We start from the raw sequence: 125,507 nt of genomic DNA on the forward strand, positions 1-125,507 counted from the left end.
AGTCAGTTGCCAATTTGCGTGCGAATAACCAACTGCCAACTGGTAGGCAGTTGGTTATTCGACATTTTACAGACAGTCATTATTTTGGTCGAAAATGATACAAAATTCATTCTAAGCCTTGTTTTGTTCTTTAATGTTAATATTTATTCCTTTAAATTGCATTCAGCAGTCTCAAAAATTACCAGGACAGCCAGTTGCCAATTCGCGATATGTTTCATGAAAGGTTTTTTTCAGACACATATGCGTAAGATAATTCAATTTTACATATATTTTATTCTTTCATATCAATATCCGACACTTTCAAAGTAAAGATCAGTCTTGGAAACACACAGGAGAGCCAGATGTCAATTCGCGTGCGAATAACCAACTGCCTACTGGTAGGCAGTTGGTTATTCGACATTTTACAGATAGTCATTGTTTTGGTCGGAAATGATAAGAAATTCATTCTAATCTTTGTTTTGTTCTTTAATGTTAATATTTATTCCTTTAAATGCATTCAGCGGTTTCATATAGCAGCTGGAGAACCAGTTGCCAATTCGCGATATGTTTCAGAAAAGCTTTTTTTCAGACACATATGCATAAAATAATTCAATTTTACATAAATTTTGTTTTCTCATATCAATATTCGAAACTTTCAACGTATAGATCAGTCTTAGAGAGTCATCTGCCAATTCGCGATTTGTTTCAGAAAAGCCTTTTTACAGACACATATGCATAAAATAATTCAATTTTACATATATTTTGTTCTTTCATATCAATATCCGACACTTTCAATGTATACGTCAGTCTTGAAAACACTCTGGAAAGCCAGTTGCCAATTCGCGTGCGAATAACCAACTGCCTACTGGTAGGCAGTTGGTTATTCGACATTTTACAGACAGTCATTGTTTTGGTCGAAAATGATAAAAAGTTCATTCTTATCCTTGTTTTGCTCTTTCATATTAATATTTATTCCTTAAATTGCATTCAGCAGTCTCAAAAAGCACCAGGACAGCCAGTTGCCAGTGACATTCTTCCCTCGGGTTGACAATGTCACACACGCTGCCATATGATATTTATATAATGTCACACACGCTGCCATATGGTATTTATTTTATACTACCGAACAACACTAAGCACAAAACAAATTTAAAATGTTTTCAATTCATTAAATTCAACAATTTCATTTTTGGCGCGGTAATCAGCTGAGTACACATTGAATAGCGACGTCATTACAATATGACATTGTGTACAAGGGAGGCAATCATATGGCTAAAAAACTGAAGCAGTTATTTGCCCTTATATGACATTCAAAATATCAGCGCGGTCACATGACCTGACAGTCACTTTCGCTTGGTCACGTGTCTAAAAGGTTGAAAATGTTTCTGATAGTCAAAATATCTCTTTTTTCGGGAAATGGGATTTTACCATTATAGACAAAAGTGAGGTATAATAAATGTGATATATAGTTCTCGTTCCAAATCTCATACAGTATTTATCCTGAATACTCAGTTATAATGATCAGGCTTATGTTACCAAGGTACCAACATTTAGTCGAGTAATGGACAGACTCCACTGAACCTCAACTTTAAAACAGATGTAACACTCTAGGAGCGTACATGTGTGCATTCAGCCCAACGGCAATCCTACACCCCGAGGTGTAAGAAAAGTTTTTCAAGCACCAGGTGAAAATACGAGAAAGTTATGTTCGGTATACAAAAATGCCTGATATTTACTCGACCAACCTCGGTAACTCACGGATAATAAATTAATCGGTAACCATCAGAATCAAATTCACTACCGAGCGGCGCATCAAATAATTGTGGTGAACAGTTGTGCCAAGTTCCTTAAATATCTCTCGATATATGTCAAAGTTAGAGTTGCATTGACCTCTCTCACGTGTGTTCAAATGGTCCTTCTTGGCTGAATCTAGGGCCGTTATATTTTCAAGGTCAAAAGGTCAAGGTCGGATGAGCGACTAAGTTCCATCATGACTCTCTTTGAAATAATATTGTCCACTCGTCACAAAATATTCTTTTTGCAAATCATGAGATTATTATTAATACATTTGCGCTGGATGTGTACATATCCAATGCATTTTGGTACTACATTTTTGTAAACTACCAAATTGCGTTGAGTGTAACGCATTTCGGTAGTGACTACCAAAACTCAGTCTAATTTTGGTAGTGACTACCAAAATGCGTTGCTACCATTTTGAGGTGCAACAGTACTAGTGTTGTCCGGTAGTATGTTCAGGTGGTAGGGGCTCGAACGAGGTCGAAAACCTTCCACATATGGTCAAAATAGTGAGATGTTCTTAGTATGAATACTTCCCGGACACCTTCTATGACCTCTCCTCAAAATCTAGACCTGTCCAGATATCCAAGTTTGGTCAGACTCATTACCACACGTTCATGTAGGGTATGTCTATATTTCCTTGCCATAAGGGCTCAAACTAGATCGAAAACCTTGCAGATTTAAAAATGGTTTAAATGAGCAAACACTGCCCGGTCATTTTAATCATATGACCCTGTTTGGCTACCCGATGTATACACTAGGTACCTAATATAGGTAGTAACCCGAGTTTCTAAGTCGAAATTTCGAGATACGATTTCGACTTAATTTCGAATTTTCGAGTTAATAAATGACATACACAGCTCTTCCGTAATAAACACATGGCTATTTCTTTTTTGATGGGAGAGAACTACAATTTTGTAAAAACTGACTGATAGGGAAGTGTGCTCCCTTCCAGCGTAAAACACTTAATACTATATCGGGATTTTTAGGGAATTTCCTTGTTCTATTTTTAGCATTATAAAGCTATCTCAACTCTAGGCTATTTTGTGTACTTTTGCACGTTTACACACTCGGCCTTGAAATCAGAAGTAGGTTATCAATTATCGCAGAACACAGGAGCTCTGCATGTTGTATAACGAACGAGATTAATTCTTATGGATTTCAGTAATACATAGATTCTGCAAACAGATATATTAATGGCACGGACAGGTTTTAAAATGTTTTCATATTTATTTGTTATCAATACAATATGTAATCATTTGTTAAAACCGTTTTAAAAAGTGTACATCTGAAATTGAATACCGGAATTTAAAGAAAATGTCGGATGAGTGTATTTTATACTTTTTGTTGAAGATCTGTACTTAAATAAACGAACAATATATAGTTCCTAGATAATTACAGCTTACATGTATGTATTTTTATGTTGTGACATGGTTTAATATTTCTTATTTTTTCCTTCTAATTATATACACATATCTTTAATCAAAGCTATTTATTTGAATGATATATTTTTATTGTAATTGACTTATTTAACAACCCTTTATAATAATCTTATTTACAGAATTTGTAGCTAGTTTTATTTGTATTAATACCATTAATAACTTTAAATAATGCAGTTTAACTTCCATCTTTTTCTTCTGTTGCCAAACATGCTTCGTTTTGTTTCATATATGTATATTATGCACCGTGTTATCAAATATTGAAGTATAAAATAAATGAATGAACCGACGGTACGATTTATTAAACCGAAAGCCGATATGATGTTTCCATAAATCCTTCCTGATTTGCACAAACTAAGACTTGACATGGCCATTTATATTGTTTCCTTTTCTCCCTCATAGGCATCCTGCACATCTGTTTGGTAAAAAATGATGCTATATATAATTATAGACAGGTCAGGGCCGCCCATTTACTATAATTTTGGATCCTGGTCTGTCTATACATTAACTTTTTATCGTACATGTATATAGCATCATTACTGACCAAACAAATGTGTTGAATGCCTATGTTTTCATCAAACAGTGCATTATAGGAATATTCTCTCTCTGATAATCATAACAAATGATAAAAATAATGAGCTAAATTATATATATATTTTTTTTTATTTTTTTTTTTTTATATATATATTTTTGGGGTCAGTGTTGTCGGAAATAGTTATATACACTGCAAAATTGAACAGTTGAAATGAGATGCATTTTTTTTTTGCAATGTGTTTACCAAATATATTCCAATACATATGTTTATAATGTTCATGGAATTAATAAATACGTCTTCGTCATTTTTTCAGTTTATCTTTTTATCATAGTTTAACTCCAGACGCAAGATCAGTTACAACAGTTAATTGCAGTAAATTATATGTTAAACTTGACACTTACAGGAACAAATTGTTCGAAATATTAACAGACGATTAAGCAAGCTAACGGCCGATTAACTTTTAAGGTTATATTTCAACATTTTTAAAAAATTTAGAAATACAAGTTAAGGATTATGAACACTAAAAAGCCTTTCAATACAGTAAAATCAAAACATCATATTAGTCACTCCCACAAAGTCTAAAATTTCGAATCAAACTTTAACCAGCGGTTAGTTTAACAGGGTATTAAAGTTTCGAACAACTTCATACCTGGAGATGAATATAGTCCTCAAAATATATAATAAAAATATATAAATCATAAATTGTTTTCTCTTCGAGGGCGCAATAGATCAAAACTATCTTTTACAGTAGATAGGGTACAATAATTACCTGAAATCAAAATTATAAAGATATAAATAGAGGATATTTGTTTCTTTGAATGTAAGTTAGAAATATCTTTCATGAGTGAACACCAGATGCAATATCTTAAATAGCCTAGCCAAGGCAAGGTATTTATGAATGTAAGATATTTTTATCCAACAAGTAAAATAAACAATTTTTATTCTATATTTTAACTACAATTACCCGTTTTATAGTTTCTAACCAGTGAAAACTATATTAGTTATTTTTTCACCGTGAAAATACCAGATATATTTCGATAATTCACTGAAGAGATGCGTGTTATATGAACGCATATTAATTCGAATGACCTACATATTTAGTGGTAGTGTCTCGTATATTGTTTGGTTATATTTCCGATTGAAATTTGACAACCATAGCATTGAGATCTAATAGTGTGAACTTCTTTTCGATATCGTACTTTGCTCATACTTTTGAATATACTTTAATCTAGATAGGAACAGTTTTGTGTGATATCGAGACCTTTCAATTCTTAATATATCCTGTGACCACTTCAGCAACATAGTTGCGAATAAGTTTTATAATGAATTTCAGTCCGTTTCTAAATTATAATCAGTCAAGTCATTATCATTCCGGATGCAGCAGAATGTTTATGTAATTGCAAACACTTGGGAAATGATAACATGAGATGTAATGTCTGAAGTACATGTTATCGGCAATTTGACCTGAAATAGAGTGATCTTAGATTTATGCAAATCTTCCATTTAAACATTAGCTCAGTAGGGAGAGCGTTGGTGTGCGAATCGCAGGGTCGCGAGTTCGATTCCCAGGCTTGGCATATTTTCTCCGTGACGATTTGATAAAATGCATTGTGTCTGAAATCATTCGTCCTCCACCTTTGATAACTCATGTGGAGAAGTTGGCAGTTACTTGCGGAGAACAGGTTTGTACTGGTACAGAATCCAGGAACACTGGTTAGGTTAACTGCCCGCCGCTACATGACTGAAATACTGTTGAAAAACGACGTTAAACGCAAAACAAAACAAAAAACAAACGACAGTATATTTTACAAGCGTTCCTTTGTTGGGGTTTAAGGTATGACCCACATAATGGTTAATATTTCAATTGCAGCAATATATTGTATCCAGTGAGAGACTTGTATGATAAATTAAAACAACTTTTAACGTGCCGTTATTTCTTTTTAATTCATGATATTTCCTCAAGCTCAAGTAAGGACAAATTTTTAAGTGATGGCCACTGTACAGAACGTATGCAGGGAATTCATTTACCATTTATTTTGATTAAAGAAACGTCAAACTTTTGGTAAACAATTATAAAACACAAAATAAAACTGTGAATATCATTTTTTCTAGGGTGCCTCAAGTAAACGAATTTAATGGGACAGAATTCTCACTCCAAAATTGAAAAATAAAGGACTTTTAAATTTTGCTCACTTCATTCAAAAATAACCTTGGGTCAGAAGTAAAACCTACCTACAATTCTTCTACAATATGTAATATAAAGAGTAAAGGCAAAACAGAGAAAGTTTACCGCATGTAACTCAGTATTTTTAAAGATGTCTAACTTTCCCCCTTCCTTTTTAAAGGTAAATCCAATTTGAACAGCAAGAAATCACTTATCAAATAAAGATTATCACTTTCGTACAATGAATCAATATTATGTCTTGAACAAAGTAAGAACATACTAGAAAAAAATGAATATAAGAAAAAAGGTTGGTCCCAATAGGGTTTAAACCTATACCCACTGAAAAATTTAAATCAAAATTTGTTTATTTATGGGAATTGATTACTCTTCAAGAGGTCCATTATATATGGGACATGCATAGCCCAATGTTTGAATATTTGTAATAGTATAAGTTTTATGAGCGTGTATGTCATTTAGAAAGTAACGTGTACATATGTTTCTATTTTCTTACTATTTCTATCTATTGTTTCAGACAAACAACAGGTTAAATGGAGCTACCTTGAGTGCACATAGCATTTGTTTGATTGGACTTAAGAACAATGACCGACTGTAGCGAGAAACTTAAGGAAAAAGATTTCCAAAACTGGCTTAAAGCTGCTCTCGCGGTCAGTATTGCAAAGAAAGGAATTGAGCCGTACGTGTCTAATATTATAACGGAATTCCACCAGAATGCATTAGAGGATATTCTGTCCTCTAAAGAATTCAAAGATGAAGCGTTATGTACTGCATGTACGAATAACAGTTTGCTACCTACCACAAACAAAGCTAAACACAACAAAGGTCAAGACACTCTTCCCAAGTGCCAGAAGCACGTTTGCGATCGACTAAGAACAAAAATAGTTATAAGTCATGCTTACCAAGATCCTTCTTGGAGAAACAACCGGGTTGAAAAATGGTGCCACTGTCCGTGGGAGATAGCAAAATGCTATATGCCACCGGACGGTTACAAGACGGCAAGTTCTGGTTCAGACACAGACTTGAATGGAATTCTTAGCGTAATGATGAACCACCTAGAATTCACAAACGACAAAGACGAATGTCAAAAGGTATTGTATTCTTATTTCGCCCTCTAAGTGGGGGAAGGGCACTTTAGAGTTACCATTGTTAGATTTTATCTTCATTTGGTCAATATCGTAGTTATATATTACATCGCCTTATCATTACATGGTGTCTTACGAACGAATAGATTTACTCCGCTAGTAACTGCAAACTTCCAGACAGGAGGATGACAACTTATAGAAGATATTCGACTAAGTGTTTGTCAACATATTCCAGTAGTGGCCTTTCTGTGCTAAAAAGAGAGGCTATTACACTTACGCTTTACTTTAAGTTTTAATATAGTATTTGTTACTGGTAGTAATTGTTGCATAGTTAAGGTATTGGACCCCTAATAGTAATGTTAAAAAATGGCATTTGCTTGGTATATTCTTAAAGTTGATCGTGTTTCGCAGTGTGTTGCAATTTTTAAACAACTTTTACCGTGCCTTTTTTATAAATTTTGTACATTTTATGGTATTTCCTCAAGCTCAAGTAGAGACAAATTTCAAAGTGATTCCCACTATCCAAAACGTTTGCAGAGAATTCATTTTACAAAGAAACATCAAACTATTTGTAAACAATTAGTATTATAAAACACAAAATAAAATTGTAAATATCATTTTTTAGGGTGCCTCAAGTAAACGGATTTAATGAGAAAGATTCTAACTCCAACACTGAATGTTAAGATCGAATCCTGTGGGTCTGTTTTGAATTTTGCTCACTTCATTAAAGATAACCTTATGGCAGAAGTAAAACCTATCTACATTTCTTCCACAATATGTAATCTAAAGAATGAAGGGGAAATAGAGAACCTTTACCGTATGTAACTCAGTATTTTTAAAGATGTCTAACTCTACCACTTCTGTTTCAGAGGTAAATTCACTTTGAACAGCAAAAAATTGCTTATCAAATAAAGATTATCAATTTCGTACAATGAATCAATATTATGTCTTGAACAAAGTAAGAACATACTAGAAAAAAATGAATATAAGGAAAAAGGTTCCGAATACTCTTCAAAATGGAGGTACTGTATTACGGGTCTAGTACCTTAAAATCGCCTTTTTATAATTTTATACAGGCCAGGGACGTTACTAACAGGATGAGACATTCTCCAAACTTGTCAATGAATGAACAGGAACTGGAAGATCACCTCAAAGTGCTCATCACCTTTCTAGATTGTGAAACATATCTAGAAAACAATCCAGCAGCTGTCGCAGCTCTAAGTAACATTAAGAAGGTACAACCTTGTTTAGTAGCGAGTCAAAATGATAACAAACTTTAGAAGATTTCAAGAAGCTCTGTTAATTTAAGATAGAGTTTTTAACATCACTAATACAAATATAGCTTTTGTAAAACAATTGTGTAGATTTAAATATACTTTACTTTTATCAATTGCTTTACATAATTTTGACTACTCAAATAGACACAAATAACAAAATTTCTTTTGTCCTAATTTCTAATCTGTCTTGCGCGCACATTACGATAACAGGTAGGCACTTGCTTATTGATAACAAATTAGTATTTCCGTGAAAAAAAGATTGGTAAATGTTAAATTTATTATTATTTCTCTCACACTTTAAATATAACATTCTGATATTAAAACGCAAGGCTTCACAGAAAACGAAAACAATCACATTCTGTCCTCACCTTTTTCAAATTACTCTACGAAAAGTTTTCAGTAGTAATTTGTTTTTCAGCTTAAAGAAGCTAAGCTTACTATTTCAACTGATGACATTACAGAAGTTCTTAAAACGTATGTTAAAGATGAAATTGAAGAAAGCACACGAAGGTCATTAGATGATATAGACCAGGAAAGAAGGCGATGTCTTGAAAAAATCATCGAGGAGATAAATAATCTTCACTCAACAAAAAGTGAAAGTTTGGACAAAATCTTGACCGCAAGGAAAGAAGCATTACACGATATAGACGAAGCTAAAGCATCTTCTATTGATGAATTGAAACGAACCAAATTGTCTTCGATTGATGAAATTAATCAGTGTAGGCAAACGACAAGAGCTACCAGCACCGAAGAGAGTTATGAAACATTAAAACACGGTAAGTTATAAATAAAACCTATTTTAAGATTTGACAATCATGTCTATGTTGCTGTAAAATATACTAAATTTAGTTTCCTACATCTTATGTTTAATTGTTTGCAATACAGGTCATGCGATGAAAATTAAGTACAAATTGTTTACTTGCTTAAAACGGATTGCATATTAGATTATCTAAACCAGTGACAAACAGAAACAAGTGACAGTATTTCAGATAGTTGAGACGATATATGACATGTATACATAGAAACCGAAAGCCGTATTGTATCTTTTGCTTTTGACGGAAATATTATCAAAATGTTTCATAAAAGATGCCCTGTTGAATATTTTGTATGTATTAAACGTTCCATTACTAAGAAAAGAGTGTTTGTATATAAAACAGGTTTTACGATCAATATAATATCTTTACAAAGGTATTGGTAAAAGTGTTGTGCTGAACAATTCCCTTACCACTTTGCAGGGTAACCCTAATGATCTAGAGTGCGTATAACGCCTAATACAATACAATATGTATTACAGACATAGTACTTATTTTCCTGTATATACAGCTGTATATATGTTATATTATTGTGTAACTGAAGGTATCCTAACTGCCAGCAAGTAGCTTTTAAGCTAAATCAAAATGTTATTTATAAAAATATACAAATATACATTTGTTTGGAGTCGTACAATATCTTCGAATAGAATTGACGTAACTCTAATTTTATGCACCGAAACTTTTTAGGGTCTTAGGCTGACTTATATAATAACTAATATAGTGTAAGCCATGAGAAAAGAGTGCATGTGAATCGATGATTTGTTTTGTTTTGGGTTAAACGCCATTTTTCAACGGTATTTCAGTTATGAATCAGAGGTGTAAGACGAATGATTTAGGGCACAATGTCTTTCATCAAATCGTCACGGAGAACATACGCCTCGCCCAGGACTCGAACTCGCGATCCCCTCGATCCGTAGATCTGCGCTGTCACTATTGAGCTAAGCGGGCAGACTGTAAATCGATGATAAACACTTTTAATGAATCCATGTTTTATTTTGTCTGCCTGATCAGTTGCTGGAAAAAGGAGCTATTCAGTTCTTCTCACAGTTTATGCTGGCCGAGATTTTTCCGTTGAATATATTTGGATAGGTGTCTTTCTGAGGTGATAAATGTTTTGCTAGTTTTTGCAATATACAGCCTACTTCTTTTTTTCAGACTTGAAGGAAGATCTCTTAATTTTCAACAATAAACTTTACACTACTATCCCGCTTTCACCTTTGTTCGAGAAAAAAGACACACCACTTGTTGGGTTCTACGTTCAACCAACCATCAACTGCGTTCAATATCCGTGGAATGAAAGTCATCGGTCAGATATTAAAACAGAAATTAACTGCCTTAGTGATATTTTCAAAACAAAACGAAGAAATGAAATATACGTGACATCAAAGGCTGGTCTAGGAAAGACTGTGTTCTGTAAACGATTAGCTGTGGCATGGTGCCATGCCCACGGAGAAAGAACGATTGAAACAACATTTGAAACAGAAGAAGATCTTGAAATGATGCGAGATTTTGATTTTACATTCATTTTGCCATTACGCGAAGCACGTAGCTCCGACTGCGACGTAGACAAAATGATTCAGCACCAGATAATTAGACACTTAGCCCGGTCACAGCGTTATAAATTAGATTTTCTACAAGATATACTTACAAAGGAACGTTGCTTGATCATATTGGATGGATTAGACGAATGGACTCATCCAAAAGGGAAATCATGCAAAACTTTGAATGACATTCCCCACAGAAAGGCACGGCAAAATTGCACTATTTTGACAACTACAAGAACTTGGAAATTCAGTTTATTGTCTTTAAGCACAAACCAAATCGACAATCTCGTTCAAATAACTGGACTTGGAGAGAAAGCAGCAGAACAGTTAATTGACAATGCTGTCTCGAAATTCAGTTCTGACAACATTCCTGATAGTAAAAGAAGCATAAAAGATTTTCATCATAAATTGCAGGAAAACAGTATTAATAAATTCAAAAGTGTGCCTTTGATTTTGATACATCTAATTTGCCTATGGCACAAACATCAAACAATCGGGGAATCTTACTGCGAGATATTCAGCAACATCATAGGGCTTCATTTAAATAGAGCTCAAATTAGGTCAAAGGACACCGAATATCCAGATATTAAAAAGAGGAAAGTCGATATACCAAAATGCATCCAAATTAATAAATATTGTGGAGCATTTCACGAAGTGCTGAAATCACTAGGACAGTTGGCTTTTCACACGTTCTTTCACCAAGATAGAGAAAACTCACTGGTGTTTGATATCGAAACTGCAAAACAGTATCTCGGACAACATTTTGAATTCTGTCTGTCTACTGGACTGTTAACACAGAATAAAGGTGTAGAAAATGACTTTTTCGGAAACGTTCCCAGAGTCTCTTTTGCACATAAAACGTTTCAAGAGTTTTTTGCTGCTCTGCATGTGTGCACCATGGTTGACGATCCAACCGAAATTAGGCCAGTTATAGAAATATGTAGCACTGTTAAAGATATTCTTTCAGTGTCAAATTTCTTTATATTTCTGAATGGTATGTGTCCCGACAAAGCCAGAACATTGTCCTTTACGTTTTATCGTGTTATCTCTAGCTCTGATACCGTTACAGGATACAGAAGCGACATGGGATCTTGGAATTACTTTGTGGGCTACAATGAGACAATAAAACGAATCCAAAGCCTGTTTGTAGACTGTGTGAATGAAAGTATTGACAATGGACATACACCAGTAGAATTTCAGATTGAAGACATTATAATCGACTCCGACTTCCAAACAGAAAGCTATTCAAAAGTCCTGAAACCAATACTGGAAACAAACGGCAAAGATGTAAAATCAGTTAAAATCCGGGAAGTGAAAACGAAAGTCGAGTTCTCTGATATAGTACAATTGCTAAGGAAAAATGGTCGTGCTGCTTTAGAAAAACTTGATTTGAAATGTGAAATCTGTGATGAGAGTCTAGAGTTCCTTCTGCAAGAATCAGTGCAGTCTTTGAAATGCTTCATTATGAAAGGTGGTCAATGGTTGGGCAACATTTGGTCACATAGTCATGTTAGGCTCTCCAATAAAAGTATTCAGATCATATGGGGCATGAAGCAACTGGAAGAACTGTATCTCAGGAACATTGAAATGACTCATGGTCAATTCGACCATCTCCTCGGTTTTGTCTCTGGAAGTACGAACATGAGACACATAGGTCTGGGATTCATAAAGTGCCAAAAGCATGATGATTATTGCAGTGATACCAAATTAGACCTTTCGAATCATTCACAACTCCGAATGATTGAAATTGGAAGTATTCCCATCTCGGAAGTACAGATCAATACGCGCTCTTTAGAAGTATGCTACGTTGGCAGCTTTGCAAAAAGTGTTGTGTTGTCGAAAGTACTAACCTTCCTGTCGACTGCGCCAAAACTACATGTCTTTTGCTGCGGTTTTCTAACTTCCCAAACAGACATAGAGAAGATGCTGGAAACAATCACACATCTACATAACTTACAACATATTTGGCTGGTAAATATGGACTTAGGGTGCAAGACATTTCGACTGAGCCCGAAATTAGAAAGCATTGAAAATGTTTTTATGATCAGGATTCAGATGAGTATAAAGGCTCTAAAGAAACTTGTAGAGGAAGTGCAGCAGATTAAGAGGACTGTAAGGGTTGGGCTATTTGACTGTATGGTTGAACATCATGAAGACTATGAACGGGAAATACGTAGTCTAAAGTTATCAAATACTGTTCACGTAATACAGGATGAGACAAAGAGTCAGAAAGACTTCATATTCAAAACACTAGGTTAAAGATAAAAGGCCTTAGGCTTTACACAGCTGGATTATGAAATAAACGAAAGGAGATGTAAATTTAAGAACGATTGCAATGTGAATCTTGTATGAAGGAAATAAGAGTGGTGTATGAAAGATAAATGAACTTTTGATATACAGACATAGACATGGATACAATATTCCGTCATTGAAAATGCCCTCGAAAAGAGATGGGCCGTCTAAATTTGAAGGTTATATAGCGGCAAAGTTCTGACTTCAGTCAAATAGTTATTGACATAATTTTGTTCTTATTGATATAATAATGTGTCAATACATTTTATGAAAATGAAACAGTAAGTACGGGTTAAGGCAAAGTATTACATTGAACATTTCTTATCATGATAAAATGAATAAAAACATTATGAAAACTTATTGTTGAACTTTTTTTACCATATCAAAACATTACTATTTCAGAAATGGGTATTTTGAGCATGTTTACTCTTTTAAAAATGTTCATTTAATTCAGTACTACCTGAAATATCCTTTAGCCTACTCTCAAAACAATCAATTAGTTTAAGCAGACTGACAAAGTGGTAACGGTTTATGTTTGTGAACTGTTCCCACAGACCTAATGAGACTTTGTTCAACCTTAGCAGGAATAATCATTATCTGATCGAGTTACGAATATTATTTGGACGTCCTGACAAATACAGAATAACGGGCTACTGTCTTTTGATATTATCTTTATCAGGTGAGATCAATAAGTGGTGATGCTTGCCAAATTCCTTACGGCCATATTGCCCTTACCTGATAAAGTATTTATCAAAGGAGAGTGGCCCGTTGTTCTATCTATCGTGCAACTCTCGTAATAGGCATTGTATTTTATTCCATAAAAGTTACTCTTTTGTGCAAAGATAAACACATTTGACTGATATGTTTATTCACCGACCCCGCTTTTTCATAATCATGATAGTCGCACATAATTTCTTTCAATTAAATTACTATTTAGATATTGACTTACCTTAGATATACTTTGAATTATGTCAATTGTTAGTGCTAATCTAGCATTTGAATAAACCGAGCAGCTTCGCATAGACTCGAATGAATGCGAGTAACAGCTGAAAGCTACGTTTGACTTGGAAAACAGATGAGCTCACTCTCCACCACGACAATGTGAGTTCTGAATGAAATCCTCTCTATAATGCTTTAGATCCACAAAGTACAGTAAATGAACCCTTTCAAGGCATTAAGAAGATAATTTTCTAACCAAAAGAGGAAACGCTACTAATTTATATACAATATATATATGTCACTAGCACCATAGTACAGTTCTATCTTGGAGTCACATATGATTTTTTCACTTTTTATTTCGGTTGGAATTTAAGACCACAACAATAATCTTTAAATCTTTAAATGCCGTAGCTGTTAAGAAAATCCCCGTACTTTGATTCTATGCTATAACTAGCCGTTGATATAGCGGTGTGATGGATGGTGCACATCATATGACCTCTCATGTATAAACTCAGATATTATCTTGCACGGCTTCATTCTATGCTTCCAAAAAATCTTCTTTCCTTTTTTAAGAAAATTCTGTCAATAAATAGAGAACTGCGATTATCACGGAATCGGGTTCGAATTTGGAACTGGAATGATGTAATTCGTTAAAACAGCATGCCTCCAGATTTGGCTAAAAATAATCTTTCTTTCAAATTGAAGTTTCGGTCATATTATGAACATTAGAATATGAAGTTTTGTTTCTAAAATATTTTAAAAACTCCAAATCAAGAAAAGATGATGACCGCGTCCGGAATCGAACTCCGGACCGCCGCAGCAATAAAGACATTTTCCCCTCGTCGTAACCGATAGCGCTATAGCTGAAGTAGTGAATACTGACTTCAAAATATAGATAATTATACTCGGGACAGTTTACCTGGAGTAAAAGCGTGACAAACGCTTTTCGATTTTCGTCGTAAATAGTAGTAAAACAGCAAATTCTCATGTGTTACCGTAACATAAAGTTTGTCAGTAATTACGTTTTAAAGCCTTCTTAAGAAATATAGCATTTATTTCAAGATATCTAAAAAAATACTTTTTTTGTTGTCGAACAATCTGGAGACATGCCGCTTTAATATGGATAGGGTCAATTTTTTGTTATCAGGTTATTGTTGAAATTAGAACGGTTTCAATTTAAAGTGAGGAAAGAAATATGACAAATGTAATATTGATTAACATTGATAACATTGATTAAATAAACCTGTTAAATTCCCAAAGACCTGTCAAAGACAGTTTGTATTCTCCATATTATTGCATCATATTACCATACATTGCATGTATATTGGCATCAAACTAAAAATGATGTACTCCGACACTGGAAGATCATTCATTTGAAACAACGAATTCGTTACCGCCTACAAACAGAAACAAAACATATATTATTAATTAACTTTTTTGACATAATTCTAATTTGGACGGATGTGTTAACAAATATATGTAGTCTATAGTAAGTATATATCTTCAACTGAATAATTTTATCGCTTAACAGCAACCGCGTAATGTCTATTTGATATAAAATTATCCTAAATGGGATCTCTAAAATAATTTCGTCTAAATATTGTCACCACTGGAATCCCAAAAATATCGTGGAATCCCATTGTCGAATGTTTAGGTAGCTTGCCTTATTTGCAGATGCGCCGTGTCCGGTTACTAGAGCAAACATGCTATGTCATATCATATTTTATTTTTATTCATAATATTTACATGTTTGGCTCGAGTTTCTTAATGAATAGATTATACAAAGACTAAACTGGCTCCCGTCCATTCCTTTAAAAGAGAGAAGTTACTCCATTACATCGGGTTGATTCATTGACATTTTTATTGCCCCTTGTTCAGCCATCACATAAATTGTGCTATTTAAGAAGCTTAAAATTTTCTTATAAAAAGTTTGCAGAATATATATAAAAAATAACCATGCAGCCCTGGAGCTAGGTATAAAAAACATGTAAATGAAAAAGCAAATCTACGTACATTCTTTTAAATAAGTAATGAATTACACTTTTTACAATTTTGATTACCATTATAATTGTTATTATCATCATTATTATTATGATTATCATTATTATTATTTGCTATAATATTTACAATAAACATAGCATTATATATATTTGCAATATACCTCAAACACTGACGGTAAAAAATAGAAATGTGTGTATATATATATATATATATATATATATATATATATATATATATATATAATCCCCTTATATACAAAATTATGTTCTCTTTTGTCATTTATTTTCTTATGAATTACATTATATGATTGTGAAATTAGATCTTTGAAGCTTGTATTCCGACGAAACAGTATGTTTTATTTTAAGAACAGTGAGTACATCATTGAAAAGCACTTTTTAGCCAGCATATTGATCCTATTGCCAGTTTTAATAAGCTCGATGAGACGTTTTATGTTACAACACCTTTCCCTTTCACATTTCCATGTTCCACGTTCGTCCGACTGTCTATTAGCAATCTCTTTCCTATGATTCTGGATATGCACTTTGCTGATTGACGGTTGACAGTTAGTACAAATATCTTTCAAGAGCACTTCTTATCCTACGGCTCCTACTAAACTTGGCAGCCACAATGCATTTCTTAATTCTTAGAAATGAAAATGTAATTGAAAACTTAAAAAAATGCGTATGTGCTTAGGTGAACGTTAAACGTGTTATACAATAAATATGATATTTGAATACAATACATTTTCTGCCATATAACTGTTTCAGATTCTATACTACTCTACGGAGTATAAATTAAATACCCTTTAGAGCATAAATTAAAAACCTTATAGAGCATAAATTAAATACCCTATAGAGCATAAAAACCCTACAGAGCATAGAATAGATAGCATATAGAGAACATATTGAATACCCTTTAGAGCATGAATTAAATACCTTGTAGAGCGTAATTCAAATACCTTATAGAGCATAAATTCCTTATAGATCATAAATCAAACACATTATATAGCATAAATTAAAAACCTATAGAGCTATATATTAAATCAAATAGTTATGAACAGTCATCAACCTGTAGTTTTTTTAGACATTTTGGCACACTGTCAGAATCGTTATTCAATTATTGGTTTTGCTCCTTTGCATGTTCCGTCCTCGGTTTCCTGGAGAGCGACAACAGTTGTCTGTGACTCCTCAGTTGGTGTTTTCTCCGGTACATGTTCATCTTCTGGTTGTTTTCTATCTGGTTTTTGACCGTTCTTATCATCATTATTTTCAGCTTTAATATTCTCAGTCTGATGTGTGACATTCCCAAATATGTTGTATGTATAATCTACAAAATAAGAATATGAAATACTTTACAGAACCGTCCGAAATAGCGATTAATTTAAAGCTTAGATCTGTGATAGTTTAAACAGAACTACACATTTAATATTTAATTTTACTTGCAAAACATCTGGAGGGTAAAGTGGTTTTGAATAAAAACAATTTATTTGTCTGACATCACAGAAATGCCAATCTAAGTAAAATGCATCTCACGTGGTCTTTGAATGGTTAAAAACATTTCTCATTATGTGAACTACGCGATACTTATCGTGAGTTGAAATATATAAGGAAAATATTATTTCATGCAAGAATGAAAAAAACGATAAATGCCATGAATTTAAATACTATCCCAAAGCAAAAGTTCAAATTCTGAATGCCTTACTTGTATTATGGATACTTTCAGGGTTACAATCTTTGGGTGGTGGTGCCGATGGAATAACATCTACCGGTCGAACCGGATGGCTTACTTCTTTTTCGTAAGCAGAATCGTTTGGATGTATGTCTTTCTCGTCAATAACTGTCTGTCGAACATCAGCTAAATGAACATTATTTATCATCGGGCTAGATTCATCTTCATCTTTTTCATTAACATCAATTCCACTTTCAGCTAATGAATCTCTATTTGTTAGGGTTGGTTGTATCGTTTGTTTTAAGGGTTTGTGCCGTTGGCACAAAATTACAGATATAAGCACGATAGCAACAATGAAGAGTGTTACGCATATTGCTACAAGTCCAATGTTATACCACCCTGAAAAAAATAGAATGTTTTTCTGTTTGTCTGTTTGATTGTTTGTGTAGGGATTAACATCATACATATATTTTTACATCATGAACGGGCACCTGGTTAGAACCACCGACTTTCCGTAAGTCAGCTGGATTGCTTCTTTGCGTGAAACAAGTCTACATCCCAAGAGAGATTTAAAAGCATTGTGGGTCTGGGGCAAGTCAGCGAAATGGCAGTAGAATAATTAGAGGGCCATGATGGCTCTATATCGCTCACCTGAGTACCTTGCTCTTAAAGAAAGGATCAAGTTTTGTCATAGATCACATAGGCATACACATAAAATATCATCCGGATAAATATTTTCTTGTAACAGTACCTTTTGACCTATGAATCACATACTAGTCAGGGCCAATCTCCATACCAAATTTGAGGCTCCTAAGCTCAAATGCTGCATTTTTGTACTAGCATGACTATTCTTTACCCTAGAAGACTTAAATAACATTTAAAACAAATCTCATTAGATGCTGCTGAGGCATATTCATTTACACAAGAGGGTGATGATGGCCCTGGATCGCCCACTTGAGAAATATGAGCCACATGTTTCAAATGGCAAACTGATGCTAAAATATTAAAAGACAGGTCAATAGGTCACACTCATCGTAATTGAAAGTCAGTTTTAAGATAGGTGTGCAAAACTGTACACATCATCCAAATTTCAAAACTGTATCTTAAAAAACAAGAAAGTGGGTCAGTACGTCAAGGTCACAGTCAAGTGATCACTGACTGCTTGGGGTCATGAGGTAATTATAATTAAACAGTCTAGTAAATATAATTTTATAATTTTTCAAGTATTTTTTCTTATATAACTCATAATTATAGCAAGTGACCCCTTAGGCGGGGCCTTTTTTCACCCCAGGGGCATAATTTGAACAAACTTGTTAGAGATCCACTAGGCAAAGCTACATACAAAATATCAAAAACCTAGACCTTGAACTTTCAGACAAGAAGATCTTTAAAACAATTTTCCTATATAAGTCTATGTTAAACTTGAGACCCCACGGGGTAGGGCCTCTTTTCACACAAGAGGCATAATTTGAACAATTTTGGTAGTGGACTACAAGGCAATGCTACATATCAAAGGCCTGTGGTTTTAGACAAGAAGATTTTTAGTGTTGTACTACATAAATCTATGTAAAACTTGTGACCCCGGGAGCGGGGCCTCTTTTCACCCCAGGCGCACAATTTGAACAATCTTGATAGAGGACCATAAGATGATGTCACATGCCAAATATCAAGGCTCTACACCTTGCAGATTTGGACAAGAAGATGTTTAAAGTTTTTCCTCTCGGTTGCCATGGCAACCAGAGTTCTGCATGGAATTTAATTCTTTGAATAATTTTGAAAGGGGACTACCCAGGGATCATTCCTGTGAAGATTGGTGTACTTCTGCCCAGTGGTATTCAATTCGTTTTTAGAAAATGCTGTAGGACGCACGACACACGACGGACTATGGACATTGAGCGGTAACAAAAGCTCACCATGAGCCTTTGGCTGAGGTGAGCTAAACATCTCCATTAGAATACATTATGTATAACCATATGTGTGTGCATTTATCATTTTTATATTTCTTGGCTGACATTATCAAATAAATGTCTTTGTTCACGTATGTATCTTTCTTATTTTGCTCAGTACGTCTAGCGAAGATATTCAAAATTGTGACAATATATACTTTTTATGATTGACCATGCGGAAAAAAATATTTACTCAGGTACTCGACTAATATACTCCCAACAACGTTTCTAATATCACATTCGTTTCTTTTTTATTTCTGCTAAACTTTGAAAGATTTTAATGGACATTGGACACAGTGGTAAATGATTATTTCATTATATAACAAGTAATGATAACAAGTGGTTGAAACTCATTTAACCGTAACAGTTACATTGAAGTTATGCTTGAATTAATTAAAAATCACATTATCAGTCGATCCAAAATGATAGTGCTCAGTGCATTTAAAACGCATCGAACTTATAATCAAATCATTACATATAGCAAGACCGACACATTACTAAGTTTTTAACGTATGTCTTGTACGACCTGGCATAAGATAACCTTTTGACAATATATCATACATTATACAAATTTGGTTTTTGTTTAACATGACTAGAAAATGCTTACATGTGTATGAGCTGGCAAGGCAAAAGGGGGCTTCCTCTGTCCACTTGCCATCATCAAGGCACTTCATTGTGTTCTTACCAATTAGCATAAAACTCTCTTCACACGTGATTGTTACCGTCGTATTAACAGGGAAACGATTGTTTGAGTCTGGATTCGGAGTTGCATATGCATTTGCTACCATTGGTGACAGAGCACATGTTTTAACTGAAATTGTAAATAAGTCTAAAAAGTGCAAACTTATCAGAAACCAGACTCATTATAAAAGATTAAATAGTCTCAAAGTCCCTGAAAGGAGCGTAGTAAGATTGGAAAGGTTTACATTTTACATCCTGGTACGTTTATCATTTATTAATTATAATGACTGTTCAAAGATCACAATTTAAAATTGGATGTTTTCTTGTCGTACTATGTCAGGCTTATTCCCTTTATGAAAATGACAACATATTTAACTATTGTATTTGTTCACTGGTTTACATGAAAATGTTTGTCTATAACGCTAGTAGTAGTTCACATCCGTATCCCTTTTAATACGGTTATAAAATGAAACAATGCATTTACAAAGTGTATTATTAGATAAACATAAAGCTACTCTTAATAATATTTTTCGCATAATGGTCCGACAAGGGAAATTAAAAACAATGTCAGTCTAAGCTAAAACATGTACATGCAAAAAGTTTACATTCTTCAACGTTTTACATATCCAGTAGAATTTGATTTTAAACTGAGGAAATTATAATAGATAATGATAAAGTGCACGTGTTTAGATTTAAGTCAATTGAGAGTTATGGTGTTTTTTCGTAAACCTAAATTAGTAAAAGTAAAATTAGAACACATAAAAACCAGTTTTTAAAAGCATAGTTAATTTCTAAAACACAAACAGACTTTTCAGTCATATTACTATTATCTGGAGTTAGTTGGGAAAAAGGTTGAATATATTGCTGTAGTAACAAGGGGTGTATTTAGATGATAGTATCCATCTTCGAGACAGAATATATTCTCATCTTCCGTCCATGTATCATTTCCTTTACACACCATGGTAGGAGCACCATTTAAAGTGTAACCCTTCTTCCATGAAAACGTTACTCTAGTCCCGATGTGAAATCGGCCATCATTGTTGGGCTTTGGTTTGATATAGCCGTTCGCTTATTTTGTCGGTACAGAGCAACTGTTTGCTCACAAAAAGAAAACAGTCAAAATAAGTAGTAGAAGTATTTATGCAACTTATTTTCTTCATTACAGTATAACATATTGATCTAATACCAATCTGATATTGTACTGTAAATACAAAAGAGTCTATGTTCCAACACAACGTTTGAATGAAAATTTGCATATATATAACTCCATAGTTGTATACAAGCATTTAATTTCAATTTTGATAACATTTCATTTTGGAAATAAGTGGGAAAATATTAGAAACCAATGTAAGAAAACATCATATAAAAAGGAGATAATTCCGAAGAAAATATAGGAACATTTCTTTTAACTGGGTCCATATCACACGTTAGTTTATATTAAAATATTTACCGACTGTGACTTTGACCTTTGAGATAGGGGTCTAGGCGTTGTACAAGTCAAATCGTCTTACTATTGAGTACATTTGTGCCAAGTCATACTAAAATCCCTTTATGGATTGTCAAGTTACAGAACGTACAGGAAAACAGCCCTGTTGACCTTAGACCACATATTGTGATCTTGACCCTAGCTTTTGCGTCAAACAAATTGTGTCATTCAGGGAAATATTTGCGCTAGATAATACATAAATCCTGTTTTGCATGATAAAGTTATAGATCGGACATGATAAAACCATATCGACTTTTGATCTTTAAGTGTTTTAATGACCTTAGTGCTAGGATTCTTGGTTTGCACATTTCACTGAGTATGGGGAATATCTTTACCACGTACAATTGTGATCCCTTAATGGATGATTCTGAGTCAGACAAGAACAGGCCCTGTTTAAGCCATGTTAGTATTTGAATGCCAAGTGTGACATTGGCCTTCTCGTCGTTTAATTGGATACATTTATGCTATGAAATAGGTCGAAAGCTTTGCATGCTACATCGTCTTATTATCCCTCCACGGATTGGTGAGGTACGGACCGGACTGTGGAAAAAAGCCCTGCCGAACATTGATCTCAAAGTGACACTTTTTCCTTTGAGTAAGGGGTCCGGAATTCGAACATGACACGTTCTCTTATTATGAGGAACATTTGTGCTAACTAATATTAAGATACTTGATGAATGACAGAGTAATGAACCGGACGCAAAATGGCGAACGACCGAACGGAATTATTGACGAACGCATGGACGGAAAAACGTAATCCTATAGTTTAAGAGACATTTATCATCTAAGATAAAAGAGAATGAAACATCAAAGTGCGTTGAACGTTCCAGCCTGAAATTCATCTAGTATATAATTATATTTATCTGTGCATCGCGTTAAGTTCTCACATTCATAAATAATGAAAACGGTTTACCTGTTTCTTCATGAATCTTCTTTAATGCAAATTCGTCTGAAATAAGTTTGATCAGATATTATTAACATTTGTTTTTATCTCTGAAAAGTTCTAAAAGACACATCACAACCTAGTGACTTACTTTTTCCAACAAATAAACTTCATGAAATCATTTTGATAATACATTTGTTACACAGCTAAATCAAAGCGTTGTAAATACTGGAGGACGGATTGTCTTGAAATGTATTGATTCTGTCAGGTCCGAGATCAGAAATGTCCCTTTTCTGTTGGGACTCTTAAACTAGTTCTTTTTTCGGTTGTTGTTTACAACAGTGTAACCGTTTCTTTGCTTTTTAAGTAACATTTTAACTGTTTATTGCAATAAATTTTACAAAATTTAACCGCTCAAAATTAAGATACTTACACATGTAAGAGTCACTTAGGCAAACGGAGGTTCCAGTCTCCGCCCATCTGTTATTTCCGAGACACTTCATCGTTCTTACACCAATTAAAGTAAAATTCTGTTTACAGGTAAATGTTATCGTTGTATTTATGGTGTATAAACCATCCGTATTTGGAAATGGGTTAATGAACCCGTTAGACAGTATTGTTGGAACAGTACATGTTTTAACTATAATCAGAAAAGTGTTAACAAAGATTACATGCGTGCAAAACATTAAATAATAATAACAACAACCTAGGCTATAGGGCACCATTAATTCTCATAAACAGGCCCAGCAAAAACGAGAAAGCTATTATTTTCCTGTTCGCATTTTAAGCTTTACCGTATTTTTCGGACAATAGGCCGCGGCCTATACGTTTAAAAAAGTGAAATTTTCAGGGTGCGGCCTACGCGTCGAAGCGGCCTATACGCCTATTTATTTTTTCTAAATGGGCCTTTCATGCGGCATATGCAACAGTTTTAATCATGTTAAATGTACAGAATGGACAATTTTGCCGAGAGGGCCTTTATAAACAGCTCAAGAAACTTACATTCGGTCTTAACAGTTCACAGCATCTGACAGATTAAAAAGTGTAATTACCAAAAAAATACAACCGATTTCAATGACTATTTATCGAGGACAATTTTTATACGACATGGTTATGTTCGCCACTTAGTGGTGTATAGGCCGCGGCCAATATGCCGGAGCGGCCTATACGTTAAATTTTATTTCTGATATTGTTAAAATATATGGCTGCGGCCAATACGGTGCAGCGGTCTATTGTCCGTAAAATACGGTAAATGAACTTCTCATAAACTTTAATTAGAACATGAACATTTCAACTTCTTAAACATTTCAAGTAGAAAGATGTAGACTAATACAAGTGATATATACATGTGTGTAGTATCTGTCATTGAATGATTGTGATAAATTAAAAAAATAAGGGAGTCGATCTAGTGAGACTAAAGAGTTTATGAATATTGATTGAACCTTTACCCTTATAGCATGTATGTTTAAGTATACAGTGAAAAAAATATAATTTTGCTTTAGACGAAAATCGTAGTATCTTATTTATTTACTTTTACATGTAAAGGGCGTAAATTGAATGATGCCAAATTCACGACACTGCGCTGTGTTGGTGTAATGTGGTTCATACCCATCATTGCATGCCACCTGAATAACATCACCTTGCTGATATTCACTTTGAGAAGTATTGACAAAGCCGTTGACCACAGGGTCCAGTGCAGTGCAGTTAGAATCTAAAACAAAACAGCACAATTGATAATATTTAAAGAGGTGCGTGTAATCATGGCGTTGTAATCAAATTAGTTGTTGAAGATTGATACTAGAAACATATTTCAACATACATTCATATATAAACGTAACTTTGAATGAATGTTAATCATATTGATCAACCGCTAAAGACAACAACATTCTGATAACAGTTACACCAGTGTTCCCACTTGCAATAAGGTAAGAAGTTTGAAATATCAACCTTATCATTATATTCTTCGTGTGAGGAAGCCATCCAGCTGGCTTACGGAAGATCGGTGGTGATACCCTGGTGCCCTCTCGTGATGAAATAATGCACGGAGGGGAACCTGGGGTCTTCCTCCACCACTAAAGCTGGAAAGTCGCCATATGACCTATCATGTGTCGGTGCGACGTTTGATAAAAGAAAAACAAATAAAAAATATCATTATATCATCATCTTGGTGCGCCTGGTGATTTAATGAATATTTTGTGTGTACCATTTGATCTAAGGAAGTGAAATTAAAACTGTCGGCCAACTAAAAGTCAGTTTGTATTTAAATTCAGCTAAGGAGACTCCATGGCAGCGCGATGAAGGTCGTTGACTTCGAGTCACTTGCCAGTGTTGATTCGAAACCTGTCTAAGGGGCATAGAATCCTTTATGCTAGGAAGCCATTGACCTGGATTACGGAATGTTCGTGTTCTACCCAGGTGCCTGGCTATGCCAGTAAATATGAGGGGCATATCGTGTCTTTTCTGCGCGTTAAGATATCCGCAACTTCAATAACTTAACTATTTATTGATTTTGTTTGCCAGTGTGTTAACTGTAGCGGTAAAAGACATACAAGACATTGTGGTCTCTGACAATGGTACTAATAAACTTTGATAATGTAGCAGATGACCTCAATACAATCAACACTGTTTATTTTCCACTACAGGTAAATCCAGTATTTGCTTTACAATGGGTTTATGACGAATTATCTTTGAACACATCTGAAATTATTGTACTCAACTGCCACAGTATCAAAGCTTATTAGTAACTGCATGAAATAAAAATAAAGGACCTCTGGCATTTTCCTATTCAGATTGCCTATCAATAAAGTTAAAACTAATCTAGGGCTAGACTTCTGAAATTGTATAGTAAAGATAGTTAAAGACCATTTCTTGATATGAGCGAAGCAATGGGAAAACAAACATAGTGCGTTTGCGACCAGCATGGATCCAGACCAGCCTGCGCATCCGCACATTCTGGTCACGATCTATGATGTTCACTTTCAAAGCATATTGCAGCTAGAGAAACCGTTAGCGAACAGCATGGATCCTTACCAGACTGCGCGGATGCGCAGGCTGGTCTGGATCCATGCTGGTCTCAAAGCCAGTTGGTTTTCTCATGGTGTTGCTCATATATTCGACTAAAGTTTACAAGTTAGTGAACAAAACAGAAGACTTTGTAGACATTTCTGATTCTCATTCTCATTTCTGTTGGAATATGAAGATAATTCATTTTTACCTTTTAAACACCAACTCCCCCAGTGGCGCAACAAAATATTTCACATGCCTTTGTAAGTTACTATCATATACGTATGCTACAAAAATGGTCACATTGTGTGTGTATGGGGGGATCTTAAAAATTGTCAGCAAATGAATTTTACATAAAATATTTTGACACTTATTGCATGTTTCTTAAACCTGATATATCTACAGCTTTACTCCTTTTTGTAAATATTTCAAGCATAGAAAACACTATAATAAATAAATAGCGGACATAGAAAGTCAAGCTTGAAAGCAGACTGATCCTGATTATTATACATGTGTCTGACGAATTTTTCAATCAGGTCTGTTGCCCCGTGATAATCTAAGTACGTCGATTGTGTGTCATCACGAATGAGACAACTGCGTCTGTCGCAAGTCATTAACCAAACAAGTGGCCTAGACATATACAACTAGATGTATGTGTCTTCAACCTGAACATGGGATTGTTGAAGAGGTATAGACGATTTCTATGAAAATAGTGCCACTGAGGTTCAAATGCCTTTTTACCCTTTGTAAAAGAGATATAGACGAACCTCTATGGGAATTGTGTCACCGTGGTGCAAATACCTTTTTACCTTTTGTAGGACACAATTATGGTGCACTTAGAATGCATTTTAAGAACAACCTTTGCATTAATTCGAACCAAAACACCACTGGATCCAGCATTCTAAACTGTAACAGAACTACACCAGACAACAACACCTGAACTGACCCTGGTGCCTCCGGAACTGCCAGAATTAGCACCAATTCACCCACACTTCCGAAACTTATTCAGAAGCCTACCCAAATACTAGTAAGGACCTCCAAAGAACTAATATTGACACTCCAAGAATACCTACATAAATGTTGATACTAGCTAGTGAAGTTCTGTCCCACTTATATATTGGACCAGTTAGTATTTTATTACTACGTGTATTGTTATTTTGTTCCGAAGGGACGTATTATGTTATACCCCTGTTTTCTGTCCGTCCGTTCGTCCGTCCGACTTTCCGTCCATAAGCAATTTCGTGTCCGCTATGTAACCCTTGAACCTTTTGAAGGATTTCAAAGAAACTTGTAACAAATGTTCAACACACCGAGAAGACGTGCAGAGCGCATGTTTTGGATGTCTCGGTTAAAAGGTCAAGGTAACACTTAGGGGTCAAATGTCATATCAGTTTATCTCGTGTCCGATTTGTAACTTCAACTGTTTGAACGATTTCAAAGAAACTTGGCACAAATGTTCATCCCGAGACGACATGCAGAGCGCATGTTTCGGATGATCCTCTTCAAGGTTGGGGTCACACATTCAGGGGTCAAAGGTCATATATGATTTTGCTCTGTGTATCGTGCTCTGTATTTCAGTGCTCTTGATCCCTTTTCTGTTCAATTACAATAAAACAATTTTGAAATACTTCCCTTTTATGTTACTATAAATAGCTTACTTTGAAACCTTTTCATTATTGGTGGTAGAGAAAAACCGAGACGACTTTTCTGTGGTACAACATGGATGATACTTCCAAATTTTAGGAGTATTTTGACATACTTTTACCTGTTAAGGATTTTTTTGGACATTTTTTTTTAATTTCTTCCTTTTGTTCTTTAAAGTTTGCTCCCGTCCTCTGTTGTAACATTTCGGGCGTATATTGCTTCTCTTGGTTAAGCTCTCGTTTTGTATTGGAGCAACAGAAAACATATTAAAATGTTTGCTAGGCATTAAAGATATTGGCTAAATGTGCACGACTCCGCTATTATATAAGCACAGCAGGACTGTGTCTACAGATAATTTAGGAAACTGAAAAACTAAACACAACAAAATGTAACATGCAGGGGCATTGAAAAGAGCAAACGATGCATCTAGAATGTGCCCAAATATGTCATAACATGCTAAAACCCAGACACCTATGAACCTACAGTGGCCTAGTCTTTCTCCTACACGCTTCCGCTACAACTGAAAAAGGCCAATTACCCAAATGTTTCTCGTAAATTTTGAGGCCAGCTGCACCACTGCATGTATTCAATATGTAACCCTCTCTATAATACCGGGTCCGTAATGTACATGTGTAAATACAGCATAGCAACAGATGTATATAAAACAAACGATAGGCTATGATCAATGCATCAGTTATCATGGGCACTCGGGTGGAAAGACCTTAAGTACGGTTATGTGACAAAAAGTTTTATTTTTAAAGCCCTGCTCCGCTGCTATTCAAATTCTATTGTGTGTATGCAACCCATGATTACAATAGGAAACAGTTAACGGCCACGTGCCACACTTTAGCACGCATAACAACAGGTATTTCATATAGAATCTTATATAAAATAGACTCTATTTTGACAGGCGCCACTGTTCATAGTCAGGATTTACATGCCTTTTCAGTGACAATTCAAGGTTAAAAGGTAGGACGGGAGCAGGGCTTTAAGAATGTTAATAAAACTGATAAATTAAATATGCATGGCAAAAGTTAATTTAATGTTTTAAAACATTTTATAATAGACATACCTAAAATGAATATGCCTATTTCACTAAAAACACACATTTTAAATTTTTGAAACAAATATGTCCCTTGGTCAAAAAATTTTCGAATTTCAAGAAAACGACTATGAAATAAGATTATTTTGTGACAATTTGATAGGAATAAAACTTATTTATGAGTATTTGAAGCCATTATATCAATTAGCCGCTACTGAGTCAAGAAATGGCATTGGAATTTGGGCAAAATCCCTGGCAAAATGTCCGATGTCCTTCTGTGCTGACAATATACTTGTATAATATTGTCGATTGCTTAACAAATATTTAAGTGTGACATTTTAACATTCTTATGGTTATAAAGAGAAAGAAAAAAATCATTTGAAAGAAGTTATAAATTGTCGTAAATATGTGTAACCTTTTTGCTTTTGTACCTCCAATTTAGCCATATAGGCTCAAATCAAAAATAAAAAAGATAAGAAATAAATGGTTACCTTTTCTATATATTTCAATTTCAGTGCTTGATGACTTAGGTAGCATAAGTATGACACTGCTAATGACGAGAAAATTCATTGTAGTAGACGTAGCACCTTAAAAAGATACATATATTTGATGATACAGCTCAAGTTTGAGTAAGATCCATCCAACAGTTCATGAGAAGAAGTGGTTGATATTTATTTCTATTCTTAGCTCCAGTGGCCCCTAAAAGGGGTCCATTGTCCCCATTTGAACAGATTATGGAAAGGACCTTATAATGATGCTACATACCAACTGTGATGAAAATCTATCAAGTGATTCAGGAGAACATGTCATTTTAATGTTTGTTTGTTGTTGTTTTTGTTTTCTGGATTACCTGCCTCTTTACTGCTACACAGAGGCTGTTAGTCCACGCCGGTTACCATGCTATATTTACGTCTACTTCAATAATTTTCCGAACATTTTCATTATCCGTTGTTTACGTCACAACGTTTCTCTTGTGAGTTGAGGAAGCGTACGTTTTCAAAATAAAATTAGCCGCCTCCCCCCCCCCCGCCTCCCCCCCCCACCCCCTTACCTGTGAGGCTACACCGTGTATATATCCGGATTAACCGTTTAAATAATACGCCTGTGCGTATTACACATTAATCGAATGCACATGTATAATGCCGCTACGCGACTATTTGTTGTTATTTGTATGATATGTAATATAATTAAAATGTTAAAGTTTGCTTAATAAATCACCGGTGTGACATGAAATCAATACTTGACCCACTATTTCTGTCGCTTTTGTTTTCTATTTAGTCCTAATAGAGAATCTATATATTTAGAAACCTACGTAAGACAAAAAGGCTATTTAAATAGCCACGTTCTACGGCACTTATCTACGTAGTTTATATTTTCTCTAAATATTTTACCATTCGCGCAATATTCTTCCGTTGAAGAACTCGTGAATATATCCTGATTCAAAGATAATATCCTATTTATTACATACGCATCTACACGTACAGCTCGTTTAAATGGGTAAGCCGTGTTGATGTACTTATAAAATAGACTTGCCCGGTTTAAAGTTTGGTCAGGGCTACTTATATGTATTGCATTTTGCCATCGGAATATTTCAATAAAATGCTTCTTCCCCTTACGTTTGGATCCGTCCATGTTTACAAACACGTTTGTTTATTTTATGGACTGTACTAATAAACTTTGATAATGTGACAGTTGACCTAAATACAATCGACACTGTTTATTTTCCAATACAGGTAAATCCAATAATTGCTTTACAATAAATCTGTGACGGATTATCTTTGAAAACCGCTGGACTTATTAGACTCAACTGCCACATTATCAAAGCTTATTAGTATAAATATTATTTAAACATCATGAATATGTTCAGTAGCCTGACTAGCATTGACAATACTGAACTAAATAGAAAAACAAGAGGGCCATGAAGGCCCTGTATCTCTCACCTAACCTATTGACCTAAAGATCATCAAATTAATATTCTGACCAAGATCCATTAAGAGATGGTCATAAATGTGGTCTCTAAAGTATTAACTAGCTTTTCCTTTGATTTGACCTAGTTTTTGACCCCACATGACCCAGATTCGAACTTGACCTAACGATCATCAGTATTAACATTCTGACTAAGTTTCATGAAGATACAGTCATAAATGTGGCCTCTAGAGCGTTAACAAAATTTTCCTTTGATTTGACCTTGTGACCAAGTTTTTGAACAAACTTGACCCAGATTTGAACTTGACCTTTAGATAATAGATCAATATTGACCAAGTTTCATAAAGATATGGTCATAAATATGACCTCTAAAGTGTTAACTAGCTTCACCTATGATTTGACGTGGTGACCTAGTTTTTATCCTACATAAACCAGATTTAAACTGGACTTTGAGACCATCAAGATTAACGTTTTGACCAAGATTCATGAAGGTACAGTCATAAATGCGACCTCTACAGTTTTAAAAAGCTTTTCATTCAATTTGACCTGATGACCTAGTTTTTGATCCCAGATGACCCAATATCGAACTCGTCCAAGATTTTATTAAGGGTAATATTTTTTACCAAGTTTCTTTAAAATTGGGCCAAAATTGTGAGCTCTAGAGTGTTAAAAAGATTTTCCTTTAATTTGACCTCGTGACCTAGTTTTTGATCCCAGATGTCCCAATATCAAACTCGTCCAAGATTTTATTACAAGTTTCATAAAGATTTGGCTAAAACTGTGACCTCTAGAGTGTTAACAGTCAAATTGTTGACGACGGACGACTGACAGACGACGACGGACGGCGGACACAGGGCGATCACAAAAGCTTACCTTTGAGCACTTCGTGCTCAGGTGAACTGAAAATAATGCAACAACACACACTGAATTACGTTACGCACCCGATATGAAATTCAGGCGTCAATGTACATACACGGAAAAATATTGACGTTCCCGGTACCAGTGTAATTTAACGGGGAATAGAAACGAGTAATTAATAAATCTAGTTATTCTCAAGCAATCTAGAAATTTCGTGTTATCAAGATGATTGACTTAACATTTTGTGTCACTTGTTCACATTAATTAATATACGAGTATGGTGAAAAGTTTTCTTGATAGTCTCTTAGCTCAAAATAAAATACTATAGTTTGAAAAAAAAAATATATTTACATATCCGACAGTATTTATCAGTCAAACACATATCGATTATTTACCAGCTGTCAAAAATTTTCTTTAAAAGTTTCATTTTATAAATCCAAGACAGAACTGTCTATAAGCGCCCACTTTTGCCACCAGTAAGCTACGTTAACTTTTATCATCTTCAAAAAAAATTATCGGAATTTATTAGCAAACAAATATTTACTTACCCACTACTGAGAATTACAAATTGTCTTTCTCAACTGTAGAAACAATATGAATCCAATATTAAAATTATACCAAATTTCCGACAAATATCTTTTTGTGATTTTAATATTCTTTTATTATTATAAGCGCGATCTTTACTTATGTCATTTCAGGGATACCTTATCAAAGCGGGCTGGCTTTATTTATATCAACAGTGACTTAAAAATAGTCAAACAGTGATATATTTATACTTAAGCCCGACGCAAGTGCAGTGGTATCTTGTAAACAAGTCAAATTAAATGTGAAATGAGATTTTGATTACATAAAGCTTCAGTAAACCGGTCATACCATACCTGAGCACGTAAAAAGAATGTTAGATGAGTTCACACAGTAATGTTTATTTAATGCCATGGTATGGTCCGTAAGTACTGACTTGGCACTCATGAATATTCCGTATATTTTCTTACATTAATTATCGGTGTCTGAAGCTAAATAGTAATATATTTCAAGTGTCATCTCTTTCCCCTAATATTATAGTATTTGATGTAAGAAAACTGTGATCTTTCTTAAAATGTTAGAGGGAAAGGAGAAAGACAATAACAAATGTGTTATCAACACATGCACTGACATATTTCTGTTTCTTTCTTTAGAGAAACAAAAAAAAATACCCAAAGCTTCAACATAGGCTGGATAGCTTCTTTACACCTAGGCTACGGAAGAGAAGCCAGATTCCATTTTAATGCAGAGCGTCAAGCAAAGGAGCTACTAGTACCATTTTTCTCGTCTTTAGTATGACGCGGCCGGGGATCGCCTAAGACCTCCCGCACTCCAAGCGACGCTCTACGACTAGGCTATCGAGGCGGTCAAATATTGTATTGTATTATATATCTTTTTAATATCCGCAATATCACAATGTGCAAATAGCTGTGCGGACAAAACGTTTAGCTTCCAATCGGCATCATGCGTAGAACCATTTTCCCATACTTAACAGAACTAGAAATATTGCCATACATATGTGAACAAACCTTATGGTCTATTTCTGGAAAGAATAATCGTTATGAAAAATGTTGAATACAACATTTTAAAAAGTATCTTAGACAAAAAGACCAGGTACTTGTTACCAGTGTTTCCAGAAAATGAATACTACAAAAGAAAACAATCAGAAATCGTGAACTATGTTACGTAAATAATGTAAGAATAAAAAAAACACATCGAAAACAACATTACATTAAATTTAAAAAAAAAACAAGATGGTCTGAGGTGATTTTGAAGTCGTAGGTGAATGGGTCGTTCTCAGATCTTCGTTTAGAAGATCAAGTACTTTAGTCAGATTGAATCATCAGGCGTTCCGTAATGAAAAAAATGCACGTGCTGTTAAATTTATATTTAAGTTCGTTCTTGTTTGATTCTGTATATGAATGAGAATCTATATAACTATCGCGAAATCGTCTTTAATTAGATTTAATAAACGCTATAAAACAATTCCTGTTTTGAGATATATGTTGATCAGATCAGCTAGCTGGAATATGTTAATGAAAAACAAATTGAAAATAAAAATAAATGGCATTTTTTATTTCTAAAAGAAAGCACTCCCGATACAACACATCTTTTCATCGGCAATTTCACTATACTGTTTTTAACAGATTAAAAGTAAATCGGATCACTTTGGTACAGTTCTAAATGAATGTCTAAGGCAAACACATCATAATTTACTTGGTTTTATTTTCATGTATATATGCAAGTAATGCCAGCTGATTAAAACAGAATAAGGATACTTGAATAAATAAGCATCCTCAATTGCTGAGCACATTAATTACCTCAAAAACAAAATGAAAGTAAACTCAATGATGCAGAACAAACTACAAAAATATGATTATTATGTTGAATGTTATTAGATATAATTGAAATTAATGTATCACATTAGCACTTTGATAAGAAAAAGATAAAGATAATGCAACAGAATACTCTAATGACTAAAGGTGGTATCACGCTTTGAGTTTCCAGTGAATGCCATAAAACAAAAAATAGTCAAGTTCTTTTTATATAAAAATAACCGCACTATGATTCAACTCAACATTTTCCTTTATCTATCTAAAAGGAACAATTTTAATACTTAAGATCCCTTTTAGCACCCTTATTACGACAATAAACTTAAACAATAGAAATCTTACGTGACTTCAGTTAGCTCAACAATACATTTTCAAGCATATAATACTGATGTAGTAGAATGAGTAGTAAGTTACAGACTAAAATGTCCTACACAGTTTGTACAAACCAGTGCATATGAAAAGTAAATAATTTTGACAGGTCGTGAAAACCAATGACAAAATTTGACAGGTGAACAATGATTCAAGACTTAATTAAAAGTTTCTACCTCCTTTCTGTACTGTAGCTAACAAGCCATAAATTAACACATGGAAATATGAATATGTGAAAATGTGTACACGTGCAGTAGCCAGGCTCATGTACACATTAAAACAAACTATTGCGATGAAGACTTAGAAGTAGCAAATAGACCAAAGCATACATGTAGATCACTTCCCCATATTTTACGATGATTGGCATAGAAATTGCCATTTTCGGCACGAGATGAAGTCCGTATACCGGACGATCCCCATCTTACGACTTTTGGGCGTAACGGATATTGATGGATAGAATTTTAATGATAAGAAACAAACTACCTATGGTGGAATTTGAATCCAGGTCGCACGGGTGGAAGTCCACTGATGTGATCACTGAGCCAAAGCTTCGACTCCCTGACGCGGTTGTCAGAGACTGTTTTTTAAAAAGATACAGGCTATGCGTAAGCGAACGTAACAACATTGGAAAAGGCTATGCCCGGGAATTTTACGAATTCTGTAGCTTATATCTCCAAATAAATTAGGTTGCGGAATGCCTTGTCGCATAGTCTTGAAATACTTTAGAACTAGATTTCGGAAATAACATTTAGAAAACGATTTCAGGAGTATATGATAACGTTTTACAAAATGTAGTATGCCGTTAAGCAGGATAGGCCCTTACTGATCCTTGTATGACTGATCGGCAAACAGCACATTTTCGTAAAGCATGTGCACACTCAACGCAAGAAACCATATGACCACAAGGAAGAAATACGACACATGCATTCTTATCCAGACAAATCTTGCAAATCATTTGATTTTTCAGCTGGCGATTCTCCTCTAACAATTGTGTGTGGTCTGAAATGAAGACAAAATTGATATTAACGCATGTAACATTTTTATTTACAGACGTCCATTAACGTTAAATCATCATCATTGTCTCATGCCAAACATTGTATTTAGATTTAAAACATTTATAGGTTGAAAAAGACACACTCAGGTCGCTCAGTACGGCATTAAATGAAAAAACTGCAGGCCTGGTTTGATTGAGCCGGTTCATGGACGGAAGTAGGAATGCATGCTACCGTCCACGCCCTCTAGCCACAGGTTGAGCAGAACTCGACATGTGTACATGTTACGAGAGTACATTACCAATTTAGAATCACCCTCAGATGTGTTCATATTGCGGTGCCATGGGAAGATCCGCTGATAAAATTATTATATACATTATAACACACATAATACAAATAATTACACTTTGATGCCAATGTAGCTTTTAATATTTCATTTTGCGAGGCGCTATAGTCTTTTCAAAGGCAAAAAAAACCTACTGAAATGTTTATTTTTAAGGTAACAAGTACTTACCTTCTTTAATGTCAGAAGAGTTTCTTTCAACATTCGCAGTATCTAAATAGCACCCTGACGCTGCTGACGGTCTATCTCTGTCTGTTTGATTGTTTTGAATAGGTATATTGTTACCATTGTTGCTATAACTATTATCTAGAAGGGATTCGAGGATATACTGGGCTCGCAATTCAGATGAACCTGAAAGATATAGCATATATGCGGCTATTCAAAATCTATTGTGTGTATGCAATCCAAAATTACAATAGGTAACAGTTAACGGCAACGCGCCACACTAAGGACGCAAAACCACAAGTATTCTATATAGAATTTTATTTAACATTATATCTAATAGATTCTTTTTTGACAGGCGTCACTGTTCATAGTCAGGAATTTCATGCTTTATCAGTGACTATTTAAGGTTAAAAGGTAGGACTGGAGCAGCTCTTTAAATAACCTTTATTTACTGACTAATGCACTCAATAAATGATATTTAAAAACTGAACTGTGACGCTATATCATGTGCAATACAAATGATAGCTTAACATTCATTCAGTTTATAAAGCCATAAACATTTGGTGAATTTTCAAATAATTTCATCAAAACTGTATAATGTATAATTAATGCATCAGATGTTTGTGATTTAAAAGTTAAAAAATGTATTTATGAAATAGACATAATCTTGTATTTTAGCCCAGTACGTCTTCTGTGATGTGTGTTATATATTCAACTGTACAGAATGTATTTAAAGGGGTAGACCCGAATGATCAAAGTGTTATAACAAAAGTATGCAGTGTATCGGAGATACACTGCGGTACACTGCATACTTTAGTGCGAGTGAATTGACATGGCAATCCAAAATTAAAGTTTATGTTTCAGTTGGCTATAGACACGAATTATTATTTATATCAAAGTACACTGCTGTAAGTTTACAAAGTATATTATGATTGTGCCGAATGTCTATATCAAACATCAAGAAGTGATTCATGGATACAATAAATCTATTAGTTAGTTGTATATGATGACCATATGTACACTGTTTCAGTTAGAAAAATATCTTTTCTGTTGTCAATAAAATGCAAGTACTCATTCTTTTAATTCTTTTAAAGTATCTACACGTTGTCTAAAAATAAAAAAAATCATATTAGCCCATGAACAAATGACAAATGTTTTGGGCCTCAACTTTAAAACAAAGTAACTCTCGTGACTTTTAAAAATTATCAAAACTGAATTGTTTATTGATTTAGAAAAACATAATAATAAAACTATAATGAAAATGTATCGCGACACTTATGCTAAATATATTACTCCTTAGACAGAAATGCTTACCGTATTTCTCTCTAGCTAGTTTAATGGCATTTTCTACTTCTTCCTGCATATACCCCATACCCATTACAAGTTTCGAAGCTGTACTATTTAAGTCTTGTACCAACTGGTCCTCTATAAGCTCTTTACCGCCTGCCAAGTTTAAACATTCTGTACCCTTAAAACACAAAGGTAATGCTTCCACTGAATAATACTGTGCCAGAAAATAATGTTAAAGCTGAAGTTTTAAATTCAACATTAAAATAGAGAAGTATGTTTGAGCACAATATATGATAATATGCAAACAATCAGTAGATTATTTGGGATTTTGACGTTATACTCTGTATTGTAGTGTTGTTTCTAAGATGTCCTGTATCTTGACATAGAAGAGAAACCACTTCCTACCGTTTGCAGTTATTGCGAAATGTTTCGGAGCAACGATTCATTACTGTGCTCTCAAAATAATACCCAAATAAGAAAAGGAAAACACCAAGGACCAACTCAAAACTACAAAAATTACACGCCTCTGTTTAATGTTGAAAATAAACCTTAAAACGTAAATCTCATGTACATGAAGATTTTTACCATCATAACTGGGAGTAACTGAAAATTCTGTTCATCATAAAATAAGGCCATTTAAAGTTAATTTCAAATTTCATTTAAAATCTCTAACCTGATTTTGCATTTCACCATCAGCTGTCATGTAGTCAATATTTGCCATGCGGCACATGCTAACAAAATTATCTCCTTTAAATTGTTTCACGTATGCACAATTTGGAAACCATCTTGCATGCTCTATCCATGCATTGTCACCGTTTTCCCAGTTCTTCATTCCACCACCACAGAAAAAGCATCGTACACAATCCTGGACATCTACATGAAATAAAAGTAATAATCATTAGCTTAATTTGCTTTCAAAATCAACTTCTCTGTAAACTCTGTTACTTTTTTCTGTGACTCAGGTTAATATTTTACACATTTACGCAATTTTCAGCGACTAATTCATATAGCAATACATTTTATGAAATATGACATTCTGTACACGAGGGAAAAAATAATTATTTTGGATGGTACGTTTAAAATAAATGCCTTCTTCTTTACATTTTTATTAATTTCTTCCGTGGTATCTGGTTGAGTATTTACAAAACTCAATACGGACTGTCCATATATTATTCATGGTTCCAAATTTGTATTTAAATGAAAGCAAACGTTTTATACCTGTATAATAAAATCCTGCTTCTGCGAGTTGTTCTGGATCCATCACATCCTGGCACCAGTTAGTAAATGATAACAACCTGACACTTTTTATTGCATAATCGGGATGTTTCGGTTTTTGAGTAGTGATACCTGGATAGTATTCAATTTGACTATTTGTTTGTGAAAGTGTTAGTTGATTCGTTCGTACACCACTAACACAAACACTGCCCTCATCTCTATAGCTCCAGTTTGTTCCACTTGTAGTAGCTACACTTTGTCTAGGATTATATCTAATGTTTTCAACTTCAATGGCAGCCCCCGTATACTGTGTCGGGTACGTCGCCATGTATTGGGACATTCGTTCTGTCTTCACACGTCAGATATCGGCAATGTGGCGAGAAACGTTGATGTATTTCAGAAACAGATTCATCTGTAGTCCACGTGCCGATTGTCAGACCACAACAGAAACATATAGCGGCTTCCCGTTGCCCGGTCTTTAGCTAATCGGATAAGAATAATACTGAAGAATACTCGGAAAAGTCCGTAAACGACTGATGTCTTGTCCACTCGTTATTTATTGAGAAATTCTAATAAACTAATGTAATACGGCTTATTATTTATATATATAAATATGTACTAATCTTACCTAATTTGTCATATGGGATGGGTAGTACAAAACTAAATCATATGCAATATATAGGAGTGTGTGAACCCCTAAAAAAGATTTACAGTTTAAATACCTAATCTACATACCTCAGGTTACATATTAGGTACTGTACTACGTATGTCACTAACCGATAAGTCTATATGCGCATAGAATCTATTAATAAACATTTTGGGTTTAATAACTGGTTGGTGTCATTGAGTATAAACTTCTAAAGGTCTATAACCGTTAGTAAATAAATCCCAGTCCGTTAATTGTTTGATTGGTTGTATTCTATGCTTCAAAAGGATGTTCTGTCAATGTTTCGTGTGGTGGCTGTCAGTATTATAATAATTTTATTATAATTTCTGGTCCTTTATGATCGTATCGAACAATTCATTAATTAATCATGTATAAAGGAGTATTTCCTTACCTCAAACTGCTATTTTTTGCTTAGTTGCATTCTATGCTTCCAAAAGACCTTCTTGTAGTTTCATTAACTATCACAAAAGTAACCTTAGCTATCAAACGTCTCCCCGTACTAGGACTCTATCATTTAATATTTTCTGGTGCTTTAGGGTCTTGGAGTCTGTTCAATGCTTATGTAAAATAGATCTGCTCAAGTCAGTACTAGAGCTCGTGTGAGTGGTGCACATTTAAGTACCTAGTTCAAGCCGAGTCTTATAAATTGTTGTTTGGTTAAGTCCATTCTTCCAAACGATTTACTAACAATTTTATTGGTGGGTTTTATGCATTATCCTGTCGTGAAAACAATAATAATAAATCATTTATCCTAAAATATTTAACAGTTCTAAAGGAGTACCCTTCTGAATTTTGACACCTGCGTTCTAAATTTTGACACTCCAACGTGACAAAGATGTTAAAATACTAAAGGGGGCCTACCTGTAAGTGTCAGATATCTTAAAATATTTTTACTGATATTTAAAGAACAAATTTATGCTGTAGTTTACAAGTAGAACAATACTTCATATAGATCATAATGGTCCAGAATAACGACCACAATAATTATTACACATGTTTTAGATGTAGACGTTACTTTTCATAATTCCAGACGCAATATCTCAAAAATGTGCTTTGATATTTTTGAGAATATTTTTCTATGTTTTATTTCCTTGCATACTATTCAAAAAGTTTATGTTAGAATTAGTTCAACTCTAAAAGTTAAAATAGCCAGCCTATAGCTGAAAATGATGAAACTGACATTCACTGTAGAAACGTTGCATCATAAGGCTCATTGAGAGATAAGTATGAACAAAACTTCTAACGCCTCTCGATACTCTGGTGTTACGGTGTTACTTACAATAAATTTGTGAAATATTTGACTGATATATGGTCAAATATGAAACCAAATTTAATCTTTGTTCTCGGATATGACAGGATAATGAAATAATTTTGTTTTTGTTATGGTTTCTGTGCATTTCGTCTGGTTGTCATTCTTTTGACCTGAAACGAACGAAATTCTTGTTAAGCTGCAAAGAAGTTAAAAGGGTTTTCTCTCGCAGTTATGGTAGAGGACCCGTAATGACAATCGGCAATTTTCGTTCATTTACGTATCCTCCGAGTGCGGTTTCGGCATTCTCCGGTTGATTTTCTGCAATGTCCGAAAGATACCAAAATTGCATACGGAGGATAATCAGCACGAAATTGCCGATTGTTAATACGGGCCTATAACCTTAATGGGCTCATAGACCATTTCAAACATAAAACCTGTGACTCTGTCCTTGGTTTGTCTATTGTCTGGGTTTGATAGTCTACTCTTCAAAGTTTAGCCTTTTTTCTCAGATAATCACAGAAATAGCGTTCACATGTTTACAATATGATGTAAAGTAAAATTATTACGTCGATGCAAATGTATAGTATGTATGTATTGGGGAATCTGAGCATGTTTGTGGAATGGAATAACTGGTAAAGTTGTTCACAAACGGTGTTTCAGATTCTGAAATTCGAGAAGACAGTCTAATGGCAGCACAAAGAAGACACATCCTTATCCTTATAATTGGACGTATGCAGCCTGTGGAGGTAACCCTAGAGATCCAAGCGATGGGCAGACAATGAAGACGATTCTAAGAAAGATCATGCAAAAGATAAAACCACAAAAGAGGTGAAAATAAGGAAAGTAATATTTCTGACTGGGGGGTATGCGTGTTGTTGAAGAAATACATGTGATGTAACAATTAAAGCAAATTTAATTTTTTAACTTCTTTAACATTTTAACTGTGTCACGCATTGGAAGAACACATTTTTGTCGTCAAATTATTTTTGCAGTACACTGTAATTACCATTTCATCACTAGTGTTTTATTTAAGAAAAACTTCATAGAGATACTATTATGGTTTCTCATCGCATTATATGAATAAAGACATTGATAATTTAGAGTTTGTATAGCGAACGGATGCGCACACGAAATTATAATACGTAAGTATCACTGGAAAAAATCTGATTTATAATGAACACACTAGCTTATCTGTCATTTGATATAGACACTTGGGTCAACATGTCAAAATTAAGGAATATTGAATCACATAATGATATCATTCTATCTGTTTTACTACCTCATCCCAGATTCCAAGTTTTATGACTTTACAAAATTGGATTGAAGTCGTAAAATAAGTAAATTTATATGATGGTTTATATGTAGTTTGATATTTTTATGTTTACATTTTGTCAACAACATATTGCTCTGAACGTACGATAATTTTAAAAAGAAAGTACTGAAAATATATTTGAAGATATTGGCAAAATGACCTATATATCTTTTTCTACTACAGAAACAGACGAAGTTTGGAAAACGCATAGATATAAAAGATGTACAAGAGGCAAATCTTTTACTGAATCGGATCAGGATTTACTAGATCGTTGTTTAGAAGTATTTAGTATTTCTTTAAAAGTTGCAAAACATATGCACTGCTATTTGGAATAGCATGAGAGAAAGCTTTCATCTTATTACCCACGTCTGGTCTGCTCTTGACTATAAACATGAGATAAGCTACAAAATAATGCATCAGTTTCAATAATTTCAAAGTCTATTAAATCATTAAATATTGCAAACATTCTGCTTTTGCTATCATATAATCAAACGCATAATTTCCTTTGAAAGTATACTGACCAATAAATCGACCTTTATCCATCCTTCCGTTAAACTGGGAAAAATGGTATGTCTACATATATCATTAAGCCAAAGGCCGCGTGTATTAGTCTTCTTGTCTTAATACCTTAAAATTAAATCTATAGTCATATTATTAGGAATTGTAAATTTACCAAGATCTGTTACGATATCAGGGTTAATGTCGTTAGAATAAAATCACTGAATTCGGCAGTTGTTTCATTAAATATCTCTAGCGAGCCAATTAAATTTAGGCTCACGGCATTTACTTTATCATCGATCTAAGATCATCCTCATTAAAACCTTCAAGTCTTCATACGGTAAATAAATTCCCCAGGTGATAAATACTTTGATTACTTAGGCCACATCAAATTGATAAGTTGTTCATCGGATTTTTTTCTGAAAAAATTGAGGCGGCGAGCGAAAAAATAATTTAAATATTTGTTTAGGTTTTTGAGAAAATCAGGAGCGAGCGAAGAGCGAAGAAATATATTTATCTTCATTTGGCTCTCGGCTGACTAATAAAAACCTTAAAATAGAATGCATAGCCCTTTTAAATTAAAAAGTAAGTCCCCAGGGATTGAGAAAATCTGACCTGCAGACGCACAACAAAGCGAACTCGTGAAAAAAAATGTATTAACAGTGTCATACAGTACACTGTAATCAAATAATGCATGCTTTTGAAAATGCTGTTAGAAAATATGTAATAAACAACAATGCATAACCTTACACCATACTTATCACATACATATGTGACTTGAATATTTACTGCTATGAAAATCTAGCATTCTTAGCTGACTTTACAAAGTTTTTGATACATCAAATATTAAGTTTTATATAATGACCAATAACTCTGTACTTTCAAAGCTTCTGACTATCATGCCCCTTTTACTGGCAAAGCTCTAATTCAGAAAAGTCGAGCATGATGTCTTATTGTACAGCTCTTTTTCTAACTTTAAACTTTCATAACATATTAAATTTGTTGAAACAAAGTCTCAATTAAAGTCTGAAATGGAGATAACGTGCATTACCATTAACATTAGTCAACTAAATGATTGGAAAATTTGAAAATCGAAACGGTTCTGAAAACAACTCATAATGTAAATTCCTTACCCCACCAACTTTCGTATGCAAATGCTGATCATTTGGACAGGTAAAACAGAAACAGATAAGTGACATGCATCAATAAGTATTTACCCTTACCAAAATAATGTATATTGATGTTATCAAATAAATTAGTAAGCTTTTCTTTATCCAGTTTTCAATGAAATAAAACGATTTTTTAGCATGTAATTTGGTAAACATTTGAAGAAAATGGCGTAACTGCATAAAGGGGAAACAACTTTAATGCAACGAAATATAAGTGTTATGATTTATTATAGACGATGTGTGCGTAGTATGTATTTATTTTGATTAAAATCCATTTGAGAACAATCTAGGACTGGAATTATAAGCATTCATACACTTTTACGTCCGTAAAAAGTAGCGCACCAAAAAATTTTGGATTGATTTTTTTCAATGGGGCAAGCGCAAGCCAAAAACAAAAAAAAATATTTTTTTTGTGTTTCTGAAAATATACGAGCGGCAAATCCGATGAACAACTTTTTAATTTGGTGAGGCCTTAGTATGTAATTTATCAATAGAAATAAGGAGTACATACCATCTTAAATTTAAACTAATGGAGCTAATTTTCACGGGCGTCTATACCAATGCCTCCCGATTTTATCTTATACGACTGAGATTTATGTTTAGGCAAGAAGAAATTATAGCTATCAATGTCAACAATATCCGACTCGTCAATGTTTGTCTATGATACATAAAATATAACGTACTCATTTAAGAAACTTACAATCACCAAAGTACAACAACACTTAAAGTGGAATTATGCGTATTTTTCAAGTAAACAACCAGCTGAAATAAATGTGTGTGTGTAAAAATGAATGGAGGAAATTTTAACTTTTAACCCAATATACAAAATTCTTCCCGTTACCAGTATGAAATAATGTTTTTTCCAAATACATGTACGACTTTTCTAATTTTAATTATGACAATCTTTTTAATCAAGAAAAGTCGAACTGCAAGCGCGAGTTGATTCCCTTAAGCTTCAGCAATCTCTACGAGATCACTACGTAGAGGATTGAAGAGAAGAACTATCACTTTATTAGTCCGAATTAATTTCTTTATTTCTAAAGCATCAACTTCAAATACTTCTACGACATTATCATTAATTAAACGCGTTTAAATGCACAGCAACTGAAAAATTCTGTTATAAAACTTTCACCAAAACACACTACGTGCAGTAAGATGCGCATAATTTCACTTTAATGTTCACTGTCCTAATAGTTTCCTCCTAATACCTTAACAGAAGCACATTTGAATAAAGATCACCTAAAGTTTGATATTCAATTTATAGACTCATATGTCGATTAACGAAATCGGCATATTTACTTTTTAAATAACCTTACTTAGACAAAAACCACTATATGGTATTGAATAACATTAGTACAAAAACATCGCTACTATAAATAACTCCCTCGGCTGTGTACATGTCCGGGTACACACTACAAAGCTATGCTAACAGGAACGGGAACCAAATGCATCTAATTATAGAACCACGCATGCGTAAATACCGACATGAGAAGATCTGACAGATGTCGGGATTTAGAGGGGGTAAATACTGATGCAAAATAAAATGCAGACTGATGCATTCAATTTAATTTTTCGAAATAAACTTGCCCGGGAGAAAAGGCTAAACTCGTCTCATTTTTTCCCCAATTATCTCAAAAACCACTTTCCATCCGCACTTCTCGACTTTCATTTATTTGTTTGTTTGTTTGTTTTGGGTTTAACGCCGTTTTCCAACAGTATTTCAGTTATATAACGGCGGGCAGTTAACCTAACCAGTGTTCCTGGATTCTGTACCAGTACAAACCTGTTCTCCGCAAGTAACTGCCAACTGCCCCACATGAATCAGAGGTGGAGGACTAATGATTTCAGACACAATGTCGTTTATCAAATAGTCACAGAGAACATACGCCCCGCCCGAGGATCGAACTCGCGACCCCGTGATCCATAGACCAACGCTCTTACCTACTGAGCTAAGCGGGCGTGTCGACTTTCATTTATAAATTGTCCTGGGAAAGTAGGATATGTGCTTGCACGTAAAATATGAATGTTCAACCATATGAAAAATAAAGAAAAAATGGATATACAGGCACATTTTTAATTTTACATGTACTGCTTTGTCTGTATACAGGTCCTATTTGCCGACAACGAATATGACAGGATGTTAGTAATTCGAAATTTCTAGTTAATAAGTCAAAATTACGAGTTAATAACACGAAATTTCGAGTTACTACCTTGCCCTTTTATTTAATTTGAACTTATGTCCGTCTGTCAAAAGTCAAAAATGTAATGGACGACTTTTGACTCTTCGAAGTCTACACATCCATATATTGTACCCAACATGTAGGGACTTGAACTTATACTACCATACATCAATGTATGACCTACCATAGCCCCTAGAGCTACTCCAGACTTCAAGGATATATACCTATTTACAGATTCAGGTGGTAGGGGCTCGAATTTGGTCGAAAACCTTCTAGATATGGTCAAAATATCTCGAAATTTCGACTTAGTTACTCGAAATTTCGACTAAGTAACTCGAAATTTCGAGAAAGGTAACTCGAAATATCGGCTTAGTAACTCGAAATTTCGACTTAGTAACTCGAAATTTTGAGTTAATAAATAACATACACCTGACACTAAGATTAATGCTCTTCCGTAATAATCAAGTAAACATCGTACATTGAATATTTAGAAACAGTTCAAAATGATTTTACTGAAAAATTAATCAACCGTGTATTGTTGGTGTCATCACGGGTATTTCATCTATACACCTCTTCATTCTCATGGTGCATGGGTGTTTTTGAACTTTGTTTGTCGTGACAACACAAAAAACATCTATTTATAAAATATCCCAGTTATCTAAAGCAAATATTTTATAAATAGATGTTGGAATCGCAGAATGCAACCAAGCAAAATAATAGCAGACACGGTTTGATTGAGTCTGTTCATGAGAGGTAATGAAATATGCAACACCCCTCGCGCCCCCTAGCACCGGCTTAAGTGGAATTCTAGTACAATATAATTGAGTGCACTCCATGATCCAAAAGGACCAGAAAATATACCAACACTGAAGCCGCATGTATGGCTTACTACCGCATATGGCTTAGCGCGTTGTCACACCAACACGGCATGCATGCCGAATTAGCTTGATCTGGAAATGTAGTGGATGCGTAATGACGGTCGGTAATATCGTAATGACGGTCGGTAATTTCCGTAATGACGGTCGGATATATCGAAATGACGGTCGGTAATTTCCGTAATGACGGTCGGTAATATCGTAATGACGGTGGGTAATATCGTAATAACGGTCGCTAATTTCCGTAACGACGGTCGGTAATATCGTAATGACGGTCGGTAATATTGTAATGACGGTCGCTAATTTCCGTAATGACGGTCGGTAATGACGGTCGCTAATTTCCGTAACGACGGTCGGTAATATCGCAATGACGGTCGGTAAAATCGTCATGACGGTCGGTAATATCGTAATGACGGTCGCTAATTCCGTAATGACGGTCGCTAATATCGTAATGACGGTCGGTAATATAGTAATGGCGGTCGCTAATTTCCGTAACGACGGTCGGTAATATCGTAATGACCGTCGGTAATATCGTAATGACGGTCGGAAATATCGTTATGACGGTCGCTAATTTCCGTATGACTACGTATTTCCTTAGGCGATTCGGCACACATGATTTCCTGTATAACCCACAGGAGCTCGAGATTTATGTATTGACAGAGCTTACGATCTTTACGAATATGATCCACACTTTCCATAATCTCAACTTTTAAAAATTACACACAAACTCGGGTATACTAAAAATACCAGAGTTTGTGAGTATTTTTTTAAAGTTGAGATTATGGAAAGTTTGGATCATATTCGTAAAGGCCGTAATAAAGGCCGGATAAGGCAGAAAAATCTGCGTTCCCGACCTCGAGCTCCTGTGGTATAACCGGGAATGTCGAAATCATTATGCCAGTATGTTCTTTTTGCCCTAGTTTCCCTAGATTAGAAACTACTAGTGCTCAAGCCTACTTATGAAACAATTAGCATAATCACCATAGCATTAAAATTTCTGCCCCCTGTAGAGTTATGGGGCTACAGATTATCTTAATATTTACATGTTACACCAGAAACAATGATGTGCTTGTTATAAAAAATTTCTACATAGTCATAATATTTAATTTTATACCCAGAACTGAAGCATGTTAATACTTTTTATACGTGTTAAAATCTTACAAAACAGTGCTAGCTTAACCAGTATAAGCTTATCTGTACTATTCATGAGGTTATCAAGTTGATAAATATTAGAACGAGTAGTGAAATCATTTGGAATAAACTTCTTTCTAATGGATTTGAAGTAACTGCATTCCAAAGATAATGAAATTCATCACTTAGCAAAAACTTCGGACAGAGGTGGCAGGCCCTTTGACTGCGCTCTATATGCAAATGTCTACCTGTTTCAATTGGCAACAAATGGTTCATAGTTCTGAATTTACGCAAGGGCTTACTCAGTTTAGAAGGTAATATGTCAAGATACTCTTCAAAACCAAATTCTCTTTTATAAGTCCGATAGACTAGACACTATCACGCCAATTTTGCAAAAACTGATCTTTTATCCTACTTTTCACAATTGTTTTAAAATAATTATCTATATACTAAATTAGCCTGAAAATATTCAGACATTCCAAGTTCATTAACAGTATTTTTTTACAAAAGAAATGCAAGAAGAAATTTGTGTACCATTCATATGCTAATAAAAATTGTATCGTACAACAATTTTCAAATCTTTCGTTTCCTGAATTAATTACTTTACACCAATAACATAATACACGAGCCTTAACTGTTAATGCTAACGGCTGTACATCCAGCTCTCCATAAATCTTATACATTCAAAAAATCGTCAGATAATTGCTCTTTAGTGCAAATAGAGGACTTTGACAGTATTGTTCTCGCGTTGGGTAATCAGTAATTTGCATTTTCGTATGTCAAAACAAGCTGAATCTGGACGGACAAGTCCATCTGATGATTTCACGACCACGCCCATTTTCTTCCTGTCTCTCCCTATCTGTATCACGGTATTTGAACTAAACCCGGATACAAACAGATTTCCTTTACGATCTGTACAGACCTCACTCGCCCACCGTAACTCTGAATCAGTGAATGTCTGACAGTGCTTTCCCTGTCCATCAATAACAACTAGACCTTTATCCCAACTAGCAACAAACACTTTATCATCAATATCACTGAAAGCAACAGTTCGGGGATTTGTGAACAAACTTTGCCCGGCGTTGTTTTGAGTTACCGTTTGCAGCAAGTCTCCTGTCATATCGTGGATGAATAACGATTTACAGTTGTCAGTTATGTAAAGTTTATCAGCCTTATAGCCAATGCCAAAGCAATCATGGTTCAGTGTTATTTGACGAGTGTTTGACATTTGTTTGCCAAAGGAGACAAACTGAATTGTGTTATTGTCCAGACAGACTGCAGCTTCACTTTTACTTGTACAACAAACGCCATAAGGTCCAGCAGGAACAGAACAATAATCTATTACCGACATTTTTACAATATCTGCTCGTTTTATCTTATAATTGCCGTTATCAGCTAACAGAAGTGAACCATCTTCTGTAAGACAGGATCCATACACACACATTGCTCTTGTGTCATTCTGAACTCCGATGTTTAAATTCTCTATACCTTTAACAGAATAAGCGGTTGTCCTTGGCGACCTGAAAGCAGTAGTAGAAAGAGATCCGAAAGTTTTCAACTGCTGTAGAAATCGCAGTATAGCAGGATCAAAACTAAATGATATCTTTGCATCAACACTTGTTTGCAATGAACAAGATGCATCCTCCGTTTTTGCAATACTTTTCAATGATTTTTTCATGGAGACAAATTGCTGGGCTTTGTTTCCTTCTGATTTCTTCAAATCGTTCACTGCTTGTTTTAGATCATCTAATTCAGTTTCTGCTTTCTTCTTCTCTTCAAGCAGTTTCGATTTTTCTTCTATGAACTTCATCTCCAATTCTGTAATTGATTCCTTTTCTAGTTGTTCAAGAATTGTTTCCAAGTCTTTTCGAAAGTCCTTGATCGCCATTACTACTTTCATCTGAGACTTTTTTAAGTCTTCTATCAGTCTTTGTCTAGTTTTCATAATTTTCTCCATCTTTATTTTCATATCTTGCAACTTTTTGTGTATTTTGTCAACGTCTGTTGTTTGAAATGTACTATCGATAATATCTGGAATGGATTGCACATCAGCACAAGACCTGAAATTATATATCAAAGACTATTAATTCAGAAAATAATCCTGGAACTTACTGGTAAAAAAGAAAACTAATTTAAAAATGATTTATTCATATTTCTTCCTGACCGGTCAGTTATACAGTCAAACCTGTCTATAAAGACCACCATTGGGAGAGGCAAAATGTGGTCTTAATTGGGAGGTGGTCTTTATTCACAGGTAAAAATACACTGTAAATGTTAAAATGGGAAACAAAACATGTGGTCTTTAGAGCCAGGTGGTCTCTGTTAAGAGGTGGTCTTTAACACAGGTTTGACTGTATACTACTTTTTCAAAATGTCTACATATTCTGACGTGTGGTCAGTATTTGACTATATATTCAATGCCCAAAGAAATTTTTTTATCAAACGCCTTTCGCTTATCATGACACTGTTTTTTTTTGTTTTTTTTTTTTTTTTTTTTTTTTTTGTTTTTTGGGGAGTGGTGGGGGAGGGGGAGGGGGAGTTAACGTCGCACCGACACATGATAGGTCATATGGCGACTTTCCAGCTTTAATGGTGGAGGAAGACCCCAGGTGCCCCTCCGTGCATTATTTCATCACGAGCGGGTAGAACCACCGACCTACCGTAAGCCAGCTGGATGGCTTCCTCACATGAAGAATTCAACGCTCCGAGTGAGGCTCGAACCCACATCGATGAGGGGCAAGTGATTTGAAGTCAGCTACCTTAACCACTCGGCCATGGAGACCCCTTGACACTGTTGTAAATAGTGGTCAAGGTCGCTGACTTCGAATAACTTGCCCCTCATCAATGAGGTTCGAGCCTCACTCGGTGAGGAAGCCATTCAGCTGGTTCTACCCAGATGCCCGCTCGTGATGAAATAATGCACGAAGGGGCACCTGGATTCTTCCTCCGCCATAGCAGCTGGAAAGTCGCCATAAGACCAATAATTGTGTCGGTGCGACATTAAACCAAACAGAACAAAACAGAACAAATAAATAAACGTGTTTAGATTTTGGGAAATCAGCACAGGTCAGAATTGTTTAACGTAAACATATTTAGTTGGTGTTTCTTATAATCGATTATTTTCGCCAAGCACATGTTTCTGTTGGGTTTAACGTTCCACTGACACAATTACGTGAAGAACTCAACACCCCGAGTGAAGCTCGAACCCACATCGGTGAGGGGCAAGTGATTTAAAAACAGCGACCTTAACTGCTTAACCACTCGGCCACGGAGGCCCCAGCCAAAATCATGTAAACAATCTATAACTGGAAATAGAAATGGATTCAATCTATCTTTAAATTAGCTCGTACATGTTTGTATTTCTTAACACTCGTGTGCTAGTAATACTGGTTTTTATTTTGCTAAACAAGTCAATATAGTTTTCATATTCCGTTTTGTAACAAGGGTACAAGCACGTACGTTTATAAATCCAAATTTTGCTGATTAAACGTGAAAGAAAATTACAAAATATTATTACATGTTCTCTGCCATGTGTAGTCAATATCGATTGGACATTTAGTGGGTACATTTTATAGATAAAATCATGATACTGCCTCAAATTTAGATAACAAATGACTATATGATCCATAAATAAAATAACAGAACTCTTATTGAACAATTGAACAATCAATTATATAGTTAGTGATAGAAAACGTTTGGTTTATTTTTAACCTTTATTCTCGTATATTGGATTATGAAATGCGCCCACCTGTGGTTTAAAGCCATGCAAGTTGTACAACCAGCCTCATCATGATTACCACAGTACAGGTCCACGATCTTTGTCTCGTGAACGCTACATCTCTCCGTCGGTACTGCTGATAATCCTGAATGGAGACTTGATGACTTGTAGTTTGAACCATCCAAAAGAGTGTGACCTTTTAAAGCAGGCATCATATGAATCATGTCTGCACAAGACTGACAACAATATCCCTGACATTCCACGCAGTATTTCACAGCTTCTCGATTCCGATTATTAGCCAGACAAGACGAACATTTAAAACTGAAAATCTCATCCGACATGTATTCACTCCCACTGGACGCCATTTTAAAACTGGATATTTACTTCCCTATCGAATGACACAAAGATAATATAAAGGTTCATTCACGCTTTATCAGTTTGTTAAACGCGTTTTTATCATTAAAGCAATATCGTTAGTAGTTCAAATAAGGATATGAACGTTAAAGAGAACAGGTCTTAAAATAATGAAAAGTGATCGTTTCGTCTATGTTAATACGCTTGGAAAGAGCATTTTGCACAGTTTGTGTTATTTATCAACTCGAAATTACGACATACGTAACTCGAACAAAGTTACCAAGTAGAAATTTCGGGAAACATAACTTCAGCATTTGTATCAATTATAACTGATATTATAAAAAGGAATTTGACAAAAATAAATTCCTGTTTGAGGGAGAGGGTAGTATACCTCATTTAGGGTGTCTTTAACATGTTTTAAACAAATCCAATATTAACATGTGTTTTCAAAATGACTCTGAAATAGGTCCAAAATTTCTCGTTTCAGCTGAAGACCACTGCTAGGGTCATGACGGTAATTCCCGATCAATTTGAAATGTTATATGGATCGAAATAAGAGAAAGCTTGTACATTTTATTGGTTATCAAACGATATCATATGTATTGCCGCAGTGAGCATATTCATCCAATGTAAAGGCTTAGAGATACTACCTCCGTGCTAGCCCGCCCGCTTAACTCAATAGGGAGATCGCGGGTCTAGGGGTCGTGAGTTCGTTCCCCGGGCAGGGCTATGTTCTCCATGACGATTTGATTAAAGACAGTGTGTCTAAGATCATTCGTCCTCCACCCTGTTTCATGTGGAAAATTTTGCAGTTACTTGCGGAGAACAGGTTTGTACTGATACAGAATCCAGAAACAATGGTTTACTATCCGTCGTTACATAACTGAAATACTGTTGAAAAAACGGCGTTAAACCCAAAACAAACAAAAAGCTACTTTCTTGCTCGTGATCTCTAATATTTAAGTCCAAGGGAAACTACTCTTATAGACTTGATAATGTCATAAAGCGTTACTGCGAAAATCTTTGTAGTTGAACTAGCGGCCAAATACATCGCTGTGCTATCCTATATTCTAGTACTATAAATCTAGAAATAGCATGATTATATTAAAATCCTGAGAAATAAATGTCTCAAATCTGCTCCTCTTAGCAGACGGTTAAGCAAAATGCCTATATATATATATATACGGAATTCTGCTAGGAACATTGTGTTCTCACACATTTCCTTTGGAAGATAACATAGACAAAAATGTGAGAATCCTTTGTTCTTTTCTCGCGTATGGTCCCCTAACATTACGGAATGAATGAAAATACATTAAAGGACATAACAAATATACAAATTTATCATTTCTTCTGAGTGTTATAAATCATATCTATAAGTTGCAAACACCATTTTGGTTGGTGATCGGGGACAAGGTGGATATAACACATTCATTCCGTATAGGTGATGATGCCATGATCATGCCCACAAAAGCACATTATTGTTAATAACAACAACAACAAAAAACAACAACAACAAAAAAAACGCCAGAATTAAAGTCAAATCTCGTATATTATTTTATGGATTATTTACAGAAATTTAAAAATATATATCCATTCATTTTTGAAAAACAGATGCGACAATGTAACGAGCAAATCTCGCGTTGTTTTTCTAGGGCATCTGTGAAAGGCGAGGGGCGAGAATGCGATGTCCTTAACGGGATTCCGTAGGTTCTTCCCAATGAAAGACGGTTTTGCGTGCATCGGTGCTATACATCGGGCACTTTAAAGAATCAGACTGTCTATTCGCAAAGAGTTAGGCTAAGTTAGCGGGACAGGCCGGTATCTAAAAGCAGATTTCTCTCTGCTCTAGGGTTTTAATTCTCTCTGCCCCTCTGGTCAGATCGCGCTGTATCTGTACTAGTAGAGGATAAATTTCGCACCCTGTGCGGCTTCTGTGATAAAATTGCTTTTTTATTATAATTTCGTGTATAGAAACTTACCTCGTGCAATAGATTTGACTGTTGACATTATTATTTCTAATCATATATAAACATCTGTTGAAATTAAGAATGAATTATGTTTACGATCTCCGCAATTCAAATAATTGTGAAGACTGCTCCCGTAGTTGATAAGATTCAAAAGGAAAAAAACATGAATTGAAAGTTTTGAACGTTTGATATCTAGATATAGCGATATATATTTATATGAATTTTAAACGTTGTTCAACGACAAATAGAAAAATAATACAGTACTCAATCTTGTTCGCTCGAACTCGCTTGGTCATTGGAAATTCATTCGAGCCATTGGACTAACCATGCAGAGAAGCATGATCTACTACAATATTTATTAAGCTATTAATTAAAGAATGTACGACAATGCTATAAAATACTGTTCTTATGTTTATCACCCTTTGTTTGTGAATTAATCAACGTGCCATTCATGCAGATGTAGCTTGGGGATATGATCATTCATAATTAGGTTCATTTGTGCGGTTCTGTTACTGGTCTACATGTATAATGTAAGTGTTAGCGTGACAACTGTGGACAAGTTGAAAAAGGTTTGCGCAGTTTTTAGCTCGACTATACGAAGTATGGGGAGCTATCCTACTTGACCCGACGTCGGCGTCCTTCCGCGTCCGCACTTTGGTTAAAGTTTTGATGCACTTTATCTTTGTTACTTCTTGATGAATTTGCTTCAAACTTTAAATAGTTGATCCTCATCATCACCCACATCATGTGGCACAAAGGTCATAACTCTGGTACCAATATTTCATGAATTATCCCCCTTTTTACTTAGAATTTCAGGTTAAAGTTTTGATGAACTTTCACTTTATCTCAGTTATTACTAAATAGATTTGATTCAAACTTAAAATATTGTTCAACATCATCATCCATATCATATAGCGCAAGGGTCATAACTCTGGCACCAATATTTCATAAATTATGCCCCATGTTACTTAGAATTTCAGGTTAAAGTTTTGGTGCACTTTCACTCTATCTCAGTTATTACTAAATGGATTTGATTCAAACTTAAATAGTTGTTTAACATCATCACTCACATCATATTACACAATGGCCATAACTCTTGCACCATTTTTTCATGTGTTATCCCCCTTTTTACTTAGAATTTCAGGTTAAAGTTTTGATGCACTTTCACTCTAACTCAGTTATTACTGAATAAACTTGATTTAAACATAAAATAGTTATTCCACCTTATTATCACCCACATCATAAGACACAAGGGCCATAACTCTGGTACGATTTTTTTATGAATTATGTCCCCTTTTTACTTAGAATTAAAGGTTGATTTTGATGCATTTTCACTATACAATGTATCTCAGTTATTACAAAACGGAATTGATTCAACATGACACAAGGTGCATCACTGTTGCACCAATATTTCATGAATTATGCCCCTTTTTGCTAAGAATTATACTTAATATTTAATGTTTTAATACACTTGATCCTTATCATTCTTATTACTTAATACTTTTGACACAGACTCAAGCTATTATCTAATATTTTATCCAGGTTGGAGTCATTAAACACTCCAGTGACAACAAATGTACCCAGTTTCACTATCCAGCATCAAAATAGCCGAGCGCGCTGTCTCCTATGACAGCTCCTGTTATCTTTTTTGTTTATTTTGAATATTACCACAAAAAGCGCCCTGCTCGCACGTAATTATGCCAACTCTTACGTTGAGACTCGGTGGATTATGATCTTAACTTCTACAAGTGGACTGGTGGGTGTACAGCAGATGGCTATGGCTTGTGCGAGTTTATATTTCAAAATATTTCCCTGCCTTCACACATATCTCCTGCTTCCATTCTAAATGAAGATACTCAGTTATGGTAGTTGTATATTTTTAGTGATTCCTTTTTCAAGAATGGTTTGCTGTGTCATCACTAGCGTGCGCCCTGTCTTTTTTACTAAACAGACAGTAGTTTTCATCTATAACGTCTGGTTTACATTTTGTCTCGTGCAAATTCCATGGGTTACTCCAGTCACAAAATGCATTGTACATGGCATTTGTTCCCTGTCTTCCAATGTTTTCTTGCATAAAAAGTCAAAAGTTTCAGAATTCAAGTGAGAAAAATGACAGCGGCGTTAATTCAATGTCAGCTAGGAAAGCAGTTGTTTCCTCCCTTGGATGGGGGAGAAAAGGGTCATCATTTTAACAGTATGCATATTAAATATGACACGAGACAGTTTCAAATGTTACGTTCTTTTTCCTGTATTGAAAGTAAGAATTTGTAAACTATCATAGCATTAAACATTTAAAAATGATATGTAAAAACTTACGGTGGCAGTAAAGTTTCGAATGATGGCAAAAGTCTGTATGTCCGTTTTTACTAAAAAGTTGGTGTATCATTATTATTGTTTTAATTACTGAATGTGTGCACGCTTGTGGCTATAATTAGCTGATGCAAATATTTGGCGACACATAGATCCATACCTGTTGTGAGTCATTGATTTTTGAGTCAGATTTGATATAAGCAGTGTGTTTTTCTGTTTGAAATGTGTTGGAGAGAAGGCAAAAATGACCATATTTCCTTGATTTTAAGGGGCTGTGGGCTGGGATAAATTTAAATTTTTATAGATTTTCTGGACCAAATCAATGTAAATATATTAAACAACCCTTGACTTTAAAACCGGAGATGATTTTTTGACCCATGCAAGAAGTCCGTAGATCTAGTAATGATCTCATCACCAAAAAGCTAATATCATTACGCTGGAATTATTTGAAATGTTACGTAACAGCTCCTTGTCGGCGTGAAAATTTGAACGTACCGTCGGATAACGGATAAATTCAGCATGATCTGGAGCTAGATCTTGTTTTATAGCCTTTTATTAAAAACTAGCTCATGTTTTAGAAACATAGATTTAAAATATAGAATTTACTTCTTTATATTATTTATTTATTTATTTATTGGTGTATTTAGCAGAATGGTCAAGAACATATTCAAGACCACTTTTTCCACGTTTTTTTTTTTACAAACACTAGAAAGACAACAAAATATCAAGTTTTTATTTAATGCTGGACATATGCTGATGCACATTTCTACAAATGGACTGGCTGGTGTACAGCAGATAGCTCTGGGTTGTGTTAGTTTATGTTTCATGAGGAAATGCATGTATTAATATATTTACCTGGATTCACATATCCTCTGCTTCCATATCAGAATCAATAATATTCGGTTATGGTGGTTGTATAATTCTAGTGCTTTGTTTTTTTCAATTACAAGTGTTTGCTAGGAAGACAATATTCTACATCTGTTACGTCTGGTTCAAATAGTGTCTCATGTGGATTCCCTCAGGTTATTTATGTCAACTGCAAAATAACTTCGCTCTTTGCTTCGCCATTGTGATGCCGCGCCTCACACACGACCAGTATCAAACCAAATAAAAAAGAGGATAGCTTTAGGTTTACATTGTCATTCTTTTGCTAGCAAAGAGCTTTAATTTTTAAAAAAAAAAAACCTTTGCCTTTATTAGCCACGTTTTCTAGAATGTTCATAGATTCTTACTTATTTAACAGACAAGTGTGAATAATGGAAGCATTTTCAGCATGATTGACTAATTATTCTTCAAAATTGCACAGACGTGTCTTCGTTAAATTATAAACAGATATAATGTATTCAAGTATCGTTTTGTATGCTTTTGGAAATCTAACGAGTGGTGTTAAAGAAGAAAGTGTTGCAATCAAGTCAAAAGCACTGTAAGGTATTAAGGGCTAGGTATTGCTACATTTTAAAACACAGTTTACTTCGAGAAACGTAACTATCAAATATGGCAATACACGTAAGTCATTTCTCCAAACGCTTTGTTCACACGGGGTTTCGATATGGATAACATTACAGTCCATAAAAAAAAACGTGTTTGTAAACATGGACGGATCCAAATGGAAGGGGAAGAAGCATTTCATAGAAATATGTTGATGGCAAAATATAAATCCCGCACGATAACTCAAACGGTAACATGTTTGATAATTATGATTTTTCTTCATTGACGTTTCAATTCAGAAATTATTTATGTATAGCATTACAGTATGCACTTAACTTCTACCATGACAACCTTTTTAAGTTCAACTATGCATGAGAACCATAACAATCAAACAATAATATAAACATGCTATTGTTTAAACTGTCATGCGGGAGTAATACAATACATATCCGTAGCCCTGACCAACCTATAAACCTGACCAGTCTATTTTATAAATACAACAACACGGTGGACCCGTTTAAACGAATTGTAAATGTCAGGTATGCGTGAGGGTTTCGGATCGAAATACGTAGCATATACCTACTAAAACATATACAAATCGTACAAAAATGTTCGTAGAGATGCCTTTCATTCGAAGCCAAACGTACTATTACGTATCATATTACGTATATCTAAGCTTTATTATGTCTTGCTGTGTTTTATTAGACTTTCGTATGTATTGCTTTGTATCACTTCTTATTAGTACATATTTCTACGACCAGTTGTACTAAGTTTTACGCTTTTTATTTTCTCTTCGTTTTTATTTGGATAGAAATTGCTTGGTCTTACCTCGTATTTGTACGTATTACTTAAAGTAGCTACATTTTACTACAGGTTTGGTCTTTGACTCTACCAAGTAAATATCAGACTCGTAGTAAAACCGTAAAGTTGGCTTACAGGAGTTGGCATACACGGGACGTTTGACAGAATGTGGGAATTTGACAGACAGAATGGTGCCGAGTCCCGGGAGATAGACTTTGGCCGAATTTTAGATCCCGGGATCGGTGGAAATTTGACACCGCTGAAATGATAGGGGAGACAATTACAATAGCATGGAAGACAACAGCTATCCGATTCGTTAAAGAAAAAATGGCAGAATTATAGGCAGACTATTTTCTTTCTTTTATATTCTTAGGCCCGATACCAATTTATGTCTTATGGTTTTATATTTTGTCATGTATTTTCGCTATGTTACGAGTTCAGGCCCTATTTCATACATACTAACCTAGTGATCATGTCAAATGATGGTTTTTCTTCAGATTAGAGTTCTTTCACGGGCAAAACTAAATAGGTTATTAGATTTTTATCCCTCTAAGAATCTCCCACCCCCTAAATTTGATTTTAAGAAGGAAGTGGCTAGACCTCTAGACTCCAGGGCCGCGCCAAGGGGGCACGTGCCTCCACCCCAAGTTGGCTGAGAAGTGGCCTATACTAAAAACATATGCACCTTACTTTTTCGCAAAGGAATAATATTTTCTCAATTTTAGACCCAAATACGCACTAGAGGCCACAATTTCATACCTGTATTTAAAACATGTCCAGGGAACAGACCCTTGACCCCTCCCCGCTCCCCTATAATGTGAGGAGTATCCCCTTCATTACTTCAAAATGCACCAGAGGCCACCATTCCTCGGCTGTATTTCAAAAATTTCAACGGGGAGAGCCCCCTGACCCAGGCCCAGTTTCACGGCCAGGCCGAGTTGGCTCATGCCCCCACCCAAGTTGGCTGAGAAGTGACGTACATTTATCAAATATGCACCGAACTATTTTGGCAATGGAATAATATTTTCTCAGAAACGCAGCAGAGGCCACCATTTCATACCTATATTTCAAAATTTTCCAGGGGAGACCCGCTGACCCCCATTCCCATCAAGAGGGGAGTAACTCCTCCATCACCTAAACATTTAGACCTATAAATGTACCAGAGCTCACCATTTCAGAACTGTATTTCAAAAATTTCCAAGGGTACAGCCCCTGACCCCCCTTAAATGAAGGGAGTACCCAGTAAATGCTCCTGAGACCACCATTTCATACCTGTATTTCAAAACTTTCAAGGGAGAGACATCCCTGACCCCCTAACATGTGCAGAAAGTCCCTCCCGTACCTACCCGCTCTCGGCGCTATGCGCCTCAGCAGTGGCAACTTCGTTCTAGACTGGTGCGCCCCCCAACTCAAATATTTCTTGATCCGGGCCTGTGACCACCGTATAACCAGTAAATGCACCAGAGGCTACCATTTCATACCTGTGTTTAAACTATTTCCAGGGGAGCCCTTGACCTCCCTATAATGAGGGTAGTAACCCCTTCATTACCTCAAAATGCACCAGAGGCCACCATTTCATGCCTGCATTTCAAAACATTCCAGGGGAGAGACCCCCCCCCCCCACTTCCCCATCCCCCCACTCCAGTCAAATCTGACCCCTACTCCAGTCAAATATTTCTGGGTTCGGTACTCAATATACTTGTAATATCATTATGTAGTACTGTATTACCAGTGTATAAGGTAATGGCTGGTAAAAGTTATGATTTGTTGCCATAACGTTGCCGTTTTGTACGGATTTTTTTATTAATATTTTATTTATAATAAGCTCTCACTCGAGTTCGAGGCATATTGAATATAAAAAGATTTTAATGACATTTGGACACAATAACCCTTGGGGAACGACCTTCACATTGACCTACTTAAAGTTAACCCCAAGGTGACCTTGTCTTATGAGCAAACACTCTCGAGTGTTAGCATCTTCCCCCATTAGGCAATGCTCTTCTTTAAATGTATATATATTAAACATTCATTGACTTTGTGTACAAATTTCTAAAAAAGGGAAATGACCTCTGTTTTAGGTATTACAGTTAGTATATCACGGTTTGGAAGGCAGAGTAGGCAGAGGCAATTTTATGACATTGTCATGTGAAATATTTTAAATAATACAAATGTAATTGAATTGAAACTGTCTGACTTACTACCTTTTAATGATTGTATGTGAAAAGGCAATAACCTTATATAAATACATGGATGTCCATGAAAGCCCATCTACGGGTCATTTGATATGTAAAGCATCCCACACTGTGGGGATTTTGACAAATTGCCATTGCTCTAGGGTGGGGATTTAGACTCAAAAAAGGAAAAATGTCAAATTCCTCTGGTTCTGATCGCACCCCCCCCCCCCTCTCACCTGGGGCAAAACATTGATAGGTGCGTAAGGTGTCTGTTTATGATTAAATAATGCATGGAGAGTCACCCGGGGTCTTCCTCCACCATGAAAAGGACTGGTGGTAAGTCGCCATATGACCTATGATTGTGCCTGTGTAACGTTAAACGCAACAGAATTAAAAAGAAAAAACAAGAGCTCCGCCATGCGGGACAATATACGTCCGAAGGGTTATATCAGAGGAAGGGGGCAACATTTGAAGAACTTGATTGTTGAAAGCCAAAGGACAGGAACAACAAAGGGAAGACATTCCAAAACATATTCTCTAAGTCCACAAAAAAGTCCTTACCAGGCACAGATATGTAAAAATACACCTAAAAATTGGAGGTACCATCCATGTTGTACCACAAAAAAGTAGTCTCGGTTTTTTCCCTACGGCCAATAATAAAAAGTTACAAATAAGCTATAGTAACATAAAAGGGAAGTAATTCAATATTGAATTATTGTAAGTGAACAAAAAAGGGATCTGTCAAATAAAAACAAGAGAACCGCAATGCAGAGCTATAAAAACACGAAACAAAGTTGTATGACCTTTGACCGCTAAGTGCGACCTTGACCGCTCTGCATGTCGCCTTGATGTTGTGAACATTTGTGTCAAGTTTCTTTGAAATCCTTCAAGGGGTTCAAGAGTTATAAAACGGATACGAAATTGCTAACGGACGGACAGACAGACGCACAGACGGACGGACGGACATCGAGCGTATAAAAAGCTATCGCATGTCAGATTGGGCACTAAGTAATAAATAGTTGTTGAAACTTACTAATAATGTAGTAAATTCTAATAGCCATAATACGGGGGCACACATTTGGCATCATGTTGGGGTAGAAAACGTAGAACTACCTAGTCTGTAATACCGGGCAGTGTGTCTTGAGCTTTACATAAAATTCTTACCATAAAGGGGCATAATTCTATGAACAATAAGTCTGAATTATGGCTGCCTGCGAACGGTTAGTGCACGCTCATTGCACGATGACAAACATTTGTGAAGATTTAGAAAGCAATCAGTACTCTAGATCCTGAAAAACATGCTTACGTGCAAAAAGTCTTCATTAAACCTTCTGAGTTAAAAGGGTCATAATTTTGCAAACATGTATGCCTAATATTAATATACTAGGTATAAATTCTGCCCAGTGACGTCATCTCCAAATGTGTGGAGGTGAAAATACTTAGTCTAGTAGTTGATTAGAAACATGTTTACATGCAAAGCCTGCAAACATTTAAAATTGGTCTTAATTTATCTAAAATGTCCACGGATTGAGGAAATATTCGCCTGAAGTTTCAGATAAGATGGTAAGCAAGTAAAGTTTAAAATATGTTTGCTTACAGGTGCGGTGCATGTTAATTTTTTATGTGGCGGTGGTAAGTGAATACTACGGCATAAAATACTATGCGATTTTGGTGGGTATAAGGGTTAATGTGTGAGCTTGGAAGAGCAGTAATGTGAATTGTTGCACTGTTTACATCATCTCTTCACCACGTATATATTCCAAGTTTCAAGTCAATACCTTGAATAGTTGCGCGAAGGAAACGAAACATGACAGGCATACGTGACATTTGAACTCAGTTTGAAAAATTGACTGTTGCCCTACAGACCGTTTTTGTGTCTCATCGCCATCTACCTATATGCCAAGTTTAAAGTCAATTCCTTTAATGATTTTAGAGATATGCTCCGGACATGACAAGACCTTTGAGCTCAGTTTGTAACCTTGACCATTAAAATTCCGACCGCTTCTCGTCTCAATTACCCCTCTGCTTATATGTTACATTTAAAGTCTATATTTGAAATTAATATGAAATATGTGTTCCGAACATAAAATACATTGGCCAGATTAGACATTTGAAATCATATTGTGACCTTGATATTTGACATTCCTATTTTGCTCATGCGTTTTGTAAATCTATCACATTGCCACGTACAAATGTACTTTTATGACAAGTCATTGTCTGGAATAGTTATCAAGTTATGCTTCCAATACGAAGTATGGTAAACGGACATACGGACGAAAGACTGACTTACACGCCACCCGTTTTTCCGAAACAGGTGTACGAAAATATAAGCGTCAGTTATGAAAGCCTGTGAAGCAAATTTACAATGTTAAAAACATGTGCGGACTTTGAAAAGATCAGCTTTGTACCTTTCCAGACTTATTAAATTGTAAAGGGGCACAATCTTAACAAAATGCAACCAAGGGTTCTATAACTTGTCCAGTGATCTCATGCCAAAACGTGTAAATTGTATCAGGTCCGGCTGATTTTGATTAAAAGGCTTACCAATGGAAATTTTATGACGCGAAAGGGTGACAACAAAATCTTCTATTTGAGCTATTTCAAATAGAAGGTTGAAATCTAAAGATTTTAAACGACCGTGGCCGACCTCTGAGGGTCACAAGGAAACTCAAATGGCTTGGGGATTACATTTGTAATGTGCTTTTAACGATTTCTAAAATGTTCGTAGTTGAATTTGTAATTCTTAAGGTTAAAAGGAGGTAGGATCACTTGTTGGAGATAGCATTAATCAAATTTTACGTACGTGTATTTCTTAACGGGCCAGCTGGCTTACAGAAGGTCGGTGGTTTTACCCGCCCGTGATGAAATAATGCTCGGTTGGGACACCTGGGGTCTTCCTTCACCATCAAAACTGGAATGTCACCATATGACCTAAATTGTGTAGTTGCGACTTTAAATCTTACAAAAACAAAATAATAATACAAATGTTTTAATACAACAGTAATTCCTTTATTAACTAAAATCATTTAGAATAGGCCATAGATTTCATTAAAGACTGTACATATGTAACCGTACAGTATATTTCCGGAAACATTCGTGAAATATATAGAATATTCACATAATTATATAGTATATTTCAGAATATAGAATATTCACGATTTTCGTTCTCCTACATCTGAAGAGTGAAAGATAATATATTGAATAAAAAATACCCAACAGGAATAATCATGCTCCAAAAAACGAAGCCTCCAACAAATGTGTATGTAGTGATATATACATGATGAACATTCACACTAAAAGACGATTGTAATTTGTTTTTGTTGAACATTTTTTGTTGAAATATTTATCTTTATTTGATGCGATTGCCTTCCGCTACAGTCATCTAATGGATGTACGTTTTAATTGGCATGTTGATATTTCATTTGTATTTGTACCATGGTTACTCTTCCATACTTAGTGGTGGAGCGTCCGCTTCGAGTGCGGGAGGTCGTGGGTTCGATCCTCGGCCGCGTCATACCAAAGACGTAAAAAATGGTACTAGCAGCTTCCTCGCTTGACGCTCAGCATTAAGGGGATAGTGCTAGGACTGGTCAGCCCGGTGTCAGTTTTATGTGACTGGGTGGGATGTCATGCCACGTCTCTACGGCGTGATATTCCAGTGAGGCAGCACTATAAAGTTGGGCATTGTGCTCACAGATACAAGTAGACACCGTCGTTTATATGACTGAAAAAATGTTGAAAAAGATAAACCCTCCCCCCCCCCACCCCACACACACACACTCTTCCATACATTGGTCCGAGAATTATCTTAAGTGTGTACCTTTACTCAACTACGTGTGCACTTAACTTATATATATAACTGAAAGTAAAGCTGCAAAGTTAAATATCTAAATGTATGAGAGTCGGAACTATTAATGCATGAATACATACACTAATACAATCGATGGATTCATTACGTGTTACATCACTAAACATTCACCTAAACTTTATGCAATTTTGCATTTGCAATATTCAAATCCTTTAATATTAGGTATACTAGTATATATTGTCTGTTAAACATGACTACCGTTTTAATGTCAAATTTGTATGTCAGATTCTGACCATATATTTTTGTTATTAACAACGACTGTTATAAAGCCTATTTAGCGGAGTGCTCAAACAATAAAATGTGCGGTTTCTGCTTTCTCGTCCTCAAAGACAGAATCGTCACATTCATTCATTGTTTGGAAGACAAATTCTTTGTTCTGGGCGTCTTCGTCCTCATCTATCACAATTTTAAATCTTTTTGATGATCGTATTTTCTCCTTAATTCTATCATACTTGAATTGCGGTGTAACTAAGCATTCAAACAATCCAATTGTAACCGTCTGTTCTACTTTTCTGCATTCTTTGCAAATGTTTTTTACTGCTTCGGCTGTAAGTTTCACATTTATCATTACAATCTTTTCTAGACTTTTCATTCCTGATGATAACGTTATATCACCTGTACCGAAATTCATATTAGCCAGCCATACATACTGTACATTTACTAGCAAGGGTATAGTTTGTTGTAATATACATACGTCCATTTCGTCGACCAGAAAACCACAAGAGAAAACGTGCAGTGATTCAGCACCATGTAGGCACTTGAGAACTGACACCAAACAACCACGTACTGGAATATGTCCAACATAGCAAACCTCTAAGGAGGAAACGTTCACTTTTACTTCGGACAGATGGATTCCACCTATCTCGAGAACTTTCAGATCCACGTGCCCAGATATATCAAGCTGAACACCTACACAAGTGTCTTTGTGATCTATACACGAAATAAATTCCAGTCCTAACTGCTTCATTTTCGACCTTGTTGTAATGAAAGCAACAAGATTATTCAGCTGCTCATGAGACATTTTAATATTTCTTAGATACAGGTTTTCGAGGTGGTTTACATTCCATATGTTCCAGTAACACTCGTTGGACAATGAAATACTACAGTGGTTCCATCTACCATCATGCCATCTACCACCTTTAATAACAAAGCATTTCAATGATTTTTTTGACATCCTTAACATATTGTTTATGTCCGTCTCGTCAAATTCGCATTTTAAGTCAAGCTTAACGAGCGATATTGGCCTATGATTGGTTAGAGTCAGTACGATCTCATGACATTTTTCTTTTGTTTTCACGTCCCTTAGTTTAACAGATTTTACATTTCGTCCGTTCTGTTCCAACAGGAACTTTAAAGCAAATTCATCATGCTCTTTCATGCTGTCCTCGTCTATTATAAAATCTTCAATATACTGGCGTTCCGGTTTGTGTTTATTGTCCATGCATTCTTTCACACAAGCAATTTGCAGGTGTTGGACCTTTTTCACTGTTTCGTTGTGGCTAACAAAATAGTTCCATGATCCAACATCCCCTCTAAACCAGCTATAAACGTAGGAATTTGTAGTTACTTTACATAATTTCTCTGATAAGATACTAGCTTTTTGGGGATCTAGTCCGCTCAAATGAATAAGAAATTCTGACACAGCTAAAACATTTTCAGTCGAATAACATACTTCTAAAATTGTATCAATGGCTCCAGAAATGTCACTGACTGATTGCATATATAACGCAGCGAAAAACTCCTGAAATGTCTTATGTGCAAAGGAGACTTTTTGCTCTTTGTTTCCTTCCCCAGAAAGTCGGCTCTGTGTTACGAAACCAGCTGCTAGACTTAATTTCAGCGACTGTTCACTGAGATATCTCTTAGTGAGGGAAATATCGAAAACGAGAGAGCACTCTCTGTTTTCCTCAAAATATGTCTGAAATGCTAAATGCCCCAACGATATCAAGAAACTATAGTACTTTCGGCACAAGCTGTTTGCATAAATGCATTGTGGCATGTCCAGTTTTAATCTTTTCGTCCCCTGTTCCTTATACCCTTGGTCATCATTGCTATTTTCCGCACGCATTAGCAAAAGGCCAATTATGTTACTATATACTTCACAGTTTGAGTGTCCAAAATCTTGTTTATCACGCCAAAGACATAAAAGATATGTCAGTATTAATGGAACACATTTGAATTTGTGTATGTTCATACTGTCTACCTTACTTTTGAAGTCTTCAATTTTATATTCTTGTTTGCAAGTGTCGTCCATTCTAAACTTCGAAATCGTATTCTTTATAAGCTTTTCTGACGAATCATTGTCAAGCTGTGCTATTTCTACATGTACGTCAATTAGATAAGATCTTAAGTTTAACATGCTCAGTTTCCAAGGTCTTGTTGTTGTAAGGATGGTACAATTTTCTCTTGCTTTTCGGTGAGGTATATCTTTCTTGCATAACGCTTTCTCCACAGGATGAGACCATTCGTCTAGTCCGTCCAAGATTATTAAACTTTTTTCTCGTGAAAGTAGATCCTGCAGAACATCGGTAGAGTAAAGATGTGAATGAGACAGTTGTCGTATTACCTGATTTTCTATCATTTCATCAACTTCACAATCAAACGCATGTGTATCCCTTAGAGAAATCAGGAACAGGAAGTCAAATGATTTCATTGTCGAAAGTTGTGTTTCTGAGTAAAATTGGCTGATAGATGAATCTCGTAGGTGAGCTTGACACCAAGTTACTGCGAGATATTTACAAAAGGCCGTCTTCCCAAGACCAGCTTTTGCGGATACGTAGATTTCTCTGTTCGATTCTTTTAACAGATCTTTGAAGTTTGTAATTTTCTTTTTTGCAACAGATCTTCCACTTCCATGCATTGTCTTTTCCACTAAATACATGGTGGGGGGAACGTAAAATCCCAGCAAACGTATATCATTACCTTCAAACAATGGAGATAATGAAATAGTTCCATGGTTTATTTTGTTGAACATTAACAGGTCCTGCTGCATTTCTAAAATATAAAATCAGTTGTATTTAATAACATTCGTTAACTACGTTTTCATTAGTCAATGCACTCATTGAAAAAGATAAATATTAATAAAGTCTACATACATTTTAAGATAAGATGTCTACAAACTATTCTTGCTGCTGTCATGCTAGCGATAAATAAGAAAAAAATGATTACACAAATGAACTCACTTTGTTTCAAAGTTTGATAGTTCTCTTCTGTTGCTATTTGAATTTCGTCTAGTGAATGCCTTCTTGCTTCATCTATATCTGCCAATGCTGATTCTTTTGCGGTAAGAATCTGGTCTAGGTTTTTACTTATTTTGATTTCCGCATCATTTAGAGACTCTTTCATTCTTTCCAAAACAACGATTCCTGCCTTGTCAATAGTGTTAAGCGAATACTCTGTGTTTTCCTTGATTACATCGTTTAATACTTTAGTAATGTCTTGTGTTGAAATTGAGAGTGTTTCTCCTTTCAACTGGAAAATATATAATACATCGGACACTGTGTTTTTATGGTACTGAAAAGGTATAACCAAGAAAACGATATTTTTAACATACTGTTGGTATGCCTAGTCTATGTACAATGCATATTTTAAACATTATGTATATTTAATTATCATCTTTATTCTTTCCTTTACTAACTGAACACTATTATTTAGTATTTAGTATTGAACACAAGTTTAAGCATCATAATTCTCTCAATTGAATATATACACTGGATTTATAGACTGATAATATCGGTACTGGACAGAACGGCCAGTCTGGTTTTTTTTGTTTGTGTGTTTACAATTACCTGACTTATTTGCTGAACTGCATCATTGGCCTTCTTGTCACTGGAATAGGTTAAGAATCGGATTAATTTATTGAGAAAATCCATCAACGTGTGTTCAGTTAGCATCATATCTGGTGAATGTCGCACCACTTTAGTTACTTCTCGCGCCTGTGTAAAATAAACGAAACAAAAAATCGATAAAAAGAAGATGTAATACTTTGGCATGTTTGAAGTCCTGAGATCATATTATATAAGCACAAGCAAATGTAATGAATAATGCCCCGTGAATTATACTTCTGGTCCCAATCACTTGTAGAAATTAATGTCACAACTGATTTTGTCACGGAAATTAGAAGATTAAATTTATACATACACTCATAGCACTGTTGTAATAACGATAACTTGGGTGGAATTTAAATTACACGAGTGAAATTTTCTCTATCACTTTTGTTCCCATATGCTATTCATATTCGTGAGGGTAACTTTCCATTGAAATGGCTTCAATCAACTTTATTGTTTTATTTTCAGCGTAGTCTTAACAAAATATATGAAAATCACAAGTGACCGATTATAAATGTCTATGAGTGTATTATTAGGTAAAATGCTTTCTTTCCTTAATAACCATTTCATATTTCAATAATTACTGCCATATAAATGGGATAAGTGAGAAGCTTTCGGCTGTAATTTTCACTAATATATAAAACCATTCACAGAACTCAACTACATTTGGCACAGGGGGACAGAAATTGCTGTTTCTAACTAATTTTATGTAAATAACTCTAGTGTAAATGTCATTCAAAAGGACTTATTTTTATTTACTAAAAAAATCATCCACTTTATACAATAATTTACAAATAACATTTACTGTAGCTCATACTTTATACAATAATTTACAAATAACATTTACTGTAGCTCATATATACTTTTGGTCTTTTCCTAGAGGATCATTTTGTATTTTTAATATCTCGCTAGTCAATAATCCGGTCAAAGATATTTTGAAAATATGCTACCACCAGCCATCTAATTTCTATAAGATCAATAATCACATGTGATATTGGAAAATTATTGAGCCATGCATTGCACATAAAAGGTCAGTTATTTCGCACGTGATTTATCAAGTGGTCAAACAGATACATCTCATATGGTGTGTATTTCTAAGACAGTAAAATAGTTTACATATAAGATACCATAGTGCGACTTTGAAAGCAAGCAAGCGCACGGAGGTAGAATGATGCAAGCCTGAATGCCACTCATAACGGTTTGTAATAAAACTAATTAAGTCTAGTTGATATATTTTAGACGTGTTTTATTTATTTTTTGTTTTTTGTTTCAGAACAGTAATTTGGAAACGTTCTGTTTTTGCAAAAATGTCCAGCCACTCTGTTCATACGATTAGACAGCTTGACTGTTTCCTTAAAATTCCTTAAACAAAGACTGACTAGATTTATCAGGACAACAAAACGTGAGTAAAGTTATACATACAACTCTGTCCTAAAATTGGCATGGATTTCAAGCTTGAATAAGTTACTAAGAGTATATGAAATTTAAGAATGCCATATATTTTATTTTGATAGATATTTTGAGCCAAATACCTTTAAAGTGTCTAGTTGATCAAATATTGATACCAAAGCTGAATGATTCATGATGATACTAAGAATTCCGTTTAGGTCTGTATCGGCCGGCGTGTCCGCCGCTGTATAGCCGTCAGGTGGCATATAACACTTTGCGATCTCCCACGGATTATCACACCATCTATTTGCCTGTGTATTTCTCCAAGACGGAGCATTGTGTTCATGACTGCGTCTGATTTTCTCCCTCAGTCTGTCGCATATTTGTTTTGGACATCGTTTTGGTGATAACTCCGGCGAATGATGGAAAGAACAATTTCCTTTCCTTTTGTCGCAAACCGATTTAGTAGAACAAGGAAGTACATTTTCTGTCAAACAATCGGAGCACAACTCTCCTTTCAGACTTTGAGCAGGTGACCGGATATTATTCATAGCATCGGAGTGAAATTTAATCATTTCATTTTCCACACATTCTTCTACACCCTTTTTAGTAATGTTTATTGCAAGATTGGCCTTCAGCCAATGTTGGAAGTTCTTATCCGCCAATTTGTCGTTTACATCAGTCATCGTGAATAGAACTTGATATCACTATAATATAAATATATATATATATATATATACTGGTTTTACCGTAAATTCGGGCAGTCGTCCTAGGACTATAGTTATGGGAAGACGTGTTTCTAGGTGTCAAAACATAACTTCACTGTTTCAGTCAAATGTATATTTTATCGATTTACTGATATATACCTATATACACCATCAGAGTCGCAAACATAATGTTTTCTTATCAGGCAGATCACGTGGGCAGTGTATATAGTATATTCTATCCCGGCAGTTTTCATAGGAAGATACATCGTTTGACGTTACTGGCAGTTTTGGAAATCATAGTAGGCAGAATACATAATGTACATATATATAAGCAATACAGGCAGAAAACATAATGTACATATATATAAGTAATATGGGCAGAACACATAATGTACATATATATAAGCAATATAGGCAGAGCATATAAAGCAGTCATATGGGCAGTATCGTGTATTTATTTTAGTACACAACTTTTATAAGCATTAGACGTAATACTATTATGTTTTTCGGGAATTGAATATGCACGTTTCGAAATAATGTTACAAGGAAAGTCCATGGGAAAACAATTGATTGTTTCTAACCTTTATTAGAGCTAAAACATATTTTTCTTCCGAAGTCATCACAGGTAGTGTTTATGGTCACAATCTGTTGCGAACTATTTCAAGTTACATTTTCATGCAAAATTACGCTTTAAAAGTGAATACTTTTTTAACTTTTAGCCTCTTTTTGACAGGTATGCCCTTTCTGTCTGGATGTTTGGACCAAAATTGCTCATTTGGTTTTCTGTATTGTCAGAAATGAACAAAATTCATTGACTTTATTTCTCTCTGTCAGAATAATTTGTATGTTTGATGTATTGAAAACGCGATACATAAGCACAGACAGTGCATGACGCAATCTTAATGCTACCATTGCTGTAATTATAGTTTAAATGCCAACAATAATGGATTTGGGTCATTTATGGCTGACTTGGGTTACTTACAGTAATAGCTGGATCCAAGCATCACACATTAAGTAACATACATTATTAAAATGGAACCATATTTTTAAGAGCAGGTACACGTTGTAAAATATTTTGTCAGAACTTTGACCAATCAAAAAGAAGTTGCACTCCGCTAGAGTATACAAAGGTTGACGGATGACCGGGAATTCATTCTGTATCAAGCGATTGATGCAACAACATCGAGGATTTAACTTATAACTTATCCCAGTACCTTGATAAGTGGGCTATTGCAGCTAAACTGACTCAGGTTTCGAGCTTTAGAGTCAGCGTAGAAGTTAAACCTTTACTGGATAGACGATAGCAAATGCAGTTTGAGCGTCTGAAAGCTGAGACAGAGACAAAAGTATTGTTTGAGACAGTAAGAGTTCGAACTTACAGACGCGGTTCAGCGTTATTGGCGAAGTACAGTCAAGGCATTGGGGTCATACATATATGGTAATTTATTGCGAAATATTATAGTATATATGCGTTGAGCATCATTTATACTGAGTTGCAGCTTCAATAAAGAAAAGCTATAGGCTGAACATCTATGCGATATAACTCGTTTGTTGTTGATTTAAAGACATTTTATATCAGATATTTGGTCTCGCTAGCTCCACGTTTTAACAAAGGACATTCTACATAGTTTGTCGTCTAGTCTTAGACATAGTCACTTTTGCGATTGGACCCATTTCATTTCTCAAGATACTAAAGGCGTACATGATTCCCTGAGTAATTATTTACTAGTTTCTTGACACTTTAACTTACGGAATTAATCCTATTTCATCTTTCAAGCTAAACGTTGACGAAACTTTGCGAAATCATTAGACAGGTATTGGATCGCTTTTGACAACAAAACTTTAAAATGAGAAATATGATAAGAAACATTCATCTATAGGTCAGAGATCACCGAATTATAAACGTGCAGGGAACTTACTGTACCTGGGAATAAGGTAACGTTAGTCCTGTCTGATTGTTCAGTAATGTACACAAATCCAAAAAGTGATTTTTTTTTTAAAGTTATTTTTTGCTGCATTTACAGTATATTATTATACAATTTGACAATGTTTGCCATATTTTATGTGTATCCATGCCAATGATGTAAACAAGGTTCATCTAACTCACACGAAAAATTACTTTTCATATATTTTTCGTCCGATATTTTGGCGTTATAGTTCTTGAAAATTTGTGATTATTATTGACAAACATGTTTTGATACATGGAAAGCCGTACGCGCCGTAAAGTTACAATGGAATTTCATGGGAAACAATAGGTTACTTAGATACATTTAAACCCTTTTTGTTTCAAAATCAAGACGAAAATATCTTTTAATGGGTAAAGGAAGATAAAACCACATGTGAGCAAAGGTAATGTGTTAAATAAATCATTATGTGAGGTTTGGGGATTCTTACAAATGTATTAAGTAAACATACTATTTAAATAAGAAGTATTTTCAATTATCTGCCAAATTAAAGAGGAAAATCCTGCTTTGGTTGAGTCGAAGGAGACAATACTACATGTGAACAAAGCACAGTATTATCAAATAATTGTGTGAGGTTTTGCGATTCAAGCTTAAGTACTTGAATTATATATTATATTATAATGTTATGTATTATATATTACTAATTATAAGCATTTTCAGTTTTGGGACGGACGTATGCTAAAACAATAGCCCTCCGCCTTCGTCGGGGAATAATAAACGCCTAAATAAAGATTATAAGCACTAGTCATACGAAATCGTGATTCTTTTATAGCTGGTAGAAAATAGGCAGGTCACATTGTGGCATGACCGTAAACATGATGATTAACATATACTTCATGTTTACAAAGATTTATTACGAAGTTTACTATATGTTAATATCAATTTATTATTTAACAAATGTTTACCACGAACAAGAGATTATTAGTCACAAACTGTTAAAAATGTCTGCGTTGCTGTGCCACTTTTAAAAGATGAAATAGAAACAAAGTAAAATCACATAGAATTTACTAGTAGCTTTAACACTGAAATAGCATCAAATTTATAAAGAATATATTTTAAGAGTAGATTTTAAGCTAAATACAACAATGCTCAAGATATGTATGTCCTGATGGTCCCTCTAATAGGTGCTCTGCAAACTGCACACATTCTCAATGCTGGAGCACAATCTTCGCATGCAACGAGGTGACCACATGGTAGAAATACAATGCAAACGTCCTTGTCCAAACAGATTTTGCATACTTTTTGATGCTTCAACTGATCAATCTCCTCTTGAAGTTTACTAGTACCTGAAAAATCAAGAGTATAATGCAAGAAAAGCGAGGGAAAAAAGGTCCAAAATATATTCCTTGTAACATGTTTAAATCTTAATTATACAGTACTACAGTCTCTATACATCTTGTAGTTTTAACAAATATCACGGACAAAATCTTACCTGTAGTTCGCTGCGTTCTGCTTTCATGAACTGTCCTATTTGGTGCTCTTTCCGGATGACTAGCGTCATTCATATTAGATCTTGCAGCTGATGCCCATGCTAAGAGTGATGGACTATAGGAATTAGGTCCAGAGAGGTTCGGTTCCGTGTCATGCAAGTATTCGATTAGAGCCTTTGCTGAGAGCTTTCTGTTGCCTATGAATAGACGTAGCATAATATATGACAGCATGATTAAATGACTCTAGCTTTCAAAGTGTCACGATTTTATTTACAAAGGCTTTTAAAGATTTTTGGGTTCATTTGATTCATTTGACCGGTTCCTGTTCTAAATGACGACGGTTGTAAACGAAATAAAGGGTTTATTAGGATAAATAAGAGGACTGTTCAAACACAATAAGGCTGTGTGATATTTTCACGTGTTGTAAACTGCAACTGACACAAATGCTGGTTGAAACAAATTTGAACATCTAACACTCCCACATATTTTTTAAATAAGTTAAGAGCCATAACTCTGGTCTAGCAGAGTTAAATCATAAACAAAAACTCAGGTGCACAAATTAACATGGCGAATAATATTCCTACTTGGTTTCATGACTAGGAGAACTTTTCTTAGATATATGCAACTAAATAAGTCAAGGAGGATAACTCTAGGTCATTTACTTTTTTTTGAGATACGCACGACAAAAATTTGGGCGAATGAACGGAAGGACGGACAGGGGCAACTTTAGGTGCACCCCTCGCCCCTAAAAATACGGATAATGTAAAATAAAAAATGTGGAATTGCTTACCTCGCCTACGTCTAAAGTGAAGAATTGCATCCTTTATTCTAGTAACACTATGTCCCATCTGAAGGAGGATCTGCGCTGCTCCGCTCTGCAGATCATGTGACATTTCATCTGAAGAATGCGTCTCTTGCCTACTGGTTCCATTCTAAGAGCAGATAAAATCACATTAAGAAGTCTATCATTTCACAATTAAAGAACTGATTATATCGCTCATAGTCACACTACCTATTCCTAGGAGGGAGGAATATTATTTCCAGGAAGATCATGAAAATTTTAGTATATTTTGTATCTGCCAAAATATATGTCCGACACTTAACGGCGTTTAATGTGAAATGCTTTACCCAGCAACAATAATACCGAAAAGCTATCTCGTTTGGGTGTATAAAAGTAATTCATAATTAAAACCGGGTAAATACCCTTAAAGTACTTACGGTTACTGTCAAGCATATCTTTCTAATAAAATTATCTCCTTTACATCGTTTTACATGTTGACATTGCGGCGAATACAAAGCGTGGACTCTCCACGGGTCGCGATTAGGCGTCCAATCTCTTAGGCAAAGTCTGCATGAGAAACAACGAACACTGTCATTCGTTCCTGGAAAATAGAAAACGTTGCATTTTGGCTTAATCGACATGGATGGGTTAAGCTTACACATAACTAATAAAACAGTGCATTAGGTTGAAGAGGATAGCTAAGAAACTTTTCCTGCATTCCAATTCAAAGAAAACAAACTTAATAGTTTCTTCCTGTATATTAGAAGGAAAATGGCTATCCTTTTCGAAACATTCAGCTTTTCATAAAAAAATTATGTATTTTTTCTCGTCTTGATTGTTAACATATGCACTGATTTAGTGTACATGTTAGCTTTGGCCATTTTTCAATGATAAGTTTTAAAATTCCCATCTAAAACATTCAAGGATGTTTACCATGTTTACAATAAATCAGAATAAAAATGTATACTCTTTTCAAAAACATCAAACATTTTAAATTTCTGTCACATACTTTTCACTGACTGATGACTTTTACATACACACTGATTTAGTTAGTACAGGACAGCTCTGATTTTCATAAGATGATCAATTAACATGTATGCTGGAATGCCTGTCTGCAAGCCAGTAAGAGAATTAGATGAAAACTTATACAACAATTCAAAAATAATTATTAATTTATCTTCTATACCCTAAACTCCGCTAACCCTAAAGCTCTACACATTTACACATATTTCATATATAAATGCAATACTTTATTTTAAGCATAATATAAAATTAAGCTAATTAGATCATTAAAAGCCGACTAATTTCTTTCCATATACGTAATTATATATGCACAACTACCATATAGAAGAAAGTATTGCAAACTCATGTACTATTTTAGTATTTTGTATAAACTGATGAGATGCCTTCACTAATATCTAATTTAAGTATAATTAACTTCCAACTAACCAACATAGTAAAATCCAGCTTCTGCAAGCTGCATTGTAATAGCTGGGCTGGTCTGCGGCCAGCTGCGATAAGAATCACGTCTTGATGCTTCCGTGTCATACCTAGGATTTCCATTCAAACCCGTCCGACTATCCACGGCGCGATGATTAATGGGCACATTCGCACTGCTCTCGCCTCTGGCAAATCTACAGTTGGGTGAGCGATGTCGGTGAGCTTCTGCAATATTCTCATGTTCTGCCGTATCTAATCTGTTTCCGCAGCAAAAACATGTAACGAATGTCCCGTCACCAGTGTAGTAGAAACCGTCACGTGCAAGAGTTGACGGAAAATGAGGAGCTGATTTAGGGTATGTCTTAAATGATTCGTACCGAGCCCATTCGTACTTCATTAATTCATGCGTTGAGAGGTTATTATTTATGCGGTCTCGATAGTAATCAGCCAAACACATTACTGTGTTATTTTGTCTCTGCAAAAACCTTAGTATGTCACACTTTTTAAGATATTCCCATTTGTAATCTGATTGGTGGTCGCAAGCAATTTTATAAAGACAAGCTAATACATAAATATAAAAGAAAATCCAGTGGAGGCACATCCTTAAAATGGATGGTTTCCGGATAAAGTCAGATTGAGTATTCCCTTTGCGAAAATATGTCAGTTCCTTTGGTGATTGTTGCTTTACTGGCTTCAGTTGATTCATTCTTACCATGGTGTTGCTATCAATTGGTCCAAGGAAATTGATCCATACACAGGCAAGAATAAGAAGCAAGGTAAGCAAGAAAATATGTTGTTTTGTCGACATATTCACTGTTTGCCTTTTCTTCTGTAAAATAAATGAATAAATGAATAAAAAAGGATCCGGTGCTAGTACTGAACGCAACGAAACAAAAAAATGGCAGACTTGGTTTTAAGTGAGCCCGCTCATGAGAGGATATAAAATGTGCAAACACCGGCTTAACCGAACTCATTTAATGGACTCAATGATCCTGAATTACCAGAAATAAATTCTAAGTATGGAGTGATTTAAAGCTTAAAACAGCCAACCGAAAAAATAACAGACTTAACGGAGCCTCTTTATGTAAGGCATCAAGAGCAACATCCTTCAATTAACATTGAATGGGTACCATGGCATGGCCGCATGGGAAGAAAACGCTTCTTTTATTACCACTGATAATTTATAATCAACAAAATGTTTGCAAGAAAAAATATTTTCTTCCTTTATAAAGTATTAATTTGTTTGAGGTATTGACGGTAAACTTATAATCGTGTATAAAATTACCTTTAAATATCCTTCTTTGCCTGATTCCGAATCTAATAAACAACTACAAATTAAAATAATACTTATAATGAGTTCTGGCGGACCTTCTACTTTCGCAGATAGTCTAAAACTGATCAGTCTGCATAGGAACTTGTCTTACTTTATACTGGTTTTTCCATATTTTGTTCTATCTACAGTAGCTATTCGGTTTTTTCAAATGTAAAAATAACTTCGCTTAAAATAATCAGCAGGTATTTTACGGGTAAATACCCAAATTGAAACTCGCTGTGTATCTGGAGCAGGAAGTACAATTATTGTAAAATGCGATTGCCTACATAATATACCAGTCAATAATATTGTCAGATATAATAAACAGATTAATCACGTCCATTTTACATTTCTAGCTGTAATATTGGTTTTGAAAGGGATACAATATATAATGTGTTGAAGTTATTCAAAATTGTACAATGCTCTGAAATTACTATGTTTAAAATAAAATCACTCTATATAGCTAATTTTCCTTCATGACATTAAAATAATTATTGTGATAACGAGCAAAAAAAGGAGTTCCTATGAGTCATACGAAAAGAAATCTTGTATATTTTTGTGTTTTACATATTGTGTTTTGTTACCAATACGCACGCTAGGGACATGGTGGGAGTAAAGAGTAAGGGTTTGCGAGCTATTACCTGGTTTAAGCTCCCAAGTGATGTTCTTATTCCAAGCTGATACACCGCTGTGTTTGCTTTTAGTGTTACTTTTGTCCTTTATGCTTAATTGTTCTTTTACGTCGATTGAGCACTGATGATTGTATGCAGTTATGTACAATATTAATTTCAAAACAAATTAAGGTATTAGGCCCATAATAGCGTATCTCCTTTTTGAAGAGTATCCAGTTTCTACCATAAACCTAGTTTGACTGCAATTTTCAGGGGTGCGTAGTTTCAAGTCCCACTGGGGCCAAAATTATTTTTCTTTATTTTCTAGCAAGTTTTTACTTCTTTCAAGACTTGTTACTGATTTATTGTACAAAAATAGGAAATATTCATTTGATAAGCGATTTCTTGCTGTTCAAATTGAATTTACCTCTGAAATAGAAGGGGTAGAGTTAGACATCTTTAAAAATACTGAGTTACGTGCGGTAAAAGTTCTCTATTTTGCCTTCATTCTTTAGATTACATATTATGGAAAAATGTAGGTAAGTTTTACTTCTGCCCCACAGTTATTTTCGAAAGAAGTGAGCAAAATTCAAAGCATACCCGCAGGATTAGACCTTAATTTTTCAATGCTTGAGATAGAATTCTGTCTCATTAAATCTGTTTACTTGAGGCACTCTAGAAAAATGACACTGACACATTTATGTTTTAGTTTTATAATTGCTTACCAATAGTTTGATGATTCTTTCATAAAAAATAATGGTAAAGTGAATTCTCTGCAAACTTTTTGGATAAAGGCCGCGACCTTGAAATTAGCCTCAACTTGAGCTTGAGGAAATACCATAAATTACACATGATGTATAAAAAACGGCATGGTAAAAGTTTTTAAAAATTTGCAACAAAGTGAGAAGCACAGTCAAGTGTAAGAACATACCAAGCAAATGCCATTTTTTAAACATTACACTTAGGGGCCTAATGCTTTAAGCCCTACAAAGTTCTGTTCATTAGGTGTGTGATAGAAATTGAAACGTATGAAGCCAGAAAAAAGCATGTAAACGCAAAAAAAAAACGACATAAGGAAAACATGGGCTATCGGAGGTAACGTGTATTGGCGATGTAAAGACAAAAGTCACCGATGCAGATCTGTGATAGTAATGCTTTTTTTAGATTGTCTGGTTTCCTTACCTGTTCATAGTAAGATTATAAAATATTACACATGTTTAGATATCTGGTTTCCCACCCGATTATTAAACTATATTTTACAAACTCCCCGCAACGATTACTTCCCCTTACGGTACATTAATATAATGAACGCTTTAGGTTTTGAGATCAATATTTAGTAAGTTATCATTTAATTTATCAGTAGTAATATTAGGTTTATGTGTGTGACAATTTCAAAGCTTTCTTTAGTTATCCATATTTTCATGACGTCTTTAAAACGCTTTCTAAACGTCTCAAATATGTGTCACAGACATTCCTTAACGAAGTGTGAAATAAACACTTATTTCAACATATCAGCTCAGGGTTACTGTCGACTTTGTTATTGATATATTTTACTTTGTCTTGCAGGCGTTTGCCTCTTCGTTGCGATAACTCTAAAATATGTGTCACATTTAGTGTTCATGTCACAAATAGGAACCGCACAGTTATATGGGAAAAAGTTACTACGCCCTCTGTGAGTGAGCTGGTGGAAGATGTAATCATGTTTATTATACGTCCACAAGAATAAAAAACATGAACAACATTTAAGCGCACGACAAAGCAAGGAAGAAAATGACAAAGAAAAAAGCCATTGGATGAAGTAATAATATCAATAGTTTTATACTCGCACCAACGTTAATTTCAATTATAATATCGACATTCATTCAGAATAAACTTCATCCTAATTTTTAACATGTTCCCAGCATAGACTTATTATATTCCCGCACTGTCCTTTGTATAAGAGATAACTTCTCAATTAAATCAAATGTCTATTTAAATGATGATAAATTATAATTGTCCGCTTTTAAAAATATAGGATGTTTTACAAACTGCTCCAGTATGTTTGTGCCTATAATTGCAGTAGCATATATAAAAACATCCCTGTATTGGAGAAAAAACAATACATTACAAATCATTAAATGAAATGGCTACAGTGATAATTAAAATTTTATTTACATATTCGTCAAATCGTTTACTGATCGACGCAGACATTACACGAGATTTAGTAGCGCTCACTGAATTAGAGTCTAAATGGACAATGACTTCGTATCGCTGCAGAAGATTTTTGCTAAGTAAAATATAGTTTCTGTCGTAATCATTTTTGCCAGTCATGTATGAATAAATGTTCAAAAACTCAATGTGAATTTAACTTCGAGTTTTACATTAAACAATATTATAATTAAAACTTAAAACAATGAAGTATTAACGCCTTTCACGTTAAAACATAAGTAATGATTTATACGTAGGATGCTCCAAAGTCCTTCAGGATGTCATTCAGGAATTCAGTATGAATGTTCAAGAAACAAATGTTGCATTAACTTCCGTGGAGGTCAGTGCCACTGAAAACATCTGTAGGCCGCCACTAAATATTATGTATTAAGTACTCGCTGTAAATGAGTAACTACCGACATTTTCACAGGAAAGCTCCATAACAATTTATACGGCATTATCCAATGTTTCCGCTCGAAAATATAGTTTGGTATTCGAAAAACCTGGTTTTATGTTTGAAAATCGAGGTTTATCGGCCGTTAATCTTAGTTTTTCCACTGTGAACCTGGGTTTACGTAATTATTGGGCAAATAGATTAACGATTGATCAACTAGGTTTCTCTCGTATACTTACCTATATTTTCGTGCGTAAACATAAGATAACGGGCTTAAACCATAGTTTACGCTCGTGAACCCAAATTTACGTTCGATAAATAAGGTTTCTCGATTGAACTATGAATTTCGGTCGTAATCCTAAATTCACGAGCGTGAACCTATGTTTATGAGCATAAATCTGGTTTCACGACCGTAAAACATAATTAACGAACGTTTATGGCCAGCCAATTGTCGAATAATTACGTGAACCCTAGTTCACGGTCGAAAAACTAGGATTAACGATCGACAAACTAGGTTTCTCGAACGAAAAACTAGGTTTTTCGAATACGAACATACATTTTCGAGCGAAAAAAATAGGATAACGCCGTGAATCATAGTTCACGCTCGTAAATGTAGGTTCACGATTGTAAACCCCAGTTCACGGTCGTAAACATAGGTTCACGTTCGTAAACTATCATTTACGAGCGTGAACCGGGGTTTACGAGCGTAAACATAGGATAACGACCGAAACTCATAGTTCGATTGAGAAACCTAGTTTATCAAACGTAAACCATGGTTTACGGTCGATATATTAGGATTACAGAATCAACAATGAATTTCGGGCGTGAACATGGGTTTACGGCCATGAACCTATGTTTACGACCATGAACCATAGTTTACGGACCTGAACCTACATTTTCGAGCTTGAACCTATGTTTACGAGCGTGAACTTAGGTTTACGTTCGATAAACCCGATTTTTCAAACGTGAAACCAGGTTTTTCAAATACTAACCTATTTTTTCGAGCGAAAACATAGGATAACGTCGTAAACCATAGATCACGCTCGTAAACGTAGGTTCACGTTCGTAAACCCAAGTTTACGGTCGTAAACATAGGATAACGACCGAAATTCATAGTTCAATCGAGAAACCTAGTTATCGGACGTAAACAATGGTTTACGATTGATATACTAGGATTATGAAATCAACTATCAATTTCGGCCGTAAACCTATGTTTACGGTCGTGAACCTATATTTACCAGCGTGAACCTAGGTTTACGGCCGTGAATTACAGTTTACCTTCGTAAAACCGTGTTTATCGATTTGTAACAATATGACAAGCCAATTGTCCAATAATTACGTGAACCCTAGTTCACGGTCGAAAAACTAGGATTAGCGATCGATAAACTAGGTTTTTCGAACGTAAACCTATGTTTTTCGAATACTAACCTATATTTTCGAACGAAAACATAGGATAACGCCGTGAACCATAGTTCACGCTCATTAATGTAGGTTCATGATTGTAAACCCCAGTTCACGGTCGTAAACATAGGTTCACGTTCGTAAACTATGGTTTACGAGCGTAAACATAGGATAACGACCGAAACTGATAGTTCAATCAGGAAACCTAGTTTATCAAACGTAAACCATGGTTTACGGTCGATATATTAGGATTATAGAATCAACAATGAATTTCGGGCGTGAACATGGGTTTACGGCCATGAACCTATGTTTACGACTGTGAACCATAGTTTACGGACTTGAACCTATATCTTCGAGCGTAAACCTATGTTTACGAGCGTGAACTTGGGTTTACGAGCGTGAACTTAGGTTAACGTTCGATAAAACCAGGTTTTTCAAACGTAAAACCAGGCTTTTCAAATACTAATCTATTTTTTCGGCGAAAACATAGGATAACGTCGTAAACCATAGTTCACGCTCGTAAACGTAGGTTCACATTCGTAAACCTAAGTTTACGGTCGTAAACATAGGATAACGACCGAAATTCATAGTTCAATCGAGAAACCTAGTTTATCGAACGTAAACCTAGGTTCACGAACGTAAACTATGGTTTACGCCCGATATCTGATGTTTTCACTCGAAAACATAAGTTAGTATTTGAAAAACCTAGTTTTACGTTCGATAAACCTAGTTTATCGGTCGTTAATCCTAGTTCTTCGACCGTGAACCGGGGTTCACGTAATTATTAGACAATTGGCTTGCCATAAACGTGCACCTATGTTAAAGACCGTGAACTTGGGTTTACGATCGTGAACATGGGTTTACGACCGTAAACATAGGTTTCTCGAAAGAACTATAAATTTCGGTCGTTATCCTAAGTTTACAAGCGTGAACCTATGTTTACGAGTGTGAACCTAGGTTCACGATCGTGAACCATAGTTTACGAACGTGAACCTATGTTTATGACCGTTAACTTGGGTTTACGAACGTGAACCTACTTTTACGAGAGTGAACTATGGTTTACGGCGTTATCCTGTGTTTTTGCTCGAAAATGTAGGTAAGTATTCGAAAACCCTGATTTTACGTTCGAAAAACCTGGTTAATCGATCGTTTATCGCAGTTTTTCGATCGTGATCTTGGGTTCACGTAATTAATGGACAATTTGCGTGCCATAACTTTCAGGCATGAGCAGACATCTTGATAGAACATAAATTTTCAGGATATCTTTTTCACATGAAAGAATACACGAAGTTTTGAACCTACAGTGGTGAGTGGAAAGTAATTCGAAGTCAGTGACCAAGTAGGTATCCAGGTTTGTTTAGACCACCTTGGATTGGAACTTTATCACAAATCTTTAATTAAATAAATTGTTCCTAAATTGAGGCCGAAAATAAAAACACATAATAAAAATCCGTAAAATTAGTAAAGACTCCGTGACCGTTGGAACATGCTTGATTTTGGCATGATATCAATTGTACTCAATGAGATAAGCGTAAACGTTATTTAGATACCTCTTTGAATATACGGCTGTTGAAAACATCTACTGATTTATTTTAGCAATTTATATAAAAAGACATAGATAAACACGACAACCTTTCAACTTTCAAAAAGCATCCCCTATTATTGCCAATTTTGGAGAATTAGATAAAAAAAAAAATGGTGCATTCTGATGCATTTTGTGCATATAATAGGGTCTTGGGCCTTATATATTATATATATATATATAAAGTTCCTGCTTGCATTAAAGATGCTTTAATTTAGTAACTCTTGTTTTGGCAACAAACATACCTGTATTTTTATATTATGCATATACGTACTGTGCATAATGAGAGCTACACCCTATGCAGGGTGTATAATTATGTGTTGTGTATATGCAATGTTGGGCGGTTAAAACCGCCCCCGGTTTTAACCAGCGGTTTTAACCGGTTAAAACCGCCCCGGTCAATACTCCCTGAAGTGGTCAATACCGGTCAATACTGGTTGATTGGTCAATACTGGTCAATTAGTCAATACTGACTGTTAAGATATTTTGCAGAGTTTATGAACAATTTAAATAATGACTGTAAAGAGCATTTGGGGCTTGATGAAGGTATTTGCATGCATTATATTTAGTTCAAGCAACCAAATTAATACTCCCAAATTAGTCAGAAGTGGTCAATTTGTCAGCACTGGTTGATACTGGTCATTAGACTGCTAATTTAACTGAACTTCATTTGTAGAAAGTATTTCATAAACTGTAGCTGTTAAGTGTTTGATTCACAAGTGATAAATCTAATTATTTTTACTGGTATTTAATTCAATGAAAAATAGCTGCCTACAACTGGACCCTTTCATTGAAGTGGTTTGTGTTTTGATGGCAAGTGTCACATTGCCTAATTGACACCATGTCAATATACAACAGTTTATATGTTGCAGGCCTGTCTATCTAGTCACTAATTAGCTGTCATGATCAATAATCCCACTGTACTAATGAGGTGCTTGAACATGGTAACTTTATCTAAAAAAATTAGTTATGCAATCAAAAGTATTCAAATGACCAGTATTGACCAATATATGTGTTGATCAGGGATACTGTGTAGGACCAAAATTTGAATTGACCAGTACTGTCCATTTCAATGAGTGTAATTTATAGTAATAATTTTTTAAAATAATTAATTCAAAATAAAGGCTATACTTTAAGGTGATAAAAGCATTTAATAAACTAGTATTGACCACTGACCAGTCTTAAGTATATTGTCCAAAACTGAGCCTGACCAGGACACATTGCCAAGGACCAAAACTGAATCGACCAGTATTGACCACTAATCCACTATACTTTTTAACAAACAAAATTTTATATTATTCAGATTGCTTAATAATTTTTACAGTACTGTTACAGCTTGTTCTAATCTGTGAATGTGCATTATGTAAAAGTGTTGAATAAACCAGTACTGAGCACCCAAGAGTGACCAAAGTATTGAATCGACCAGTATTGACCGGTTTTAACCAGTATTGACCGCCGGCCCGGTCAATACTCATATTGACCGGCTTTTTGCCAACATTGTGTATATGTCTATTTATGTTCCAGTTATAACAAGACTGCTTACTGTAAACAATGGAGAATTAAAAAATCTCTTACATATTAACCCTTAGCCTGCTGCAGGCGAATTTAACAGCCTTTGCAAACAGCTTGGAACCAGATCAGACGCCGATTAAATCGGCGTCTGATCAGGTTCCAAGCTGTTTGTACTCTGACAATATTTCTTCCAATTTTGGAGCAAATTGAATGAACTTTACAATTTTAGCAGACGACATTTCCAGCAGACGACAATTTATCTAGCATGCTAAAGGTTAAAGAGCTGATTTTTATCTCTTGCTTACATACTTTTTGTCGAACGCGCTTGCGGAAGCGAGGACATAGTTGTCCAAATGGCTGTTTGGTGTATGTGCGTGCATCCGGATTTGTTTGTCCGGACCATAACTTTGACATGCATGGAGCAATCTTGTTTATATTTGGCTTGAATGTTAACCTCAGTGAGACGGAGTGTCATGCGCAAACCCCAGATTCCTATCTCAAAGGTCAAGGTCACAGTTGGAGGTCAAAGTTCATGTCAGATCTTGTCCGGCCCATAACTTTGACATGCATTGAGGAATCTTGTTTATATTTGGTATGAATGTTTAACCCAATGAGACGGACTCTATCTCGAAGGTCAAGGTCATAGTTAGAGGTCAAAGGGCGGGCTCGACATGTTGCCCATGGGCATCTAGTTTACCAAGGTAATTTACTATATGTGAAAGGGTGGAGTTTGCACTTTCAAGTGTGAGTGGGGTATTATTTTGTGGCAAGCAGAAACCAGGTGGGTGGAGGTGATGATAATAGGGAGGGGAGGGGGTAAGTAGTTTACCATTTCATGTAGAAAGGACAAACCACACTAGGGTTAGGGGAGGGGCTGGATTATTTGGATGGTAGGAGGGGGTATTGAACAACTGTCTGGAAGCACCCTTTAGGACAGGGACATTTTGAAGAAGTGAGAACTAATCGATTGTGCGGAAGCAGTTTAATTCAGGGGGTGGCCAGTTAAGTGGGGCGTGTATTTTGAGGTAAGCAGAAAGTAGGGGGACAAATGCAGGCATGTTGGGTGAGGTCTATGAACTGAATACTGTATAGACAAGGGATGTGGAGCACATTTTAGCATGAATATTGTTTTGCCATTAGCAGAAACCAGGTGGGTGGCGGAGTGGAGGACATCTGTCCTGGGGTCGTGTGAGCAGGTAGTTTATCATTGCCCAACCATGTAGCAAGAAGATACCACACTAGGTCAGCCAGGGAGGGGCTAGACTCTTGGATATGGTAGGCGGAGAATTTGGTCAACAGTGTGAAAGCACTAATCTTTTTAATCCCCCGCCGCGAGTGGTGGGGAGTTAAGGAATGGTCTCCATCCTTCCGTAAGATTTTGTGTCCGCTCTGTATCTCCTAAACCCCTTAAGGATTTTCATGAAACTTGGGTCAAATGATAACCTCATCAAGACGATATGCAGAACCCATGAGTCAGCCATTTCAGTTCTAGGTCAAGGTCACAACTCGAGGTCCAAGGTTTGAGCCTTCCATTTCGTGTCCACTCTGTATCTCCTAAACCCCTTGAATTATAATCATGAAACTTGGGTCAAATGATCACCTCATCAAGACGATGTGCAGAACCCATGAGTCAGCCATGTCGGCTCAAGGTCAAGGTCACAACTCAAGGTCAAAGGTTTGGGCCTTCCATTTTGTGTCCGCTCAGTATCTCCTAAGCCCCTTCAAGGATAATCATGAATCTTGGATCAAAAGATCTTCTCATCAAGACAATGTGCAGAACTCATGAGTCAGCAATGTCAGCTCAAGGTCAAGGTCACAACTCAAGGTCAAAGGTTTGAGCCTTGGGACAAATGATCACCTCATCAAGGCGATATGCAGAAATCATGAGTCAACCATGCCGGCTCAAGGTCAAGGTCACAACTTGGGGTCAAAGGTTTGAGCCTTCCATTTCGTGTCCACTCTGTACCTCCTAAACCCCTTGAATTATAATCATGAAACTTGGGTCAAATGATCACCTCATCAAGACGATGTGCAGAACCCATGAGTCAGCCATGTCGGCTCAAGGTCAAGGTCACAACTCAAGGTCAAAGGTTTGGGCCTTCCATTTTGTGTTCGCTCTGTATCTCTTAAACCCAGGTGAAGGATTTTTATATCAAACTTGGGTCAAATGATCACCTTATCAAGAACACATCAGTCAGCCATGTCAGTTCTAGGTCAAGGTCACAACTCGAGGTCAAAGGTTTGAGCTCTTTATGATGCTCTAAACCCCTTACCCCTTAAAGGATTTTCATGAAACTTGGGTCAAATGACCACCTCATCAAGATGATGTGCAGAATTCATGGGTCAGCCATGTCAGTTCAAGGCCAAGGTCACAGCTCAAGGTCAAAGGTTTACCCTTTCACTATAACAGTGACGGGGGATTTAGCTGTCTTTCAGACTGCATTGTTTTTGTGGTGGCAAGTGGGGGTGGGAACTGTTTGGCTGGTAGCTAGGAAATGGTGATGAAACACTTCTAAGGGGAGTTGAAGAATTTGAAGAACTACATGGGGGTGGGGTCGCAAATGCTTGAGATCTATGAATTGAATACTGTATTGACCGGGGTATGGAAGGGGGAAGGGGTATTTTCTGAAATAGCCCGATGTGGGGGGGGGGGGGGGGAGGTATTTGGCGGAATCTTATTGGGAGGAAGGGGAGGGGGATATTTTGAGGTAGCCAGGGTGTGGAAGGGGGAGGGGGGGGGGGGGAAAATGTCTCCAGGAGGGGGGGGGGGGATATTTTCTGAAATAGCCCGATGGGAGGGGGGGGGGATATTTTCTGAAATAACCGGAGAGGAGAGGAGGGGGGGGGGGGGGTTGGAGGGATCCAATTGGGAGGAAGGGGAGGGGGGTATTTTGAGGTAACCGGGTTGTGGAAGGGGAAGGGGGGGGGGTAAAATGTCACCAGGAGGGTGGGGGGGGGCGATATTTTCTGAAATAACCGGAGAGGAGGGGGGTATTTGGAGGGATCCTATTGGAAGGAAGGGGAGGGGGGGGGGGGTATTTTGAGGTAGCCAGGGTGTGGAAGGGGGAGGGGGGGGGTAAAATGTCTCTAGGAGGGGGGGGGGAGGATATTTTCTGAAATAGCCCGATGGGAGGGGAGGGGGGTGTTATTTTCTGAAATAACCCGAGAGGAGGGGGGGGGGGTATTTGGAGGGATCTAATTGGGAGGAAGGGGAGGGGGGTATTTTGAGGTAACCGGGGTGTGGAAGGGGGAGAGGGGGGTAAAATGTCTCCAGGAGGGGGGGTAATTTTCTCCGAAAAAACTGCTTCCACAGGGGGGGGGTGGATATTTTCTGGAATAGCCCAATTTTATGATAATTAGTTGTAAGTGGGCAATTCAAAAGGCACTTGGCGCATGTGGATCTCTTGGAGGGCAGCGTGGCGCACGGGAAAAGGGGCATGGCGCGGCGCCACGCTGAAAATGCCTAGGAAAAACACTACATAAAGGGCTGGCACATAAAGTCCCACATTCTTATCTACAACCTTATTTTACCTCCATCTCCATGATGAAACAGAATTTATTCTTTCATACAATATTTTTTCTCATGTAGAGTCCACTGAAAATAAAATTCACGGTAATTGGTATAACCAGCATAACTCGGTACGAAATGAAATTATCGCTAGAACTTAGATGGGGTGACAAACGCCAAAAATGGTAAAATGGCATGCTTACTGATCAGATCCAGTTTTGGTTGATTATAAAACAATTCTCCGCTTGACGAATTGATCTTTGCTTTCAAAATGCGATAATATCTCATAAAATGAAATGAATAACGTGAAAATTAATTATTAACCTGTGGTAAACATTGCACAAACCCGCACAACTTAGTCTGCAAACTTACTACTATGGCGGTTTTCTATTCGGATATCCTTGCACAATTAAGTCCATTTCCTGCTCATCGTAATATTAACACGCAAGGCCGAAGGGAGACAACTCAAACGTTTAATTTTCTGCCTACATCCCGCACCTGGACACTTTAGGCAGATGATTTGACCAAATATTTTTGTGTTTGCGGACAGGTAGATTCGAAAAAAGGCACCGTATATCAGGGCAGACAGTGATCTGCCCACTTTTACGGTCAGCTGCCGAGAACGTGAGTACAGAACTTACACTTCTGCCCAAAACTACGGCTTTATAAAACTATATATATATATATATATATATATATATATATATATATATATATATATATATATATATACATTATTTATACCATGAATAATGACATCAAATAAAGCTGAATGTTAGTTTCAACATTTCTTTTTATTTTGAAAGTGGAAATAATTATAAGAAATTCATAACACATAATATAAAAAACAATATGATTAATTCATAATAAAGCACTGCAAATTCTAAAAGCACGTAAATGAGGCACTGCCTTAAAATCTTTTTTTTTTTTGTGTGTAAAAACTTAGATCTCTACTCAGGACAGTGAACAAAGTAATCCTGTCTGTTGAAATAGGCATGATATATGTACGAAATACATGTACATGTAATTATAAAGAGCCATATAAACATGTACACCCAACAAAATTCCTAATCGGTAAGTTTATATTTGTATTACTATTTTGTAAATATTTCATATATTTACACGAAATTTCACACGCCGACATTTGAATCGGTACTTCAGCTAATTATTAATTTATGTTTGGCGACGTACGGCCAACGTAACCGCATTAGGCGTTCTGACTAATATTGCATATTTTGCACCTGCAATGCATGTGCACAAACATTCACGTGTTCGTTTACACTTTTGGCATTACGGACGAAAGTCCTACTAGAAAAATACATATCATTGGTGAAACTGACACAAGAGCAACGCGACCGAGCTGCCGGAATGTTTCTAACCGGGACACATTTACAACAAGTGTGTAATTATTTTTGCAATTTCAAAAGAATTTTGGTATAATTTGTGTGTAGCTGTTACTTTGATGGTTATTTCCATTTTCAACCTTATTTCCTTTTACAAGCCCATTCAGTCGTTGGTTATCTACCATCCGCGCTCTTTTGGCGAAATTTAACCAAAATACAATTCATTGAAGTGACCGATTTTGAATTTTGTTGTATAATTCCAACAGTCCGGGCGCGTTCCTCTTGTGTCATTTTCACGATAATATGTGTTTTCTAGTAGGACTTTTGTCAGTAATGCCAAAAATGTTCATTAACGCCTGCATATCGGTGCAAATGCCCTGCACGTGCAAAATATGCTATATTGGTCAAAACGCCTAATGCGGTTACTTTGGTAGTGAGTCGGTCAAAAATAAATCAACAATTAGTTGCAGTACTAGATTCAGATATCGGTATGTGAAATTTCGTGTGAATACATGCAATATTAACAATATAATATAAACTGACCGATTAGGAATTTTGTTAGTGTATTCCTTGTCCTTGCAGGAAGGCAGAGCAAGAATAGAAAGACCATTCATGTCGCGACGATGCAGCTCATAAGTCAAATGTCAAAGGAACTATGAGATTCAAGATTTCTATTATTTTCAAATGCTAATAACATGTTGGCAAGAATCTGTAGAATATCAATGTTTGCAAAAACAAAAAAGTCTGGATGAATTAAATTTTCTGGCGTCTTCAATACAAATATTGTAGATTATGAGATAAAGTTGTTTAACTTGTCAAGTGATTGCATGTTATATAAACCTATGCATTGATCTTTACCACCGCAGAAAAGTCGTATCTATTATCGGATCTATCTACAAGAAGGTTTTTTTATGTCTCTCATAACAATGTTTATGTGGTTAAGTGGGTCAAATATAACAAAGTATTAAACAAATCTACAATTGTGAAAATCAAAAGATCATTGTTATTATAATAAAGACAAAGTTTTGTAGACTGGGCCCGTATTGATAAAGCTTCTAAGTAGAAAATCCTTAACTTATTGATAATCTTCATTACTATGCCTGACTCTATGTGACAAAATTGTTAGACATTCCATCTATCTTGACGATTATCCATAAAATGCTTTGGAACATTCCCTTAGTAAGTCCCTTAGGGAACATTTTCCCTGAGGAGCTTTATGAATGCCAGTCCAGATGAGAAAAAGACATCAAATAAATCCAATTTGAACACACAGGATACAATTTTTAGTTGCTTCTATACAGCATATAAAGGCTTTTATATATTGTTTTAAATGTTCGATCTACTTAACTTGAAAATGCCCTATTTAATCGAATAAATGTGCGCATTAGGATTCACTCCATCATTCTTGGAACAAATATAATTTAAGTTGAAAGCTTTCTGGGGGCATTGGACGTGTGACATTTTTAATATGTATTTTTCTAAGAATGTTCACAAATCGCCCAGAAATTATTACTATTATACGTATGCATGGAAAACAGAAAAAAAAATAATAAAGAAACATTTTATAATAGTAATTTGTATGAAAATGTTTAAGCATGTACTACATATAATGTGTTAGTCTAAGTTTGAGCGGGAGGATGCGGAATTATGGTCTACGATTACCAAAATGTAACAAGCAAATTCAGTAAACAGGTATACCCGCCGAATGGGATAAAGCTTGTACCCTTGAAGAATCATTCTCTGCCTGTAAAAAGCACATTAATGTAACTGCATTTCAGTGTTTTTGAAAGCTACTCATGCTAAGTGATTGTTCAAAAACCATTTTTCTATATCTATTAGTAACAATAACTTTGACACAAGCTACCTAAAATATAAACAGTTGGTCTCAATGAAAGCTAGCTGTTTATCACGTTTGGCCTGTTTAACTAATCCCTGACTGAAGTTATCGTGAGAAAACCACTTTTCTATGTTTAGTATCAATGAATTTAAATAAAACTTGCAGGATCATATTGCCTTATAACAGTGTACATTACTACCATGTTTACTAAAATCCTTTAAACCATTTCTGATATATGATTCTGGACGGACATAAAATGAACTATTTATGTACTACATAATATATAAATACAAAGGGCCATAACTTTTGTCTTCCTCAACCAATTTACCTAAAACTTGCAGGACCGCATTAACTTATAGCAGTTAATTTTTTACCATTTTTTATTGAAATCCTTCTAATCATGCCGAACGGATAGAAAATGGAATAAAACATCATATAATTTATAAAGACCATAACTCTTGTCTTACTCATGCAATCTGACCAAAAGTTGCAGGGTGGCATTTCCCTTTCTGCTATGTTTTTTAAAATATACCACACAATGTCACAAATATGATTTCCTACAGACGAACGTCCGGAAAGCCCGGTTAACGCCAAAACTATATCCTTCGACCTTCAGCGGGAGATAATGAAAGTAGGCGGTTAAATTCACATCACATCTGAACATATTTTACTCTTGCTGAAATGTAACACTTCAAGGATAATATTTGTTAATTTTAACTGACTGTCTGGTGGGTGTATGAATGTAAACTGATCTATCTATCTATTTTCGTATACGGTAGACTCCCACGGGTATAATAAACATAATAATAAATAGTAGCTATTAGAAAGCTTACATATTCTTATTTAACTTATCCATTATTGAAATTGTTCAGATATAGTATCCTGTTAATTCAATTTAGTTGGTGTTGTATTTGTATTAGATAATTGTTGTATTTAACAGTGACTTATAAGTCCATGGGACTGGGTGTTCCTTTGTATATTTGAATGTACTTTATGTTTATATAGTATAACACAAGTCACTATAATAAATAAATTACTTACTTACTTACATACTTACTTACTTACTTACATACTTACTTACTTACTTACTTAGCCGGGTTGCGCGTCACAACCAGATAAAACTAGATAAAGGTTGGTTTAAAAACAGTGAAAGGAAGGCTTCAAAATGAAGATAGTGAGAGGGAAGATTCAAGTGTTAAAGTGTTAAGTACAACGAAATATTCACAAGTTAAAAGGGGTTAACAACATCCGCTTTGTGAACCCCTCAACGTCAGGCTGGAGTACTGTTTGAGAAGGCAGGTGGTTCCACAACACGACAGTATAAAGGAAGAAGGAGTATTTGAAATAATTTGCTTCAGTATGGACTTAACGGAAGGAGAGTTCATGCATTTGCCGCGACATTCTCACAGGCCTTTCAAAGTAAGATGGAACTGGTACCGCAATTAAACCATACATGATCTTATAAAACATAGTCAGTCGGGCTAGGTTCCGTCTGTCCTGTAAAGTCTGGTGACACTGTCATAGGTAGAATAATTATTTTTAACCCATCTAGGCTGTTTCCGTAAACTGTTGGTTTGTAGTCTGGATATTTCTACGTAAAATTACTAATGTTTTGTTTTGATAAAGGCCAAGCTGACTTTATGTGCACAGAATGAAAATGTGTCACATTATATTATTACATAGTGATTAAAAACGCAACATTTAATGACTTTACATAAACATAAGGCATAAAAATTGTTTGTTTCCGGTATCCCGACCTATCCTAATTTTTAGGCCCGACCCAAATGGAGATTTGTTTTCAACATTTTAACAAAGAGTTGCAAAACTGCACTTTTTATACTTTCAACATGGTCGGTGATGTTGGAAATTAACTTACTGATGCTCTAAAGGCATAAACTCCTTATTTGTATTCATTTTTTGACATAAAAATAATTTCCGAAAAGTCTCATTTAATAAAATGATATCAAAAAATAATAATAAAACCCACCCTATATATTTTTAGCATGATACGGGAAACAAATAATTATATTAAGGCCTAAAAGGAAACAAGTTTAACATTACAATAGTTTTCATATCTTTCAAAAACACGATAAATTTTTGCAAACTTCCCTTCTGATCTGCATTTGTAAGCATTAATTTTTAAACATATTGAACCCGATTCGAGTTATGTTTGTCGTTTTTCAATTGGTTGAAAGGGAATATTACTGGATGCAACGTTCAAAATATTTTTAAGATATTTAAATAAAACAGTTCGCATGGTTGCATTGCCTTAACCCTTGTAAAAATCATGATAACAAAATACATTTGTGCATGTGAACAGACAACATAATATTTTCTAAAAAATGCTTGTTGAATAAACATACTTTATGTTTAAATCTAACACTTACCTCGTTGAAATTAAGTCATAAGATCCTTCTTTAATGTTCCTGTCCTCTCACTAGGGAACATACACTCCATATTACATATTACCTGTATCTGCAATTAACTATTTCGGCTGTATATATTCCATGTCCCTGGTAATACCGATCAATATCAACGAACAGGCATAAATCGTAAACAATATCTTCCTCTTAACTGCGCATGTCGGGTAGGATAAATGCAATTTTTCAAGGTCAATGTTTACCCAAGCAATAATAACACCCATTTATGGTGTAAACATTTATTGAACGATGATATAACTTTAAAGTTTTACGCATGGTGTATATCTTGTATTAATAATGTGAATACAAGATATATTGCATTTAATGCATGAATATTGTAGTCACACCGTTCAGGTGCTATAGAAACGCTATGACTTTTAAAAACCACTGGTTCTCCTCCAGGTTTAAGTCTAGTGATAGAGCGATTGGTTCTAGTGCGGGAGGTCGTGGGATCGCTCTCTGGTCGCGTCATGCCATAGACATGTAAAATGATACTAGAAGCTTCCTTGCTGTCGCTCAAGCAGTAAGAAGATAGTTTAGGACTGGTCAGTCCGTGATCAGTAAAATGTGTCTGGTAAAGGTATTGTGTCATGTGTCTACGGAATGATAGTCCAGTGATGCTAAAGTCGGGCATTGCGCAAACTGCTACAAGTACAGAGACTGTCGTTCATATAACTGAAAATAAATGTTGAAAAAAAGACGCTTATGTCGAACACACATGCACACGAGCCCGCATGCACGCACGCACGCGCACGCACACGCACACACACACACGCACACGCACACGCACACACACACACAGAGACAAGGATATAATTGCAGGTATTGGCGAGCACCTAGGCGGAACAGCCGACACTCCGCAAGAGAGCTGAAAGGTTTCTGCATAGCTCCAAAACACAAAGTAATGGTATTAAACATTAGCCTTATTTTTATCGCAAATGAATTAACTGTGACAAATTATCTTTCGATGAGTGGCTCTCTCTAAATACAGTTTCAAGACGTCGGCCAGTTAATGTCTTTATTCTATACCTATTTTATCTATCCAATCGCGAACGTTCATTTGCAACACGTGACCGTACAATATATTACAGTATTTGGATGCACGTGCGTACAAAAATCCTGTATTTTCTGTATTTGGACGCACGCGCGTACAAAAAAAATCATTTTTTTTCTGTATTTGGACGGTTCAACAGTCCCATGTTAAACATACGATAAAGCCCGAAACGCGTGAAAATGTTCCAAATGTAAACCAGATGAAGTAGGCGCTCTATGTATAGAGTTTGATTATGCGTCTTGAAATCTGGATTTAATTTGAGTTTTGTTTTGTTTTCGTTTGTTTACAACACACAAAAACGATTCAAGGGATAACAATGATATCTGGTTAAGATATTAAAACGTTCGTTAATAATCAAAAACTTAAAAATACAGTAAAAAGGATCATCAGATGTTGGAATATTTGAAAAGTCCCTAAAAGAAGCCGTTTCGGACGAAACCTAGAAATTGGTATCAGCCCTAACTGTCTGAATAGCTACCTCAGCAGTTTATATTTAAGGGTTAAGAAACAAAATGGAGAAGATTATGAATGGCAACGGACGGGCGGTCAGCATCCAAAACATGTCTGCTCTATAATTCAGTTTTCGTCGGATCTTCACCAGACTTGCTGACAATGTTTGTGGGCATTACATCTCGGCCAGTTTCGATAACTAGCCAAATTGTACCAGGCACTCGTTGATTATAGTCCTTGAATTTCTCGAAAAACGGGGAATTTAGCCTTGTCCGCTTTTTTAAGTCGAACAGTTTTCATCCGATCTTCACCAAACTTGCTGACAATGTCGGTGGGCATAACATCTCAGCCAAGTATCATTACCACCCAAATCGCCAAATGGCTGTTGTAGGGAGGTTGCACCATATACTTTTTTTTAATGATGATACGCAGAAAAAACAACATTCAATGAATTACGTATAGTACGTATGAAGTGAAATAAATATAGAATAAAAAGGTTATTTAAGGTCTAACATTGTTCTGTATAATATATATTTGCACTCATACCAAGCTGAGAAAAACTAGAAAAGGCAGGAATACAATATTCAGTGAAACATTTTTAATTTAAACTATTAATATAGTAAGATAAAATAGATATAGAATAAAACCCAGCTGAGAAAACCATATTGAACTCGCCTAGCGGCTCGTCCAATATGGTTTTCTCAGCTGGGTACTCGTCCTAATATATCTCCGTATTGTACAGAACAATGTTAAATAACCTAATATTATTAACCTTATGACTATCAAACTAACAAAATGATATAAAACAAACTAAGATGAACAAAGCAGCTTCAACTGTGCGTTGGTGTCATGGTTTAGATGGAGGAAGCATCTCCACTGTCAACTCCATTCACCGGTGTCAATTCTAGCTACAAAGAATTTCAAAGTTCTTTACCTTAAAACTCTGCATTGTGTTCAACGCAGTCAATTTAATTAATTCATTACAATCATGTAGGTCAAAAATGACGTAGGCATAAACTGTGTAATGTTGTAACTCTATTGAATAAGTGTATTTCGCGATGTTTATAAAAATGAGCAATATTAAATCATTTTATCGGTCAGGATCCATGCTATTTGCTAACGCTTTCTCGGATTCCAATAGGCTTTGAAACGAATAGCATGGAACTTGACCAGACTGTACTGATGCGCAGGCTGGTCTGGATCCTTGCTGGTCACAAACGCACTATGTTGGTTTTCTCATGGTGCGGCTCATATAGATTTTAAGGTAATGGACCCGTAATGAATATTGGTTATTTCTGTGTGTTTACGTCTTTTCTGTATATGACTTAGGCATTTACCGTCTGATTGCTCATAAAATCTATATCAGCAGCCGGAAAATGCCGAAGTAATATCGGAATATTACGTAATGTAACGTAAATTGCCGATTGTAATTACGGGTCCATCCCCTTAAAAGCTAACTGCCGTAAAATCTTGGTATCATAAAAAGTATATCGTCTACAAAGATGGTAAATTCAAATGTCAGAAAAAGTGGAAAAGCATATACTGTGATTTAAAAAAAGGAAAACTGTCAATAAATAAAGCAAAATTAGTAAAGCTTAGTTCGATAATGCAGCCTCCTCAAACAGCAACCCTAATTAAAGAAGCAATCTGTGGATTGAAGCGTACCTGACATAATTACCATAAACCCAAACATAGATAATTAAAGTAAGGCACTAATTAAAATAGGACGAAACGAATAAATACAGTACACCGCTTTGGATAAACATTAAAGGGTAATTTAAACCCGTTAGTGGTCAAACTTCACTCTTAATCCCCAACATGTTCCAATGTTAAAGAACATAAGTAATACGTATTAGGTAATTCAATTAACTTTTAATTTAATTGTTTTTAAACTATTACGTGCTGATATGTGTATTAGCAATTAATAATGCAGAACTAACCTAGAGTAGATTCACTGATCACCTGTAAAATAGTGGTGGATAAAATTAAACTAAATAGAAATAGTATAAAATACCTCCTTGATGTATTTAAATCATTTACTTCCGTGTTTATAGTACACTTTTAGCTTAAAGTCACATGTTTTTGTTTCTACGTTTAGTATATTTAAATCAATCAAGCAAAAAGAGCTATCCTGTTACAGTTGTATATTAAATAATACATATTTGAAAGGAAATTTAGAAGAATACCTATTTGAAAGGAAATATAGACGAATACCCGAAAATAAAGATTAACTATTTGAAAGAAAAAATAGTAGAATACCTTTTTGAAAGGAAATATTGAAGAATACCTGTTTGAAATGAAATTGAGTTTGGCGAATGAAAATAAAATACATGTTATTCTTTCCAATGTGTTTTCAGTATAGTACATGTATGTGGTTTAGACTGGATAAGCCCTTGCTCTTCCCTGTATTAATGATCTACACAAGGCACATTTTCGTAACTCGTATGTGCACGAAACCATATGACCATAAGGCAGTAACACGATACATACCTCTTTGTCCTCGCAAATTTTGCAAGTCATTTGATTCCTCAGCTGACCTCACTATTAGCTTTTTTTTTGTCTATAAACCTCTTAAGAGTAATATTAACATATCCATTTACTGACGTTCAAAAAAAGATCACTGATATTTTATCCTTAAAGTAGGTAGTACTGAACTTTCTTTTACTATCTGAAGCTTTATTGTTGCTATCAACGGGACTGTTATCTAAAGTACTTCCTGACGCTACGGGCGGTCAACATTTTTTGTTATCATTAAGATAATTGTTATAATAGCTGCTATAACTGTTATCTATAATGACCTTAATGACATACTGAGCTAGCAATTCAGTTGAACCTGCAATATTCATGTAAGATTTTTACATTGTTGTGTATAATACGGCAAGATATATGAAACCATTAGAAAATAACATATTCGACGAGCCTTAGCTTTTCAGATGGATCCTTTTGATAACATGGAGATTCAAATCAAAGTAGCTGCGACGTCCAGCACGGAATATATTTTATCCAGCACAGATCTTGGATCGCTAATTGGAATGAAAGGAACATATATAATTTAAAAGTAAATATATATAATGTGACGTAAAGTATGTAAATTCATCACATAAAGTTTGATTTCATTGATTATACACACATACTGAAAGCACATATAAACTTAACTTACGTAAACATATTTTGAAATAAAGAAAATAACATTACAGCAAAAAAGTTAGGAGTTTGTATAATTTTAAAATTGTATGAAAGCATAGATTTTGAGGTACTTTAGGAGTACTCCCACCATTTTAGGGTGTCAAAGGGTTTTCTTTTGGAAAGTATGAATTGGTGACCTCTGGTGCATGTTTGGTCTAAACGTACAGGTTTTTATAGGGGGTTCTCCCATCGTTTTAGTGAGGTAATGGGCGGGGAGTGATCTCCCTCAGGAATTTTTTTAAATATAGGTTCTGGTGCATTTTTTGTCTAAAGTTTGAGGTACTTGATGAGTAGTCCCATCATTTTGGGGGGTCAGAGGGGTTTCCAACTGGAACCCTTTGAAAAATGGTGGCCTCTGATGCATTTTTGGGACTGAATTTTGAGAAAATATTATTCCTTAGCCAAAATAGTCGGGTGAAACTTGAATAAGTATACGGCACTACACAGCCAACAGGGGCTTACTCAGCCCTGGATCCAGGCCTGGTATATGTTAGTTAAGGACAAGACAATGCTTTATATTAAAGAAAGGTATTTCACTGTGTCCGCATTTACGGCGGGTACGCTACATGCATGGTATATTGTACGTTCCATTACCGGCATTTCCTGTTGATTTTATCAACATGCTGTATGGTGAGGTAAGAAAAGCTATTTATTTTCATTGAAGTTCAACGTGTTTATAGAAGTGATATATTCAGTACGAGCTGCAGATCATTCACGCTCCCCATGGTAATGTAATTTAGGGCAGTAATTCTCTAGTTTCTTCAAACATTCGAGTAAACTGACGTGTGAATTCGGTTTCGAAGTCGGACGTTCACTTTCAGGCTCATTTTCTTTCTCTTAAAATAATTCTGTTGACTTTTCACCTGTTTAACGCGAGAATGGTATATCAAGTTACAAATGAAAAAATATAATGGCGTAAATTCTAGTGATGGGCCGACAATCGGCGACAATCGAATAATCGTCGGCGTTGCATTCATGAGCGCGATCGCCGACTTCACTTTTCCCTGACCGATTAATTACTTGTCACCCTAACGGATAATTTAGTTGTTTCCGACCATTTTCTTTCTGGTATTTACGGTTCTTTGGGGCAATTACGCCAAGGGCAACATCTGTACGTAAAAATGGCTTCCTCCAAAGTGTCAAAAGAAATTGATGTCATCTGTGATCACCCAGATTTTGGAAGATAGTAGGCTTTTACAAAATTAAGCCGGGAAAACCATCAGCCTAAACTCTTGACATTAGTATGGCAGTATGCATAGCATAACGTAATAAAATCTGGAAAGTAGATCCCTCGGAAGCACCGAGAACAAAGCAAACAGTGAAAATTGCAGACTCGGTTTTCTTGAGTCTGTTCATGAGCAGTTATGGAAAATGCAACACTGCCCACGCCCCCTAGCACCGGCTTAAGCAGAATTCAATCTTCAAATCTAAATGAGTTGAAAGACTTACGCAAGCATATTAGCAAAAGTATTTTCAATTTTTGATTTTGTGGAATTGAAATCATTCCAGTCGTTAACTAAGAATTAATAAATTGTTAATACTTTTTTTGCTCCAAATAATTTTAATTTAATAACATAATATCACTGGATAAGTCCCTGGTGAAATTAAGACAGTACCTGATTTGAAGGTTACTATCTTCACAAATATTTTACTTTTATGCTATTAACTTACTCATATTTAAGAAGGGATACAATAGAAATAGGATATTTGATGTCTGTGAGGTTCATTTCTTAAGTAATGACATAAAACATACATTGTGAGGTGAACTTATAGATATGCAACTAGAGTAACCGATTATCCGATTATATCCGATTAATCGAATCGGTTGGCTTGTCCGATTATGCCGATTAATCAGTTGGCAAATCTTACCGATTTGCCCATCACTAGTAAATTCATGTTTTAGGATAGCTTTATGCCAAAATTAGCGATGTACGCCCTATAAAACGGCGCGTCTACAGAAGTACGCCACATAAAAAGGCAGTTATATTTATAGTAACTGATAACAATTGTCTTCACTGGCATCTATTCTTTCATTTTATTCACATTTTTTTAACATTTATAAATGGTTTTGGAATTACATAATGTAATAACGGTAATATTGTTATAGTCTGGAAGTATAGAGGCCGACACAAATGCAATATCACTTGATGTTTACAACTACTTTACAGAAATATGTACCCGCGAAAATGTATTACTTTTACCAATATTGTGTCATTCGCGTAGAAATCAGCAGCAAACTATTATCGAGAATAACTATCAGGATACAAAGTATCTTTCCAATATAAATACTATCGCTGTAGAAACCTAAAACTTACACATGAACTGAATAATCTTTTGTGTTGACAATTTGAATACGGAGATGACAGAATTCTATCGGTAGATTTCATAGCCGTGCAAATAATAAATAAAGGTGCGAGAACTCTAATACATATCTATCCTGATCTCTAGATGGACACCCTCTTGACTGTGTAACTCCTATATTGATTGCTTCTCTATTAATCGTATAGTTTTGAATTGAAAATCAAGGTACGGAACATTTGATTTCGGTGTATTCATCAACTTTAGATGTGTGTGACGTCCGCAGTGACTTCTGAGTATCTGATTGGCTGACAGTAATCCGTACTCTCTTGTGATTGGTCACAGACTCTGCATCTTCTAAATAGTCCGCATCCCTTAGAAAGAACGGAATCCCTACGCATTTATCTATATATTTAGCGTTCGAACTCAGTCGGCGGCTTCCTGATTTGTTGGGTTGATCCCATAGGTTAAATTAAAGGCATCAATTCCGCATACCAATACTCCGCAGACATTACAGTTATTATTAATGGAGTTAATATCCGCTGCCTCCGCAGCCAAAAATATTCCCTAGCAACGACTTCCAGGGTAAACATCCGCAGACTTGATTCCGCAGACTTTATTCCGCACCTTTAATTCCGCACCCTCAAGTATTATATAGAGAACAGTATGTATTATAGCAAATATATTATTAGAAATCGGCCGCTCTCTCTCTTTATGCAGAAGTTCGGTGTTGAAAGTATATCTCCTTTGCGTTCATCTCGATAGCGATCGTTGAAACTGATAATCTCAGTCTACCAAGGGCAAAATAAAATCAGTATAAAAGAGAACAAGGCGTGATTCTTATAAAGAATTTATTCAGCAAATGTTCATAAATATAATATAATCATATGTTCTTATATATTAGGTCTACACAGAGTTTTCTATTTATTAAAGTTGATAAAGTTTCAATGTGTATTTCCTGTGGTTATAATTCTGCTCTTATGCAAGGTTATAGACCATTAAAAGTGGTCAGTGGTAATACAGCATCCATGTAATATATCAGTTGAAAGAGTCATTACAGTCATATACAGTGGTGTTACACAAGGCCCAGTGCTAAACCGTTACCTATATAACTGTTGCATATATCATCGTCTGTCAAAGGATCTAGTAGATCTAGGCCATTGGTGTTTACTATAAAATTGGCTTATTAAAAGGTTGCACACCACTAAATTCACAGATCAACTTAAAGTGATTATGCTAAATACGAAGTAATTCCTTTCCTTATAAACGTTATAGAGCTAACGTTTCCGTGCCATCCCTGATAATAACTGGAGACGTTGGTTCCGTAACAATTGGTGTCAGAAGTGGGATGATTCTAGTTCTGTCTAGCGTCACGAATTACAGCTTGGAACAGTGAATGTTATAACTCACCTGGAATATTTACCGTGTCTTGTGTTGAGTAGTGTCATCTTTATGCGGAATAAGAAATAGGTTATAAATAGGTAACAAAAAAAAAAGCCCCCTGCTGTGCAGGTTAAATAGACACGACATTTGACATTCATTTAGTATTTCAATTTAATAAAATAAATACTGAAGATTTTTTTTGAGTCATCATGGCTAATTCGGATTCGGAAGTTGAATTCAATATAGGTCAAGGGGATGGAAGAGATGTGGAGGGATCCCCACATAGGCGCATATGTAATCCTGCAAATAACGAGGATGGAGAAAGAATTCCAGATCGACGACACTGTTGCCGTAGCAACAGATCGTCGATAAGCATTAAGCCTGATAAATTTGATGGTGAAGATGACTGGGAGCAATATATTTCCCACTTTGAAGATTGTGCCGAATTGGGACAATGGACAGAAAAGGAGATGCTGCTGACCCTTGCGGCATGCCTTAAAGGACAAGCACGTGCGTTTTACACAAGTCTTGCACAACGTGAAAAACGCACATATGGAGATCTTACCATTGCACTTGAGCAGAGGTTTGGCAGTGCAAGACAGCAGTCTCGGTGGGTAACAAAATTCCAAACTCGTCTTAAGTTGGTGGGCGAATCAGTAGCAGCTTTTGGAGACGACCTCCGTCTATTAGCCAAAAAAGCTTATGGTAATCTTGAGCCGGAAGCTCAAGAAATGTTAGCCTTGCAGCAATTCAGTAAGGCTTTGTCAGTGGAAATGAAATGCCGAGTAATGGATCGGGATTGTAAGACCATTACAGAAGCAGTAGAGGTTGTTGAACGCTATCAGGATCTGCTCGGTGAATCAAACCAAGAGAGAAGAAGAAATATAGTAAGGCAAGTTGGAAATACAAGTGATGATAGAGTAGTTAAAATGCAAGATGATTACAAAGAGAGAAGAGTTAGCTGGAGAGATAAGGATACAAGACAAAATGACGGCATATATAGAACTTTGAAATCTATTCAAATAAGGCTAGATAGAATCGAGAGAGGGTCACAGGCTAGAAATAGAGACACCCCTAGGAGATGTTACAATTGTCAGTCACTTGATCACATCTCATGGAGCTGCCCAGACAGACACACTCAGAGCAATGGTCAAAGGTCATCCGTCAGCAGAAGCAATGGTTCGGGAAACGACGCGACGTCCTCTCTGTAGGTCGGGGGAGGGCAAGTCAGGAATGCACAAGACCTGCCGAAATTCAGAACTGTGTAGATAATAACAAGAATATCAAAGCCAATGACGTTAAACAAGACACTGTATCTGTACAAAATCAAATTGAAATCGAATGTAATAACGATAACACTCAAAATCAGAGAACTCCTAGGATTGGTAAGCTTGGAAATAACAGTTCAAAATTTGATAATGGACTATTTGTTAATGGGAAAATAGATCAGACACCAGTAGATTTTCTTGTCGATACTGGATCAACTGTTACACTGATCTCAAAATCTAAATTTGACCAATTAAATCGTCAACACTTACCTGCTAGCAGCACTAACATTCAAGGTGTTGATGGGACAAAGATCAACGTATATGGGCGTGATACTTTTGTTATTACCATAGGAGATGCTGAAGTGAAACACAACGTCATTGTCTGTGATATGGCTATGGAAGGGATAATCGGGCAAGATTTCATCATGAAACATGTTAAAAGCTGGGACATGGACAATCTTAAATTAAAACTTAGGTCTGGAGAGAACGTTCAATGTGTAACACAGAGTGAAGCTGAGCGTGTGTGTAGAATAATTGTAACTGAAACTCTAGAAATACCACCTAACTCATATGGATATGTCAAAGTGACAATTCCCAATTCAGAACACTAAGCTAAAACAGGTTATGTTAAAAACTGTGAATATGGTATTGAAGACAAAGATGCTGTTAGTTTGATTGAAGGTGTTGTAGATCCACACAGGACAGAACTTGGTGTAGGTGTTGTAAATAATAGTGACACGACTACTGTATTACATCCTGGATTAGGACTAGGGTTTTGCAAGTCATCATATGAGGAATGTGAAAATGAAGTTGCAGACTGTGCAAATATTACAGAAGATAATACAAGTGATCAAGAAAGTCAATCTGTTCCTGAATACTTGAAAGAGTTGTTCGAGAAGAGCTCAGTGCATTTAAATGAGGACGAAAAATCACACCTTGCCGCACTCCTTAACAAATATAAAAGTATCTTCGTAACATCAAGTGATGAGTTCGGATGCACAGATAAGGTCAAACATAAGATTTATACTGGATCTGCTCAGCCTATCAAACAGGCTCCGAGGCGACAACCTCTTGGAAAGCGTGTAAATGAAAAGGAGGAAGTTGAGCGTATGCTGGAGAAGGGGATAATCGAACCATCGAGCAGTGAGTGGTCTTCTCCTGTCGTCCTTATAACCAAGAAAGATGGCTCAACTAGATTTTGCGTGGACTATAGAAGGCTTAATTCTGTAACCAAAGTAGATGCATATCCCATCCCACGCGTTGATGACTGCCTCGAGGCTCTTGCAGGCAACAAGTGGTTTAGTAGCATGGACTTATGTTCAGGCTTCTGGCAAGTCCAGATGGACGAAAACGACAAACAGAAGACCGCGTTTTCTACATCATCAAATGGTCTTTATCACTTCAAGGTTATGCCCTTTGGTCTCGTCAATAGTCCTGCCACGTTTCAGAGACTAATGGAAAACGTTTTACGGGGAATACAATGGGTAGAATCACTCTTGTATATGGATGACATTATAACCCCAGGACGGTCAGTGCAAGAGTCACTCACAAGACTTGAAAACGTCTTCAAGCGCCTTCAAGAAGCTAACCTCAAGTTGAAGGCTTCCAAGTGTGTCTTCTTTCAAAAGTCAATTACTTTCCTTGGTCACGTAGTCTCCGAAGATGGTATTAGCACTGATGATAGTAAAATAGAGGCAGTCAGAAATTGGCCCATACCAGTAAATGCTAAGCAAGTAAGAAGCTTTCTTGGTTTAGCAGGCTACTATAGAAAATTTGTGAAAGGGTATGCTGAAATTGCGAGACCATTGCATAGATTATGCGAGAAGAAAGCGAAATTCCTATGGACAGAGGACTGTCAAAATTCTTTTGAATACTTGAAAAAGGCACTAACCACTGCACCAGTACTCTCTTATCCAAAACCAGAATGTCAATTCATCTTGGACACAGATTCTTCTGATAATTCAACAGGTGCTATCTTGTCTCAAGTAATTGATGATAAAGAGCATGTAATAGCATATATGTCCAAGACAATGAACAAACACGAGCAGCAGTACTGCATCACACGAAAAGAACTTCTTGCAGTTGTTCGAGCACTTAAACAATTTCATCATTACCTGTATGGCCGTGACATACTCCTATGGACCGATAACTCTGCAGTTAGCTGGATGCGTACTTTGAAATCACCAACTGGTCAAACAGCACGTTGGCTCCAAGAGTTAGAAACTTACAACCTGACAGTTGTGCATCGACCTGGCAGACAACACAGCAATGCCGATGCACTTTCGAGGGTACCATGTACATCTTGTAAAAGACAGCAGGAAATCAATATGACCAATGAAGAAGTTGCTCATGAAATCACCTCACCTGAATCCAATTGCGAAAAGCTAAACGATAAGAACAATCCCCCTGAAGAAGATGATGAATTGGCACGTGCTACCACAAGAAGTGAGAACGACAAAGCCGTGGCTAGTGAAATCAGACCTCATCAAATGCTTTTAGATGGATGGAGTCCAACTGATATTCGAGCTGAACAAGCTGCCGATGCAGATATATCAAAAGTTTTTGCAGCCAAAATTTCTAGCAGTGCCCGCCCACAGTGGTCTGAAGTTTCAAGTGGTACATCAGTAGCTAAAACGCTTTGGCGTCAATGGACAGATTAGAAATCAAAGGTGGCATGCTCTATCGTAAATTTGCCAATAATGACGGTTCTATAACATGGCAGTTAGTTGTGCCAAAAACGTAGGCAAGACGAGGTAATGCATTATAGTCACGATATTCCGTCAGCCGCGCATTTAGGCTCTGACAAGACCATAAAACAAGGTCAGGCAAAGTTGTTACTGGCCTGGTGTTACAGAGAGTGTTAAAAATTTTTGTCAGCTATGTGACACATGTACAGCCCATAAATTATCCAAAGAAAAGAATAAAGCCCCATTGGGACAATATATAGTGGGTGAGCCAATGGAACGTGTTGTAATGGAATATTCTTGGTCCCCTTCCCCAAACAAATAACGGTAAACAGGTTTATATTAGTGATCTCAGACTGGTTCACTAAATGGGTAGAATGTTACCAATTTCAAATCAAGAAGCAGCTACTGTGGCCGAAGCATTCGTTAACAATTTTGTGGTCCGTTTTGGTGTACCTTTACAAGTATAACACTGACCAAGGCAGTAACTTCGAATCCCAGTTATTCGCAAAAATGTGTGATTATCTCAATATTGAAAAGTCCCGAACAACAAGCTTACACCCGCAAGCCAATGGATTATGTGAACGTATAAAATAGAACAGTCATTTCCATGCTATCCGCATACTGTGCATCCGATCAAACCAACTGGGACAAATACTTGCAGTTAGTCATGATGGCCTACCGCAGTTCAAGCCATAACTCTACTCAAGTCTCACCAAATAAAATGGTATATGGGCGCGAGATTGTGCTACCCTTAAGCGCCATGATTGGCATTCCAGTAAATGATGAACATCAGTCTCAGTCCCATAGTGAGTATGTTGATGAGTTAAAACATAAATTGGTCATCATACATGACTTTGCTAGGAAGAATATTCGAACTGTCGCGAATTACCAAAAACGTCACTATGACACTAATGCAAAACAACGACATTACCACAAGGGTCAATTCGTTTGGCTACATGATCCCACTCGAAAGAAGGGTGTTTGTACAAAACTTGTCAATAAATGGAAAGGTCCGTATATAGTTACAGAAGTCATAGATGACCTAGTGTGTCTAGTCAAAAGATCAAAGAAACACAAGGCAAAGGCATATCATATAGATAGATCGTGGCCATACTCAGGGGTTAATGTTCACGCTTGGTTGAAGAGAGAACTTCAGAAAATTAAAAGTGCTCAGTAATCACAACAAAATTAACAACTCCCGTAAAAGAATGATAAGGGAATAAATAAATAAATAAATAAATAAATAACAGTGATAACAATAAACAACAACAGTGAATAAATAAATAACAATAAACAACAGTGACAGTAACAAAAAGTATAATTATGCGTGTAAATATAAAATGATTAACGTAAAAAAAGACGTGTAACAATTAATAATATCAATAATTGCGCTGCAATCAAAAAGTAGATAGATTCAACTTTTTAGACATAAATGTTCCATATCCAGTGGTTCGTGTAAAATATGCATAAACAAAATTAAAAGTTGAATAGACCGGCTACGCAACAATACAAATATATATTTTAACTACGCAAAGGAGATATACGTCAGTATTGCCGCGGAAGAATCTGAAAATTTCTGAAATGTGAAATGTATCGGATTGTTATGAGACCAGTATTAGCTTTCCACTAAAAGCTCTTCTCTAATTTATTTGCAGACTTGAGACAATGCGAAAGTGTCAACACTGCGGGATGGAGTTCACATCTAAGAAAAGTTTTGTCAACCACTTGTCTTCAAAGGTGCACAGAAAACAATCCGTTTATTGCCCGTGGTGTCCTTCTAAAACTATATTTACAAGAGTTGTAGACTTGAAAGCACACTGTATGAGCAGGCACTTTATAGAATTAAATAACCAGTCAAAGAATTTTATCGGAGGAAACAACTGCTTTTACTTCGCAGTATACCCATGTGACTATGTGGAAATTTTCAAACCGGAACCATGGGAGAACAGTATGGCAATTGAGGCTAGGAGGCTAATGTTTAATATGACTGAAAGAGTAGGAATGAGTCTCCAAGAAAGAGACAAGATAAGAGAAGGCTGGGGGGAAGGGAAGAAAACAAGTGAAGAGATAGAGGAGAAAGAAAGACAAATGAGGAAAAGGCGGCTATCAGAAAAGCCGATAGATGCACAGCACATTTATAATGAAATATTTACAGCAAGTCCACTGAATATAATAGAAAATGAAAGTAGCAAAGTGCACATTAAACGTAAACAAGAGCAAAAGGAACATAGTACGACATCGAACAGTGACAAACAAGAACGTATACACAACGAGAATGTAGTAAAGGACCACAAACAAAATGACAATAAACAACATGGAACAAACAAAGAAAGTGACAAACATAAGAAACGTGAAACAGATAAACGCAGTACAAAAGACACTGAAAACAAAGACACTGAAAGAAAAGACAAACAGAAAAACAGAGACAAGAAACGTGAAACAGACCAACATGGCACAAAAGACACTGAACATACAGACACTGAAAGAAAAGACAAACCAGAAAACTAACATAAAAAACGTGAAACAGATAAACCTATTATAAGAGACACTGACAAGGAAGACAAACATAAGAAACAAAACACGAATAGAGGTAGTGAAACACAGAAAGTTGATTCTGAAATGGCTGATGAAGGAACAGATTTAGAGGACGAAGGGTTTACAGAACAGACAGTAATTACATTAGAGACTGGAAAAGATGGAGTTAGAAGATTGATTACAATCAAACAGAAGGAAAAGATTGAAAGTGAAAGTAAGGTAGTCGAAGATAAACAGGTAAAAAGGGGTGATGACAAAATAATAAGTAATGATGTTGAAGTTGCAAAGGAAGATGGAGGAGAAGTTGAAAGCATGTGTATAGAAATGGGAGTGAAGGTAGTTAATGATGAAAATAACAATATCATGAAAATTTCAGAAAGAGGTGATGCAGAAGATCATACGGCTGAGCTAGAAGGAAATAAAGGAGATACAGAAATAGAAAAAGTTAAGAATAATGATGATGATGAGATTGATAATGATGAGGATGATGATGGTGATGACGATGAGGAGGGTGATGACGAGGTGGAAATGGAAGTTAGTGAAATGGATATGGCAAGTGTTTGGAAGAAATGGGACATGGAGAGACCGAAGGAGAATGCAGAGAGACATGTTGGGCCGGGTAAGAGTGAGGAGCGTAAAGTAAAGCTTGTACAGAAAAATGGACAATGGAGAAGAATAATTCAGATACCAAAGAGGACTGAAACAGAGAGTGCAGTTAAGAATTTGATAGAGAAAGAATTTAATGTTAGTGATGTTGGAAGTGAGAAAGTAGAGACATTAGAAAGTGGTGAAGTCGTGAAGGAGATAGATGATCACAAAGTGGTAAACATTGAGACACAGACCTTTGCTAAAAGAGCAATTGATATTTTAATGAAAGGGGCCATGCCTCTTTGTCCACCAGGAAGAAGGGATTGGTCCACAGTCACGGTTCCGGTTATAATCCCAATAGGTGAAACTTCTTTTTCATGGCCTCCGTTAGGGTGGCAGAACTTGTCGGCCGATAGAAAATTATTTGAGTGGGAAGTTGGTTCCTATAGAATTGAAACCTTGATAAATGGTTACGTACCAGGGAACGTAAGCCGACGGTATCTTTTAGATAAATACATGTTTCTGGCCCTTCCTGGATCTTTGGCACCCAAGATAGAAGAAAGTGAAACCTCCTGTAATGCCAGCAGAGCTTTTAATTACAAAATGCTCAAAGAAATAGCTAAGGGAGTGAGGCAGCCAACGAGGGCAGAAGAAGACCATATAATCTCATTAGAATTTCTTTCAGATTCAGAAATAGGACGACCAATTGATCTAACATCATTGAGCGTGCCATTGAGGTTGGGGGAAGACACAACAAAGTAAAACTTAATGAGTACTATAAGTTGGATCATAAGTATGAACTGGGCAATAGGAGTTAAGTAAATTGTATTGGTATCTATTTAATATAGTTAGAATTTAGTGATCCCAGTTGACAAATGGTAATTTGAAGTTATTTACAGAACTTAGACGGTAAAGTATATTGAAAACAATAGTACAAAATTTTATCTAACATGTCTCATATTGCAAACTTTAATGAGTTTCAAGTGTTCCAATACGTGATGTGTATCATATACGATATGAACGGACGTGTTAATGTAAAGAAGAAGTGAAATATGATGATTTAGATTTGAAGTGATTCCTTTTTACCATTAGAATATATCTCAATTCAGGAATAGAACGTAAAAGTAAATTCTTTGAAAATTCCTAATTGGTGGTGATTTGAATATTTGTTACCGAAGATAATATTGAAGTGATGAACAGATCTATGAAGGTGTTGATTATCTGTACTGTCAAGATATAACTTAATTGTTTGTTGTTTTTTTTTTTTCTTGTTCTAAAGTTATATGTTTCAAGTATTATCTATGAGTATCTGAAGTAATGAACTGAGGTATGACAGTTGAGGTACAATGACTTTAACTGATAGGTGGTGATTTTAATGTGGTGAAGGTACTTTGAAGTTATGACCAGAACTGTGACAGTAAACTGTATTTAACGGAATTACATAAATTTTGTTGTTCATGTTCTTGTTGTAATCTCATTTGTTTTAGATAATGTTTTATTATATTCTCTTGTGTAGGACTTGAATTCTAGAAAGTAAAGCCCTTGGTAGTACAGTAACTGATAGATGTTGACTAAGTTAAATGTCCTTATCCAGGAGGATAAGGTAAAACAAAGGAGGGGGAAGTGTTATAGTCTGGAAGTATAGAGGCCGACACAAATGCAAAATCACTTGCTGTTTACAACTACTTTACAGAAATATGTACCCGCGAAAATGTGTTACTTTTACCAATATTGTGTCATTCGCGTAGAAATCAGCAGCAAACTATTATCAAGAATAACTATCAGGATACAAAGTATCTTTCCAATATAAATACTACCGCTGTAGAAACCTAAAACTTACACATGAACTGAATAATCTTTTGTGTCGACAATTTGACTACGGAGATGACAGAATTCTATCGGTAGATTTCATAGCTGTGCAAATAATAAATAAAGGTGCGAGAACTCTAATACATATCTGTCCTGATCTCTAGATGGACACCCTCTTGACTGTGTAACTCCTATATTGATTGCTTCTCTATTAATCGTATAGTTTTGAATTGAAAATCAAGGTACGGAACATTTGATTCCGGTGTATTCACAACTTTAGATGTGTGGTGACGTCCCGCAGTGACTTCTGAGTATCTGATTGGCTGACAGTAATCCGTACTCTCTTTGTGATTGGTCACAGACTCTGCATCTTCTAAATATTCCGCATCCCTTAGAAAGAACGGAATCCCTACGCATTTATCTATATATTTAGCGTTCGAACTCAGTCGGCGGCTTTCTGATTTGTTGGGTTGATCCCATAGGTTAAATTAAAGGCATCAATTCCGCATACCAATACTCCGCAGACATTACAGTTATTATTAATGGAGTTTATATCCGCTGCCTCCGCAGCCAAAAATATTCCCTAGCAACGACTTTCCAGGGTAAACATCCGCAGACTTGATTCCGCAGACTTTATTCCGCACCTTTAATTCCGCACCCTCAAGTATTATATAGAGAACAGTATGTATTATTGCAAATATATTACTAGAAATCGGCCGCTCTCTCTCTTTATGCAGAAGTTCGGAGTTGAAAGTATATCTCCTTTGCGTTCATCTCGATAGCGATCGTTGAAAACTGATAATCTCAGTCTACCAAGGGCAAAAATAAAATCAGTATAAAAGAGAACAAGGCGTGATTCTTATAAAGAATTTATATTCAGCAAATGTTCATAAATATAATATAATCATATGTTCTTATATATATTAGGTCTACACAGAGTTTTGCTATTTATTCAAGTTGATAAAGTTTCAATGTGTATTTCCTGTGGTTATAATTCTGCTCTTATGCAAGGTTATAGACCATTAAAAGTGGTCAGTGGTAATACAGCATCCATGTAATATATCAGTTGAAAGAGTCATTACAGTCATATACAGTGGTGTTACACAAGGCCCAGTGCTAAACCGTTACCTATATAACTGTTGCATATATCATCGTCTGTCAAAGGATCTAGTAGATCTAGGCCATTGGTGTTTACTATAAAATTGGCTTATTAAAAGGTTGCACACCACTAAATTCACAGATCAACTTAAAGTGATTATGTTAAATACGAAGTAATTCCTATCCCTATAAACGTTATAGAGCTAACGTTTCCGTGCCATCCCTGATAATAACTGGAGACGTCGGTTCCGTAACAATATTAATCATTCAAAAGATAAAATAAACATGATCGTTTTGTATAAACAGTACAGTATAGAATTGCCCGTTAAAGTTTTTACCTGGGAATCAAAATTATTCCATATATTAATGTAAGTTTATCTTCGGTGTCTGAACCTAAAACGACTTAAAAACTGAAAATGTATTTCACAAGTAACATAATGTCGCATTTACAGGTAGCAGTGCGGACAAAACCTTTCTCACTCCTAATTTCGCATTTTTTATTTATTTTTTTTTATTATTTTTTTATTATTTTTTTTGTCTATATCTGACCATTTCTTTTTTCGAATTTTATCTGCAGACTTAACAGAAAGGAAAATTCTTATAATACCCCTGTCACACAAACGGCGCAGATAGCTACGTCTAGCCACGGATAGAAACGTAGAAATTCGTATCGATCCGTACCTGAGCCGTTTCTATCCGTGGCTAGACGTAGCTGTCCGCACCGTATGTGTGACTGGGGTATAAGGGAGAACGATCTCATTTTTCATATTTTACCTTGTTCTCGAGCGCTGTTTCAGTTGATCAGTACATTAAGACCATGTTTACATGAACTAATATTTCCGTTAAAAATGAGATGTAAGAAGTTTAAGAATACTGCTAGTGTTAACAGGCCTGTCGAAAATATTTGCCAACATAATGAGTGCCAGGTAAATGCTTATGGCCAACTGACTGAATATTCTAATTGTACATGTAGCTCTACAAACACAGTGACTTTATATATTTAGTTAAGTTTGTCAGGCAACATTCGACATTAATATTATGATTTTAAAAGAGACTATTTACTATGAATTGATCATAGTACGCAGTGGTCGGGTTAAGGTATCCTCCCTGGAAATTCCTAACAATAATGACATTAACTGTTGCATTTTAGCCAAAGATAACAGCCTTTGTAACTTGATATACTATTCTCGCGTTAAACAAGTGAAAAGTCAAAAGAATGATTTTTAAGAGACAGAAAATGAACCTGAAAGTGAACGTCCGAGTTCGAACCGAATTCACATGTCAGTAGCACGGGGGAGGAAGTGTCACACGAAGGATGAAGTTCTTCTGATAACCTGTCATGTTTTCTTCTGGTAACTGTTACGGAGTTCCTGGAAAACGTTACAGAGTTCGTCTAATTTCTGAATGACGTGCCAAGGAATCGTAGGAAAAAGTGATAATTATTTATCTTTAAATAGAGAGAATGGGGTGTAAAACTAAAGTTTGATGATCAAGGTTGCCTGATGTCTTGTGCTATGCGTCAGAAAAAACTGTTTAGTCTAATAATCAGCGCCACTACTTTGAAAAGAAGACATTTTGAGTAAAATATCGAAATCGTTTGCTCATTCATACATATTATTCTTCTTATTCACGTTCTTCATCCGCAGCACATGCAATAGAATAATTTTAGTGCAAAGTTGCAAACATATACCACTTTCTAACAATTTTATGCCCGATTTTTCAAATGTTACGGAATTCCGGTGATAACTCTGAAGATGTCACAGAGTTCTTATGATAACTTTTATTACTTCCAGGGTGTTTCTTGAGCTATGTTAAGATACTTTTTAGCTAATTTTATTATTTAAAAAGGGTGTTAACGATGTTCTAACGTAATATATTTATCCAAGGCACAGTATTGTGGTTATATAATGTACGGTATGTGTGTTTTTGAGTTCCAATGATAAGTTTTTAGTGTTATATTTGTTATTCTGACTAGATGTTACTTTTAAAGGGACTGTGTACGCTAATAATGATGATCTGACTAACTATGGTTAATTTTTTAAATACAAATTGCACATAAATGATGTACAATGTTAAACAGTTACAGAAATATACTCTTATTTTCATTTAATTGGCTTGGAAATTACATTGTGGATTCTATTGTAAGAAAGTGCAGAATCCTCTTACTTTATAATATTTCCAGCTAAACTCTAAAATGCCATTCTATTCATCGTATAGCATTTAGATAGCACTTTAAAATTCACATTATTCACTTATTATGATATTCTATATGACAAATAGTATATGCACGTATGAGGACGACAACCCCCTATTTGGTACGCAGTATTCAGCGCATCGAAAATTATATGCATTCTGTAAGATGTAATGACAATACTGCAGTATAAACGCCAGTCACATTACGAACATGTCGGTTCTGTGGTAAATATGCTATAGCATCATATGACTCATGTCAATTGATTACACATGAAGCGGTAGCTCGCTCTCTGTGTTGTGTAGTGTCGCATTGTGACTGTACTTTTTCAGTGTCAACTATATGAAGGATTAAAAAAATTATGATGGTAAAGTTATAATCATCATGGTAAATCATACTATATAGCATTATTTTTTATCATTAATCCGATCAACCACTTCAGAAAAAGACAGCCTCTGCAAATGCAGCAAATAGATGTACCCTAAATTAAACATAACGGATTTGATTTCAATTCAGTGATCAATCAAAACGGAAACCAATAAATCGTTGTTCACGAACATTAGCACATCCATTGATAGAACGAAAAAATACAATTTACTGCATTTATTATCTATTCGTATTTTACTATATATGTCATTATACTGCATATAGTTTTAAACTTTACAAAAGACTCATACCGTACATTATATAACCACAATACTGTGCCTTGGATAAATATATTACGTTAGAACATCGTTAACACCCTTTTTAAATAATAAAATTAGCTAAAAAGTATCTTAACATAGCTCAAGAAACACCCTGGCAGTAATAAAAGTTATCATAAGAACTCTGTGACATCTTCAGAGTTATCACCGGAATTCCGTAACATTTGAAAAATCGGGCATAAAATTGTTAGAAAGTGGTATATGTTTGCAACTTTGCACTAAAATTATTCTATTGCATGTGCTGCGGATGAAGAACGTGAATAAGAAGAATAATATGTATGAATGAGCAAACGATTTCGATATTTTACTCAAAATGTCTTCTTTTCAAAGTAGTGGCGCTGATTATTAGACTAAACAGTTTTTTCTGACGCATAGCACAAGACATCAGGCAACCTTGATCATCAAACTTTAGTTTTACACCCCATTCTCTCTATTTAAAGATAAATAATTACCATTTTTTCCTACGATTCCTTGGCACGTCATTCAGAAATCAGACGAACTCTGTAACGTTTTCCAGGAACTCCGTAACAGTTATCAGAAGAAAACATGACAGGTTATCAGAAGAACTCCATCCTTCGTGTGACACTTCCTCCCCCGTGTAAAGAAACTAGAGAATTACTGCCCAAAATCACATTACCGTGGGGAGCGCGAATGATCTGCAGCTGGTACTGAATATATCGCTTCTATAAACACGCTGAACTTCGATGAAAATAAACAGTTTTTTCTTACCTCACCATAGAATGTTGACAAAATCAACGTATATGTTGGACACGGTGTATTTTAAAATGTACACATTTATGAGGAATAGTACATTTCTTGGTTTCGCTTAATTATTTATTTGATGGGAGAGAACTACAGTTTTGTAAATTCTGACTTTGATAGGGAAGGGTGTCTCCCTTTCAGCGTTTTTAACGCCTAATATATCGGGATTTTTAGGGACTTTCCTTGTTCTATTTTTAGCATTATAAAGCCATCTCAAATCTAGGTTATTTTGTGTTACACCCTCGGCCTTTACACCCTCGGCCTTGGAATCAAAAATTGTTGTAAACTGGAGCTCAGCATGTTGTATAACGAACGGGATTAATTCTTATAGATTTCAGAAATACATAGATTTTGCAAATTAAACTATTTCAAATTCATTTGGTATTAATACAAAATGTTTCAAAAAGAAAGGCAGATGCACATCTGTTGTTATTATTATTACCGGAATTTAAAGAAAATGTAATGTGAGTGTATTTTATACTTTTTGTTGAAGATATACTTAAATACACGAACAATATGTAGTTCCTAATAGAAATAATTACAGCTTACATGTATGTATTTTAATGTTGTGACATGGTTTAATATTTATTATTTTTTCTTCGATATGTAACACATATTTTTAATCAAAAGTCTTTTATTTGAATGATGTATTTTTTTGTAAAGCTCTTATCAAAGCAACCCTGTATAATAACCTCATTTACAGAACTTGTAGCTAGTTTTATTTTTTCATTTGATGCAGTTTAACATTCATATTTTTTCTTCTTTTGCCAAACCTGCTTTATTTTGTTATGTATATAAAGTATATTATGCACCATGTTATAAAATGTTGAAATATAAAAAAAATGAATGAATGAATGTAAATAGACCTGTAAAGGATGCGACGGTTAAATTTATTAAACCGAAAGCCGATATGATGATTCCATAAATCCATCCTGATTTGCACAAACTAAACCAGGCGCGCATTTCTTCACAATTATTAAGGTTTGCAGTGCAAGGAATATCTTCAGGAACCTTCGTCATAGACTTGGCATGACCATTTACATTGTTTCTATCTCCCACTCATAGGCATCTGGCATATTTGTTTGGTCAAATAATGATGCTATATAGGATAAAATGAAACATTTATAGACAACTCGGGGCCCAAAATAAACCCAGCACCCATTTACTATATTTTCGGATCCTTGTCTGTCTATGCATGAATGTTTTGTTTTTATTATACATGTATAATAGAGCGTCACTATTGACCAAACAAATGTGTCGGATGTCTGTGTTCTCACCAAACGTGCAGTATAGGACGATTCTCTCTCAGACTCCTAACAACTGATTAAAATAATGGGTTACACTACTTTTTGGGGTCATGGTTGTCGGAAATATTTATAAACACCGCAAAATTGAACAGCTGAAATTATAAGATGCATGTGTATACCACATATATTCCAATACATCTGTTTATAATGTTCATGAAAATAACAAGTTTTCTCATTTTTTCGCTTTATCGTTTTTGTCACAAGTTTACTCTAGACACAAGATCAGTTACAACAGATAAGTGCAACTTGACACCTCCAGTTGTTCGAAACTTTAACAGGCAAAATTTTTTTGCTCATACTTCTGGGCAAAGATAATGCAAAAAACAATATTTATTCAGTTTTTCCCTATTAATATACTCTCAACACGTTCTAATTTACATCAGTTTTTATCTCTGCCAACTTTAACAGATTTGAATGGAAATTGGACACAATGGTAAATGATTATTTTATTATAATAACAAGTAACGATAGTAATACTAAAATTAAAAATCTTATAATCAGTCAATCCCAAATATAGCAGTACACTTTGAACGCTACGAACTGATGACAATCAAATGATTATAATACTGATTTTCAACTCAGTTTAGTTGAAAACAATTTCAATATCAATGTGTAAATTCCATATCAGGTGTGTTACGTACTAATTACAACACATTAATGAATGACGTGTCGTCAAAAAGTACATTAACGTCGATAATTTTCAAATTTACCAAGACAAACAAATAAAATGTGTATTATTTTATAATAGAAATTTGATATGCAACAAAAAGATGATAAGCTTTGCATTGGGACATAATTATGCAATTATCGCGGATGAATATTGTGCCGATAATGTCGCACAAAATCTCCACTGCAAAACTCGTGCATATATTTCTCGATACAAATCTGATACTATACTAAATCAAACTTGCAGAATAGTATCCGAGGTCGGGTGAGAGCAAATTCTAACTTTTGAAAAGTGTAATGTTGGGCACAAAATTGTTAAACCACATACCATGTATCCCTTATTGCACCTGTCACGGCTCATCAGATTACGAATTAACGCACAATTGTTGTCGTTATGTATGACTTAACTTAAATAATTATTAAACAATGAGTCCGATTTTAATTGAAATTTGTCAACAAAACAAACCTTCAGGTAGTTGGTGAGTATAAAAGCAAAAGGGAGTACTCACTGCTAACAATAATGACAGAAAGCACTACCTAAACAACCATATACAGGCGGCGGGAAAGTAGATCATTCAGGTACTGTTTCTGTTATTATTCGAATGAGTGTACCGAGTTAATTTACAACACGACCGACTAAGTCTTAAACGTATGGCATAAGATAACCTTATGAGCAATATATCAGATATTATACTGATGTGCTTTATGTTTTACGTGACATGAGAATGCTTACATATATATGAGCTGCCAAGGCAAAAGGGGGCTGTCTCTGTCCACTTGCCATCACCAAGGCATTTCATTGTGCTCACACCAAAAAGCGTAAAACGCTCTTCACACATGACTGTGACAGTCGTATTTATTGGGAAACGACCGTTTGAGTCTGGTTTCGGAGTTACATAGGCATTGGCTACGGTGGGCGATAGAGTACAGGTTTTGGCTGAAATTGTAAATAAATCTTTTGCAAACTAATCAGTAGACAGATATATTACAATAGAAAAATTAAATAGTCTCAAAATCCTTAAAAGGTAACATAAAATGATTGTAATGATAATATAATATCATGTTTATCATCTTGGTATGTTTATTCGTTAGATATAATGAACAGGAACCGAATGTTTGGCTGATCATAGTTTGAGATGGTTTCAGTTATTGTCTGTACACTTGTGGTACTGTGTTAGGTTTATTTGATACTCTGGTCACAAGAACGCTACGAGCTTCGTACGAGTAGGTTTTCAGTCGAATTTTGGCAAACTCGTACGGCGTCCGTACGGACATCGTTGACTCGTAAGAGTGTCATACGGATTTTTTTAACTCGTAGAGGACTCGGGAACTAGGTGCAAATGTTTCACCGAGCTCCCGAGTTCTCTACGAGCTCGAAGAGATTTTCAAAATCGGGAGCAGCTCGCAAGAGCCCCGTACGGGAATTGCACGGGCCTCGGAAAAGCTCGTATGGGCATCGCACGATGGACGTGTGGATTTGGAAAACTGCGAGGCTTGTCGATGCTCGCACGAGTATCGCAGGGACCTCGCAGGGTCAACGTACGATGTCCGTACGATATTAAGGATACCGTGCGGAGAACGTGCTATGTCCGCAAGGGGCTTGCAGGGCGTTAGGATTGCCGTACGAATTCCTTGGTGATTCAAGGTGGTATAAAAACAGGAATGTGCGGACACCGTACGAGTGCCGTGCGAGCGCCGTACGAACCCATGAGCACCGTACGAGGTACGGCCGGGCTCCTTGCGAGCTTCGCACGACTTCTCTGCGATGTCCGTACGGTTTTTCCTACGATTGCATCCTCTAAAATCGTAAAGGGGCCCGTGGTACTGGGGACCAGACGATACGATTGTACAGGGACCGTAAAGATTCTAAAACTGGTGGACTCGTACGATTTTTTTAAATCTTACGGACATCGTACGGTTTTGTGACCGAGACATTACTTATAATAATACCAGAAAGATGGTCGGTGAATAGATTTAACAATTTAGCCATTGTTTTTGGTTCAATAAAAGAATAAGTACATAATTATTTGTCTATAATTCGTTTAATTATTCATCTAATTGATTGTTTATCTAGATATGAAACCTAAAGTATTACAAAGCACTGACAATGTGTAGTACATAAACCGAAAACTAGTATTTTTCGCATACAGGTCATGCACAATTTCAGACTAAGCTAAAACATGTACATGCAAAAAGCCTACATTGTCCAACGTTTAAGTCACAAGTTATGAAATTATGAAAAATGATATTTGATCTATCTAGTACAATAAAAAGGACTGTCCGACGATTGTGAAGAACGTCTCCAGTAGACTTTGATTTTAAGCTGAGAACATTATAATAGATAATGATACAGTTTACACGTTAAGTTTAAAATTATGTGAGGCTTATGTTTTGTTTTGTTTTTGTTTGTTTTTTTCGTAATTAGTACACATAAAAACCTATTGTTGAAAGCATAGTTAATGTCTAAAACACAAACAGATTACTGATGAGAAAAGGTTGAACATACAGCTGTAATAGCGATGATACTATATCAGTTAATCAGCGCAGTTATAGCGAACAAAATAAAGTTGTTATACTGTCATTCTTTAGCAATCCAAAACAAGTCAGCTGTGGGAAACCAGACACGCCGTTGTCCAGTCAATATTCAGGTTAAACAATGAGTCACTGATAAAATTATATCTGTTATTGAGGGAAATTACCTAATACACCACATAGCGGAGAATATATATAAAAATAAATGTTTAAAAATAGTATATAGTTTTTGCATGCACATAAGTTATTCAGCTTCACACCTTAGTACGTAATGAGGTTAATACGAACATAAGATAACAAAACTACACTAAGGAAAATTAATGTTATTGTTAGGAGAACAAATACGTAACAAAAATTACATACCTTTGTGCTTGATAAAATAGAAAAATAAGGAAAAAACAAGATTTATTACATTTCATTTATAACAAACTACAGATAGTTCTACAAATGGGAACACTTTAAAATTCTTGTAATTTAAATTTTACTTCATAATGTTTGAGAAATAAAGAATTTCACTTAATTACCTTCACATGTTGGAGAGGAGAAATGAAATACGCCAAACTCCCCACACTGAGCTGTGTCCGTATAGTGTGGCTCATAACCATCCTCGCATGCTACCCCAATGACGTCGCCTTGCTGATATTCTTTGCGTGTCGTATTGACAGCAATACTTAACATAGAACTCGATAGTGTGCAATTAGAGCCTAAAAACAAACATCATATTTAACAGTAATTCCTGATTAAGCCATTTACATAGTGACTGGCATTCAAATTCTTAGCAATTATAGGCTAAAAGCAAATATCGCGTTAAAAATTGTTCCTATTAAAGCCATTTACAAAGCGGTTGCGGTTGTGTTGTTTGTCGAGTTCGGTGTACTTAAACGATAAAACCAAAATCACATTTAATATTCTTCCTGGCGTGGTGGCTGTTCGTAACCTAACAAGAAAACTGTAAACGTATACCTGAATATACCATTAAACGGCTTATTATACTGTCGATTGGCTGATACTATATAAAATAATGAATTACCATTATCAGTTTAATGAAATGCATTTGATTCTTACCTTTTTTATTTTGTAACTCCAGCTCAGTTTTGTAATCTGAAAAGACAGTTTAAATGATGAATTATATGTTATATTAATTTCTAAATTCTTTTATTTCTTATCTTAATTTATATATTGAATAGATGCATGTATGCACGATTTAACGTAACAGAAGCAGAAACTAATGAATGTTCCTGTAAAAAACCTATATCATGCTGGACACGATTGATTCTGCTTTTGCAACCATTGTAGATAATGATCAGCCTGCACATCCGTGCAGTCTGATCATGATCTGCACTCACTTTTCGCCATTCAGTCAGTATCTTTTTTGGTAAACACACCTTTTAACAGTTAGTTGTACTGTCCAAGTTGAAAGATGGACAAGTTCATTATAGAAATATAGCAGGGTAAGGGTTAACATTGTTAAAAGTGAATATTATTAAGGTATTGGACCCGAAATGACAATCGGCAGATAACGTTCTCTCCGTATACACTTTCGGCATTCTGAGTATGCACTTTCGACATTCTTCGTATACACTTTCGCCATTCCCCGTATGCACTTTTGGCATTCTCCGTATACGCTTCCGGCTTTCTCCGTATGCACTTTCGGCATTCTCCGTATACACTTTCGGCATTCTCCGTATGCACTTTCGGCATTCTCCGTATACACTTTCGGCATTCTCCATTTACACTTTCAGCATTCTTCGGTTTTCACGGAAAGTCTTGCTATATTTATGCCTCACGAGAATGTGTAATCACACGGAAAACGCCGGGTTTTTGCGGGGTCGTTTTCTTGAAACAAAAAGGTAATTCTAAAAAAAATTTTAAGTAGTATACATTTTACTTATGCAATTGGTGTACATGTGAATTTGTTGCTCTTACCACAGTCCATAATTAATCGGCGCAGTTTCGGCACTTTTTAAATAATCTGAACAAAAATTTGGTTTTCATTGCCCTGGAAATAAAACACAAATTGAGCGACATGACATTGAATAAAATATATACTCTTTGATTTTTTTTTTTTAAAATTTAAATCATTTTTTAAATAAAAAACAAAAATAAAGCTTGGTAACAATGGATTATATTCTAATTTAAAGTGTTGTTCCAACACACATGTAGCTATGAAAAAATGACTAACGACTAAATGAAATATTCAACCCTTTTAAAATGTGATGATAAGACTATATTACCTGTTACATATATCTCCATAACAGTAAGTCTCTTTGTTTGATGACTTTGGGACAACGTTGCAAATAAGAAGGACTGCCGTGATAACTGAAAAAAGGTTAGCAACTAAAGTTTTTTAACAGTTCTGTACTTGAAATGAAAATGCATGTTTATTTAAAAGATCGTTTCTGTCATTGTTCGCATACAGTAATTAAACCCAAAATAATTAGCAAAAGTATATGACAAGGACTTTAAACTGTAGCTTTTAAGGCATGGAAATGCTATAACGATCGATACTTATTTTACATTTGCCTTTTGTAAATGATCGCAAAATTTACCGTTAATTATCCACCACATATTTAATTTTCACTATCACACTTTACTGCAAAATATTTTTGATATTTTTATTATGAGAGTGCATGGTAATTATGTTAACATCAAATAAGAGCATGATTATGGTTTTGGAGTAAATGTATATATAATGTGACGTTATAGGTGGGATTGCTTAACGGGATTCCGTAATGGGAATCCAAGAGTTAGCTCATTACTTATGTATACTAAAAGCTAATGGTGTAATACGTTATTTATTATGCGTGTGAAATGATTATCAATCGCCGACGTACCTGAAAGGATGTATTGATATTTGATTTTAATCGTAATTAAGCAGTTACCCTGATTATATATATATATATAAACTCGTTCATGTTTTCTGTATTCATGCATAGCGAGTACTCTTAACGCTTAGCATTATGTTTTGAGAAAAAAAAACAAAGAACATCAAAATCATAGTCAGAAAAGGTTGTCCAACATGAAATTTGAACAGCATTTAACTCTGCAAAACAATTGTCAGTATACTGATATATACATTGAATTCCGAGAAAAAACTGCATAAAGAGGCCAAACGTTTGGACAGTTCAGTGCCTTTAAAAAATCGCCAGTTACAGAGTACTGTAACATATCTTCGTTATAATGTCCCGGCGCTGAACTTTCACAAAACAAGTTGGAACGCAGTTTTCAGCAATTCTTTCTAAATCGTATGCATTGTTAAAGGGGAACTACCTGTTTATCAAATATTTCTGTGTTTTGATTATATACTCCTAAACCTTAAAATCTTTATCCTGAAATGTAAACTTTTTGCACTGTCACAATAGTGCTGTAAGGCATTGTTATCATTTTATCTGTACCAGCCTGTCGTGCACTCGGGCTATCGTGTTTTGCATTAATGCAACTGATATTGAAAACTATCAAATTTAATTCTTTGAGAGGAATGCACTTGTGCATTACCTTGTACACAAGAGAATAAAGAAAAAGTAAAAAGCATGTAACTTGATCTTTTGAAGACTAACCATTCAAAGAGGCTTATAAACATGGTGAATAAGCTCGGTTTCAGCATTTCGCTGAGATGATATACACGTATTTGTAAAAGAATTGGGTTAAAATGTAATAGAAATATTGGTAGAAACATTTCCATTACCTCTCAAAAACAAACTCAGTTAAACCGGGTCTGCTATTGTTTTGCTTGGTTGCATTTATCTTCTTACAGATTCTGTTTCTGCTACATATACATCAGACAAGTAATAAAGTTTCGCTTAGAACGTTTAATCATGTTTTTGTCTAAAATTAGCACGCCATGTACCCGGATAATCTTAACTCTGTTCAGCGACCCTAACTCAGTGCCAACATGGCTGACAGAAAGGCGATGTATGTAGTTAATTTCCTTCTCTTTTTTCATGTTTTTATGTGAGTATGCAATGTTAGTGTAAAACTTTTGATAGTCATAATATTCTGTATTGATAACATGTTTTGAGTACTAAATATTTCAATCGAAATGTCACATTATGTGGCTGGAATTCATTAAAATGTACTCAAAAATGTCTTCAAAATGAACATGTTTTATGTTTCTAACTGTTTTAAAGTACCAGAAATTGCAGTAAACCTTACTTATTAAATGAAATTAGTTCCATAAATATATTTTTGGGACAATGTTTAACAGTATCAAAGTTTGAAATTGATTTTTATAGCTTAAAAATTGTATTGATTATGAGGAAAGGTTTAAATTTGGGGATAAATTCCTAACTGGTATAGGAAACAGTGCTGGAAAAATAAAAACTTAGAATGGATAAACACCTAACCAACGAAAACGGCTGTTTGTGCTTTTTAATGGACTGTTGATGGTCGAAGTTCTTTGATCTACCCACCCCTGCAGAGATGTGGGATTCCTATGTCCAACTTATCCGACTCATGATTTTTTGCCGGCGGACAAGTGCATTATTCTTCTGTGTGTCCGCGGACAAGCATATTTTTTTCGGTATAAATGAGAAAAACAAATATCATTTAGATTGTGTGTTGCTTCAAGTGTATGGAGGTGATAAAGATAAGGGGTTTCTTTGCCCTAGGTCTCGCCACACTGTAACTCGGTGACTATGATAGAATAAGAAAAATTTAGATACAAGAAGATTTATTTAACGTCGGATAAGTATAAACATATAACGCTAGCTTAAATCTATTTTCCGACAAACACAGTAAAATAAGCTCAACATAAGTAAAACAGCTGTAATAAAATGCAAATATGTTAAAGCACATTAAAGCAATAAAGCATTTTGGCTCAAAGTAGAAAAGAAACAAATCACAAATTATCACATACATGTAATTACAGCGCATTAAAACAAAATAGCACATGGGTACTTGAAAAATAAAAGGAAAAAGTAATTTACCACATACAGATTTAGCACATTTAAAGCAACAAAAAAAAAGATTAGCTGACATACACAAAACTAAGAAGAGTCACATTTTACAACAGCATTTAAAAAAAAAACATAAAAAAAGAAATCATATACATGCAAAAGGGAACAAAAGAACTACTTAAAGTACTGAAGAAAAATATTTGCATCATCACATATAGCATTCTGTAACTAAAACTAAAAAAGGATAACAAGGTTACACACAGAGAACTAAAAGGACATTTAAAGACATCAGAAACGTAAACAACTTAAAAAAAGTATTATGACAAGTTTGTAAGTAGAATTCCAACTGCTGAGACAATAAGTCACTGTCAAAGGGAAAAATTGAGCCAGTAGTCAGCCAAAAATTTAAAAACAAAAGCACACAGAGATCGCAAGTATGACTAAAATAAGTCGGAAGTTTTAAGAGTCTTTCTCTGAATTCATCTGGCTTTTTCACCCTTGCGTGGGCAAGTGTTTCGGGCATGACCCCAAAAGATCCCGAACACTGCTTACGCGATTTCAGACACTTTTATAACGTTAAAAGGCAAATATTTCAACAGCTTATTTTTACCACAGTTACTGTGATATGCTTTCTATTTTTTTTTTCCTAAATAAAGAACTCGATCTCCAGTCTATTTGCGCTTTCATGAAGGTTTTAATATTACAAATCAAGCAAGTGAAATTTGACTATGACAAGTGGGTTTTTTAAGTGTCCGTGGACACGGAAAAATGTAAGGGTACCCACACCCTTTTCCCGTCAGTCCATGCATCACTCCCCCCACCACACCACACACACACACACTTTACCTTCCCTATTTACCGTCTGAAAAATACATATTTAATAATTTAAACATAAATCAATCCAATTTAACAATTCAAAAATACCATTGCACCTAAAAAAATCTCTTTCACTATAAAGATATACAAGAATTTTAAAAAACACAATTTTTCTGAAACAGTGG

The 125,507-nt window shown here is 35.4% G+C and overlaps 6 protein-coding genes across 6 annotated transcripts; 1 reads left to right on the forward strand and 5 right to left on the reverse strand.

Moving 5' to 3' along the window:
- Positions 1-2,848: 2,848 nt before the first annotated feature.
- LOC123543648 (uncharacterized) lies at positions 2,849-13,218 on the forward strand. The gene is made up of 5 exons (XM_053540743.1): positions 2,849-2,985; positions 6,447-7,020; positions 8,091-8,249; positions 8,710-9,067; positions 10,259-13,218. The coding sequence occupies exons 2-5, from the start codon at positions 6,514-6,516 to the stop codon at positions 12,904-12,906; spliced, it is 3,672 nt and encodes a 1,223-aa protein (XP_053396718.1). The 5' UTR covers positions 2,849-2,985; positions 6,447-6,513; the 3' UTR covers positions 12,907-13,218.
- Positions 13,219-15,585: 2,367 nt separating this feature from the next.
- On the reverse strand, positions 15,586-31,718 carry LOC128556263 (P-selectin-like). The gene is made up of 8 exons (XM_053540749.1): positions 31,565-31,718; positions 28,724-28,819; positions 24,075-24,254; positions 22,977-23,183; positions 22,574-22,609; positions 20,101-20,304; positions 17,581-17,946; positions 15,586-17,205 (listed from the first exon to the last, which is right to left on the reverse strand). Exons 2-8 carry the CDS (start codon positions 28,800-28,802, stop codon positions 16,988-16,990), a joined length of 1,290 nt encoding a protein of 429 aa, XP_053396724.1. The 5' UTR covers positions 28,803-28,819; positions 31,565-31,718; the 3' UTR covers positions 15,586-16,987.
- A 1,525-nt stretch (positions 31,719-33,243) lies between these two features.
- On the reverse strand, positions 33,244-38,348 carry LOC123551251 (baculoviral IAP repeat-containing protein 2-like). The gene is made up of 5 exons (XM_053540757.1): positions 37,748-38,348; positions 37,203-37,402; positions 36,554-36,707; positions 35,246-35,425; positions 33,244-34,738 (listed from the first exon to the last, which is right to left on the reverse strand). The coding sequence occupies exons 1-5, from the start codon at positions 38,082-38,084 to the stop codon at positions 34,542-34,544; spliced, it is 1,068 nt and encodes a 355-aa protein (XP_053396732.1). The 5' UTR covers positions 38,085-38,348; the 3' UTR covers positions 33,244-34,541.
- An 8,698-nt stretch (positions 38,349-47,046) lies between these two features.
- LOC123551249 (uncharacterized) lies at positions 47,047-50,895 on the reverse strand. Its single transcript, XM_045340031.2, has 2 exons — positions 50,577-50,895; positions 47,047-48,888 (listed from the first exon to the last, which is right to left on the reverse strand). Exons 1-2 carry the CDS (start codon positions 50,885-50,887, stop codon positions 47,538-47,540), a joined length of 1,662 nt encoding a protein of 553 aa, XP_045195966.2. The 5' UTR covers positions 50,888-50,895; the 3' UTR covers positions 47,047-47,537.
- A 12,462-nt stretch (positions 50,896-63,357) lies between these two features.
- LOC123543647 (uncharacterized) lies at positions 63,358-93,196 on the reverse strand. Its single transcript, XM_053540742.1, has 5 exons — positions 93,061-93,196; positions 68,808-69,371; positions 67,237-67,383; positions 66,631-66,919; positions 63,358-66,442 (listed from the first exon to the last, which is right to left on the reverse strand). Exons 2-5 carry the CDS (start codon positions 69,348-69,350, stop codon positions 63,735-63,737), a joined length of 3,687 nt encoding a protein of 1,228 aa, XP_053396717.1. The 5' UTR covers positions 69,351-69,371; positions 93,061-93,196; the 3' UTR covers positions 63,358-63,734.
- On the reverse strand, positions 72,172-76,400 carry LOC123556203 (putative inhibitor of apoptosis). Its single transcript, XM_053540745.1, has 6 exons — positions 76,272-76,400; positions 74,996-75,815; positions 73,984-74,147; positions 73,556-73,697; positions 72,768-72,962; positions 72,172-72,621 (listed from the first exon to the last, which is right to left on the reverse strand). Exons 2-6 carry the CDS (start codon positions 75,792-75,794, stop codon positions 72,425-72,427), a joined length of 1,497 nt encoding a protein of 498 aa, XP_053396720.1. The 5' UTR covers positions 75,795-75,815; positions 76,272-76,400; the 3' UTR covers positions 72,172-72,424.
- Positions 93,197-125,507: the final 32,311 nt, after the last annotated feature.

The sequence above is a fragment of the Mercenaria mercenaria genome, chromosome 4, assembly GCF_021730395.1.
Source record: "Mercenaria mercenaria strain notata chromosome 4, MADL_Memer_1, whole genome shotgun sequence".
Taxonomy (NCBI): domain Eukaryota; kingdom Metazoa; phylum Mollusca; class Bivalvia; order Venerida; family Veneridae; genus Mercenaria; species Mercenaria mercenaria.

Bases quoted from the DNA above. Each gene is read 5' to 3' on its own strand.
- LOC123543648 (XM_053540743.1), top strand. From the start codon at position 6,514: ATGACCGACTGTAGCGAGAAACTTAAGGAAAAAGATTTCCAAAACTGG. The intron at 7,021-8,090 runs GTATTGTATTCT...AATTTTATACAG, and splicing joins ACAAAGACGAATGTCAAAAG to GCCAGGGACGTTACTAACAG. The intron at 8,250-8,709 runs GTACAACCTTGT...TTTGTTTTTCAG, and splicing joins CTCTAAGTAACATTAAGAAG to CTTAAAGAAGCTAAGCTTAC.
- LOC128556263 (XM_053540749.1), bottom strand. From the start codon at position 28,802: ATGAATTTTCTCGTCATTAGCAGTGTCATACTTATGCTACCTAAGTCA. The intron at 24,255-28,723 runs GTAACCATTTAT...GTTTTGTTTTAG, and splicing joins AATTGAAATATATAGAAAAG to ATTCTAACTGCACTGCACTG. The intron at 17,947-20,100 runs GTAAGCATTTTC...TATTTTTTTCAG, and splicing joins CCTTGCCAGCTCATACACAT to GGTGGTATAACATTGGACTT.
- LOC123551251 (XM_053540757.1), bottom strand. From the start codon at position 38,084: ATGTCCCAATACATGGCGACGTACCCGACACAGTATACGGGGGCTGCC. The intron at 37,403-37,747 runs GTATAAAACGTT...TATTTCATGTAG, and splicing joins AGCAGGATTTTATTATACAG to ATGTCCAGGATTGTGTACGA. The intron at 35,426-36,553 runs GTAAGCATTTCT...TATATCTTTCAG, and splicing joins ACTAGCTAGAGAGAAATACG to GTTCATCTGAATTGCGAGCC.
- LOC123551249 (XM_045340031.2), bottom strand. From the start codon at position 50,887: ATGTCGGATGAGATTTTCAGTTTTAAATGTTCGTCTTGTCTGGCTAAT. The intron at 48,889-50,576 runs GTGGGCGCATTT...ATATAATTTCAG, and splicing joins TGCATGGCTTTAAACCACAG to GTCTTGTGCTGATGTGCAAT.
- LOC123543647 (XM_053540742.1), bottom strand. From the start codon at position 69,350: ATGACTGATGTAAACGACAAATTGGCGGATAAGAACTTCCAACATTGG. The intron at 66,920-67,236 runs GTAATTGTAAAC...TATATTTTCCAG, and splicing joins CAGTTCAGCAAATAAGTCAG to TTGAAAGGAGAAACACTCTC. The intron at 66,443-66,630 runs GTGAGTTCATTT...TTTATATTTTAG, and splicing joins CTATCAAACTTTGAAACAAA to AAATGCAGCAGGACCTGTTA.
- LOC123556203 (XM_053540745.1), bottom strand. From the start codon at position 75,794: ATGTCGACAAAACAACATATTTTCTTGCTTACCTTGCTTCTTATTCTT. The intron at 74,148-74,995 runs GTTAGTTGGAAG...TCTATTTTCCAG, and splicing joins AGCTGGATTTTACTATGTTG to GAACGAATGACAGTGTTCGT. The intron at 72,963-73,555 runs GTAAGCAATTCC...GTCTATTCATAG, and splicing joins TCACTTTAGACGTAGGCGAG to GCAACAGAAAGCTCTCAGCA.